This window comes from Astatotilapia calliptera, chromosome 18 (assembly GCF_964374335.1).
Source record: "Astatotilapia calliptera chromosome 18, fAstCal68.1, whole genome shotgun sequence".
Classification (NCBI taxonomy): domain Eukaryota; kingdom Metazoa; phylum Chordata; class Actinopteri; order Cichliformes; family Cichlidae; genus Astatotilapia; species Astatotilapia calliptera.
The window spans coordinates 22895201-23036810 of record NC_137439.1 but is presented as its reverse complement, the minus strand read 5'-3'; the positions used below and the strand labels follow the sequence as shown (position 1 = coordinate 23036810).

Genomic DNA, 141610 nt, shown 5'->3' with positions numbered 1-141610 from the left:
TTACATCTGTATGCCTTTTTTTGCGACAACGCACACCGTGAACCAGGTGAAGACATTTTAAAGCTGCAAATCAAACTCTTCCCTCATTAAAAACTGCACCTGTGAGGTTGTTTCTTTATCTACTGTAGTGTCATCTATCCTTATTAAAAATGTTCTAACCTTTAAAACAGGAAACAGAACATAGTTTGTGTTTGTGTTTAACCTGAAGGTGTGCTGCTTCAAGACACACAGATGTGACCAAAAATCACACAACCCCTTTAGAGCCCCCCCCTCCCTTCACCCATATTTCTATGCAAACATGCCTATATCCACCCACCCCCCCACGTATTCACAAATACACACACACAGTCTCATTCATACAAACACAGAGAGGCTGTGTGTTTCTCAGGCATGCTGTGCAGCCAGGTCCTGGTTAATAAAGCGTCGTAGCCTCTCCAGGTACTGACTGTAAAGCTCAATGTCGTTGTGGCCCGCTCCCTCCACCCAGAGCGGCTCCACGGCCTTGGGACAGCGCTCGAACAGAGCCAGGCCGTGGGAGAAGTCGATCACCTCGTCCTCTGTACCGTGAATGATAAGCACTGGAGATGGGATCTTTGACACCTTCTCGATGCTGGAAGAATATTTACAGAAAATGCAGAGAACGGAATCAATTTCTCTGTCCCATTGTAATGCATTTGTCTCAGCACGTCTTATGGCATGCAGATTGATTTTACATCTAATCTCTTTTTCTTTTTTGAGGATCTGCATTTGAAACCGGTGGTTCTATAAGATTTTTAATTTCTTCTGTAACAAAGAACAGCATGTGGTCATTCTGAAGGTTTCTCTAAATCTATCTAAATGCTAATAATTTCAGCAACAATCGAAACATGGTTAAACTCTGTATCATTCGATTTGGTTGTAAAACAGTACAATTTTCCAATCTTTCATTAAAAAAAAAACATTTACAGAGCAATGAGCAAGTACGAGGATTTAAAATGAACATTAACAAAATAATAAATAAAACCCCCTGTGCATCTGCTTTTTCCAAGCAGTCCTATCAAGTCTATGAAAATATCTTCAACAGACCACATCACACTGCTATACATCACCATTTAGAAATAAAGTATTAATATCCTGCAAGGGACTATATATAAAAGTAGCTTTGTGGCTAATCCAGGCATATTTATATCGATATGTTCATTAACACATGCTCTGTACCTTTTAAATGAACTGAATTTAAAATATGATGTCTCAAACTATCGCTCTATTGCAACAATCAACACTGTTAAGAAGTTAGAACATACAGATGGACTAATTCTGCTTCAGAAAAGAACTGAGACGCTAGTCATGTTTCCTTTTCACTTAATTAAACTGTAATAATTCACTTAATTCTAAATGACTTCCAAGTAATCAAATCGACAGTCTTCAGGTTTGCAGTCTTGGGAAGTGAACTTACTTTGGAAAAGCATCAAAGCAATATGTTTTCTTAGTGTCGGGGAAGGCAACCCTCATGCCGGAGGTGAGAGGAGAGTGGAGGACCACAGCAGCACACTCAAACCGCGATGCCAAATCGACTGTAGGCACCGTGCCGATGCTCTGTCCGTACAGGATGATATTCTCAGGGCTGATGCCATACCTGAGACACAAAAATTCACGTTTCACAATAAATTTTGGCAATAAGTGACACAGCCTGTCCCCTAATCAGAGAGTTGGTGGTTTTATTCCCAGCTCCTCCACAAGACAAAACACTGACTGCAAGTTTGTCCTGATCCCGCACAGTCGCCATCAGGTGTGAGAGTGGGTGAAGAGGAACCACATTACCTCAGGTTAACAAATGCTATGCAAGTGCAAACACTGAACACAGAAATATGTTGAGCACAGTGTACAAGTGTGAAACTTCTCATGTCCAGATAAACGCTAATTTTCAGACTCGTGCTCTGAACGGTTTTCTTCCACCCCTGAATATTAAAGAGAGAACACGCTGTGCAAAGTTAAAGCGTTTTTTTTATGCTTGCACACATAAGCTTGAGTTGCAGTAGTTAATCTGTTTACTGTTTGCTGTAATTGCTAGTTACACTCACAGTTTGCACAGTTGGCAGGGTGATTAGGCCAGCTGGCAGGATGGGGAAAGAAAAGAAAATGATTCGCGTGAACAAGAAAAAAATAAATAAAAACAAAAGGGATTCATGCATGTAAAAAAGTTTGGGGGAAAACTTGTTGAAAAGCACAAACATACGTGGCATAAGCCACAATGAAAAGCATAAAAATAAAATGTTGAAATAAACCAGAATCTTGTTTTATTTGTTCAGCGTCCTCTGCGGTGCCATCTGGAAATGTTAATTTTCTACCAACATTAGGCTCATTAACTATGATGGCAGCAGATAAACAAGAGGGACAAGTAAGAAAGAAGAATATTAGATGCACCACTTCACGTAGAGCACAGTATGTCATCCTACTGTTTAGCTGTGACTACACTGGCTGAACGACAGAGAGAAGCCACTGTGGTCAGCAGGGAAAAAGCTTTCATGAGCCAACCAAATGTTTTTTTTGTTTATTTGGGTTTTGTTTTTTTCAAAAAGTTACCAGTCAGTGATGTAAGTGGCCCTTAAAAACTTAAATGGCATTTCATGCTTGCTGCCCATTAGGTTTGGACCCACCAAGGACTGAATTTGGGCCTTCTTACCTTGAGCGCAGGGCGTGCCAGGCAGCATCAATGTCAGCATATAAGTTCTTCTCAGAAGGCTTGCCAGTGCTAACGCCGTAGCCTGAGTAATCATAAGAGAAGATGTTGCAGTTGATGCGGGTCCCTAATCCGATGTAGAAACTGCTCATCTGGCCCAGGTCTACTGCATTACCGTGGGAAAACAGAACAGTGAACCTGAGGGACAAAGCAGAAAAATTGGAAAAAAGGAAGTTAGGCAGCGAGTTGTGCGGCCCAGGGTTGATGTGAAATCCCACAAACAACTGCATTCTAAATACAGACACACAAGGTTGTGATCCACTTATCCAAAAAATGTCTCATGGTTTCCAGGTGCTGCTGTGCCTCTCACCTGGCATTTGGGGCACAGCGAATGTACATGCATCCAACCCTGTTTCCTCGGCTAGATCTGGTCAGGAATACATCCGTCACGTCCAGCTCTCTCTGTGAATACTGGAACTCTGCTCTCTCTGTGAGATGCAGCTTCCACCTGCCCTCACTCCCAACACTGCTGCCACCACCACTGCCACTGCTGCTACCACCACCTCCTCCTCCACCACCGCCACCACCTCCAACACCACCGCCGCCGCCTCCTCTGTCACCTCCGCTAGCAGTGCTGAGTCGAGAGCGAAGTCCAGGGGCTCCGAGAGAAGGGAGACCAGTCGCAGACGTGGACCCAGATGCCGCTCCAGCCCCAGAAACTGGATCTGGGTCAGGGAGAAGAGCATAGGTGGGCTCTGGGGGGAGGAAAGCCAGTTTGGCTGCAATGCGGCTTGGGCATGGGGGGCAGCAGAAGAGGCAGCATAGCTCTCGTATGGACAGACCGTTCATCTTCTGGTGGAAATACAGATATAGCAGACAGAATAATTAGGAGTCAGGAAAAACAGAACAAAAACAACATGCTACAAGCAAAGCCTTTAACCACTAGTTCACAACAGGGTTTCCCACAGTTTCTTTCTTTGTTTAAAATTTTTTTTTTTTTTTTTACATATTTATTATTGTTTGGCTGATTAAGCTTACAACGCTACAATGGTGCAGTTGATAGAACTGTTGTCTTTCCTTTACATGTTATTTCTATGTCTTTGTGGGTTCTCCAGGTACTCCAGCTTCCTCCCACATGCCAAAGTCATGAATGGGGTCAGATTAATTAGTGATTAGCGAATGGTTGTTCTGTCTCTATGCAATAACCCTGCAAAAATTGGTAACCTGTCCAGGGTGTACCCTGCCTCTTATCTGGACTAGCTCCAGCCACCCACACCCCACCAACCTTAATTTGGATAAGTAAAAGATGGATGGAAAGATGATTTAGCTTATGAGAAGAGTAGTGGTATCACATCATTCAGCAAAGGAAAAATATTTAATCAGTGAGGCAAAGATTTAAACTGCCATCTGCTAACTACACTGAAGATGAGATGTGATGCCAAAAGAACTATAAGTTAATTTAAACAGACTGATTGGTGAAGAGTGTTTTTCAAAGTGAATAAAAAATTCGGTTTTGGGTGGATGGCTACACACAAATAGTTTAACCACCTCTGCTAACCAGCTGCCTTGGGGAAACCCTGCTATGTCCTGTTATGGACGTACCTGGATTCAAAAATCCCAGTATCTTGAAATCTACTGGCACACAATGGTGCCAACGTCCTCTGGTCTTGTCACTGAGCCAGCTGGATCTTTTTTTTTTTTTAGGAAGAAAAAGAAGAAGATGAAGAAAGAAAGAAATGTTTAAAATGGTTTTGCGTCGCGCAACACGACAAAATTATACATGGCAATATACAGTTACAAAGGCGTGGCCGCTTTATGAGTCTCAGTCTAAAACAGTCGCCGCTGCTTTGGATTACATTTAGGTCATATACAATTATAAAAGTCAATAGCATCCTGGAATCGTCTGAGGATGAGATCAGCTTTGTGGAAAGTATGTGACAACCCATTATTTGTCTGCTGTTGTTGACATCATTGCACACGACCCATAATCTTAAGTAAATATGAAATATTTAACTTCAGGTGTGGACTGTAGCTCCTAACCTCTCAGGGGGAGATTAAGGTTATTTAGATACCCTTGAAACGGGTGGACAAGAGTGCTTAAATTCAACACCCCCTCAGCAGACAGTCACACAGAGCGATATGCTAACGGTAGCTACATGGTTAACGATAATAACCTCTAGTGTTAGCCATCGATGTTGGCTGTATAACTGCAGCAGACTGCTGGCATAGCAATGCATGCGACCGATGAGCTAGATAAGGGCCACGCTGCTGCTGCACACTAGCCGGTGCACACGTTAATATCAGCTCCGAGTCGAATAGATCATCACTTAGCGTTAGCGAGGCAAGCAGCTAGCGGCGGCTAGCTCGTTAGCAAGGTATCCTAAATGCGAGCTGCTTACCGATTCACAGTAGGCTTGGAGGCAGGAAGGTGTGCCCCTATTTGTACACAGAAGCAGCACAAGACTTCGATATTCCCTCTTTTGCCTTGACATGGATGATTTTACTCAAGTGTACTAACAGCTGTCGGTGGCTAGCTAGCTGATATTCATGGCAAACAGATTTTTTTTCTACTACTGTCTTACGACAACCGGAAGTGACGTAAGAACGTAATCCCTTTTAAAGCTTTATTATAATGTGACAGCAATAATTTATTATCTTGAAATTAATTTTTTAATAGATATTGTCCGCAAGTAAATTTAAACAGTGACATTCAGTTATCATTTTATTTATCATTGTTTATTATTGCACACTGTCAATCTTTTCTATATAGTGTCAGTTATATGGGTAACACCAGTGTAATTACAAAGGACAAAATAGGTGGAGGGGTTTACAAAGTTCTTCAAAATTTTAACAAAATAATAATACTAGTACTAATGCTAATACTACTACTAATAATAATAGTAATAATAATAATAGTAATAATAATAATAATAATAGAGCATATTTAATCAAATCCGTGAATCTGGGAGATTTAATTAAAATAGCTCGAACAGCAGGTCACAGAAGTAAGGGTTTGTTTTTTTTTTCATATTCACTGGAGACAAAATGTATTTGAAAATGTGCTATTTGTTGGAACAGCAGTGAGGATGAGCCAATGCCACAGTGCAGAAAATACTCAATCAGTAGTAAATATGCTGCATTTAAAATCTTAATTATAAGCCCAGAAGTACTGCAAAAAGCAGCTGTGTCGAGCTTGAAGGTGCTTATTATGCAGCAGAATGGATTTATGTGTGTGTGTGTGTGCACGCTCTATTATTTCAATAACATGGAGTAAAAACAAAACAAAATGAGACCAACTAGATATCAGTTATTTTATTTATTCTTAGTTTTTAGGAAGTCCTAGCTTTCTGAATGCAAAATCTTGTCTTTGTTTACTGCCTCGACAATTATTTGCACCCCCATCCCAAGCTCTCAGATCCACTGCATTCTTAGCACTCACCACTCACACTAATAACCCTCTCAACCCACTCTTCGCATTATGCCCAATTATGTGATGAAGGACTTAAAAACAGAGACCAATGTGGCATAGCAGCCCTTCAAAATTCCTTACTGACTTAGTTTGCATTGATCCAGACATATCTGTGTATATGCATATGTAAAACTATTTGTATAACTATGTGGTGGGAAACAGGGTGGACAACCAATGTCCTGATACCTACATGTGATGAAATGCATATGTCTGTAGGTAATATGAGACAGAGAACTATAAAAGAGAGATAAATGTAATAATACAATACCTCAAATAAGGTTAGTAAAAGAACATGGCAGGAAAAAGAAAAAGAAATAATATAAATACAGTATGCTAAACTAACCTTATAATGAATTTGAGAGCAAGGATATTTTTATTAATTATTTTATATATCTGATTAACACTTTTTGCTTGTTTGTGTGTTTGTTTGTTTGAGTTTGCTTTTATGCAATGAATAACAGATATATATCCATATATTTTCATGTCTTTTTGCTGATGTCGTTTACAATTAAAACAAGTGTTATTTGGTGATATTTTGGTATAGATCCGGCCCTACATCTGTCTACTTATTATTTCACCATTTTCCTAAATAAGAAGTAGAGGTGCATGTCTTTGTCTTTAAACCCTCTTTGTATTCATTAAGGTGAAGGCGTCTGCCAGTTATGTATTTAGTCATAAGCTTTATTCGGGTATTTTTATTATTTGGCAAAATATTGTTAATGTGCTAGTTCACTCTGCAGCTTTATGTTTATGTTCTGTAACTCACAACATGCAGTACGTATAGACCTGTATGTGTTTGTGCGCGCGCGCGCGCGCGCGCGCGTGTGTGTGTGAGAGAGAGAGAGAGAGAGAGAGAGAGAGAGGTCCTCCATTCATCATTGATCCACTGCAGGACTGTGTTTCATGGGGGTGTGAATTATGGGCCCCTGTTGTCACTGTGCCTGCTCTGCGTTGGACGTTTCACCTCGCCACTGTAAATTTAAAAAGGGGATTAGATTTTGCTGACAACTGATTTCAAAGCCGCAGCTCGACCAAGTGCAGAAAACTGCACGGTACCTCTTGAAAGAAGACTTCATACTGCCCCGCAATTGCAGGATTTGGGGAATTTGCAAGGATCGGAACAAACCTAACGGGACGCAAAACGCATTCGAGATCACAGAAACCTCAGTAGATTTTACGCAATTACACTACGGACTCTTTTCCTTCAGGGAGGAGAAAAAAAACCAAACGTTTAGTTGACTGGGCGTTTTGGACGCGCAGTGATGCTACGGCGACGCACAACAGAGGGAAGGGACAGGTGAGGTGCGGCTGAGGAGCGCAATTTTAGAGAGGCTTTGAATACCCCCGAGCTGTGCTACCCAACCCCGGTTTCATCATAGAAAAGAAGAAGATCGACCGGCGAGGGCGAGTTGGCGATTGGCACCTGCCTCACCCTCCAATACCTGGCCATCTGGCGCGGTGAGTATGCCAAATGATGGTGGGGTTTGGAGATGGATAGATGAACAGATGCTTTGAGGGAAACGGAGGGTGGTTGGGGTGAACAGGTAGTGTATAAGTGTGCAATTTTATTACTGCCACTAAACGCCATGCTGCATTATTACAGTCCTCCGGCTTGGATGTGGTACCGTCTGGACCTTTGTGGGCACGAGCTGCTCTTTGTGTCTGCTGTGCAAGTTTGGTGTTATTTGCGTATGACGTGCAAATCTTCATCATTTTGCTTTCACGTGTTGCATATGGTTTTGAAATGCTTATTCTTTATAGGCTTGAGTGATGTCTCAGCAAAATAACTAAATATTTAAATAAATAAAGACTCACAATGCACATTACCATGTAACATTAAAACGACGGATACGGCTTAATTAACATTTTCATTTGGATTGGATCATAGGTCGTGATTTGTGCCCATTGCTCCCCGGTGACATATTTTACTGCCCCTCTGTGTACATTTATGATGGTTTTCTTTAGTGTTTGCAAGTGTTTTTTTTTTTATTTCTTTAACAAGAGAAAAGGTCAGATGTGATCATTTAGAAGCCATAAAGTCGATTGATTATGTCATTACTCACTTGTGTGGTTACAGGGTGAATGCGCAAAGAAAACAGTTGATAAATGAAATGAAATTGAAGAAATGGAAAATTGTTGTGAATTTACACATAGACACATGTGCCTCAATATTTTCATCGCATAGGTTCAGTCACAGAGTGACAGAAACTGAAGTCACTTTATGTCTTTTCTCCTAAATGTGCCTTTTACAGTTACAAGAACTGACACCCGAATAGTCCATAACCAGCCTGCGCACTCACAACCTCTATAGCCAAAGTTAAGTGCTCAGTCACCGCTGTCCCAGCTTCTACTGAAGTGATTTAACAGTTACATGTAGTTCACTGTTTACAACTTCACCCTTCATACTAAAAGCTATCAAGTTCCACAGAAGGACTATTACAGCTTCCAGCTGCTGTAATTTGTGTTTGTTTTTCTGTGCGAGCTGAAAGGCAAAAAGAGATGGTTGGTGACAGACAGAAAAAGACAGACAGGCTAACAATGCAAAGGATGAAGCAGTCCTGGCATAAACTACAGGGGGGGTAAAAAAAAAACACAGAAAAAGAAATGATGGAGCAGAAAGCACAAGTGTTGAGGGAGAGGGGCTGCAGACAGCACTTGGAGCGGGTGTGAATGGTTTCCCTGTTATCCCTGCTGCCCACACAGACATCCACACAGCAGCCGTGCGAGCAGGTGCTAACCCCACCACACAGCAACCGCAGGGAACAACAGGTGCAGCCACTCTTTCCTTCAGCCTTCCTTTGGAAATCCATCTAACACCTACCCATCAAAAACATACAGCTACACCAAACCTTTCTAACATCCCCACCCCAAAGCCCACAGCCCATACTGAAGGGAACCAAATGGATACTTCAGTGTACATTTAGGAAAATAGCAGAGGATGGCCAGGAATGAGGAATTTAATTATAAAATCTATTATGCCATAAGCAAAAGTGAAACTACTTGGATTGATAAAGCAAAGCGAGCTGCAGGTAAACACAATGTAGAAAGCTTCAGGTTGAGATAGCTTCCCATAGGGACATTTAATGAACTCTATTGATCACATAGGACTCTATTCAATCACATATGCTAAGCCACAAACGGAGAAATTCAGTCTTGGAGGGAAAAAACAGAGAAAGAGATTGGATTCCAGAGTAATACAGCCCAACACAAAGAGAGTAAATCAAAGGCAGATTACTGTGATGGGGTTGTTAAGTACCACATTTCTAAAAATGTGTAGAATGACAGTCTCAGATCCTGTGTGTTAAGCAGAGTGAGATGAAACAGACAGAAGATGTTGGAAGGAAAGAGATGTTACCTAACAGCTTCTCTGTTCCTATTGCCAAGAGAATACGTCAAGCAATTGGCGACAAATTGCTCCTCTTTACCTCTGGTACACAGAAAGGAACAGTCAGACACCCCTGGTTTAACACTGGGAGGCTGCAAGCTGCTGCAAAACCAGTCGCTTTCTTATCAGATTTACTTGTTTCTTTATTTGCCAGCCCCGAAGATCTTTTATACTCAATAAACTCGGTTGGGTGAGCAGATTTTTGTGAAATAAGTTAATGCTTTCTGGGGGTTTTTTGTTTGTTTTTTGTCCTTTTCTAATTTTCTCATTACATTTAACCCGTAAGTTGCTCACTGTAGATTGCCTTGTTCTCACACAGCCTGGACATGCCTACCACCCACTCAAGTAATGGTAACATACGCTCTTACAGTGTTTGGATGAACTTTACTTTCCAGACTTGATGAATGAACTCCCACCTGCCCTAACAGTAATTTCTGTGTCAAAGCGGAGACAGGATTATCCACTAATCTGATTGTAAAACAAAACAAAGCTGCGTCTAGTATCAAGAGATTTGAAGAAATGCTTATTTTCCTCAAAAGGAGCCAGCATATTACGAGGCTCCAGTTTCATACAGGGAGCCATATTTATCGGGTGGCAGGGTTTGGTGGGATTCTTCAGAACAAAATTGACACTTCAAAGGGGCGATGGAGTTCTCAGACCTCGGGGCAATGAAATCAGAAGAGTTTAAGCAGGCAGGCATCTGCTGGGTGACCTATTCCCGCTGGGCCCTCGGTGCATGGACCTCAGGGAGTCATTCTGCAGGATTAAAGGGGGCCAGAGGGTCAGGAGTCATGCAGGCGTGCTTTCTTTCCTTGGCAGAACTTTGTTCCCTATGCTGAGATAGGTGTTTAAAATATACTCCTTTACGCAAAGCTTCTCTGTGTTGATGTGAGAGGCTTTCAGGAGTTTTACTGCCCCCCCCCCCCAGCAAGCCCCTCCAGATGTTTTAGACGGAAAGAAGCAAGATAGCAAGTACCCCTGCAAACAGAGGAGCGTTACCTGTGGAAAACTGCTGTAAATTGTCCACAACACCATAAAGTGCACACTGCAAGATAAATGATGTTCAGGTGGCCAAGGTGGCTGAAGCATGTGGATTTAGTTGTTGCATCAGCCACATGCACCGTGTAATAATACCGTGCAGTTATTTCCATGTTAAAATCCCTTCAGAGTGGCCATACATCTTCAGTTTTATGACTCTTCTTTCAGTGATTCCTCCCTGAGGGTGCTGCTCTTTTTATGTATGCCTGTGCACATTCTTCACACGCTATAAAGGCCTCGCATGCAGGGATGGATCATACTATTATGAAATGTAATCAGCTGCCAAATACAAGCTACCTGCAAGCTTTTGAAATAGTAAATGACATCAAACATAATCTGAGTAGTTTTGGATAACTTGATACATGAGCATGTTAGATTACTCAAATACATGTGTTCTTATTGTATTGTTCTATCCACTGTCTTACCTCATCAGCACCTCCCATTACTCCCTCACCCAGAGGTGAGGAGTGGGAAGGTGTACGCACATATTTCATGTGCGCGTACTACACGTGCGTGTGTCGCACATGAGCTTGAAAAAAGGAAGTATGTCTCGCAAATCAACCCTCTCCTTTGCACGTAACTCGTATTCCCGTTTAAGTGGCTAGAAATTGGGTTTGGAGCGTTATCACAGCTGTTTCAACTCAGACAGATAGAGACCGCCTAATCTCCTTCATTCTGTGATCTCATTTACATCGCAAAATTGCAAAAGGGAGAAAATGACCATCCACTCCATGCTTTCACTGAAGCACTCGCACACATCTACGCGCGCACACAAACAAGATAAGCAAATAACCAGTAACCTTTTCTCAAATGCCACCACTAAGACACTTGACTTTTTACTTCTCTGCACAAAATGAATGGGGCTTTATATATATATATATATTTCTTGGGAGCTTGGTCTATCTTCTCATATTTTGCTGCTTTTGTTGTCCAACACATTCAGTGAGCACCTATGCCAAAAAGCAAGCTTTAGTTATGGCAGCTTAGCCGGAGGGATTTGGAGGACTTTTTTTTTTTTTATTGGGAGATAAAAGCATTGGAGTCCTTTGTCTTTCCAGCTACTTGAGACTGTTTTGTGGCCTGGTGAAGCTTTGTTGTGGCTAATCTTTCTCTCCCCTCTCTGTCCTCGCCTGCACCCATCCCATCTTCGCGGCAAACACAACTTTTCTCTTTTAATTATGGCTTTTCTTCTGGGGACCCAGTCACAACTGAACGGAGAGGAGCAAAGCATAGCAGAAACACAATTATACCTGCGAGGAGGAGAGAACTTTCTCAGGGGAGGTGTCAGTGTATGGGTGTTTATACGCTGCTGCTGCTGCTGCTGCTGCTGCTGCTGCTGCTGCTGCTGCTGCTGCTGTGGGAGTGTGTGTCTGTGCAAGCATGCATCATGTACATGTGTACAAGCAGATTCTTTGGCATTTTTGATATCTGCAGTGAGAAGACCACCTATTGTGGGCTATGATCCTCTTAGCAGGCCTCTGCCAAAAGAGCTATATTTACTGCTGCCGGTGATCACAGCACACAAAGAACAGCATGTCATGAAAATGAGCTACCTTTCAGCCCCTTCTACACCGGCATAAGAGAAGCCACTAACAGAGTGTGAGATGTATGGTAATGGATGCCGCGCAGGGACATTAGCACAGCCTATTTAGCATAGTCTTTGTTGAGGTAGAAAAATGAATAGGCAGGTGGATGACGAGTGCTGGTCAGTGAAAAACACAAGGTAAAAAAAGAAAGAAAAAATACAACAAATGCAACGATTATTTTTGGCTGCAAAATCCACAGTTTATTTTTGTCAAAAGAGAACCAGTTACCAAGCAGTAAGATGATTTCTTTCCTTGTAATGAATGTTAAAAAATAACGAGGCTTTGCTTCAGAAATTGATAAGAAGGGAGTAAAAAAAAAGATTCTGCCTGGAGACAGATGTCATGGACACCATTAAGACTGTGTGACTAAACAGGATAATGACTGTATAAAACCAGGTCAAATTCATAGGCGAAAAACCCCTGTCGCTGTTGTGTAATTAGACTGCATCTTCACTGGCGTCGTACGCACAGGGGTGTGCGTGCGCTTGACTCTGTGCTCATAGTGTGTGTCTGAGTGTGTGCACTGCATACTCATGTGCCTGCCTCCAGCTCGGAGCTGTGCAGTGAATGTATATGTGCTTACTGCAGTCAAACTCTGGTTAGCAACGTTTGCCCTTGCTGCAGCTTTGTACAGCACGGTAAATGTTTTCTGTGCGTGCAAGTCTATGTGTGTGTCTGTCTGCGTGTGTGCGTGTGCTGTTTCAGACGTTTTCATATGCATTTCTATCCCACAGTAGCAATAAAAAGTACATACATTTGCCTGTTTTTTAGCCCACAAATTGTTGTTATTTGCATATTTAGATGCATCCTCACAACTTTCTGCACAAACCTGCCTGTCACCCAGACACTGATAGCTCCCTGCATACTGTGTGTCTGTCACTACCAGCAATTTAGCTTTAGGCAAAGGGCCTGTTGGAGAAGATGTCTGAGGGGAGATGAAACCCTCTCTGGCTAGACTCCAGCTCTGTCCATCCTATTTTAATTACCTATGGCACTCACCCAGGGGAACATCACTTCCTCTCTGTGTCTTCTCCACCCTTTTCCTCATCTCCCTTCTGTCTCTTTTTTCTTTTTTTGCTAGCACCGTCTCTTTTCATCTCCTTGAGCCTCATTATCTCTTTCGCAGTTTTTACCTTTTTCTGCTTTCACCCATAAACTAACAGCACACAGCTGCGTCAGAGCTATACGCAGAGGTAACCTTTGCATTAGCATATAAATGACCCTATAGATTGAATAGTATTTTAGGATATTTAACAGCAGGAGACAGATTCCTTTAACTCTGATTAGACCCGTTCTAAGGAGACAAGCAGCCACTTGAGGGAATATCGCCTCCACCTCAATAAAGATAAAGACCGCGACACTTCCACTTCTGAGGAGCGCGTGACTGTGTCCGTCATAGACATTTGCTCTGTCCTGTCATTGAATATGAGCGCATGTAAACACATCAAATATCTGTGTTTTAATTTAGCTTCTTCCCAACCTGCTTCCTTTGACACCATGTAGTCTAGCCACCTGTTTTGAGAGATTTTCACATTAACCATTCTGAACTTGCGTCACAGACCCAGTCCCGGATTTACAACAAAGACACATGTCATTCATAAAATCCGAGTTATCTATAGAGCAATGTGTGGGAATTTACCCAATGAGCCATGTCAAATTAACATTTTAGGGATCCATGCTCATTTACTTTCCTTCTGGGATTAAAAGACAAGTTCATTTAGCTAAATACCAAACCCGAAAGCAGGTGAAACTTAGCTCTGTCAAAAAATTGAAAGAAAAATCCCATATTACACCTTATAACCGAAGTGTAAAAACATTCATTCACACTTTTACAGGAAGTTTTTAAAGACTTCTCCATGAAGCTCCCAGCCATAGAAAGAGTCTTGTACATAACACATGTAAAACAGTGATAAAACACCTTGTTTTTGCTTTTTCCAGTCTCTGCAAAGAGCTAACCTTCTGCTCTTTACATTTAATTTCCAGAGCAGAAAAGAGGAAACAAAATGTTGAACTGCCCATTAACAGAGATGGCATCCTCAACGTGTACGATAAAGACAGGAGCTGTAACCCACCTTCAGAGTCTTTGGATCTTGGAGCGATGACTCCAAGAATTCTCAGCTTCTCTTTTGAAATATAAAGCTCATGTTGATTCTGTTTTTAGTGTCGAAACAGATTTGTGCATGAAGGCTACCACATCACAGTTTGATCTAACTATTTAACTGGTATCACTCTATTAATGGACAAAATTAAAATTCATCATGACAAACACCCTGGTCAGCTACAAACACAGCTCATCACATTTTGCCTGAATTGAGTCTACTGTACAGTAGCAGCACATACCAAAGAAGGATTCTGGATTTTTTTCACTATTTTTTACCCTTCCAGTGCACCCTTTTCATTTTCAGCTCATATCTGATTGAATCCTATTAATGAAACGATACTGATTGTAGCGCGGAAAACTGAAGTCTGAAGGTGACCCACTTCTCCCATTTTAGCCCGTGTCTGTGTTTCTACCCTTAGGCCATCTTGCTTTATTCCGGGCTTTAACCTGCATACTGTCCTCAAGGAGCAAGTGTGTTACAAATGAGAACAAGGTCTAAAGGATTCTCTCTCAGCTGAGTCTTTAATACTGCCATAGCCAGCATGAAAACTCTACAGTCCAGTTATCCTTGTAAGTATATTGTATATCGCATATTAGTAAAAGTCAGTCTGTCATAATAATACAGCAGAGGAGGTCTCAGAAGCTCACTGGGGAAAAGCATTGAAAGCACTACACATAGTTCTTTAAGGCCAAAATTGTGGACTCAGAGTTTAAACTATGTCCAGCATATATATATATATATATATATATATATATATATATATATATATATATATATATATATATATATATATATATATATATATATATATAAATTTAGAGACCAAATTGCTTGTCTCCCATCCCCCTCCATGCGGGGACCCACACCTCCTTACATCTGTGTCCATGTACACGACTGCGCGTGTACTTGTGTTCCTGCTTAAGTGTGTACGCATCAGTGTGTGTTGTTTGTTTGACTGCGCCCACATATGTGGGTAACGTATGAGTTAGAGGGCAGACCCGCCCTCCTCACGTTTACATCTACTGCAATAAAACATCTCTCCCTAGCTTTGCTATTGGTTGCTACGGTAACAAAGGCACAGAGTGGAGTGGTTGCCGCAGCCAAACAGTGAGCGAGAGACTGAGAGGAAAAAAAAAAAAGATTCTGCCTGTAAGACCTAATCACAACAACAGATTCGGTGCATCGCACCATAAAACACAGCTTGGTAACAGTCATGAGTAAAATGTCAACACCATGAAAAGATAGGTTTGGATTTTATTCATCCATAATATCTTTATATATATGTGTGTCTGTGTGTCTGTGTGTGTGTGTGTCTGTCTGTGTGTCAAAGGATTAATTAATGGCTGTAGTGTAGCTGGGTGCAGCACAGGTCATAGCATTGAGTTGATGTCTGCCTGTATGTGTAGATGTGTGGGTGTGCGTTGGCGGCCTCGTGTGCCTGGGTGGGGGGGCTAGAGGGTGTTGCTCAGGCTTTGCTCATGGCCAAAGCTCATCAGTGTGAATAGGGATGGTGCTCTTTACTCCCTATTTAGCAGGATGAGAGTGTATTGATCTCACTCGGTAGCTTTAATAGCTGAGATGTCATGCAAATATGAGCATGTGCAGCGTGTATTCAAGGCCAATGAGGCATTTAGGGACAGGATCATTGGTAAATATTGAATAGTTGATCCTCGAACTAGATGTCCTTCACGTAGCTTGTTGACATACTGGAGGTTGTATAGAAGTCCCCAGCATGCTGCTCACCCCCTCTGGTTCCTGTCAGATCAGCTGTGGCAGGCGAGACCTCAGAGAAGAAGACTCACTGTCAAATGAAGCTCAGTCACAAGTGACGAGTACCAAACATATGGTCAAACTGATAAGAAGTGAAAGCCGGTGTGTGCGCTCCTTTAGATGACCCGCTGATTTGCTAATTATGTGGGTGTTAGCAGGTGATTTGCTAATGAGCTGCCTGATGAGGCTAGATTGCACCGTGCGGCTGTCGTCGTCATTACATGCGTCCCATGATACGAGTGTCAGTGTCACACCATTTAATCCTATCACACCAACATGATCTGACACAAATAGCATAACATCCTTTCTTCTGCTCCACTTGCTCGCCTCTCCTCTCCTGATTTCCTGATACTCATCCTGTCACCAGTCTGGTTTTTATAGCTTGATGAGCTGGAAGGCAGTCGCAAGTGGCATCGCTCTTCCTCCCTTTTTGTCTTTCATCTTTCACTTCTTTATTCAGGATTTTGGCTCAGCTGGGAAAACTCAGAGCCCTTGATAATCAAAGAGTTGCCCCAAACCTCTTTTTTTTTATAACTCAGATCATTAAAAAAACAGTACCTTTGTCTTTGCACTGGATAGCGGCAAAGGTTTAATAAGTTGGCTTGGCCCAGATCGTATTGCTTATCTTATGGATCAATAACCGTAATCAATACACTCTCTAATGAGCAGGCTTAATTAATCTTTTACCAGAGGGTTTTAGTATGTTTGGGAGTGTGTGTTTTTAGCCTTTACAGGCTTTCAGAACAATCATTATATAGAACACCTTTATGCAGCACAAGATTTTTGTGCAAGTTAAAATTATTTTGGTTTTTGCCTTCAGAGCTGCTTTAATTCTTCATGGCAGTGATTCAACAAGGTGCTGGAAACATTCCTGGGAGATTTTAGTCCATATTGACATGATTATATTAACACACAATGGCTGCAGATCTGTAAGCTGCACATAAATGATATGACTCTACCATTCCACCACACCGCAAAGCTGCTCTATTGGATTGAGATCTGGTGACTGTGGAGGACATTTGAGTGCAATGAACTTATTGTCATGTTCAAGAAACCAGTTTGAGAGGATCTGAGCTTTGTGACAGAGTATGTTAGCCTGCTGGAAGCAGCCATAAGATGATGGATACACAATGGTTATAAAGAGATGGAGTCAAGGGAATATCCTTCAAACCAGAACACAACTACCAGAAGCCTGAGTCGTTAATATAAGGGAGGATGGATCCATGCATTTGCGTTGTTGTACCATTAGAATGATGCAGCCAAAATCTTCTTCTGTCCAATTTTGTTTTAGCTGTTTTACCTTAGTTTCCTGTTCTTAGCTGACAGGAGTGGGTCCAAGTGTGGTCTTCTGCTGCTGCAGCCCATCTGCTTCAAGGTCTGATATGTGTGTTCAGAGAGGCTCCTCTGCATACTTTGGCTGAAATGAATATTTGTTTGACTTACTGTTTCCTTCTCATCAGTTCAAAGCAGTCTGGCCATTCTCCTCTAACATAAACAAGCCATTTGAACTGCAGCTCACGTGATGTTTTCTCTGTTTTGGCGTATTCTCTGTAAACACTAGAGATGGTTGTGTGGGAAAATCCCAGTAGATCAGCAGTTTCTGAAATACCCAGGCTATCCGTCTGGCACCAACAACCGCATTCATCATTAAACATGTCTAAGACAAAAGATATGATCATTGATTTTAGAAAATGTATTCATACACAAGAGGTCATGTCCATTAAGGATCGGACAGTGGAGCATCTTCAGTCTCATAAATGTCTTGAAATAATTATTGATTAAAAGCTGAACTTAGAAGCAACTGTGAGGCAAAAAAAAAAGGTATTGGTGTCTAAAATGCTCGCATTTCCATAGTGATAAAACCAGGATGATTTTATTTGATCATGCTTTGATTGAATCTTTTCGTATCCTTTTTCTCTGTGTCATGGTTTGGAAACATATCTGTAAAGAACAGAAACTCACCCAGTCACATTGTTAAATGGTCTTATAGGCTGATATTTTAAAGGCGCCACAGCTGAACCAACATCGCCGTACACCAGAGAGATACGGGGTTTAGCTGGTTTGATTTTACTTGATGACTCACATTGCTTAGTAGTCTTAGTTTTTATTATAGATGTAACTATTGTTTTCACCTCTCGATCATCAATTGTCCGCTTGAATCATCAGTTTATTTATGTATCTGTTTATTGCTGAACTGTTAACTTTTCTGCACAAACCTGTTCTTAGATGTCACTGAGCTGATCTGTCATGGCACCCCCTGGCAATTGCAGAAGTAGCCCCTGGGGTATTTTTTTTACCCCACTGGGAATCACTACTGCTGGTGTATTTGAAAGGAAAAAGCTCCTGTGGTTCAGAAATATAAGATCATTGTCGATGGGGCTTTCAGATTTGTAATACTATTAAAAGTATTCAAATGTGTTTGTCAATTCTTTATGCAAAAGATATTTTGACGCGCGTAGTTATTTGTTTCATTTTGTATTTCTTGAACGCAAATCCAGTTGAACTTTTGATGTAAACAGGAATCATAACCACATAAAGCAAACACCACTAGAGTAGTTCAAGTTTGTATTTGTTTTTATTTTTGGATATTTAGCAACATCTAACACTTGAGAGTGGTTACTGCTTCCTGTTCGTAATGAGCTCATAAATATACAAAAACCTATAAGTGAATTTATTCACAGCGAAAAAAACATGACGATTCTCAAGCAGGCTCAGAGTGAAACAAAGCGTGTCCTTTCAGTGATATATATTACGATTTATGCACGTCTATTTAGAAACGCAGTGTAAGTCACCAAACTTAAGATAAACAGAAGGAGCACAATTGTTTAGCGGCAGTGTGTTCAGGCGTATGATAGCTAATCTCACTGGAACACACACTTCATTTAATTCCATCTATCCATCTTTCAAATCCACGGACAACAACAGAATTTCATCGTAGACTTAAGCATCACGTGTGGACCCTCCTCGTGTTGTGGTCATAATGAAACGAGGCTGACCCTAAACCTGACTCCATCTGTTTTAGTCTAGGGTATCCCAAAGGAGTTTCAGATGAAACAAACCCTCTACTCCCCCTCAGGCCTCATCCAATGCATCTGATGAGCAGCAGGCTTAGAGATGTCAAACCTACAATCTCTGGGTTAGAATTACATTTGAAGTGGCCCCAGAGTATAGCCTCTAGCCCACATCAGCTCACAGATGTCTTCAAACAGCATGTCTCTCAATCTTACACAAAGTCTGAAGTAATGGCAACACAGGTTACTGTGTGTTTGCACATCTCTGTTGCTTGTGGGGCTCGCACACAAGAATTTCACTCGCATGTGCTGTGCCAGTGTGCCTGCACATGTGATGTGACAATAAAAAGTGATTTGATTTGATTTGATTTGATTTGTACTTAAGTATGTACGAATATATGTGCCCTACATCTGTGCGCCTCAAATAGCAGTTGTCATCTCCTTAGAAACGAACACATTTACCTCTCAAACTGGTTTTCTATCACCGAAAACAACTGTAAGAGGTTTTTTTTAAGTGGGTACAGACTAGATGAGAGGTAGAGAAACGAAGGGAGGTGGTGTGCAATGGAGGAAGAGAGATGGAGGAAGAAAGGAAATAAGCGGCTCGGGGTTGGGGAAACATGGAACATGGTATTCGGGTTGATTTGATGGGAGCAGCATTGATATTGCTCAGATCTCTTCTTCCGTTTCCAACCTCTCTTTTCATTTACATTGTGTCATTCTTCACATTTCCCAGTATTACAGCAGCTCTGTTAGAAACCCAAGACAAAGCCCAAGTACTCCGCCCTTTATGCTCTCCCCAGTTTGTCTTTTTTCTTCTCTCCTCATTATATCGCCTCTCCTCTTTCAAAGTATTTTCCACATCAAAGACAGTTTGTGCTACCTCGCAGGCGGCTACAGCTGCACTGTTCCAAAAAATAGTAATGTCAAAGTATCTTACTGTATATTTTACAGTTTTGTACTGTCTTTCTAGAATATCATTACATTTACATAAGTAGACTGTGATTTTACATGTCAAAGGTAAAATAACATAACATCACTGTAAATATAGTAAAACACAATTTACTTGTTTTTTAAATATATTTTTTTGTACATGTGCATATTTAGATTGTAAAAATACATTCAGAAATGTATCATAATCTCACAAATATTTGTCTGTTATGTGAGAGAATGATCTGTTAAATTTAAATGTAATACTATGGAAAAGTATATAAAATGATCGAAAATTAATGAGAATAATCAATAATTAAAGGAGTATTTGAATTATAATTTTGCTGAAAATTTCATGTCATCTAGGTCTGACTCAATAATTCAGAGGTAACAAGTGAAAATATAATTAATAGGAATAAAAACAAAAAAACCCCATATAAAACATTGCACGGCCACGTTGTGCTAATTATATATTTTAAAAAATAAATGTAAAGGTAGGAATTGCAATTAATATAAATCTCGAAGTATTCACAACATTCCTGAACAGAAATAGGTCTCTGCACCTGGGGTGTGGCCATGAAAACAATGTGACGTTGGGAGACATAATAACATGACGCTAAGCATCGGCCAATGAATGTGAACTAACAACCACAAGGTTGCGGGTATGGCTGCACTGTAGGAAAAAATCCTAATATAAAAGTATTTTACTGCATTTTACAGTTTTGTTCTGTTCTTCGAGAATATCATTAACGTTACGTAAATAGACTGTGATAGACATTTCAAATGTAAATGAACGTTAAATCACTGTAATGTAATAAAACATAATTTTCATGATTATTAAATGTATCTGTCTGTACACATGCATATTTAGATTGTTAAAATACATTCACAAATGCATCATGATTTCACAAATATCTGTCCGTTATTTGAAAGATCAAACTGTTGAATTCAAATGTAATGCTATGGAAAAGCATATAACATGATTCCTATAACCACCACAACCACCAGCACTTTATATAGCCTCTGTAGAATTATCCACATATCTCACTTATCTTAACTGCACTACTGTATAGCTCTGTAATAATCATTCTGTACATACGATAATTTTTAACCCTACAACTGTTTACAACTTGCACAGTTCCCATTTCTGTATAGCTGTATATCTCAGATTCTGTAAAGTTATTTATTTCATATTCTGTATAGTTTTTCATATTTATATCCTGTTCATAGCCTGTACATAGCTTGTACTCACTACAGCCTGTACATACCTATAGTTATAGAATATTCACAACATACTTCATACCGTGTACATTATAACATACCATAATAGACCCATTTCTGTAATATATTTACATATCTATATTATTGCTAATATTTATTGTAATATATCTATATCACTAAAGCAATTCTGGATGGATGCAAACTGCATTTCGTTGCCCTGTGCATGTGCATGTGCAATGACAATAAAGTTGAATTCTATTCTATTCTATTCTATTCTATAAGCTTGTGTTACATCTAGTGTTTTCTTTGCAAGCTCCTTTGTCTAGTGTTGGTCAAGTTACTTGAAAAAAGTAATCAGTAACTAGTTACTGATTACTTCCCCAAAAAGTAATCCCGTTACTTTACTGATTACTTATTTTCAAAAGTAATTAACAGAGGTGTGGACTCGAGTCACATGACTTGGACTCGAGTCAGACTCGAGTCATTAATTTTATGACTTTAGACTTGACTTGAAAAAATGTTGCAAGACTTGTGACTTGACTTGGACTTTTACACCAATGACTTGGGACTTGAATTGGACTTGAACCGGTTTACTTGAAAAGACTTGATATTTTACCCCAAATATAAAATTTAACATGCATATTATATAGAGATTGAAAATGTGACGTCATTCACGGGTAGAACCGCAAAGGATTCTGGGAACTCGTGGCAAGCGGCACGCAGGCTTTCAATTAAAATCAGTCACACAGCGATAAAAAGAAACACAAAAATGTCAAGAAGCCGTTGTATTATTAACTGCAATAGCCGGTCGCATGACAGCCACGGGAAGCCGACGGGTAAAGAGATCGGTTGTTATCGGATTACGTCGTTGAAGAGAAATTGTTCGAGCCATGTTTCCGAAGTAACAAAGACGCAACGGGTGGCCTGGATTGCAGCCATTCAAAGATCAAATATAACGTCCCAGAACACTCCAGCTCACAGGTTAGTCTGCTCCAAGCATTTACACGAAGGTCAGTGTTTTTTAGTAGTTAATACGTCATTTTCATAACATAATTAGTGATATAGGGTACAAGCAAGTCTGGCGCTGAACAGAAATTGTCGCGCTATGCTCCTTTTTTTATTGTGCATAAATAGTGAATTGTCCTGACACAATATTGCGTTTCGCTTCTGTTATTATGGTACATTGACAAAAACATATACTTTTATTCACAGGATAAAACAGGTTTTTTGTATCACTAATTGCCCAGTGCGATTACAGACTGCGGTAAAGTGAGCCGTCATTTGTGAGCCGCGGTCAAGCCAGCCGCCTCCTATCCGTGCGGTGATTACAGCATACAATATTGTTGTCACTGCTACATTTCTGTAACGCTACCAGAAATTATTTCCACTACTAATTAATTACCGTTGAGCTCAAAGGTCCTATTAATAAACGGTTAAGGAATGTGTATTTATGACGACAATTTGTGAGACTGGTAAACTTATGATACGTACGATGGTCTTTCGTTCTACACGGTGCATTTCAAGGTCCGGTGTTCCAGATCAACTGGCGTTTAGATCAACTGGCGTTGGTCGAACAGATGTGTGGCAGTCTTGCGTTTCAGTAGCTGCTACCGACAAACCAGCAAAAAAACGCCAAATGTGTCATCTGTGACACTTGTGAGGTTATCTCAAACACACTCCGTCAGTCTTGATGCTGTTGAACAACAAAATGTTTAAAAATGTGGCGAGTTTACCTGGTGATATCCTCATGCGCGACGCGATCGCGAAAACAGCAAACAAGTAACACCACGCCGATGTTGTTCACAGGACAGCAAGAGTAAACGATCGGGAGACTCTTGTCGTCGTTATCGTTCCACTCGCACGGTTTATTTCACCGAATTCAGCGTTTTTGCTCCACAACTAAAGCGAGCAGTTTACTTTGTGCACTAACATGGAGTCGAGTCAACCAGCGCCACCTCTGGCCAAGTGCCACAGCCTACAGCCAGATCAACCTGTGACACACATCTGCACCACGTTTGATTTCGTTTCTTGCACAACACATTTGTACCTTTCAATTGTGTCTGTTTGTGCGTCATGCAAATAAACCTTTGAAATGAATGAAATGATATCATATATTCCTTATTGGCCTACATTTGTACAAAATTCCAAATTATATACACAAAGTCATAGAAATCACCACTCCAATTGGTCATCATGATTTTGATATTCTCTTTTCCCATAACAATGAAATACACCTTGGACAAATATGACACATCGATATTTCATTAGTGTCGTCACATCACATCCTGTAAGCATCATCTGCCTGTGTCCTTTCCCTGGAAATTAATATTTCCAGCCAATATAGGCAATCCATCAACATGGCTGGAGAGTTGGTAGTTATATATAAAGTCAGTGACTCAGGTGTGTCGCTTGGTTTGTCATCTGTTTGTGAGACTGGAGGAGACGCAATCTTTTGTTTTAAATCTTAGTTAGGAAGATTCCTGTTTTAAAACAAGCACGTATTGTGAGAAATGCAAGAAGTACATCTGCAGAAAGTACACAGTTACATTCTGTCCATCATGTGGACAAAATTGAAAATGTTGAGCATTGAAAAACTGAGAACGCTGGGCAAGTTCAAAAGAAATGTGTTTGTAAGAACGAAAAACCAAATTGTTCCTAAAATAGTTATGGAAAGTCTAACTGTTGTATGTCTGTGTTCTACATGTTTATCTGATGGGAAATAAAGTTGCTATTGTTTCATTGCAGTTTTTGAACAATTCTGAGTGGATTTACACAGTACGGATCTAAATGACCCGCAACAAAATCAATGTCATTTTTTTGTTCTTCAACATAATACAAGGGTTCATTTCCAAAACTTGCCTATGATCTTCAATTTGTAGCAGATCCACTATCACACAGCACTATCACACTGCTGCCATCTGTGGCCAAATACCATAGCCCACTACTAGATTAACTTGTGACACATCTTCACCTGCTGCTATGATGACATTGAGTAGAGGCTGAGTGGCTGCACTTACCCCTGGTACATTCAAATCTACCCACAAACATGTTGAAAGATGCAATGGCAGCAATGTGGATTGTCAACACTAAAAACAATCAGTAAGCAAAGACAACAGGGATCACTTTTTACTGTTTATTTAGCACCCACAACATTTGTAGTCGCCTTCTGCACAGGGAAAGTCCACACACACTGTGTGGTACCACTTTCCACAGAAGGTGCATTCAGTCTGCAAGATTGAATGAGATTGTCAGAGTCATTGTCTGACTGTTTATTACTATTCACCTGCGGTACATTCACAGTAACTGCCATCTCCTTACAAATGTTTATTAGATTAACCACACTTATACAGACTGTATATAACAACCAACTCTAAAATGTTTTTTCTCAGAGAAAAGACACAGACAGACTACGCTAACGACATGTGATGTTACAACACTAGTGAAATATTGGTGTCATTTCATTCTTTTCAAAGGTTCATTTGCATGACGCACAAACAGACACAACTGAAAGGTACAAATGTGTTGTGCAAGAAACGAAATCAAACGTGGTGCAGATGTGTGTCACAGGTTGATCTGGCTGTAGGCTGTGGCACTTGGCCAGAGGTGGCGCTGGTTGACTCGACTCCATGTTAGTGCACAAAGTAAACTGCTCGCTTTAGTTGTGAAGCAAAAACGCTGAAACCGGAGAAATAAACCGTGCGAGGGGAACGATAACGACGACAAGAGTCTCCCGATCGTTTACTCTTGCTGTCCTGTGAACAACATCGGCGTGGTGTTACTTGTTTGCTGTTTTCGCGATCGCGTCGCGCATGAGGATATCACCAGGTAAACTCGCCACATTTTAAACATTTTGTTGTTCAACAGCATCAAGACTGACGGAGTGTGTTTGAGATAACCTCACAAGTGTCACAGATGACACATTTGCCGTTTTTTTTTGCTGGTTTGTCGGTAGGAGCTACTGAAACGCAAGACTGCCACACATCTGTTCGACCAACGCCAGTTGATCTAAACGCCAGTTGATCTGGAACACCTGCACCCATCCGTCGGTAAACTGTACCTAGGCTTGTTGCAGTGACCTGAAGTTACTAAACTTCATGAGTGTATGCACTCACTCCAAGAACCGTATAATTATAAATATGCATATAAATATGCTAAGATGAGATAGCTGACTTCATCTAACTAGCAAATGTTGTCCAGGCTACGTTGGTGATACAGTTTTTTTTAATGTGTATGATATTTTTGTCATGCGATTTTAAAGCCGGTCCTACAACCGCATCCAAGAATAACATGCAGCTTATCTCAGAACTGTCGGTGAAAATTATTCTTGGAGCTAAGTTTAATTGAGCTGCATTTTAAAGAGGTGCAATTTCACAATTTGTGTATATTTTCTAAGTTCACTATTTTGTCATGTGTTGAGAAAAACACAGATTTTAAAATTACATGGTCTAATATTTACATTTAGCATAACTGCAACATGCTTTTTTTCGGGTTTTTTTTAAAGACTCGAAAGGACTTGAAATTCAAAGTTTCAGACTTGTGACTTGACTCGGACTTTTACACCAGTGACTTGAGACTCGACTCTGACTTGCCTGACATTACTTGAGACTTGACTTGAGACTTGAGGATAAAGACTTGAGACTTACTTGAGACTTGCAAAACAATGACTTGGTCCCACCTCTGGTAATTAATTACTTAGTTACTTTTTAAAAACACGATTTACAACCCGAATAGGTGATAAAGCGATAGATCTTTCAGCCCAATTCTACTTTTTCTACATAATCCATCATACAAAATGTAATCAAATGGAAAGATCCCTTTTTAAAACTTGTTTTATTAGTTTTAATCTTTTAACTTTATGCATCAAGCAAAAATTTTATTATATGCAACATTCTCTGACTAGAAGAAATTTGTTTAATATTTAAACCTATTTTCTGCACATTCCAGCACTTTTTTTTTTTTTTTTTTTTTTGTGGGTGTTTACACTCACTCTTTCAAATAGATGCAAGTAAAACACAGCAGAAAATAAATAAAGTCAAAGACTAGCGGCCCTGTTGCTCTATTTTCACCTGTAAAGCAGGAGTGGGGTAGGCGGAGGTTTGCTCTGGTGCAGATGTGCCGCTGCGGTCAGTGGAAGAATCTGCGAGTTTCTCTGTGAGTTTCCCATTACGTCATAGCGCACTCGGTGCTTGCTTGGAAGTTTAGGGGGGGGGTTTTCGCTGTAAGAACGGACACTAATGTTTTTGTCACTTTTTATGGAATCAAACTCAAAGTAAGGTCAGTACTTCCACGCTTTAAACGCTGCACGCTCATACTCTCTCCCACACTCGATATATGATGCACTGTTGATCTGCAGACAGCTGTTGTCACGAACGTCACTGTCATGAGACATTCTCACAAAAAAAATCACGGTTTTAGTAACGCAGTAACGCAGCGTTCCTACAGGAAAGTAACGGTAATCTAATGACCGTTTTTGCAATAGTAATCCCTTACTTTACTCGTTACTTGAAAAAAGTAATCGGATGCCCATCTCTGGTTACATCACATAAGTATTATTATCATTGCTATTTAGGGCGATCTTGGCTCAAGAGTTGGCAGTTCGCCTTGTGATCAGAGGGTTGCCGGTTCGAGCCCCGGCTCGGACACTCTCGGTATTGTGTCCCTGTCTTCAGCTACTAGTGATGGCCAGAGGGGCCGATGGTGCGATATGGCAGCCTCACCTTTGTCAGTCTGTCCCAGGGCATGCAATCGATTGTTAACCAACTGTTAACTGCATATTTACGTATTACGATTCATATTGCCACATTCACCTTGTTTATCGTTAATTTCATTGTTTGATCACGTTAAAATGTTTCTAATTTAACGTTTAAAAGCACTTGGAAAAGGCAGAATCCCATGTAAAATTAGTGCAACAAACTGTATTGTCATTACTGGAAATAACAGTATTTTTATGAGGAAGTTATTTTCTGTTATTTTAAGGTAGTATGTTGGTGCCCAAGCTGCCGGAATATTACCGTTTTTTTAAGATGTTTTTTTTAACAGTGTGAGCCATAGACATTTTGAGTAAAGGCGTACTAATAAAGCTTTTGAATTCAAACATGTGCTGGATGGTTTGGCTACCACATTTTATCCCTAACATTTTATGTGCAGCAGTATTGTTCCACTGTCTCTGCAAGAGTTTGAACTCTTTGTTGTAACCCACCCTTCAGGCTGTATAAATTCCAGTGTGTCTGTTGGTCCATTGTTGCCATTCAAATTAAAATATCCAAGTATTTAATGGAAATTAAACTTTAAGCAGTCATTTCTGGACCCAAAGGGATGAATGCTAACAATTTTAGTGATCTCCTGATGCTACCTCGGGTGCCGGGAGGTTAGCATTTACTGGTATGGTTGCATGTGAAATCTCTCAATAATAATAAATGAATTGTCCTGAAATCTGATTAGAGACATCCACATTACTCTGAAGTGGGTCTTAAGTGGGCCAGACCAGTAAAACCATAGCACGATAAACAATTTAATTCTTAATATTCCTCTTTCCCTTTAGTACCTTAAGTCCTGGTCTGTTCTGAAGACGCTCACATTTAATGAACCAACTGGTTAATTCACAGATGATGAACAGCCCGAGATGTTATAGAGACATAAACAGGTCAGAGTTTATATATGATCTTTACTTTGGCTGGTGACCAAATTCCTGCAGAAGATCTGCACTTTCTTCTCAGCAAATCAACAAATGTTTGAAAGCTAACATGCTAAAGCAGTAAGCTGGTCACTAATTTTTGCATCTGTATTTCATGCATCTAGCACCAGTGTGATCCTTATGTGGCCTCTTAACTTTTTAAAGGCCAAAATCTGTTTCCTCCACTTTGATTTAGGGCGTCTTTTCAACCAGAAAGACAATGTCCAGCTTACCCTGGTCGCTACCTTCTGCTCTCTTCATTCTACTTCTAAAGGCCATCTAGTCTTTTCTGTTTTGTGGCTAATTACCCATTTTATTGCCTTTATATGTACATAGAGAAACACAATTAGTCAGAAAAGCATTGCCACCCAAGAGTGTTTTGTCTCTGTGTGAACGTTTTGTGAGAATCCCCTTCCATTCAGACTCTTCGACAATGGAGTGACATTTCTGACAATAGGTCCCTGTTACACCTCTAAGGCAGACAATAGAAACACATTTGCTCCCTGCTGAATCCAGGTTTGCAGCAGCAGTCACCCCGCTGCACTTCTGACCCTGTCTCACACACACACACACACACACACACACACACACACACACACACACACACACACACACACACACACACACACACACACACCTGTTCCTCTGCACTGAGAAATATTGTCAGAATACCAATACGCATACCCGTGTGCACTCCCAGCCATGAACACACACACACAGACAGTGCGCAATGAAATTTTTCTCTCTCCTTTTCGCTTTGTTAACAGTGCATCTGTGTTGCTGCCATGGCAACTGTGGCTCCACCCCTCGCATTTCTTCTCCTGCTGCTTCAACTGGCTGATGGCTCATTCCCAGAGGAACCCAGTCCACTCAGCTACGTCCCTGTGGAGGGTACGTGTCCTTCGCCTTTGTGTACGTGTTGTGCACCAGTATATGTGCAGCACTGATGAATGGCTCTGCGGTGGATGTGGAAATTGGAGGTCAAGGGTCAAAGCCTTGGCGTGAAGCTACTTTCGAACTACCCAGGCATACAAATACAAAGAAGCCTCACCTCATCTTTCCATGGCAGCAATAGATTAATAAGCATGAGAGAGGGCACGAAATAAACACAGTGGCGTGTGAGAAATGATCATAATAGAGCTTGAAAGGTGGAGAAAGATGAAAAGGTGGGGGGGTAGTTGGATTGGATGAGGTGATGTAGATGGGAGAGAGGGGGAGGAGACAGGTGGAGATGGATCGCTACGTCCTCTTTCCCTCCCCTGCAGTCAAGGACAGCGAGAGACGCGCTTTCCCAATCTGTCTCCTGATGATGAGGGCTCCCTATGGAGACCTCCTCTCCCAAACTTTCTTGTAGCCTGATACTCCCACCTTCTCTCTCAACCTCATCTTTTACTCCCTCATTTGTCTCAAAGGTAAGAGGAGACAGGGAAGAAGCGCCTTTTATCATCATAAAATAACAGCAAGAGTGATTAAACACAGTTTTTCTCATTGTGGAGCTGCACGCATCAACAACAGCGCAAAAAAGCACAAAAAACCCCACTTAGAGGATAACAGCGTTTCAGCACGCTTGAACCGCTGCATAATTCGTCTCTGCCCATTATCTTTGTTTTTGGAAACAAAAACATCAAGAATGAGTGAGGACACTATTAAAGTGAAGGTTAGAGAAGCTGTTTGATGGCTTGCCTGAGTACTTTGGGTATATATAGATGGGAAAAGTAGCCACTCTGTCCTCAGCTGTCAGAGAATCATTGAGCAAGGATTTTAATTCTCAGTTTTTTAGTCTGTGTCTTTTTGTCTGTGCGTTCACGCCAGTGGTGAGGAGGTATCCAGTGTTCCTGGGCCGAGCTCATCGTTCAGCACAAAGACAGGAGCTGCACATCCAGACGGTCCTCCAAGTCAACCGCACGCTGTACATAGGAGCCAGGTAACCAACAGCAACCACCTCCGACTGTGCGTTACTGATGCGTTCGCACTGATATGTTTTTCTGCTTTCGCTTTGATGCCACGGCTTCCATCTGCTGTCACTTTGTGGAGGACGTTTTCAGCAGTTTGCTGGAGTGGCGATGTATTCAGCTTTGCTGTTAAATGTCAAGTGAAAAGCTGCTCATTCACATTACACTTACAGATGGAAAAATATGAATCGCCTTACTCCAGCGGCAGTCCAAACACTTCTCACTCTGAACGCATCAGAATGTTGTACAAAATGTCCTGCGGGCTCAGTGCTTTGACCCACCATCGGCGTATTGATTAACAATCATGAATTAGCATAGCATAGCATCTTTATTTATAACGCACTTTACATCCAACAATGTTGACCAAAGTGCTACAAATATAAAACAGAGAGGAAACAGTTTAAATTACATATAAAATATCTTAAAATTAAAAATAATATAATTAATAAGAAAATATATTAAGAGACATCAACAAGTCCTGCTGTGCTAAAAGCCAAGGTAAATAAATATGTTTTAAGACGCGATTTAAAAACAGATAAGGAAGGTGCCTGTCTAACATGTAAAGGCAACTCATTCCACAATTTTGGTGCTGCCACAGCAAACACCTGATCCCCTCTGAGCTTACGATTAGTCCTGGGCACACTCAGGAGGAGCTGGTCTGCCGACCTGAGGGACCAGGAAGGTATGTATGGATGAAGAAGCTCAGAGAGGTACAGAGGGGCAGCATTGGACAAACATTTAAAAACAAATAAAAGCAGTTTAAAATGGATCCTAAAATGCACGGGCAGCCAATGAAGTGAATATAAAACTGGGGTGATGTGCTCGTATCTACGAGTGCCAGTTAAAAGGCGTGCAGCAGCATTCTGGACTAACTGCAGTCGAAAAACAGAAGATCGACTCACCCCATAATAAAGAGAATTACAGTAATCCAGCCGAACAGTTACAAAAGCGTGGATTACTGTTTCAAATTGCTGTCTCGTAAGAAAGTGCTTAATTTTGGCCAGTTGCCTCAGATGAAAGAAACTAGACCTTACAACCAACCCGATGTGGCTTTCAAGCTTAAGTTCAGGATCCATTTTAAAACCCAGATTAACAATCTCTGGTTTACAGAATGATTTCAGGGATTGCAGATCAACACACGGAACAGCAGTGGAGGCAGGTCTAAACACCATTATTTCAGTTTTAGAATCATTAAAACAAAGAAAGTTTAGCGCCAACCACGACTTGACGTCCTCCAGACATGTTTGCAAACAATTTACAGATGACCCATCTTTCTTTTTAAGAGGAACATAAATCTGGCAGTCATTTGCATAACAGTGAAAAGAGAGTCTGTGCTTTCTAAGAATTGAGCCCAATGGAAGTAAATAAAGTGAAAACAGGATAGGGCCCAGAATGGAACCCTGTGGTACTCCATGAGACAACGGAGCACGGGAAGACTCACAGTTTCCTAAGCGAACTGAAAATGATTTCAAATCTGTTGAAGAAAAAAAAAACGCGGGTTCACTGTGTCAATTTGCATCATATTGCTTAACTGATGCTTTCGATTGTCTTGCTGTGTGTTTCCAGAGATGACTTGTACAGAGTGGAGCTGGATAACATGGCAGGCGATGAGATGTTTTACAGCAAGGTAAGACTCACACATGCACTAAAACAAAAAAACATAATCATGTGCGCATACACACATAACAAGCGTGCAGGGAGGTCTGACTATGGTTTATCCCCTTCCAGAAAAGGACTTGGGAATCCAATAAGAACGATATTCGAGTGTGTCGGATGAAGGGCAAGCACGAGGTAAAATAATCGCTCACAGCACTTTGACTGACTTTGAGATCCACTAGTGCACGCACCAGCGCTATCTACACCATCACACGCATGGACAGACACAACAGCTGTTACAGAAACCTTATTCCCTTTGGGCGCACCTGCATACGGTATTTACACAAATTTGATCTTGTTGATACAGAATCAGCACATCGCTTAATCACACCAGCTCGGTGACACATTACCCGGGCCAAGAGATGTTCATGGAGCTTCAAAGCTGTTGGGGGTTTTTTTTTCTTCAGCATCTGCATTGTGCTAGTTTTCTAGTCATATATCATTTTCAGCCTGTGGGGTAAGACAGAGAAAGTGGGACAATTTTAAGTGTATATATAAAGTGAAAGGTGACAGTTCTGTGAAGTATGAAGGGAACCTGATCAAATTTAGGATAAGTATCTGATGGGGGGGGGGGGGGGGTATACTGTATAAATGTAGCAATGCCACCAGCAAAATACAATCTAAGCCAAAAAGGCAGGGGGAGACATTATAGAGCAAAGTGAGCAGGGAGAGTGACACAGCCTCAGGGAGGAAACGGTAATTGAAATGAGTTGAGGAAGGCATGTATAGATGGCAATGGGACGCATGTAGGTGGAGGAGAACTGAGGAGGAAAGACATTAGGAGCACAGTGCAGCCACCAGGTAGTAAGAATGAGGTGGAGGGATGAGAAAAGGGAAAAGGTGTTGCTTCAAACACCACAGATGAAAGAGGAGATGATGTAGGAGTGAGAAAAAAAAAAACAAGAAGTAACGCTGTGATAAAAGGAGAAACAAAGAAAGTCAAGAGGATAAACACTGGAGAGTGGTGAGAATGTGAGACAAAGGACAGACAAGTGAACTGCGTTAATTAAAATTCTTTAATTCATGTTATAAGATTGGATTTTAAACCCCCATCAACACTGAAGCAGTAGGTAAGTGTGCAGCATTGCCCCACTTTCATTACATTTAATAAAACCTTCAATGCTCTTTGAACATTAATAGTAAGCAGGCACTAATGAAGCAGCTGTATTAAAAGAACCAGTTTGATGTTTTGGACTTTACATTCATTTGCATTATGCCAGCAGTTTTCACAGAAATGTAATTGCCCAGCTGAGCTTAAGCTTGAGTCCAAATTATGTACAAAGCAAGCAAGACAACATACATTATCCCCAAGTCTTTCGAATATTTGTTTGAAGGAAGACAAAAACATCATGCACTGAGAGGAGCTATATGTTTAATAAACCGGCAATAAGAACCAAGAGTAAATATCACAGAATTACAGTCAAGGGAGTAACGCTGTGGAATAACTGCACAGAGGCAATGAAAGCCTGTTTGTCACTGCAGAAGTTCACACGGCTGTATAAAAACAAGAAACGATGTGAATGTGAGAAAAAATTGGCTCAGTAAATAAGTGGCTTAGGCTTTTCTGTTTTCTTGACTCACTCGGGTTGTCTGGGTGCAGCTATTTTCCTTTATCATTGTTTTGTACACATATCTACAGCTATGCCAATGTAGACAGCCTGTATAAAGTTTAGGTTGTATTTTTTGTTTCTATTTATATAAAGGGGTAGCTCTTGATAAGTATTAAACTTCTCTCCTTTCCCTTTAGAAGTTTAATTTAAATAATTCATTACCATCTGTCCTCTTCCTCTCTTACACACAAATGCATCCTTGCAGATTAGCTATAATTTGTGACACACACATAATCTTTATGGACAATTTAACAGCAATTACTGTAGTTTGCTCCTGGTAATATTTTTGTAATTACAAAAGAAGGAATTAAATCATTTTCTGGATAAAGCTTCTTTTTTTTCTTTTTACGGGCTTGTGTAAAACTCTTGTGCCAACTTTCATTTCTTTGTATTTTCTAGGAAAATGGGTAAAAGCCTCAACAATTCACTGAAACATATATATATTATATATATATATATATATATATATATATATATATATATATATATATATATATATATATATATATATATATATATATATATATATATATATATATATATATATATATATATATATATATATATATATATATATATATATATATATATATATATATATATATATATATATATATATATATATATATATATATATATATATATATATATATATATATATATATATATATATATATATATATATATATATATATATATATATATATATATATATATATATATATATATATATATATATATATATATATATATATATATATATATATATATATATATATATATATATATATATATATATATATATATATATATATATATATATATATATATATATATATATATATATATATATATATATATATATATATATATATATATATATATATATATATATATATATATATATATATATATATATATATATATATATATATATATATATATATATATATATATATATATATATATATATATATATATATATATATATATATATATATATATATATATATATATATATATATATATATATATATATATATATATATATATATATATATATATATATATATATATATATATATATATATATATATATATATATATATATATATATATATATATATATATATATATATATATATATATATATATATATATATATATATATATATATATATATATATATATATATATATATATATATATATATATATATATATATATATATATATATATATATATATATATATATCTATCTATCTATCTTTGGTAGTTCTGAGTTTTGAGATTAAGCAAATGAGGTATATGAACGGTGTTATAGAGGTGGTGGTGGTAGGTGGATGCAACTGATCTTGGACAGTGCTGGAATAGCTGTGCTCTCCTGTTCTCAGTCTTTAAGCCAATCCAATCCAATGTAGCTGGCATGAGACTCTTGACAAGAAAGTGATTTCAAGGGAAGCGATCCTGTCAATTATTTCCAATCTGACGAATAAATACGGAGCTGCCGAAAAGCACAAGTGTTAATCGTCTACCTGCACAGGTATTTTTTCTGTGTTTTCAAGTTCACGCCATCAGACATTGTGGTAAAATACTATCACAGAGGGAGGAAAGGATCATCAAGTTTCCGACTCTCTGGTAGCATCTTTAAACTTCAATCAGCAGCCTCCACTTTGAAGACTACTATAAAGTGCCCATCCTGTTGTTCTTCCAGATGGAGTGGGGTTGAGAGTGTTATTTCCTCTCAGGGCTGTTTTTAAGCTGCATTCTTCATACTTCACGCTGACAGTCTTGTAGCGGCTTTGTTCAAAACCCTCTTTGTCACCTTGAGTGCCCTGTAGGTTTACCCCCCTTCCTTCTGTAATAATAATTTCCTTTTGTTTGGTCTGTTTGTTTTTTCTACAGGGAGAGTGTCGTAATTTCATCAAGGTTTTACTCAAGCAGGACGGTGGACTGTTTGTATGCGGAACAAATGCCTTCAACCCTCTGTGTGCCAACTACACTGTTAGTATCCGTCTATCTGTCATCCACCCTTTCTTTGTGTATCTGCCAGTTGGTTTATCTTTTTTTTTTTTATTCCTCCTGCAGAGAGACAGTCTAGAAATGGTGGGAGAGCCTATCAGTGGGATGGCACGGTGCCCATATGATCCACGACATGCCAATGTGGCTTTATTTGCAGGTAGCATCTCGGCTTTGCTCTGTAAAGATGAAAAATGTCGCTTTTGTTGCCGACATCAGACTCAGTTTCCAGCTCCAGACAGTGAAACGTCTGTGCCCTTGTGTTTACCTTTGCAAATGATTTATAGTCAGACCTCTCGCTGCATTGCTTGTTTGGTTTTAATCTTCCCGACCTTGTGCTATCGCTCTATCTGTATCTTCACCTTCTTTTCTTCTTCTCCTCCTTCTCTCTCTCCCTGCGTTTCTCCGTCAGATGGAAGTCTCTTTACCGGCACCGTGACAGACTTCCTGGCCATCGACGCAGTGATCTATCGCAGCCTCGGCGACAGCCCTGCCCTCCGCACAGTCAAGCACGACTCCAAATGGTTCCGAGGTACTTTTAGAAACAGACATATTGAAAATGTCCCTCCAGAGCCAGACAAAGAGACAATCACAAAACAAATAAGAAAGAATTGAAAAACTGTCATTGCTATCTTTTTGTAAGTGGCTCGCAGGTGCACAAGACAATTTGGGCGAGTTAAATAGCAAGCTAAATTTGGCAAAACCAGACACGATTAGGCTCTCGTTTTATCGATTTTTATCATAAGTGGAACATGTCCGGGCAGAGTGATGTATTGAGGTTAGTCAGACTCCACAGATTCGAGGTTTTAACAAGCCTTGGACCAAGCAGCGAAGCGCCTGTTTTCCATGGAGAAGAAAACAAGCCGGGGCAGGTCAAAGCTGGCACAGTGCTGGATGAATAAATGATAGGTAATGTGTATAATCTTAACCCACAACGATAAATTAAAGAGGACATGTATATTTAATGAGTGAGGCTGGTGGACAGCAGCGGTCCATGTTGATGCGACTCTCACTGCAGCCCCATATCAGGGGTTGCGGAGCCTTGTTTGACTCCAGGGACTGTGCTGTAACTGTGATTGTGGTGTTTTTCTCATTTGAATTTCTCAGAGCCCTACTTTGTGAGTGCCATGGAGTGGGGGCCTCATATTTACTTCTTCTTCAGAGAGATGGCCATGGAGTTTCATCATCTGGAGAAGGTGCTCTCCTTCCCTTTTTCTCCTTCCTTCTTCTTGCTTAGTCTGAAGGGTTTTTGTTAAACTTTCCCTTCTTATTCTAGGTGATGGTGTCCCGCGTGGCCCGTGTGTGTAAATCAGACCTGGGTGGCTCCCAGCGCGTCCTGGAGAAACAGTGGACCACGTTTCTAAAGGCGCGGCTCAACTGCTCCGTCCCCGGAGACTCGCACTTTTACTTCAACCTCCTGCACGCCACGAGTGGCATCATCCGCATGCAGGGACGAGATGTCATTCTGGGTCTCTTCTCCACGCCACCCAACAGGTACCACGGGACACATAATACCCAAATAAATGTAATGTTGCTCTTGTTTTCTCATCACCGTCCTCTCCCCCTGTGTTTGGTAGCATCCCGGGATCTGCGGTGTGTGTGTTTGACATGCAGCAGCTCGCTCATGTCTTTGAGGGACGCTTTAAGGAGCAAAAATCCCCCGAGTCTATTTGGACACCTGTACCAGATGAAGCCGTGCCTAAACCAAGGTATTATTATGCAAAGTGTATGTAAGCAGGACTTGTAAGCAGAGTACTGCAGTGCTGCTGTCTAAGCATCTGTCTCACATTCAGTAAAGTCCTCCTATAAGCTCCAACTGTCAGTTTTACTTCTATTTCACAACTATTCACCAAATATTCTAATACTGCCTCCAGCAAATGAAAAAAAAAGAATCTCCTCTGGCTTTTCTCTCGGACTGCTTTTCAACTTCTCCCTCTGTCTGCAGGCCAGGAGGATGTGCAGTGCAGGGATCCAGATTTAGCTCCTCGACCACACTGCCAGATGAGGTGCTGAATTTTGTCAAGACCCACCCGCTCATGGATGAGACAGTTCCACTGCTGGGACATAGACCCTGGGTGGTCAAGACTATGGGACGGTACACAGAGTGACTCAGTTGTTTAACAGCATCCATGTAGCTCTATAGAACTAAAAAAGAAAAAAAAAAAGGGAAGGATAAACTGAAAAATAACAGCCAGGATAGGATAGGAAATGTAGCCGATTCACCTTTTTTCTTTTTAATGATCTCTGTTTCTAGGTACCAGTTGACGTCTATGGTGGTGGACACAGAAGCTGGCCCCCATAAGAACCGTACAGTCTTGTTCCTGGGTTCAACCCGTGGGACCATTCTCAAGTTCCTAATGATTCCCAGTGGAGATTCTGTCTCTCATAGCAGCGTCTTTCTGGAGGAGGTGGAGGGATTCAACCCAGATAAGTGAGTATGAGGCAGGATATCTTTGTCCTTGGCATATATCGAGTCACTGTAACTGCTTCTGGCTGATAACTGCAGAGCAGCAGTGCTTTTCACCCAATAACTTTCATCATTTATACTTAATTAAATATTAGATTTTCTACATTTCTGAAGTCCATTTCACAGTAAAAGCCTATTCTTTCATGCCTTTGACCGTATCTATCACAGGTATAGTCATATAGACTATATAATTAAAGCAGTGTGGTGACATTTTTTTTCTTAGCAGCAGTGACAGCAGTCTTAGCCGTGGTACTTTCACAACGCCAGCTCATTAAATTCGGTTGGGCTGAAGGATACTGGAACACAGCCTATCAATCTCTCATGCAACAAACCAATAATCTCACTGTCCACACATGTCAACTCAGCACCTGGTTAATCTGATTACTGTGACTGAAAACAACTCTGCCCACAGCAGTTACGTGTGAAAATGTAGCTGCAACAGGGAGTTGGTGACTAGAAAATGTTTTCAGCTGCCAAAACTTTTATTGCCTAGGTATCTAATATTCAACTGTTTGTTTATTTGTTTATTTAGGACAGACTTCAGGTGATTTGCAGGTTATTCAATCGATTAATCAGTTAAGTTTTAGTTGTCCCAAAAAATGTTGGTGCATTGTGTAAAATGCCCAATATGACATGTTAATTAAAAAAAACATTTTTTTTGCACCTTCAAATTATTATTAAAAAATAACAATGGAAATGGTTGACAGCAACAAATCATTCATCCAAACGTATCAGGGATATTTGATGTTATGATGTTTCGTTGCTGAACCAGTGATTTATAGGTACACTCACTGGCCACTTTATTAGGTACACCTTGCTGGTCTCAGGGTGGATCTACTTTTGCCTTCACGGCTGCAGTAATTACTCATGGCATAGATTCAACAAGGTGCCTGAGACATTCCTCAGAGATTTCAGTCCATTTTGACATGATGGTATCACACGGTTGCTGCAGTTATGTTGGCTGCAGGTCCGTGATGAGAATCTCAAAGTGGCAGGTGAGTGCATGTGCCAGTTCTGTTTTGGAAGCACCAAAATAATCAAATTAACTATTGTTTCATGTTGACAGCAAAATTCGGCTGAGACCCTTTATATGATGGCAAGGGCACAGAGCTTTATAGTTAAGTGTTTACAGTGGGATGCAAAAGTTTGGGTAACCTTGTTTTTCCTGTATAAATCGTTGGCTGTTACAATAAAAAATGTCAGTTAAATATATCATATAGGAGACACACACAGTGATATTTGAGAAGTGAAATGAAGCTTATTGGATTTACAGAAAGTGTGCAATAATTGTTTAAACAAAATCAGGCAGGTGCATAAATTTGGGCACTGTTGTCATTTTATTGATTCCAAAACCTTTAGAACTAATTATTGGAACTCAAATTGGCTCGGTAAGCTCAGTGACCCCTGACCTACATACACAGGTGAATCCAATAATGAGAAAGAGTATTTAAGGGGGTCAATTGTAAGTTTCCCTCCTCTTTTAAATTTCTCTGAAGAGTAGCAACATGGGGGTCTCAAAAACAACTCTCAAATGACCTGAAGTCAAAGATTGTTCACCATCATTGTTTAGGGGAAGGATACAGAAAGCTGTCTCAGAGATTTAAGCTGTCTGTTTCCACAGTTAGGAACATATTGAGAAAATGGAAGACCACAGGCTCAGTTCAAGTTAAGGCTCGAAGTGGCAGACGAACAAAAATCTCAGACAGACAGAAGCGACGAATGGTGAGAAGAGTCAGAGTCAACCCACAGACCAGCACCAAAGACCTTCAACATCATCTTGCAGCAGATGGAGTCACTGTTCAACCATTCGGTGCACTTTACACAAGGAGATGCTGTATGCGAGAGTGATGCAGAGGAAGCCTTTTCTCCGCCCACAGCACAAACAGAGCTGCTTGAGGTTTGCTAAAACACATTTGGACAAGCCAGCTTCATTCTGGAATAAGGTGCTGTGGACTGATGAAACTAAAATTGAGTTATTTGGGCATAACAAGGGGCGTTATGCATGGAGGAAAAAGAACACAGCATTCCAAGAAAAACACCTGCTACCTACAGTAAAATATGGTGGTTCCATCATGCTGTGGGGCTGTGTGGCCAGTGCAGGGACTGGGAATCTTGTCAAAGTTGAGGGACACATGGATTCCACTCAATGTCCAGGAATCAGTGACAAAGCTGAAGCTGCGCCGTGCTGGATCTTTCAACAAGACAACGGCCCGAAACACTGCTCAAAATCCACTAAGGCATTCATGCAGAGGAACAAGTACAACGTTCTGGAATGACCATCTCAGTCCCCAGACCTGAATATTATTGAAATCTGTGGTGTGAGTTAAAGAGAGCTGTCCATGCTCGGAAGCCATCAAACCTGAATGAACTAGAGATGTTTTGTAAAGAGGAATGGTCCAAAATACCTTCAACCACAATCCAGACTCTCATTGGAACCTACAGGAAGCGTTTAGAGGCTGTAATTTCTGCAAAAGGCGGATCTACTAAATATTGATTTCATTTCTTTTTTTGTGGTGCCCAAATTTATGCACCTGCCTGATTTTATTTAAACAATTATTGCACACTTTCTGTAAATCCAATAAACTTCATTTCACTTCTCAAATAACACTGTGTGTGTCTCCTATATGATATTTTTAACTGACATTTTTTATTGTAACAACCAACGATTTATACAGGAAAATAACGGCGATTAACAAGGTTGCCCAAACTTTTGCATCCCACTGTATGTGAAGCCAAAAGAGGAGTGCAGAGGTGTTACATCTGACTTGACTTTCTGTCCCTGTGTCCAGATGTGGTGAGGACTCTCCTCAGGCCCGTCAGCTCCTGTCTCTGTCGCTGGACCGAACAAGCCACACTCTGCTGCTGGCCTTTCCCTCGTGCCTGGTCCGAGTCCCCACATCTCGCTGCCACCTTCACTCACGCTGCATGAAGTGAGTGGCACTTTTGCCTTTCAGAGTATTTTCCTTTTCTTCAATCTTTCTTTGGCCAATAATTAGGTCACTTAAGCAGCTGCCATATGCCAAGGCTTTATTTTCTGGCCAACTTTTATTTCTCCTCTGCTTTCTCACTTCCTGGTACTGCTATCATCCAATTAAAATGTACAGTTCTATTTTCATTTTTTGCATGTTTGTATTTTGGATATGCATGTCACAGCTGGCTACTTTGGTTTAATATTTATTTTGAGAAAATTTGTTTTGCTAGCAAATGATATTTAAATTGACACAAGAGGCTGATTGACTGTGAAAACAAAGGAGGCACCTGTATTTTATCTGTCTATATGAGGAAGGTGTTTTGAACACTGTGCCATGGACCTGATTCCCACAGCAGATAAATCACACCTAGATAGTGTGAACAAGCAACCATTTGATAGAATATGTGTGTCTGCGGCGTATAAAAATGAATCCCTCGCAAGGATTTATTATCTCAGTAGTTGTCCGCATATTTCAAAACAGACACGTTTCACATTTGAGGATTTTAATGATGTTTAATGATTTTGTTTTGATTGTTTGCTTGTTGTGTGAGTAGAAGCTGTCTGGCCTCCAGGGATCCATACTGTGGCTGGACCAGAGGCAGCACTTGCTCCTTTCTAAGACCCGGTACACGGTGAGGACAACAAACATGCACACAACACTGAATGTTTACTTCCTCCAAATGAAGATGATGTAATTGCAAAATCAGTATGAGCTACACAGGCTACTTGACCTAAATGGTCTCTCTCTCTCTCTATGTATGTATATGTATGTGTGTATATATATGTTAGCATGAATAAACCACCAGTGGGTCACACAACTGAAACTAGGAGATGCAACCATTAACACAAATGGAAGGGAAAACATGCAAATTCCACAGAAAGAGGCCCACAGCCCAGATTTGAACCCAAAACCTACTTCCTGTGAGGCAGCAGTGCTAACCGCTGTCCCCACCTCCAAGTCTGGGCTGTCACCCCTTAGCAAGTTTGTGCCAATACACATGTTGATAAAGGAAAACCAGTGAACAGTTTGCTTTACTTTCTAAATGTTTAAGTTAATTTTGTTATTTCTTTGTAATGACCAGTAGACAGTGCTTATTTTTTATTATTTCTTACTAAAAATACAGGTGTCTGAATCAAATGCAGAACCTGCAGACTGATGAAGTCTTTGAAACCCGTGATCAGAGGGACTCCATTGGCTTTATTACACTATGGGGGTCATTTTGCCAACATAGTTTGGGTCCACTCCTCCCGCTAGAGGGATGGGACCCAGCAAATCAATACGAAGTACGATTACCTTTATTATATGGTGAAACATTTCTATCCTGATGTCAGTGACCACTTCCAGCGTAACAATGTCTCAATCCATAGGGTAACCGGGGTCACCGAACAGTTTGATGATGATGAAGATCGTATGCCTGACCTAAATAAATATCTATAGGAGATACTGTTAGGCAGCAGCCTCCACCGTCATAATCAAAACACTAAGTTAGGGAGCATCTTTTGGGAGAATGATGGTCTTCTCTAGTAGAATCAATACCAAGAGGCATCAAAGCTGTTCTGACAGCATATGGAGGTCCAGCACTGCTATTAGGACACGTTACGACCCCCCTCCCCCTCTCCCCTCTTTTTCCACCAGCTTGTAAATCACAACACACGCTCCCCACCCTTTAATCCTCTTAGGGGTGGAAAAGAAAAAGAAAGAAAATCCATAAAGGGATCAAAAATGTCATAACACCGAATCTTAGATCCATATGTGCAATATCAGTTTTTATTGATCCCCACTAACAAACATCATCATTCACAAACAACTTTCTGCACAAAAGTGAGCATGAAAAGGGTCGGATTTTCATTGATTAGCTGTAAATGATTTATTTGTGAAGTCAGGCATCAAAATTCATTCAATGCGCTCTTCCATGAGTATTCATGTGTCTATATAACAATTAAGGAAACATGTTTCCTGCTGTGTGCTGTCTTTATTAAAAACAAATCTCTGATTATTTTGTCTGTGATCTCTCTGTCTCGTAGACTCCCTTTTCAGCAAGATGTGGAGTATGGAAACACCACCTCCCACCTCGGAGACTGTGATGGTAGGTTGCAGCACTATGACATGGATGCTGCTGGTTGTGTGCAGTCGAGTGAGGGCAGGCTCCACCTAGTGGCTCAATCGCTCATTACACCTGCCTATTTGTCACTGAACATTGTGTTCTGATAGTACCAAGTGAGAGAGTACAGACAGTCATTTCTGGAATTAAGTTAATTTTAATTATCAAGGATGTAACATGATTTACTCCGCAGCTCAGCAAGATCCATTCAGCATGGAAACTGAATACTTTAGTATTTTTGTGAGAGCTGGAAGAAGAAGAAGTGAGATTCTGGTTTCGGTCTCACTTCCTTCAGGTCAAAACATATCCCAGAGTGACATTTTAATTAGGGAGGTTGTGAAAGTTGTGCAACTGTGTGTAGATAATACTGGAAATGCACTATCATTCAGCATATGAGGTTTTGTTTTGTCATATATCTGATAGCGAGGAATGGGTTCGGCTGGTACGCGAGCAGGAAACGGCTGAGCATAATGTCACTACATCCCGCTTCTGTTGAGAGGCTCAGATGTCACTGCAGCAGTACCACAGAGGCCCTCTTTGAACCGTGCTTTGAAATCCACAGAGTCAGTGGAAAACACCAAAAAAAGGCATTTCCTCTACAGCATTTTCTTTTTTTACGAGGTGTTCCGTTTGCTGTAACCCAGATTCAGCATCATAAAATCCATTTAGCTGGTTCGGAATTTCCAACAAAACAACAGAAAAGGGATACGCAGCACATTCCAAGCCCTCACCACACTCATTTGTCTTGAAATAACATATGACAACAGATAGCACTGGAAGTCAGTGATACCCAGCTGCACATCTGTCAGACTGTAATCCAAGCGGTGAAAACGTCGGAGAGGCTGAGCCAGAGACAGGCATGTGGTGCTGTGTCTGCAGATGGGAGCTATTAGAGCTGGGTGGAAACACTGAGGTAAGGCCTTGCTGCAAAGGGGCAACTCTCTGGCCAGGCAGCAGGATGGAAAGTGTGAGGAGAGGGAGAAAGGGAGCTGCTGTAGTCTTAGCTGTGCTGATGACAAGTGCAGGCCTCTCTGAAACAGAGCTCGTGGAGCCTCAAGGCCAAACTGGAGAGAAGTTACTCTGAAACATAATCATCACAGAAAGAAAATCCTATAATGCTGCAGATGATGATCACCACTTAGGAGTGTATTGTAGTTTTTGATCTATCATGATACGAGACGGGAAAGTGCTAAGTAACAGAATAGGACTATATGTAATAATAATCATTTTAAACTACAGCCTCCGGTCACACATTGAGACAGGACGGTCATTGGAGAGTTCTACTGAATGTCATCTTTGTAACTGTGTCTTTTAATCTTCAGGAATTCTCCAACAGAGTTTGCTCATTGAACCGGAGAGCCTGGTCTCGCTCAACCTGCTCGTGGCATCTGCAGTCTCTGCATTCACCATAGGGGCGGCGCTCTCGGGCCTTGCTGTGTGTTGGATCATGGCCCACAAGCCTGCAAACCGTCGCCATGGCACCACTTCCCAGGCCTCCATCCAGCGGCGTGAAAGAGGCCTGCTGAGTAGCGGCGGAGGGATGGAAGGCTCTGTGTTGAGCGTGACACGGCAGGGAGGAGGGGAGCGCCCCTGCTCTCAGGGCGGGGAGACCTTGTTTGTCATGCCCAACGGCTGGGTGAAGTCGGGAGAGCTAGACCCCGGTTTCCTGCCCACTCCGGAGCACACACCCCAGCAGAAACGCAGAGGCCTGCGGCTGTCCGACTCCAACTCTGGAGGGTGGGACACAAGTCAGACCTACCTCGGGGGAGGTTCTGTAGGTCTGGGTTCACCCTGTCGCATGCCCCCCTCTGTTTACCTGACCACCAGACTCTTCCAGCAAGGCGGAGGTGGAAGACACAGCGGCGACAGCCGAGGGAATGACACGCCACGCCAGCACTATGTCTGTCTGAGCAAGCAAGAAAAAGCGAAGGGGACGCCCAAAGCCCCCCTCAGGAAGTCTGCAGTAGAATATGTTTACCCCATGACCCCCCAGGACTCACCTGAGCGTCGGAGGGTGGTCTCAGCACCCAGCGCACCAATGGAGTACAGCGAGCCACTGCCTTTGCGTTGGCCAGCCCAGGAAGGATACATCCTCAGCAGCCACGGGATGGTTCCCATCCCCCTGCCTCCCCCATCAATGCCCGCTCCCAGCAGCCAAGCTTATGTGTCCCAGCAACACACCCCCGGGCTGAGCAGGGCTCTCCTGAGAGGGGCCCTGGAGCGAGGGGAGCTGGGTGAGCTGGTGGATCTCAGCCAGCTGATGGGTAAGAAGAACTGCAGTGACAGGACTCAGGCTGGCCAGTGACTGTGGAGGAAACCAATTCTGTTTCCAGGGCTCTTTGTTTTGTTTACATAAATGTCCTTACTCTTTATTCTGCCTGTCACTCTCTCCCTTCTCTTTTCCCCACATCTTTATTTCATTGTCATTTCGGCCCACTACCCCACTCCATAATCTTCTCTGTCAGTCTCTCGGGCAACCCCTCTTTCACCCCGTGATGAGCCTCTCCTTATGACTGGCTGCTGGGTCTGCCGCTCATATCCTGGCTCACATTAATTGGTCAGATGGACTGAGGTTGTTGCTGTGTCTGCATTGCAGAGTTGCCTCCCTCTCCTGATCTTAGTGGCAGCAGGGAGAGAGAGAGAGACTAGAGGGGAGCAAAGAAGATGGAAAGAGAGCAGAAGGGGGGGAGCAGAGAGGACGAGGATGAAAATGGACGTGGCACTTAGATACTGCGTTCACTGTGCAGATTGACTGCAGAGCCAGTCGAATGCTCCTGCAATAGTGGGATGCTTTTCCCTTCATGGATAGCATTAACAAGACTGCTAGCCATCTGTTCCCCACTGCATTACCTGTTGGTGTGATTGCCAACTGGGTACTTGAAGTGAAATTGGAAATTCTGAACATCTTTAAAGTATCTGAAGCTCCAGGTGAAAAAAAAAAGGTCATTCTCTCAAGACAGATATTGAACCTATAAGTCCTTCAGTTTTTTCCCCACTCTTTCTCCTTGCTGCACACATACAAGTACATGTATTTGTACAGGTGGGTATTTAGTATTCTGTGTATACGAAGGAGCATGACTTGTGTGCCAGATCCCTCTAACCTGTCTCGTGGGGATATGGGACCATAACTCACGTCTTTGGAGTGCAGGGCGCAGGACTGGAACGTCAGCACTATTCCTGCCAAATGCATGCTCTCTGTAATGACGGCATCTCAGCTGTCCATCACTCAATTCGTTTCTTGCTTCCACTCTATGTACTCTTTAACAACCAATAATTCCACAAGGACATCAGGTGGGATTGTACCACAGCACTGGACTGACAGAAAAATCACAAATGACAGAAAGATAGACAGAAAGGCAGGAGGCGTTATGGAGAATATAACGTACAAGAACTGCAGTGTAAGAACACCTTGTCCTTCACTGTCACCTTATGGTTTTTTCTGCTTACACACACACACACACACACACATTCATTAGGTCTGCATTATAGAACGCAGTCCAGTTTTACGGGGGAAGATTTCCCCTTAGGCTCACAGTGGGTCAAGGTCCCACAGATGTAATACAGAGCACAGTGGCAGTTACAGTGGGGATGATTGAAACCTCTGGCTCATCTTAGAGCCAACAGGGGTGAGGGGAAATGTTCTCAGCTGGCAAATGGGACTATATATTCAGCCCATCAAAGTGTCCGCGGTGCCACGAAATGGTCGGCCTTTAGATCAACACAACACGGTTTAAACGTGTTGCAGCAGTAAAACAGAGACCAGATAAAGAGGGCAGATGGAAAAAAGGAAATAAAAACACGATCATATGAAGGTGGAAGAACTAAAACTACTGTGGGAAACAATGAGAATCTGTTACAGCTGACTGGGTGACTTGACGGTCAACCCTCCGGTCTACTAGACGACAAATGAACGCTGGTTTGCGCTGAATCCGAAGCGAGCAGCAATATATGGTTTATATGTACATAGTAAACTTTAATTTAGGTGAGACCATAATGTTAGACAAACAGTAACTTAGAAAAAATATAGACAGGCATCAGCTTGGAAACAAAAATATGCATTTTACTGTCTCATTATAAGAGTAACGTGGAAAATTCTCACAGTGACCTGCTCCAAGATGGAAATGTCCAAGACACTACGCATCGCCGGTGTCTTTTTTTTTCTTTTCTTTACTTCAATGTGCCAAACCCAAATGAAGAATGATTTACTGATGCCTGATTAATGAAGCAAAAAAAAAAGAGTGGGAGAAACTTTAAAAGTGCCATGAAAACATAGTTTAGGTCAGCAGTGCACCTTCCTCACGTACTGTGGTGTTGAAGAACTCACTTATTGCAGTATACTTCTTATAATTCTGCCTTTGACGTAACGCGATGAATGTTTCTTCTTTTTTTCATTGAGATGCCGACTTGTACTGCTGTTAAAATACACTTTTTTCAGCTCTCTTCATGTGACGCTCCTGATGCTGAATGTTAAAAACACTATTTGAGGGTCTGTTTGTAAATTACTTTTACTTAAAGGGACGGTTCACCTCTGAAATGAAATGTATGTATTCTTCCTCTGGTCTGCTTTGCTTTATTTTATTTTATCCATAGTGTGAGTTGCTCCTTTAGAGACATCAGCTGTAGAAATACTTGTCCGCTCTTGAATATAATGGAAAGAGATGACCATTTCCTTGTGCTTTTCAAAAATAAAAATAAAAACTCAGCAGTTTTGTCCCTTTCCACACATCATGATGCAGTTGCTCAAAAAACCCCAGAAAAACAACAAAGCTTGCTGTAAGCAGCTTGTCATTGGAACTATTTTCTCCGTAACGTTTAATCATTGGTGAGAAGGAGCCTGATGCTTCCTTCTGCATAGTGACATATGTGGCTGATGTAGTTTGGTTCCTCCATGAAACTGCCTACATCAAGGTTTGTGGGCTGTTTTTTTTTTTTTATCCAAGTAACACTTTTTGTAGAAATATTGCAGCTGAATCTTTCAAATGTAGTGTTTCAGCACTTTGTGCGCCACAAGGCAACTGCAATGTGCTTCCATTATATTCAAGAGAAGGCTGACTTTTCTACAGCTGATGTATCTCCAACACGTTTTAGATAGAAAGCGCAGCAGACCGGGAAAAAAACCCTGATCTTAGGTTTAATACATCACGCCATATACTGTACATATGTAAGCATACATTACATACTCTGTCATGCCCTTTCAACACTATTAATGTTTTCGCTGGTGCCGTGACATGAACTGAATAGCAGATATCTAACAATAATAATAATGTTTTATAAGTAGTTCATAAGCAAACCCTCAAATGGACTGAAGTGCATTGAGGGAACACTGTGTAGCTCATTTCCTGATTATGGACGTTTCGTTGTGTAGTCTGTAGTCTGGTGATTGTCTGTCTGTCATCGTCAACCAACTGCCATACTGGAGGATCTTGAAAACCGCTCGTCAGCATCCCGAGTGAATGAATGTAATCACTTTTGTTTGGCACCATTACAATGTGCAGAAATAAGGAAAAGCACAAACTGTGTGGGGGTTTCTTTCCTTTTCTTTCTAAAAGGGAGCTGTTCTCTATAACATTTGTGAATAATGTAAATAACCATCCTGAATGTATTGTGTACCTGTGTGGTTTCAGGGATGGGGGTGTGGAAATTGGGAGGGGGGGATCCGTGCTCTTCTAAGGCAGCGCGGTTGCTGAAGTGCGAGGCTATTTTTTTCGGTGACGATACTGTGAATAAGACGTATGTACAGTATTTACGTGACTATTGGCTGAACGCAGACTTCAGCAGTTTCCTTCCTGTCGTTAGAGTAGAGTCGCAGGCCTGACCTCAGTCTGAGCTGAGCCGTCTCATTTGACTGATGCCTGCCAAGTTTTGCAGTCGCTAAGCCACTGCTGATATAATAATCATCAATCTTTGGAGTACTGCTATTAAATGGCATTATATAATTGACTGCTAATGTTGTCGCGTGTGGTTTTGAATGCACTCATTAAAATAAATGCATGTCATTATACACGTGCCCACGCACACAGTGCACACACAAATGCACAGTCACTAATGCAGCATGATTGCTTCACTGCCGTCTAGAGTGATGTGTATATCATTATCGCAGTTTATTTTCTTTAAATGAGACATATTTGTCTCGAAACTGGCAGCTTTAGGCTTCAGAGCAGACAGATTCAGAGCAGAGGAAGTGGAAAATCTTTCAAGCATGTGCTTTTCTTGCCACTAGAGGGAGCTGGACACTGGCCTGCATTCATGTGCTCCTGGGTTTCACACAGGAAGGAGTGAAGGACACAAACTCCCATGGGCCCGCTTCTGTTAAGTGCACATGGTCTGTCTGTGCTGCTATACGCCTGAGACAGACTGATGTTTTGATGAGAGGTGTGTAGCAAAGCTGGCAAAGCAAAGCCTTTGTTATCTCCTTTCCTGTTTTGCTATGAACATCACACAGACAGCACAGAAGACATAATGGGTTTTAAAAAAATACAGATATTTATAGCTTAAGACAAATATAAAACATACATAACACACATTAACTAAGACTTAATACAGCAATTTATTGAGTCAGTCCAAGCCAGGTGTTAAAGACAACTGATATATACCAATGAGTCACTGGGAAATAAACACAGATAATAAAAAAAAGGAAAAAAAGAAATCCATTCTCTTCCACTTATCCAATTCAGGTTTACAGGGGTTGATGCCATTTACCATATGAGCTGCCTGGACAGGCCAACAACCTGTCACAGGCCTAAAAGAGAAACAGACAACCATTCACACTTATGGGCAATTTAAATCACCATGGACTAGAAGGAAGGAAGCCAGAGTACCCACAGACAACATGCAAACTCCACACAGACAGTTGATTCAAACCCAGGACCTTCTTGCTTTGCGTCAACACTACTAATCTTGCTGTGCAACTAATACAAATTTCCATAGCTAACCAGGAATATTTGTGTACTTCATAGACTATAAAATTGCCTCTGCGAAAAAGGAATCATATGTCATAATACATAAAAAAGAACAAATCACAAAAAACAGTCAAATATTTATTTTAATGCAATAAGTCAATCAGCTGCTCCATTGCTAAGTAACTCAAATGGAACCAATGTTTCAAAAGTCAAAAAATGTCTTGAGAGAGCAAGAGACATTTTTAAAATGGTCAAAGAGTAGCAGCGGTATTCCAACTTTTTGTGAAAACCAAATGTATCAAGTGGATTCCTGTGATTCTCACAGTGTACCACAGCTTCTTCACTTTAATTCTCAGAGATTTCAGGTACTTGTCTTCAGCAAATGTCAATCAGAGCAGGTGAAATTTACTAGAAAGCCCCTTCATGCATTGTGCCATCAGTGTGGAGAATGGGACACCCACTCCCAGCATGCCTACATGTGCAGTAAATGTGAGTTTTACGTTAATATTCTTTAAGTCCTTAGATTGGTTTTGTTAAGCATTGGTAGGCATGGTAATCAGCTTTTGCTGTTGCAGACTACAAACAGTTCGTGGCAACCAAGGGAACAGTCAGATATATCTAAGCTGTCAGAAAAAATCATCCATACGAGTCACAGATTATTCACTTAAATTATGCATGAGGGATGGATGTTTTTGACAGATTTCTAAAGTATTTGTCTTTTCTTGTTTTTATGGTCTATTAGATTTTCTTAAAAATGTGTGTGGAGATGACAAAACAGCACCTAAATGAAATACATTTAAGTTAGCATACATCTTGTTGTCTGATATCTGTGACTGAACAAACATTTACCTAAGTTAAACAGCAGCTCTGACTCATTGTGGTCATTTGACCTGTATTTTTGCCCATGTGTTCTACATATTTATCAAAGCCTCAGGCTTTAAGATCTTCTTCTAGTTTAACTTTTGACTTCAAATATAACTGAACTTTACGGTATTTTGCCTCTTTAAATAACACACTCAAATGCTGCCTTAAGAGTTACGTGCTTTTGAATAAAAGCCTTTCAATAAAAAACAATAGCTGATGGAATCGAAACAGCAATTTGTGCCAGCAATCCATTCAGACCAGAGTAAATACTTGTGCACAGTAGTGCTTTTGCATATCCAGTCTTCCTGTGGCTCGTCAAAGAGGCCAGCAACAAAGGCGATATGGATCGGCGTGTAACAGACGATAAACACAATCATATTGGCTGTGACTATGCCAACAATGTTTTTCTTCTCCTCTGACTTGTCGGCCTCCTTTAAAAACATACGGATGATCCGAGTGGAGCAGAAAACGATGATCAGGAGTGGGATGAGAAAACCTATAAATATCACTGACGTCATACTCCATGTACGATGTGGAATATTTTTACATCGTTCAAAACATGTCCAGAGTTTTTCAGGATAGTTGTCCTTGCGGACTATAATGCATGCTGTTATCACAACTACCCAAATGACCAAACACACTGCAAAAGCTATCTGTTTCTTCCATCTCCACGATCTGGCACGCAGTGGGAATCTTATACTCAGGTAGCGTTGGACACTGATGGCTGCTGTTGTGAAGATGCTGGCATACATGTTGATATAATGTACATACATGAGAAAGGTACAAAAGTAAGTTACAGGCAGGCAGGAGAAGGCATCGTAAATCCTGAAGCTCAGGAAAAGGATGAGGGAAAAATCTGAAATGTTCAGGTTCAACATATAGATGTGCGTGTCTGTCCACGAGCGCCGTACGGTAATGAAGGCATACAGAGCAGCAGCATTTATCAGGAAACCCAGAAGAAACAAAGTTGCATAACCCAGACCCTGAAGATAATCCACTGTGCAATTCGTGGCACAGTTGGTGGTAATGTTGCAAACGGTCTCATTTGCAGACATATTGTTCAGTATCTGCGGCCCTGCGTTAGAATCAAACAGAGTAATACGTTAATTACTTGTCTAGATAAGCGAGCAAATCAGTCATAATAATCCACATGTTACTCATTAAAGCGTGTGTACTGTATATATTTTCAACTCTTCAGGGAATATTTTCATGACATATGTACATTAAAGTGTACAATGCTGCCTTGGAGTAACTGTTAACTCTTACTTTTTAGCACAAAAGGTCCTCACGTGTTACTGTATCTACCCTGGAGTTCAGCAAGTGTGGGAAACAGTGAAGTGATTAGAAGAAGTGAAAACGTAGAAGGCACTCGCTTGACTTTGCTTAGAGTTGCTACAGTCATGTCCTCTGCATATGTACTCAGAAATATTAGCGCAGCAGTTAACAAGTTTCATCATTATTTGAAAATAACTGTCTGGTAAGACTAAATATAAATACCTTGCAATATAAATTCCAGTGAAATGGTCGTATATAAATAAAATCAGATGTAACCATTATTCAAAATCTTCCCCTTTTTAAACAGTGAAACAAGTGTATAAACTATCAAGCAGGCAATACATAACAAAGACAACTATTGCACACCAATAACTACAGGACTGCCTCACAATATTGTGTTCAACAGAACAAAAAAATGAAATTAAGTCTGCCTTTTCAGCTAATCATTTCCAAACATGCAACACGAGCTTCTGTCTGTCTTCTTCATCCCCAAGAGGGAAACTCAATTCACAGCCAAGTGACATCAGCCAGTAAAGTATCAGCTAAGAAAAACTGTGAGAAACAGTAACTGTAACAAAGTAACGTGTCTGACTTCCTGATAGCGCTGAAATTTGTCAAAACTAGAAGAAAAATCTGATAAACTTTGAGTTCCTGATTAAAGTCAACCATCAGAAACCAAAACTCACCGGCTGAGATGCACTCTTCTTCATAAAGCTCGCTGAAGTGATTTATCGTACTGCTGCACCAGCATGTTTCTGTGTCAGTAACAAACGCCCGGAATTCAAATCTGCTGTTAGGTTGCCTCATTTCCTTCTTTGTTCATTTCGGTTTATAAATTTCATGAGAAACGTCCAGCAGCACGAGCCACGAGCTATATGGTGATACACCACATCATGGCGGTTTCATGGCAGGCTAACAGTATCTATTTTCAGACTACCTGCCACACAGAAAGATGTGTGGTGAGAAAATGAAACTGGTGCAGATTTTTATGACTACACTTTGAATCTGTAGTACTTGCTGTTCGCATGCAATACGAGAAAATGTTTGTAAAGTTCTTACATTTTTTAATCAATACATTGCAATCCAAGAAAGATCTAAAACAGGTTGGAACCAGAGAACCAAGTCAGGGCAGTATAGTAACATTTCAAAGACATTTTTAAAAAGGTGTAGTTTTGTCCTTGTGCAGGAGTTCTAGTTATGTAGAAGTTTTTCCAGTTTGCTGGTGTGTGTTAACACAAAGCAGTGGATAAAAGACATCGGCACTGATCTTACTTAAGCAATTATTGCTGCTGATCAGTTTGGGCAAAGATTATAAGTCCATTATTCCACAGTCTTCTTCTTTCAACTGCTCTCTTTAGGGATCACCGTTGTAGATCATTTGCTTCTGTCTCATCCTATTTCTGCTATAATCCTCTGTCACACCAACCGTCTGCATCTCCTCCCTCATTGTGGTCTTTTGTTCTCCTCCTGCATGGCTCTTTCTGCTATCCTCTCTTCACTCTCTTCTTCAACTTTCTTTTGCGCCATCTTTTACTTTAAATGGTTGACCACAGGAATTCAAAATCATCTACTTTAACTGCCACTACACCTTGCACTTTCACTGCTACACCTGCCTCCCATCCATCCACACACATATTCTGTCTTGTTTCTACAGGTTTCTCTCCAGAGCATACCTCCACCTTTCCAAGCACTTTTCCATTTGCTGCCTATTCTCACTACAGATAGCAATGTCGTCTGCAAACTTCACAGAGACTTGCCAGACCTCATCTATCAACCCATTCATCATGATTGCAAACAAGAAGAGGCTCAGAGCTGATCCCTGATGTAATGCTACCCCCATCCTCAGTCACTCCTACTGCAAACCTCACCACTGTCTTCCTGTCATGCATGTTCTGCATCACCTTCACATACTTCTCTGCCACTCCTGTCGTACAGCACCATAGTTCCACCTTTATATGCTTTCTCTACATCTACAGGTCAACTTCTTCTGACCTTCTCCATCAACACTCTTCACACAGACATTGCATCTGTAGGGCTCCTAGCTTTAACAGCCCTTTTCCATATCTTCATGGTATAGCTGATGAACTTCATCCCTCCGTAGTTCTGTTCTGTAACAACACGCTTCTTAATCATTCCTCAAGCATCCTCTCACTCTACAAGATTGTGTTAAACATCCATCCATCCATCCTCTTCTGCTTATGTGGGGCCAGGTCGCAGGGGTAGCAGCCTAAGGACCAGCATGCTTTCATTCTCTTCTTGGCTGCCCTCACTTCCTCTCCACTTCCTGATTCACTAACTGCCCTCCACCCATCCTCCTCTCTCACTCATTTTCTTTAAGCATGAGCTCCTTAAAGGGCTCCTTTCAACTTCTCAACTCACTCTCTTTACATATTAGCACATTTTCATATCTATCCTTAATCACCCCACACTACTGCACGTCCACTCCACCTCAGTTTGTCTGTTTAACTAGCTAATCAACACAACTCCTGTTCTCCACCTTAGTGTTTAGCCTCACATACAGCTCACTATAAGCCTTTGCATTTGCTTTTGTAACCTCTCTTTCTAGCTGTACACCTAGCCATCAAGTCTCCTTTTTCCTCTGTCTGGAGGATAAACCAAAAACCTTCTTGGCCGTTTTCCTTTCCACTTCAGCTTTCAGAGATTGTCTCAACCCCTCCCTGAACTCTGTGCAACATTCGTCCTACTTCAACTTCCACCATTTTGTCCTAGCGTCTACTTCACTGGCTTTCTCTTCTTGATTTCTAAAATCATACATACTACCATCCAGTGCTACCTAACTACATTCTCCCCTGACATCTCCTTTCTCTTTCCGGTTGCACTTCCTGGATACGATGTAGTCCACCCAATACTATGTCACCTTGTGAAATATATCTTGATGGCTATGGCTACTTCCATCCTTTTTTCCCCCAAATCCACTACCATCTGTCCTTCTGCATTTCCCTTCTTAACACCACATCTACCAACACCTCCTCAAGACCTCTGTTCGCTTCACCAGTGTGTCCACTGAACTCAAAATGTTCCAATCACTGGTCGCTCTCCCCTGAGAACACTCTATTCCAGTTTATTCCAAAATTCCTCTTTGTCTTCTGCCTGACATCCAGGCTGTGGGGTATATGCCCTACAGACATTTAAAATCACCCCTTCAATTTCCAGTTTCAAACTCATGATACGGTATGAGACTTTCTGCACCTCCACAACACTATTTACATGCTTTTCCTTCAAAATTATCTTTACTCCATTTCTCTCCCCATCTACACGATGGTAGAACACACTGAATCCCCCTCTAATGCTGAGCTCTTGCTCCCCTTCCACCTTGTCTCCTGCAAAAATGATAAATCTACCTTCATTTTGTGCATTATTTCAGAAAGCTCGCTCTCTTCGCCAGTTATATTCCCTACTTTAAAGTCCCGACTCAGTATTCCACTCTCTTGACTGCAGCGTGAGAAATTAATCACAACTTGAAAACATTTAAAACAGTGTCCAATCTTCCCAGAAGTGGACGTGTGAACAATTTCACCCCAAGGTCAAACCGCTCATTTCTCAAAGAGAACTGTCCAGGCCTCAGTCAGCATGTTAAAAGTTCATGACAGGAGGGTTGATGATTTGGGCTTGTTTTGCAGTAATTGAACTGGTAGTGAAATCCTCTGTATACTGAAGTATTCTAGAGTCAAATGTGAGACCATCTGTCTGACAGATAAACTGGGTTGTGCAACCCAAAAAATATCCAAAGCACAGCAGCAAATTTAACAAAGAATGCCTGAAAAAGAAAAAACTTGGAGTGTTGCAATTACCTGGTAAAAGTCAAGACTTCAACTCTGCCGAAATGCTGTGTCAAGACCTTGAGAAAGCTCTGCATAAACAAATACCCACAAACCTCAATGAACTGTAGCAACATTTTAGAGAAGAGTGATGAAATCATACAGAAAAAAGTTAATTCCCATTATTGCTGCTAGTAGTGTTTCTACAAGCTATTGAATCACGGGGTGTAAACTTTCCTTTTCACTTGACAGTAGATTGTAAAGATAAAATGCACCAGAGGAGGCAGCAAATTTCACCAAGCGCAAACAGGAAAGCGACGACCCTTGGAAAATATGTGTCAGTGTGTCAGCCCTGATTGTGAAAATGTTTAAGTCATTTTCTGTTGTCAGCAGATGAACCAGAAACCACCTATGATTTCTCCAAATGCTGTCAAAAGCAGACAGTCACAGCACAACAGCCGAAGACTCCAGGATTCAACATCTGTTTATGAGCATGCACAGATCATTGAAACAGACTGAGAGCTCACCAAGACATCTGCGGGACTTTTTCTACCTTTATTCTGCCTGATGAAACAGCTTCAGGCTCATGAGTTATTTTGTTAACACGTCCTCATCAAAGTGTTTCTATGATGAGGACATGTTTCTGAGGGTGACACTCATGTAAGCCAGACTCCGCACAGTCAATGGGAATTTAACTAGACAGGGCCACAGATTGGTCACAGAATATGTGTGCTTGTGTTTGTGTTTTTGTCACCGTAACCATAATAATGCATGTAATAATCATCATTATAATTCTTTATACAGCTGTGGTCCCACAGTGAGTTCAAGTTTTAGTGCACAAGCCCAGACAGCGATGGGCAGTGAAGTGCTAGTTAGCAGCAGGCAACACACGCAAGAGCCAGGATGTTAGTCATTCTGGCTCCTGGCAACATTTTATACAAAACCGTCATGGTGTGAGTGACTGATTCATAATGTGGGTTTTAAGCTTATACTTCCTGTCAATGATTTTTCAGGGACTATGATGACAAAGCACGAAATACTAGAAAACTAGAACTAGAAGAATGTTCGATTTTTTGCGTTAGACTTGGACTTCCACAAAAAAAAGTTGGAGCGGGCTGAAAGTTCATCCAAGCTAAGGGAATTACTGACGAAAACTACTGAAAGTGATCAACTGATTTTATATGGAGTGACTGAAAATGTAATCTGGAAAGGGTTTTTTTTGACGGGCTTAATGGAAATAATGAGAAAACAGATGACAGAGCAGAGAGGCTCAAAGTGTGAGCTTGTCCTTTTACTAGTTAAAGCTATTTTAGGCCCTGCAGCTTGGTTTCAGGAAAGTTTTACAGTCGCTTTAAAAAAAAAAAAGAGTAATCGGCTCCATCCGTCTGGGTCCTCTGTGAACTAAACTGTGATCCTAGGGGAAAGCCTGAAGGTCAGAATTAAATGAGCATTGACTGTGGGCCTCTCTTTTAAATAGAGTGGCTTAAGTAAGTAAAATACCTGCAAATCAATGTAGTGCAGCCACACGATTTCCCATTATAACACCCTTTAACATTCATAACAAGATGAGGAACTCTATAAAGCGGAGGAAATGTCGGATTAGATGTAGTTTATCAGTAATTACAGTATGCATTTTGCAGTTATTACATTTTTTGGGGGGAGGGGGCAATCTTGTGATTTTATTAAAAGCTACTTTATGCCTTAAAGATATTATTCTCTAGAACAACGGGAGAAATCTAATATTGCACAGGATATGAAGGGGTTTGATATTTCAGATGCTGTCTGTTGTTCACATTAATTCGTTTGAAATCCCTTTAAGGCCTATCCTGTTTTCACAAAGATATTTCCCAGATCTACTTTGATCTGATATATTTTGTGGATATATTTGCTCCACTAGTCTCATTTTGCTTGACTCACACGGGCCTGTCTGTTGATCCGCTCCTACCTGTCTCTCTCGCTCTGACTCCCTGCATTCGTTTCTGTCTGTCTGGTACTGTTTGAAAGTGCCCTTTACACGTCAGTAGTGAGGCGGGTGGTGCAGGGAGGTGGGGGTTTCCACAGCTCTAACTAGGTCAATGAAGACACACCCCTTTCTACCCTGGCTGTGCCCCTGTTCCTCTCCCCCTCCTGCTTGTCTCCTTTCCTTTTTCCTCTGCTCCCTGCTGTGACGCAATGCAGACTTTCTGCAAACCTCCCGAAGCTGAAAAACACAGCACAGTCTTCCATTTCATTAACTGACTGACACATCCAACAAAACAGCCACACAAAAAACAACTTTCATAGATGCCAACCCGGGCAAGATGAATCAGCTGCACCATGTGGACCTTCTAATCGGCCAAAGTTTCAATGATTTCGCCCGGCTTCTTGTTGTGATTACAGATTACATAATGGTCCGGCATTGCATAATGTTTGTGGGGGTTGTCAATCTGTGATCAGCCTTTTGCACATTTGGAGGAACAGTGCGGCCGCCATAAAGGGTTGTTTGCTTTGGGAACAACATCCTCTTATAGAAAGTCAGCTGGTGCACACCAGTGATATAGCAGATAGAAATGAATGCATTTATCTGCAACTTGTGAAACCCACAACATATTCGGCCTGTTACTTGCGATGTGTCTGACACGTTCTTCGAACAGTTTGGACTGGAAATCACAAAATAAGCACAAGTGCTAACTCCATGTGTTACATAAGTCCAGCCTGTTATGGCACAATCCCGACACTGGATGTCTCCGTTTCTGCTTGCTGTGCAGCGATGAGTCATCTGGGAGGTTATATATGAACTGAATTATCAATGTCACTCATGCCTGATTCCTAAATGTATTTTGGTAAACAACAACCAGGAAATAGATCCTGCTATCTGTAGGTGTAGAGCTGATCTCACAAGCAAGAAAATATCACAAACTCCAGCCAACAACCATAAATGAGCTGCAAAATAAAAAAAAAGATTAATTCACTGATTTTTTTTTAGCCATAATATGGAGTGACAAAAGCATCGCTCTCCCCTGATTAGATCATTTGAGGCGCTTAGAGAAGCTGGATTTAAGAGAAAAGGAAGCAAGGACCTGATGGGAGTATGGGATGATGAAAGAAAATGGGAGGACAACACTGAGATAAAGCAGCAGAGTGCGGTTGTCCAGTAGTGCCCTGCCTGTTGGCACACAGCAGATTTAGGTCATCGGTGATTGAGGAAACACATCACTGTGAGGTGGAAAAGAAAACAGAGAAGAGAAAAGAAGTAGCTTCTTTCTATTCACTGAACTCCCTGGCCTTAATTAGCATGGGTGGAAATATCACACTGTTGTCAGCGTCCATGTGCTATTACATGTGCTAATCCAGGTGCATTTGGTGTGTGTCTCAGTGTGTGCGCAGTCACAATGAGCTGGGTGTAACTGGGTCAAGTTCACATGGCAAAGCACGTTGTTTCATGCTGGAGATAAACACAACCTTGTTGCCATAGTAACATGTCTTCCCTCTTCCCACAACTTTGCATGCTATACATTTGTATTTGCATCAGATCTCAGCTGTATTGTTAACACATACACAAGCTACAGATTCAGGACAGTGTGTGACGTCCCACCAAATCCCACTGTTATCAGTTGTGGCTCTGAACGAATGCAATCAATCACGGCTGTCGACTGTTTGGATGATGTCTTCTCTAAATCAGAGGTTCCATGAGTAGTCCGAGTGCGTCAACACCACAGAGTTCTCGCTCTATTCAAGCATTCGTGGGTGTGGACGTGAACCTGCTTTTGTGAAGAACAAAGAGGAGAGAAACGTGGAAGGGTGGAGGAAAAGGCAGTGAGTGACAGAACGAGAGCTTTGCTGCTGATTGTGTTTGTCAAGACAAGTTCAGACATACTGGAGAAATTTAAACATAGGCTTGTGCGCGCGTGTGTGTGCGTGTGTGTGCGTGTGTGGTTAAATCGTTTACAAACTCAAATAACGATAGAGAACCTCTCCATGAAGACATGTCTGAATTTAGCAACACGAAAGAAAGACGCGTCCTGTTTAGCAAACACGCTGGTATGCTGCACATGCCACGTTTGCTGGTGAGTGTTTATGTGGGTCAATAATGAAATTCTGATCCACTGAGAAAATCTCAGGATGTTTTTTTTTAGAAAGATGAAAACTGCTGGGACAATATCTAGAAATCCAGTAACTGAATAGATATGTGGAAAATAAGACAAATGCCTGTGAAAGTACAGTAAACAAGTTTGGATTTGCTTGTTTAGAGTCACCAGGAAATGCAATTTAATATTAGAACATAAGATATTTACAACTAAATAAGCTAGGCTATTATGTTGTTGTTATTTGTTTGTTTTTCTTGAGGAAATATACTCGGCATAACCTCATCTAATCTCTTCTATATTAAGTCTGCTTTTTTTCCCCTCTAGGTGACAGCACGTTTCATTGGAAGTGACCAAATGTTCCAACAAATGAGATCATAATGTATTGCAAATGTCTGTTCATCCATCCATCGATTTTCTTGGAGCCTTTCTTGGATAGGCTGGAGTCTATCACAGCTGTCATCTGGTGAGGGGCTAGGTTCACCCTGTTCAGGTCTCCAGTTTATTACAGGCCTAACACAGATAGACAGATAACCATTTACACAAGCAAATCACCAGTTTACCTAACACGCAGGCCTTTGGACTCTGGCGTAAGCCGGAGTACCTGGAAAGGACCAACATGGATATAGATACAGACTCCATACAGAAAGGCCGCACCCAGCTGCTGCACTCAAACCAGTGCTGCTAACCACTGCACCACTGTGCCCCCTTACTCCACACTTGTTGCATGAATGCTTCAAGTAAAACACTTTGGTTTTTCTTGGTCTTTTCTTTATTTTATGAATAATTATGAAGGCACACAAAAAAAGCATCAACTGATCAAATTACCAGCAAGAAGAAGCTTGAAGCATGAATAACAATTTCCACTTCACTATGTGACACAGTGAAACTCAGTTTGGCAATATTTCGTAAATGATTAATAAGAAGAATAAACCAGAGATTAACCATGAGCATCCAAAGTAAAAGCTGAATCGAAAGTTACCCCGAGGTGATGGTCGATTTAGCAAAAGGCTCGAGTTTCTATTACGCAAGCCACAAATTTATCGAGGGCATGAACAAAGACTTCTGTGTTTTCATTATTAACGTTTATTAGAGTCTCACACACACAAGATCTTTAACTCTGAAACATCCTGATGCTTACAAGACAGCTTACAAGACATACATAGCTAGATAGATAGATAGATAGATAGATAGATAGATAGATAGATAGATAGATAGATAGATAGATAGATAGATAGATAGATAGATAGATAGATAGATAGATAGATAGATAGATAGATAGATAGATAGATAGATAGATAGATAGATAGATAGATAGATAGATAGATAGATAGATAGATAGATAGATAGATAGATAGATAGATAGATAGATAGATAGATAGATAGATAGATAGATAGATAGATAGATAGATAGATAGATAGATAGATAGATAGATAGATAGATAGATAGATAGATAGATAGATAGATAGATAGATAGATAGATAGATAGATAGATAGATAGATAGATAGATAGATAGATAGATAGATAGATAGATAGATAGATAGATAGATAGATAGATAGATAGATAGATAGATAGATAGATAGATAGATAGATAGATAGATAGATAGATAGATAGATAGATAGATAGATAGATAGATAGATAGATAGATAGATAGATAGATAGATAGATAGATAGATAGATAGATAGATAGATAGATAGATAGATAGATAACGGAATGTCATCTGGAAATAAGATGGCATGAAATGGCATTAAAAGGGCTCAAAATGTTTTGAAGGGGGGACAGACATAACAGAAACAGTAAACCTTGCAGCACACCACAGGAAAGTGCAGCGAAGAGGGCCTCTACTTAGAACCAGCCACAGACAGATGTGAAGAGAAAGCTACGCCAAAGCAGACCACCAGCCTACCCATCCATTATCTTGGTCTATCAAGCGTAACGTGACAATATGATCAAAACCGAACATTCTGCTGCATCAATATGCATCAAAATGTCACTGGAGATATGTTGTCACGTTTTGGTTTTCAAATGCGGCTTTGTATGCTACAAGCCTTGTGCCGTTGATGCTAGACCTTCAAATCAGATACTGAATTTTTTTTTTTTTGTAACTGATTATTATACAGGCCAAAAACACTACTATAAACAGCATGCCTGAGCTCCTATTACGATGCATGCAAGTCCAGGGAGTGCTGAGGAAGTGCTCGGTGAGATAATCTGTACCTTGTGACCCATGATTGAACTCGCACTATTCATCCCTCAGCCTTTATCAAACTGTGAAGTTGTGCAGTACATGAAAAATGAAACCGATAAGGGGAAACTAGGAGCGAAATGAAGCAGGTGCACACGTGTAAAGCTGTAACAGGAGCTGAAAGGATGAGAAAAGAACTGAGAATGATATGTATGAAACATGGAGAAAAAAGTAGATTGTGACAGGAGAGAACAGCGCTTGCACTCTCTCTGACACATTGACCTAGTGACGCAGCAAAGCTCACAGTCCAGATTACAGAGCCGTGGCTTTTTAGAGCGGAGGGGAGGGGGGATTAACGGAGCCTCGAAACAGAAGAAAACAGGGAGCTTAACTGAATGAGGGAAGTAGGGATTACAGCTCAGAACCTGAAATAATCCCAGCCAACTGACTGGCACAGCCCAGCACACACTGAGTGTGTGCATGTGTGTGTGTTTAAATTTCAACCTTCTTGAGGGTGAAAGCATTTCTGTACAAATTAGGAAATGAAAGGGCATGAAACGGTGAATGTGGTGCATGAAAAATGTTGGTTAAACTGACCCCTGTTTGCATATAAATGTGTATGAGGAGCTAGACGCGAACGACGGGAGGTGATGCCGCTAACACAAGGAGAGAGAAAGAGAGCGAGATCGCCCATGGGGCCCCATTGAAACCATGTGCAGCCAATCAGTTACAGTTGGTCCCTCGTCCCTACAAAGACTCTTTGATGTGAGAGGACTTTAAATTCAACCCTGGGCAGGCACGAGGTTATACCGGCTTTGATGGCAGTCAGGAGAAACCTTATTCCATTCCTCACAACAAGACCTTGTGTATGACAAAAAAGGCTTGCTTGCCTGAGATTCAAAGATTCAGTGGCAAGCGCAGATTCAGTAGGTGGTGGAAAAATGTGAAAAATCAATTACTCTGAACTAAAAGCAGCTACACTGTGCTTTTCCATGTGTTTAGCTACAGTTCCCCATCCTACACGTTCTTATACACATTATTCAAAGGGCTCTTTCACAGCCTGTTTCATCTCAGAGAGCCAATTTTTCTGCATACCTCCTTTCTATACCTCTCTGATATAAATATCCATCCATTTATATATGACTTCTGCCGGCCTCCCCATCTGCTCCCTCATCCTGTTATGCTTCTCCTGGCAACCTTCCAAAGTCTTCTCCAGCTCTAAGCTCTTCTTCTTCTTCCGTGCCTCTTCCCTCTTCACCTCTTACTTTATCAACAAAATGTCTGCCACATAAGAGCCAATGCCGAAGCCCCCCTTCGCCTCCCACTAACTCCCTCTTTTTGTCTCTCTTTCTGCTTCCTCTGCTGTCTAACTGAGCAGCACAGCCGTTACGTAAGAGCTAAGGTCAAAGTGTTGCTGCGGTTGTCAAGGGAAACACAGAACAGGGGGGCTTCGGAGGAGGTGCACGCACGATGAAAAACACGAAAAAAGAAAAACTGTGCCACAAAGAAGAGGATATTTATCGTGAGTGAAGGATTAAAAATACTGAGGAGTTTGAATTTATTTCACGCTGGCTGATACCGATGAGTACGAGGAAGTGTATAAATAAAAAAGATAACATACGAAAAACAAGGAAGGGGAAGAGGAAAAGGATCTCTGGAGGAAAAAATAAATGACTCTGGACATCTGTATGTGTGTGTTTGTGCGTGTGTGTCTGTGTATAGAGGAAAGCAAGGAAACAAAATAAAAAAAATCTGTTGCTGTGGGTGTTCTGTGCTCAGCTGCTCCACTAACCTAGTTTGAGTAATCTCTGCCTTCATGCTGTTTCATAACAGTGATGCCAGCGCATTGCATCATAAGGCCACCCGCTACAGCAAAACACACACACACTCCTCCTGCCCCTCTACCCTCCCAGATCCTCATTAACACCCACAGGCTCATACTTTCCCAAGCACACATATTCATCAGAGTTCAAATCCCTTTTATTGTTATTAATCAGTTAAAGACAGAGATTTGCTATAACAACCACACAAAGAATCCATGAAAACAAACGATTCACAAGAGCAACAGAATAACACATGCATCTGCAACAAAAATTGTTGCGATGTTGAGACATGATAGTGAGATTAAATAAATGAGACGCAAATGCGATAACAGGGTTTCTATTGCATGCCCTTGCATGTGCAGTGCAGAAATATGAACACGAAACAGGAACCAGACTTTTGCAAAGCAAACCTGAGGTTACTGAGTCTAAACTTTGCTCAGTTCCACCGAGAATACACTGAGAGATGGTGAGCAATCACCGGGAAAACAGCCAGGAATATTTTCCCATCTATTCTTCCAAATCCAGATGAACACCACTGAGGAACAAAGCTCATCTGAGTGCACAAGCTGAAATAAATACTTTACAGACCCACAAAGTCTATCAGTCCTTGTCACAATAATCTAAATCCACTTTACCCCTCTGTCCCCCCCCCCCCTCCCCCCCTCTCTTTGAGGAGAAAGGTCGCTCATAAATGTTCAGGAATGGGACGAGAACTGCAAAAGGTGACATAAGCACAGAGGCTGAATAGAAGAGGCATTGTACAATTAGGAAAAGTTGAGTCAGTGGAGAAATAGCGCGATTTTATTCATGCTTTAAACCGTGAAACCAATATTTGAGGAGCTGGAGTCACTTACTTTATTCTTCAATGAGCACCCAACTGATTATTAGTTTATCAGCTTGAATGTCAAGCTTGTTTCCAGGAGAAATATTCATTTTGAGCCTTTCATTTTTGCATTTCATTGAGGCCACATTTCCATACACCATTAATGCAAACCTGGAAAATATGCAACAAATGGTGTGTGTGTGTAGGGGGGGAGTACTCTCTGGTAAACAACAGCCTTTTGATAGCATCATGACGCTTGTTTACATCTTCAGCAAGAGCCTGATTAGACAGGTATTAAATTTACATTGATTTATAGGTCCCAACCTGTGCTGTTACAGTAAATTATGTCTTAAATGAGGGGAAACAGTGTGTTAAAGCAGAACTGACTGCAGGTTTAATTGCCTTCCTTTTCCCTGCTGGATGGTAATAATATTTATTTCTCACACTATAACTGTGTGCTGTCAGGAGTCGGGGTGGGGGGGAAACAACTAGTGAATCAAACGCCAAGCCACCTTAAACGCGCTCCCGACTGCGCGTCCCCGCGAGAGCTGAGAGAGGAGCTGTCGGCAGTGAGATCATGTGAGAGTCCACGCTTGGAGAAAGTAGGTTAGCAGGGTAGACTGAGAGGAAAGCAGGCGGAGAAGTCACAGAGGCAAAAAGGGGGGGTCCGAGCACCGCTCTTCCACCGTGGGACTATTCTGTCAAGAAGAAGGAGGAAAAAAAAAAGTTGATCCAAATCTATTCACCAGTGCGCGGAGACAGTTACGATGCGAACCAAAGCGACTTCGTACACTCTTTTATTTTCCCCGGACTTTACCGAGCGATAAAAAAGAAGAGTTTCGGATAGCTTTTTTTTCTTTCCCCTGCCGTGGTTTGCGAAAGCTGCCTGCAGCTGGGACGAAGTTAATATTTACAGAGTAAATTGACTCTGGCTCCAGCGCCGTATTCCCCTCTCTCCCCACTGTCACTTACAGTAAACCCATGTAGTCCAGTCTTCGTCGTTCTTTCCAGAAATAAGAAAACACCAAAATGAGAGGTAAGTTTACTTTTTTTTTTTTAAATGTCACAATAAATGCGTGTGTTTTTTGGGGGTGAACTTTGTATTTTGTGGTTATGTACGGGCTGGAACAGCCACATGTGTGCACACAGGGATTTAGGAGTGCGCCTGTTTTCCTCTCAGTTCGCGTTAATCCCTCATGACTGGATTATAGGCGCACAGAGCTGCACGCCAAACGCTAAAGGACGCAGCGCTGGAGGCATGGCGTTCACTCGTGACAAATGCTAAATGTTATACATGTTTACTTTTCTTTCTTTCTTTTTTCCTATGCATCTGCTTATTATGATAACATCAGACCAAGTCCTAAATGCACACATGCGCATTTGTGCTTTGTAACTTGTGCAGTGACAGACCTTACAAACCTACCTTTTTAAATAAATAAATAAGAAAACTTAGAAGTGTGAGCGCGATCTCACCTGAGACTCCTGTAAATTTTGCCAGGGCGTCCATGTTGGGGTTATGCAATGAGGAGAGGGAGGGGCGTGGAAGGAGGATGTTGTTAACCAAAACTAGAATTATGTAATCGAGATGTTATTTGACCTTATCAGGTGTCTAATCGGCTAAACTAAAGCTTAAATAGGCCACATTTAGCAATAATCACGCAATCGAACATCATAATAATTATAAATTAAGACATAATCTTGAATTTGTAAACTTATAACCATATATTTTGTTAATATTTCCATATATTTGAAAAATAAAAGAGCCCTTCAAATGCGCGTGTTTTCGTGGGGGGGTTTTTTTTTTTTTTTTTTGCAGCTGATGTTACAACACGGATCTGAGCAGCAGTTTGTGTAGTTGTGTTATTGTTGTGATGCGGTGGCTGTGGCAGCATGGCCGACTGTGTGAGTCTACAGAGGGAGACGGACCTGGCTGTTCCACTGACCTAGTTATGTCACCCAACGTTATACAGCACACACAGCGGAAGGAGGGGAAGCGGCTCCGGGAAGCGTCGTGCCGCCCGGACGTGCGGCTTCATGTGCGATTACAGGCTCGATGTTCACGGTGTCGCTCCCTGACACAGGCTGAACTTGAACTTGGCCTGGGAAGAGGGCAGCTCCAAGTGATAAAGGGAAGGGGCTTTTATAATGAAATACTAAAGATAGATACGATTTCACATGAAATCAAACTAGTCCTCAGATTTGCAAAAAATGCAAATCACTTTCATATGAAATCTTTTTACTTGTTGGAAAGAGGCAGCATATAAGACAACCCCCTCCAATTACAGCGGTTTTAAAGAGGCTGATAGTGTTCTGATGGTTGGATCTGTTTGTTTGGCAATTTGGGAGTTTTGGCCAGAGCAAGGATTACTATCTATCATGTACAGGAAAGGAGATTACCTGCAAGGAGTTTGGGGGTTTTTTGGCAGGGGAAGAAAGATCTTTTTTTTTCTCTTGTACTTAAAAGATAGAGAGGTGGGGAGGTAGGGAAGGGGGGTATCTGGTGGAGGGAGTTTCCCTTTCTGGCAGGATATTCAAATGTAAACAATCCACAGCCCTTTCTTAGTTGGCTGCACTCAAAATGTAGTTTAGTCACACAACCTGTCGTGTCCTCACTGGAAAAGCACATCAGCATTTTTTGCTATTTTATCCCATCTTGAATCGTTTTGATTTCAGAGTGTTGAGTCATTCCAAATGTTTAGGCATGCAGATGGGCTCTGGCCTGTTGTGATGTCTGGGCTTCTGACACTTCCCCTCGTTTGCTGCACTAGACAGCACTTCTACAAAATGTGTTCCACTTATTTATAACCTAGCAGACAGTGAAAGATCACAAGACTCGTGTCATAAGCTGACAGCCAGTGTAGGAAGTCCGTGACTTTCTTAGCTCTGTTCTAATCTCTCCCAAGTGGGGCCTCAACTTGGGCCTCCACTTGCTTGTTTTTGCATCTTTTTAAATAAAGTAAGCTAAATGCACGGGTGGCCAGATTGTATATGTTAATTTAATGCATGCTGCAGTCTCAAGTTCTTGTGTTTTAAGTTGTATTATTCTAAGAGAGTTAATAAATATAAATATATATCAGAGATATAATTGAGCACCAGTGTTGGTCAAGTTACTTGAAAAAAGTAATCAGTAATTAATTACTGATTACTCCCCCCAAAAAGTAATCCCGTTACTTTACTGATTACTTATTTTCAAAAGTAATTAATTACTTAGTTACTTAGTTACTTTTTAAAAACACGATTTACAACCTGAAGAGGTGATAAAGTGATAGATCTTTCAGCCCAATTCTACTTTTTCTACATAATCCATCATACAAAATGTAATCAAATGGAAAAGTCTCTTTTTTTAACTTGTTTTATCAGTTTTAATCTTTTAACTTTATGCATCAAGCAAAACATTTAATTATATGCAACATTCTCTGACTTGAATAAATTAGTTTAACATTTAAACCTATTTTCTACACATTCCAGCACATAAAATAAAATATTTTTTGTGTTTTCACTCACTCTTTCAAACAGATGCAAGTAAAACACAGCAGAAAATAAATAAAGTCAAAGACTCAGCGGTCCTTTTGCTCTATTTTCACCTGTAAAGCAGGAGCAGGGTAGGCGGAGGGTTACCCTGGTGTAGGTGTGCTGCGGTCAGTTGAAGAATCCGCGCGAGTGTCTCTGTGAGTTTCCCATCACGTCGTAGCTACTCGGTGCTTGCTCGGAAGTTTAGGGGTTTTTTTCGCTGTAAAAAGAAGTTTTCTTCCCACGCACAGCGGACACTAATGTTTTTGTCACTTTTTATGGAATCAAACTCAAAGTAAGGTCAGTACTTCCACACTTTAAACGCTGCACGCTCATACTCTCTCCCGCACTCGATATATTATCCATTGTTGATCTGCACACAGCTGCTGTCACCAACGTCGCACTCGCTTACGTCACTGTCGTGAGACATTCTCGCAAAAAAAAATCACGGTTTTAGTAACGCAGTAACGCAGCGTTCCTACGGGAAAGTAACGGTAATCTAATTACCGATTTTGCAATAGTAATCCCTTACTTTACTCGTTACTTGAAAAAAGTAATCAGATTACAGTAACGCGTTACAAGTAACGCGTTACTGCCCATCTCTGTTGAGCACATAGGTTGTTTAAGACGGTTCCAATGTAATGTAGTTCCAATGCAACAAGGAACAGTCACAGTGGACTGTTGTTATACAGCTCTGTGAAACACTGTAAGCCTACACCCAATTAGAAAGCATGATACAACAAGCACTTCAGTGTTTCCAGTATGTACAGTATAGAGCTCCAGCACAAGGCCTCCACCTTTTGTTGAAGGTATTTTCTGCCAGTCATTATGAGTAGGTAGCAAAGAATTAAAGGCACGCCGCCTTTTATAAAGACTAGGATCAATCTTAGTGTATCACTTGTTATTTTAACCCTTTTAATAAACCGACACAAACAAATTGTCCTCCTTATAATTTAGTTTTTATGATTATATCATCGAGAAGTGGCATGTGTGCGTGTGTTCTTGCACATATGTCTCAGGGAACATGTGGAAGGTAAAAATTCAGCTTTCTCTTTTATTAAGCTACTGACACACTGACATACTGACCATTTGACCCATAAGGCAGGTGGCTCCTGGGTGAATTACTGACTGTTTGTTCCTCGTTAGATGCAGAGAAGTGAACTGCTGGAAGCTCAAAGTCAGTGATTTTATTTCCTGTTTCTGTCTTTGCCTCTCCATACCCCACCCCTAGTGAATTAGCCTCTTTAGAGATAACAAGGTTACACATTTAGCTGCCTGATAAACACTGTGAGGCCAACGTGTTTGCCTGAACCGTTAAAGAGCCTGTTCCCTGTTTATTTTGTGCAAAAGGTTTGGGTGCGCCAAAGTCCTACAGACGAAACACCTGCCGTACTCAAACAATACTCTGCGTTTGCCATTTGCGTCATTTCTCATCATTTGTTACTAAGTTAATGTGTCACCCAGTAATAAAGCTACAGGATATATGAGCTATGTTAGCGAGAAGAAGAACTACCTTGATCCTTTTGGAGAGCTGGCTGTCTGAAGAGTGCTAAAGGTCACATACTTCAGACTAGTTTTCAGGGTTAAAGGTACATGTTTGGGTTTTTTTGCAGTTTAGTGTGGCCACTGTTGCTGTGTCGCTATCAGCATTTCAAGCAGCTGAATTTTTATCAGGTAGTTAGCTAACAGCAATAATTCTGTAAAGAGCCAAATATCTGACATCTGAATATCCCTTAATCACTAAAGGCACAAAAGTCTGCAAAAATTAGGACAAAATGGCTTCTAATACATGTATGGGCTTCATAGTCTTTAATAATGGTTAAAATAATACTTTTACAGTGTTGGTCCAAAATCTAAATGCGTCAATTTGAGGGGGCATTTTTCACCATCCTATCACTAGTGGTGTTTTTACGTCAAACATTAACCAGCCAATCAGAAGAAAGTTAACCGGTAATTAAAATAGCTGCTATTTGAAAATCTATTTTGCCACTGACTGCTTCTTTTTTAAGGCATACCTCTTAATTTTCTGTATAGATTTTGTTTTCTATCTAATCAGTTTAACTGCATGGCTGTTCCTTATTCAGAGCGACTTTAAAACAGGGGAACAGAGTAGATGCATCTGTTTCTGTCTCTGGTTTTTCTTGGATGTCTGCACAGATTCAGAAAAGAGGCCCATGAAAGTATGTATGTGTGGTTGTAGCAACAGGGGTGGCTGGCTGGGCATCTGTGTTATTCTGGCTCTCAGCACAGGACAGGAATAGAAGCAGAAGCTCAATGTCAAAGACCTGGGAGAGGAGTGGGGGCTGAATAACTGACATTCAAGTTCAGAAATGGTATGGTTTGCATGGACAGCAGCCAGGGACAGGAAGAGAGGGCAGTCACAGTTCTAGCAAATGTAGTTTATCTTTAATATAAAAGCAAGGTGAAGCCCTAATTAATCTATACAGAAGTAGGAGAAAACTGTGAAGGCCTGTGTTGGATATTAGGTAATGTGCAGTTTGTCTAGGCCTGCTATCGTTGCCTTTCTTGTTAAATTTGGCTGTTATGTAACCAAGCCAGTTTGCTAATGCAGGCCACAAGCCTTCAGGGAAATGTTTTATGGTGAAGTCTGAGCATTGTTCAGCTCCACCTTAAAACTGCTCCGCAGCGCCGGGATCGCGCTCGCCTCCCTCTCCCCCTGCAGTGGGAAAGTGTGTCAGTAGGACAGACCGTCCACATGGGCTGACAGGCTACATCGCCCGAGTGACGTATGACTCAGCCAATACCAAGAAGCTGCTAATGCAGCTCAGCCAGTGGGAGAAAGAGAGGCTGAGCAGGGCGGGTTGTCAGTGTTGCTAGAGTGAGCGTGCTGAATGAGTGTTGTTAGGAATGCTCACAGACAGGAGTTATATAATCGTGAGATGAGGGAGGGGTGGAGGGGAACCTGAGAGAAAGAGAAGAAGGAAGGGAGGGAGGGAGGGTGATATTTTTCCATTGCATGTCTGCAGCTGCCTTGATCAGTTGGAGTATTTCAGTCAACAGTTTTAGAGAAGAGACAGCCGACTGTGTCATTAGAAAAAGAAGTGGAAAGTTGTGTTTTCCAGTACCTAAGAGTGCAACAATTCCTTCTCAATCCCTAAGTGCTTTTCCATACGTGATCCTCGTGGCACAAAGGGTGATTTTGTAAATCAATCTAGGATAGTACAGGCAGAAAACCTCTGCTGTAACTATCATATGATATAGAGCTTGTCGTCTCTACCGCGACCTAAAGAGAACGAGTCTTTGTGTATGTGTCATATGTGCAAGTGTCATGTGATTTCATATGTGGTTGTGAACTCTGTTGCCTCATGGGGGCCATTTACAGGGCGCAGACAAACACAGTTTATGGCAAGTTCTCATATACACTGTGTGCTAATTGCGGGACGGTTTGTTTATGGGGTTGTTGACATTAAACAAATAATCGATGCCAGTGCTACATAGTGGAGATCACTCAGTGGACTAATTACAAGATGTGTTTTTGAGTGGTCTGGGTCAACGTCAAAATACGGTAATAATTTCTTACCAATACCAATGAAAAGGCCTGAGGTGCATTGTTTTCAGTTAATCATATGGTGTACCGAGCAGTTTACAACACAAAGAAGTTCAGAGATCAGAAGGCGTAAAAGTGGTGCGTTTGGGAGAGAAATCGGGATAGCGTGGTCTAAAGGCTAAATTTGTGCCTGGCTCAGGGAACAGAGATGTAGGAATAGCTTTAATTGTATTAAGCTGATTGAATTTGGGAGTGAAACTAAAACTTTTCCAGATTTTGAACAGTTGTAGGGCTGTGTGGACAACAGATGTTGGACTCCTTATTTAGGAGAAAGGAAAGCCAGCGCAAAACAGCATTTCTTTGCCAAATATGGACTTGTATGAAACTATTTTTGCAAGTCTTACTAAATATTTTTCTTCCTGTTTTTGTGTTGTGTGTTTGGATGTTAAAGCCAAAGTATGACTGAATATGTAGTCTGAAAGCCTAATGTGAAGCACGGCTTTCCTCTTAATTTTGAGACACATTAAGGAGCAGTTTTCTGACCTCTCCTCCATGTTTCTTTTCATCAATGCAGCTCAGATCGAGGTCATCCCCTGTAAGATCTGCGGGGACAAGTCCTCAGGAATCCACTACGGAGTCATCACCTGTGAAGGCTGCAAGGTGAGCCCAGAGTAACGCCTTGGTATCAAATCTCACTTTAACCGAGCTGTTTTATCGAACGTTTGCATCTCATTCGCAGTGTCTGTATTTTGTCTTCTTGTGTGTGTTTAGGGTTTCTTCCGTCGCAGCCAGCAGAACAATGCCATGTACTCTTGTTCCCGTCAGAGGAACTGCCTGATTGACCGAACCAACCGTAACCGCTGCCAGCACTGCCGCCTACAGAAATGTCTGGCTTTGGGCATGAGCCGAGATGGTAAAAAACAAAATACACGCAAAAACCATGCACTTTATCCACCTTACCAACTTCCTCAGTCTTTAAACTTTTAACAGTTATCACAACCTATTTGGTTAATCTGAGACTTGCTTAAATAAGGGAAGTAAAGAGATATGTGTGTATTCAGTGACACGTAAGGCGTGTGGGTGTCATCGGTTTCAAAGCTGATGCCAGAGGAATTTGAAGACCTCACCAGTAAAGATCGAGATCAGCTGTTGTAAGAGGGTTGGTCACATATAGACCTGTTCTGTGGGCTGCAGAAAGAAGACAAATATTATGTGTCTGCTACCCAGGGCTGGGTAATACAGTGCTCATATATAGAAATAGGGGATTCAAAGTGAGGTAAGATATCCTACAATTAGACTGAGGAAGAAATGTTTACACAAGCTCTTGAATTAACCTAAAAAAAAATTTGAAAGTGCAATATCCTTTTATCTTTTCAGCAGAACTTTATTTAAGCTTTTATATTTGCTATTTTATATTATACTTATTTTATTCTGTGGAATGAATGGGTTGAACTCCATTTTCACTGTGCAGCAACATAAAATAATCTTTATCTGTATCTTAGCTTAAACGTGACAGTCAATCACATACTGTACATTTAATAAATAAAATGTATTTGTTTGTCTACTATAATGAAAGTATTTCTGTTTTGCAGCGGTGAAGTTTGGCCGTATGTCAAAGAAGCAGCGCGACAGCCTCTACGCTGAGGTTCAGAAGCACCAGAAGTCCCAAGAGTGTGTGGGGTCTGGAAGCGGGGGCTCTGCCACTCTGTCCTTACCCAGGGAAGATGGAGTCTGTGGCAGCGGTGGGGAAGATGGCGAAGAGGGTTTGAGCAGGTCCTACAGCAGCGGCGGCTCCAGCTCCACCCTCAGTGACCTGGATGACATCGCCGCGCTGCCTGATCTGTTTGACCTGCCGTTGACACCCGAGGAGGCCAGCGAATACTGCAGCCTGGAGCTGCTCGGAGGCGGAGGAGCCAGTGCCGGGAACACCTCCAACTCATCGTCTTCTTCTTCCACTTCCTCGTCTATGTCCAATCAGAATTCCCCACAGCAGACCATGCTGGATGGCGCGGACAGTAATGGCATCCAGCTCCTGCACTCTCACACACATTCGCTTCTGGGACACACACATGCACTGCTGGACCAGCTGCCTGATGACTGCTCAATAACAGACCTTGGTGAGTGCTTAATATAATAAACAACAAAAAAAAAGTTCTTGTTCTTCACCCGTAAACCCGTGTGTACAGGAGTACCTCAAAATGTCAAATAGCGGTGGCTGATGTGTAACAGGACTTTATTTGACAGGATATAATAAAAGAGAAGAGTGATTTAGAAGTCCGTATTTTCCTAGTGCATGCTTTTCATGCAACGTTAATATTTCTTTCAGCCGTTTGACATAGTCACTCTTAATGGTTCGTGAAGCTTATGACTGATTCTGGTTAAGCAAAGCAGAGTCAGTCTGGATCATTATTTCAAGTAAAATATGCAGGCTTTGCTTTGAGAATTTACAGTGAAATGCTAAAAGTATTTCTTTGTCAACAAGCAAAAGGGTTGAGCAATAAGTATAATATACTACATGAAAAAAGAGTTAACAGCAAAAAAAGAAATCATATTCAATTCAAGGACAAGGACATGGTTCATCAAAAGGTTGATTTAATAAAAGGAATCTGAGTCATACATGCTAAATCTAAAAGCAAAGAACGTTGGCAAGTGTTATAAAGAACACAAAAAAATAATAATAGTCAAACTATATAGTACATCATCTCTCCAAAAACGGCAACAGATGAAGGGATGGGTGTGTTTCGGGTCTCTGGAGATCTTGAGCGTGAACACATTTCACTTTACAGGTGTTGCAACAACAGACTGTGAGGAATTAAATGGGGTTTTGGTTTTTGAACTTTTAAATCAACCAAAAAAACCACTTGTGAATAATAAATGCAGGAGGTGGTAAAATGACAAACGGCTGTGGAAATAAGGTGAGGAAATGAGCCATTAACACTCCTGTCAGGGTCAGTCAGCAGTAATAGCAGAGTGGTGCAAAGCATCTAGTAATTCAAGGTCACACGGCCATGGTCTGTAGATGTGTAAACAATACCAGTGTTACACTGTAACTCTGCTGAGCTCAATGCTGTCTTTCCAAAGCGCAAAATCGGTGCTACCGCAAATAAACAGCACTGATTGTGTGTGTATATACCTGTTTTGTCTTACAGAGCACATCACTCAGAGTATTGTTAAGTCGCACTTGGAAACGTGTCAGTACAGCGCCGAAGATATGAAGAGATTCAACTATGTACAATATACACCTGAAGAAATGCGTACTTTTCAGAACAAGGTAAATAATCCGCACGTGCCCTCCTGAGGATCATAAGGAAAAGGAAAAAAAGACCTAAACCAAGAAGACTGATCCTATTAGTGAGCATGGGTTATATAGTCAAAGCATGATGGAGCTTATTCTTCAGTGGCATACACCTCCAGTCCTCATCTAAAACTCACAGTAAGCCACACTATTGCTTGGCATGTTCTTAACCATGAACATCCATATTGTGGTTTTTTGAGTCAGTCGGAAAATTAGAAAGACACATGTGTCCATAAGATGTACTGTAATATGCAAGTTTTTCTATACTTAACAGAAAAACAAAACTATTTACATCTATATTAATATTTGGGCATCAATGATCGTATTTCTTTTTAATGGGAGGCTAGGCATCAGGATGCTGTCCATCACATTATCATTGTGACATTGATGAACTTTTAGAACTTAAATCTCTTCTTTCTTGCACACTTTGCTTTTCAGTCTGCTGAGTGGATGTGGCAGCAGTGTGCACACCACATTACCAACGCAATCCAATACGTTGTGGAGTTTGCCAAACGTATTGCAGGCTTCATGGATCTGTGTCAGAACGATCAGATCATTTTGCTGAAAGCAGGTTAGTGCACAGTCTATGAAAGCGCAAATACTCTGTTCACTGAGTTTGTTCTTCGTAAGTAAACAAAGGCTGAAACTTGCTAACTGTGATTCCTTCTGCTTTGTTTTTTTTTGTCTCCAACTCTACCTTTGCCTTTTGTTTTAACTACCCGTTCGTTTGTTTGAATAAACTATACGCTCCTGATCTGAACACTGTACCGAACACATCAAATTGCGCAATCCTGGTGGGAAAAAAACCCAAAACATAATTTTATGTTACCTGAATACCTGCATATATCTGACAATGCATTTCTGTAAATGTTTTGAACTTTTTAAAACACTTTAAAACTGTTCAAAAATGTCTTATATATGCCGTCCTTCAATCTGGGTCAAAATTGCTTACATCTTGTTGTTTGTTTTGTACGTGTTGGAGTATCTTGGGCTTTTTCTATCCTCCCCTCCTTCTTTCTTCTGTCTCCATCTTTTTTGCTCTATCTGTGGCTCCGTTTTTAGGTTGCCTGGAGGTCCTCCTTATACGTATGTGCCAAGCGTTCAACAGCAGCAACAACACCATTTTCTTCAATGGAAAATTTGCTTCAGCTCAGTTCTTCAAAGCACTAGGTGAGTATCAGAGCATTAAAAACAATACAATAAATGTCGGAAATATCACATTTCTTTTTCTTTATGCAAGGTTTATAATCAAACATCTGTTCTAAATGCAATATGCAAATCTACCATTAGTGCATTCAAAACTGCCAGTGATCCCACTGTAAGAAATACAGCCAACACCTCTATACCTGTTACCTAAACCCTACATTGATCAACACAAATCATTATTATAAATGACATAACAGTCATAAATGTCACTGTAATGCTTTTTCGCTAAGATAGTTATTTCTCTTTTATTCTTATCAGCAGCAGTTCGTCACAACGAGAACAGATATTAACGTTAATTAGGGCTAATTGAAACCCTGCAGATGGATTTTCCAGTTTTTGCCTCATTTTTGCCTCTGCGATATCACCGGTGCGCTCTAACAGAAGAAAAATCAGCTTTAAAAACATTTAAACTCATTTAAAGGAATGCTGCTCAGGTCTCATTTTAAAAGACAGATTGGTCAGTGGGGAAGGATTTTCCCTTTTCTTAAATACTTCTAAGAAATCAGATACACAGTAATCTGAGTAAGAAAGCAGCTCATTTAACTGTTATGAAATTTCCAAATCAGGAAGAGAGACCGAGATCTTCAATCTCTATGCATGTCCTGTTTCTCTAAGCAGTGCTACCTTTATGATTATTATTTCTGACAATTAACTTATCAAACACAATGCATGTGTGCAGGCTGTGATGATCTCGTCAGTGCAGTGTTTGACCTGGGGAAAGGACTCTGCCGTCTACAGCTGTCCGACGACGAGATGGCTCTCTTTAGCGCTGCTGTCCTTCTAACGCCGGGTGATTATCTTTCATGCACATCTCCTTGTCGCTCATACACACTTATAAAAGCAAACAAGCTTGAGAAGAGCTACACATTTGACTGCAAAATAATAGTGATAATCAGAAAACGGGTTACACTTACATTCATGTATTAGTTTTGCTTTAGATGTTTATTCTAAATGCAATACTGATTATTAAGCTAACTTGCAGTAAAAAACCTTAATTTGGTTTCATGCATCCGTGTATCAGCTTCAGCATCACATTTGTGGGTTGCTCGGATGACAAAAGCGTAGATCAGTTTCATGACATAATTGCATAAATGAAGCTTTAATCTACCTTATTTATCGTTTCCTGGGGATATATACAGTATCAGGCTGGGAGAGAAGGTGTAGAAATCCTGACACTTGATGTTTCTATTCGATTGGATGGTGTCAGCTAGCCCTTACATCTCTATCAAGGCTTTCGTTTAAAATCTCATCTTTAGAACCTACACTGTAGGTGGCTAATATCTAAATGTCATCTCTGTAGACCGACCCTGGCTGACAGAAGGGCAGAAGGTTCAGAAACTCCAGGAGAAAGTCTATCTGGCTCTGCAGCACAGTCTACAAAAGAGTGGCGCATCTGACGAGAAACTGGACAATGTAAGGTTAAGCAAACGTTGCCCTTTTTAAACACGCACAGTTACGCATTCACATGTTTACCCTTGTATTTTTTTCATCCCCACAGATGCTGTCCAGGCTGCCTGTAATGAAGTCCATCTGTAACCTCCACATTGATAAACTGGAGTTTTTCCGTTTGGTCCACCCAGAGACAGCCTACAGTTTCCCACCACTGTACCGGGAAGTGTTTGGCAGCGAGATATCTCTGCCGGACTCCACTGACAGCTAGACAGGCAGTTAGGCAAAAGACAGAGAGAAAGAGAGAGAAAGTGCATTAAGATGTAGGGAAGCAAAAAAAAAAAAAAAGAGAGAGAGACAGAGAAGGGTAAGGATTTTTAAGATCCACAACCAGCAGTTAAGAGACAATCCAGGACTTTAAATTTTCCGTCTCCCATGATCCCAAAGTAGTCCTCCACTTTCCCAGCAGGCAAAAGCACCTTACACTACAGACCACACATGCTCACGGTCCTCTGCATATTGTAGCATTGACAACACACATATGGGTGTAGTAGTAATAATAATAATGATAATAATACCACAGCAGCCCACTAAGCATGTAACAGCTGCAAGCTCTAACACATGTTCAGCATGTGATCCACTGCGGATCACCCAACCATTTATGAATGTACCTCATCAATAAGCACAAAAAAAAAAAAAAAAAAAAAAAAAATCAATAAGCACCAGTGCACAAGCGAGAAACAAACAACAGAGAATGTACAACCCTGCCACTTTCGAGACAGAGTTTTACAAATAGCGTTTGTATAAAGTTGCATCAAGTAACAAGTCTCCCTGTTCTTGCAGCTCTTAGTCGATATTCATGCATCTCAGTATGGTACGTCCGCGTATTCATACAGACAGCATCCTTGTACTGACCATCACTTAGGGACCAAGATCATGAGTCAAAATTTGTGGGGGTTTTTCTCCATGACTCACAACTTCGGCTGAACTCAAAAAGCTAAGTACCAGTTTCACTCACTTATTTAGACAGTGTTTGGTGCTGCCTTTTTGTAGGCTCTTGTAATGCAATGACAAACCTCAGTCCCACGCACCCCCTTCCTTGTAAATGCCACTTAGTGACAGGACATGATGAAATTATCTTTAATTTATATACACATTTATAAAAGAAATATTTTAAATAAGAATGTAAATAGATAATAGTATATAAGTGTATGGAGAGAGTTAGAATGTGTGAGTTCCGTTTGGCATGAGAGGGAGAGAGAAGAGGATAGCAAGACGTGAGAGGAGGATTTTTTTTTTTTAACGGATGGATACGTGAGGAGAACTGATATTTGGACTGGAATTTTTTTATTTTATTTTTTTTGCCTGGATGATTTTTCCTCTCCTGACAATACTCTCAGGTTTGCACGGCAACCAACAACCCCAACCGGGCAAAGGCGCGGCCGTCACCCCAAGCGACGGTTTGGACATTTGCTGCAGATGCAACACAGCAGCGGAGCCGGTGTTCTCGAACTTAACGAAACAAACATTGTTTTGAATTTGAACTGTCAGCTTTCGGTTTGCACTGTGGCGTCCCGTCCCTCCGCCCTCCGACAAGAGGATAAACAGTAAGGAAACGAGAATGCAAAAAGGCAACTGACGACTTCAGGAACTGTATAACACAAGCGGACAGACCAGGACTGCCCACCTGTTTCTAACCAGCAGTCAGTACACAGCTAAACTGTCTTCACTCACAGTGTTTCAGGTGGTTAAATGCCGGGATAACGATGGTCCATAATATGTATCATTAACCTTCTTTGCTGGTTGGTGCAACTGTATTATTTTGTACATTTGCTGTTCCTCTCTCCTCCTGTAGTCCCAAACCCGACACTTGTCTTATTACGAAGCACTTATACTTTTCCTCGTTCTCATTGGACACTAGTCTAAGGCCAGACAGAGCTACCAGCTGCCCCCCTGAGTTGGGCTTCAATGCCAGTTAAGACTTCATTTAATCTGTTGAGCTATTTGTATCTTTTGTTAGAAGCCTGTCACACAAAAGTCACCCATAACTGTTTACATTTTTTGATGTACATAAATAACACACGTTCTAAAGGTTCTATTTTAGCATAGAGATGGGGATAAATGTCTTACGATGGGCGATGGTTGTCGAGCAGAGTCCAAGGACCTGCTGCCTGCTGCTCAGGGAGCTAGCTGTGATCTCCTGTCCCTTTATTACCAGTGTCGTCTTTTAGCCTTGTACTCCTCACACCTTTGCACCTAAGATGAAACGCATAACCATAATCACTGTGGACGTAAGTTATTTTTGTGAATGTTACTCACAAAGTGTCAAAGCCCTTCCCGTTTGTCCTAATATTGTAACTTTAAATTTAAGATGCATAGGATTACAAAAAATAAATAAAGTAAATAAGTTAGAGTTCAGGATGAATTTCGTTATTGGGTTTAATGTTTCTTTTGCTGTGATTTTCATTTATTTGTCTGTTCTCCACATTTTTTTTTCTTTACGTGTCTCCACTTTCGTCTTGTAAAGTCAGTGATCTATTTTTTTTTAATTGAAGAAAGAAAACTTCAAACAAAAAAATGTTTGTCTCCCTTCTCTTTCCCTGTATGACAAAATGTACAAGAGGTATATTACTAGTCCAAGAGTCACACAGCTCGATATACAGTATATTGTTGTCCAATGGGATACATTATATGTGGTTTTAAGAATGTAATAAATTGTTTCTTTTTCTTTTGAAGTGTTTGTGTAATTTATTTGCTTTTGTGTCAATTTATACAGGTCAATGCACAAGAATATAGGCAAATGTATAGGCGGTTTTCCACTGTACAGCATTATCAGGGAGGCTTCAGACTGGTCCCAAATTCATGCTTCTGTGAACCTTCCCTCCCAATGCCAGACAGTGGGAGTTGTGAAGCGCTATCTTCAGCCGCTGGAAGAGTTAGGAGTGTTGCAGCAGATGGTCTGATCCCCACAGACCCTTGATCACCATATAATGGAGACAGACTGGGATTACATGAATGTAAAGAAGCAATCCAGACAGCCTAAATCCACTGGTGAGCTCACCAAGATGCAAGAATGTGCTGGTGTAAGGTTAATTTGCGTATATAAAAAAAAGTGTAATTTGCCACTTAAAAAAAATAATTCATGCACTATAATTGATAAATACATTCTGACTAGAACCTAAAGAAAATTCACAGTGCTGCATGAAAAAAGTTCTTGCATATGGTTACCGTTCGGTGTGGGCTAAAACCAAACGTGAAAAGCCAAGAGCATTGTTGTACTTGATCTTGTACACTGTACACTCTAAAGTTTCCACATGCCATTAACCATAGATCTACAACAAAAATCGATTTGCTAGAATTAGTTCAGGAAATCACTTTAGCTGACTGTGACTTTCTTCCTACAAACTCGTTTTGTCCTCAGTAAATTAATTTAACACCTCAAATTAAGGTTTAGATTTTTTTTTTTACTTTTTAAAATGCATTTTAATCTTTTATATTCAGCTATAAAATATTATTTGAAAATATAATAGGTGAATCAGTAGTGGAAATCGTGTGGAAAAACGAATGACCAGTTACTTATTAGAATAGAGAAACAACCTTTAGGCTTCAGTACTTGCAGTTTTAATATGGAGTAACGATACCTTAAGGTGGGCAGTTTATTAGTATTTTTATTTATTAGTCTACACGAAGTGCTTTGGTCTACTTTATCCAGCCGGATGGAGCCTCCCACACGAACCTGAAGCCAGGAAACTGTGGTTGCTTAGCAAACTTCTCATCCACGATCCAAAGTTTGGAGACGTGTTGCTCAGTCGCTGTTTGTGCTGTGAACTTAGAGCAACTGCTTTCCTTACGTTTCCCCCCTTCTTTGAGGTCCAGGTGGCAACGCTGAAACCTGCAAAGATGTCCGTCGCAGGATTTAAAAAACAGATTTACAAAGCCACTCAGGTAAGCGCGCGACAGTTAAACATTAGCCTGTCGTTTAGTTAGCCATGTAGCATTCTGACTACCTGGTTAAGCACAACGGAAAACTTTAACAACAAACAATTAAACACCTCCAGCTTGCTGCATATACCATAGGCTATGTTTTTGTTAAACATTTCAGAATATGACAAATGTGTTGCTAACGTAACGGCTAACGTAAAAGTTAATAGTTGACTTTATCTTAGCTAATGCTAATTAGCGAAACATTGACACAGCACTGGTTAACCCAGCTGTTAATCTTTCTATAAAAGTTTTGTTTTCCTCAAGTCTAACGATTTGTATTTATGCACCCACTGTTTTCTGATAAATTACTTTTTCCCCTAAGAAAGTGAGACCTGGGAACAGTATTTGTACCGAGCTTCTACCAAAGTTTTGTACTACTTGGCTTGTGCTCTTGTTAAATTGATGTTAAAAGAGCAGCAGACAATCGGAGGTTTCTTTTCCGTCTCCCAAACAGAGACCTCGTACGTTGGGTGGAGTTTCTTCGTATCTTTTCAGTGTTTTGTTGTTGTTGTTGTTGTTGTTGTTTTCCATAGCAGGGCAGTTAGCCAGTCTTGTTCAAAACTAAGGTTCCTTATCTGTTTCTTGGTGTATCGCAACAACCCCGAGACAGATGAGCTGTCCTGTTAAGATGATAACAGTTAAAAGTAAACTAATTTTAAGTGTTTACGTTTCATATGTTTCCCAGCTGTGTAAAATGATCTGTCATTATTTCTTAGATATTCTGTTCATCAGTCACCTGGTGTAATGTTCTTTTTTTTTTTTTTCCATCTTCAATAAGGAAGTATAAAACTCTAAGCTTAAGAGTTCAGTGCTGTGTTTTAAACATTAGCTTTTCTCATTGCTGAGCATCTCCTATGTCACATAACAAGCATGTAAAAACTGAAGCAGCACACGTTAACATAGACAGCTGAGGGATTTGAAAGCTTAGATTCAGATGATTACACAAATTTAAGTCTGTGCATTCTTGTTACATCATGAATTTATTGTACTGGGTTTGTCTCCAGCTTCCACTTATCCATTAACAGTAATGCTTGTTATCAGAGAAACATAAATAGCTGCCCTTTGATGTAAATGCAAAACCTGCCCATGACCTGCGTTGTCCCTGTACCAGCTTTGCTAACATCATGTGATATAAAAGGGATTGCGCTTACGTCGGTGGGTGTGTGCGTCCTCCATTGTAAGTAATGGAATCCTAGTAATGTGGATACTGCCCAAGCCAGCTTCAAACTCACAAGTAATAACACAGATCTAGTTGTTATGTTAGTACTGTAACAACGGATAGGTGAATCCACAGAAACCAGTTCTTGCTAAACTAGCTGCACAAGTGGTTTGCTAACTATACAGAACAGTGACCAGTTTCTGTCATAGAAAAATCAAGAATTATTTAATATGCTATGGCTGCAAACACACAAGATTTATACTGAGTGTTTTTTTTATCTGAGTTGTACTACCTGGCCCAGCACAGCTAAGCATCTTGTCATTCAGGTTTTAAAAGAAAAAAATGGGGTGGAGATTATTAGTTGTGTAAGGTAATTGCCTAACAGACTTACGTCATATGGCCTAGATATTAATTACATATAGATTCTACATTTACATTTTAAAGTTAAATCTTAAATAAAATGTGCGATTTTTCAAATTACTATTTTTAGTACTTTGCCCACACAAAACCCCCCACAATTTTTATTTCCTATAGCCACTGTTGCAGGAAACAACTAAATAAACAAGCCCTTCAGCATGTTTTACAGTTTATAAGTGAAGTGCCAAATCCCTGTGCAATATCACATAAATGCTGAATGGTTCATAACCGTATCAAAAAAATCAGTGCACCTTTAATTACTCAGATTATTAAGACTTCCTTTATGTTTGACAGACTAATCTCTCCTCAGCATGTGGCCACCAGTGTTGCACAAATTTCTGCCATTCTTCAGAGGCCATTTTTAATTTGCTCCTTATTAGAAGGACTTTGTGTTGCTTTACCCTTTATCTTATTAAAATATCCCAAACAAATACCCCAGACTAGAGCAGGGCGATATGGCCAAAAATATTTATCACGATATATATTTGAAAATTTGTGATGATGATATAACCGACGATATAATTGATGCGAGACAAAATACAACTCCACAACATTACTAGCGCAAAAAGACAACCTTCCATTTATTTTCACTTAAACAAGAAGCTGGTTTTTATGTACATTAAAGCTTTATAAAAATGTAACAGTGCAAATGCAAATTCCTTGCTGAAAGTTTAACCAAAAGGCATTTCCAGTAGAAATGGGCTGACATATCCTGAGCATAACCATGTATAATATCCACTGAAGTTAAAAAGAGGTGCTTTGCAACATTAAGCTGCAGTGTGCAGTACGCATTTTTCGGACCATAAGGTGCACGGGATTATAAGGCACATTAAGCGAAACAAAGCAGTCAGATAAATCAAACTTTATTAAACTCATTCTTCTTGCTTCCTCCACTTCTGTACCATTGATTCATTAATGTTGAATTCTCTGGCAGCTGCTCTATTCCCATGTTGTTGCAGTATATTAATGACTAACCTCGTATTGTGGATGGATTATCTCAGTTGTTCTCCTGACTGAAGTTTGGTCCGTTTACAGCACCCTGCCATGCGATTGCATTTGTCTCTAACCATGAAGAACCTTCACGTTAACTTTTATAAGTGGAAAAGTGTTAGTGTTCGTCCTCCAGCTTCACTGTTTATGTTATGCTAACATAGCTGTGTCGCTAGCGATCACGTAGCACATCATTATATACCAGCTAGCCCAACTTCAGTAACCCTACAAACGTCACTGCTGTTTAGTTTCCTGTCTTCATTTATGTTGGAAGTGATAGCAGAGCTGTACGTTTGATTTTTTTTCAGAAATCTCTCAGTCAGAACATGCTATATCATGCTTAGGTAACTAGCGAAACTAGCGAGCTAACTTCCGCTAGCTTCCTGCTAACTTCTAACTCCGTTAAATGTAATAACTTTTGTTTTCATGGATGCCTGGAAGTTAAACTTTATAGTTACACCTGGTAAAGCAGCAATGCTGATCGTTTTATTAAAGATGAAAGAATTTAGACAGTTTTTAACTCTAAGTGATGCTGCAGTGTTGTTTGACCTGAAGAATACGGAGTTTAGGACCCAGATTACTCCCAGATTTAAGAGCATCTTAGTCCGACAAATATGACAATAACAACGGCCGCTTGCATGTTCTGCAAAAAAATGTGCTTTGTTGTGTATCTGACGGACAAACACCAAACCAGTTCCACATCACGGAAGTTGCACCATTTTTACAAACCAATTCTGGTTCATCTGTTTCACTCAACAATTGGCCATGTGCGTATGAAAACAAAGGCACTGCGCATGCGCGTTTTACTCCCATTCTATCGCGATATTTCATTTTCCTATCGTTGCCTAACATTATACCAGTATTACCGTGAACGGTATAATATGGCCCAGCCCTACCCCAGACGTGCAGGCCCAGGTCAGAGTTTTGTGTTTTTACCAATAATATAGAGCTGCCATGCCAGAGGAACAGAGGAAGACCACAGAGGAGATTCATGGAGCTAGTGGTGGAAGAGATCCTCAGTGTTGGTGTGAAAAAAGAGAATGTTAGGGATAGGGTGAGATGGAGGGAGATCATCCTTTGTGAGTGCGCATGCGCCATTAGCGTGCTGCCTGCTGTAACCCCTAATTTCCCTCGGGATGAATAAAGTATTCTGATTCTGATTCTGAAAGGGAGGAAGTGTGTAGTGTTTTGGCATTGTGCTTTGCATCTTTTGGCTACAGTATTCCCTTTTTGCCAGTTTTTGGAGACTGCCAGTCATCTTGTCAGACTGTGTCATGGTGTCATATGGATCATCCAACATATTTTTACAGAAAATATGTCAGCTCAAATGGGGCCTGCTGGGCCCCATTTGACATTATAATTCATTATAATTAGCCCATTTTGAACTTGGAAATGAATTTGATTTTAAAGTGGTAATTTCTGCTCCTTAGTATACTGAAGCCAAACCCTTTCACAGGAGCTGAATTGGTTTTACTTTTCTTGTTGGCCAAAGACATTTCTTGGACTAAGCTGAATTAAACCTGCCACTGTCTCGTGTGGTGCTCAATAGAAGATGGCTAAGCTAACATTGCAAGGTCAGATCTGCACCTAATTGCTTGTTTGAGGTCATTGCTGGAGGTTTGGTGAGTTATTAAAGCCAAATGTTCACTCACTGTTTTCCCTCCTGCAATGGGAATGTGTGTTTGTCTGTGTTCAATAAAGCACAGAAAAATAGTTGTATTTTTAACTCAAGCCTTTGATTAGTTTCAGATCAGATCAGATTTGTTATAAGGGCAGAAAACCACAGAGCTGCAATGAGCTAAGTTTTGACTTCCCACTGTGCATAACAACTTCTCATCTGGTACAAAGAGATTCTTTGATTTCAGTTTCTAAATAGGGAAACATCCAGGGCTAATCTATTTCCCATGAACCCTTTGGTGATAGGTGCTTAGGGCGAATTTCAGAGTCATTGAACGTTAGAAAAAAACATTGCCAGGCCTGTGTACAATAAACTGGAGAGATTGATCGATCCATCTGTTCATAGAGTTTTATGTGTAGTGTGTTGCTGACAGCTGCACTGGACTGAACTGAACTGAAATAAGAGCGCGCACACACAATGAGCCTCTGTTTGGCTTGCCAGGAGACCTAGTGGAAGAAAGATGAAGCCTGCATCTGTGATTATTAAAATTATCCATGGATGTGGCTGTAGTGTAGGAAACTCTGCTAAAAGTCTGTGCTGGCCTAATGGAAAAAAGGAAAACTTCTAGTATAATTCCTTATGGAATTATGGTTCTAAGTAAAGAGGAAAGAACTCAGTCCCTCACACAGAGCTGAGGAGGTTGCTTCCCCCATGGAAAATGGACAAGTATTGGAACTTGGGAGTTAATTAAAACAAAATCTTGAAAGATAAACAACAAAGTTTTAAAAGCAACAAAAGCAAAGGCGTTGCAGAGGGTTGTGAAAACTGCCCAACGCATCGCCGGAGGACCACTTCCTGCCATAAAGGACATCTACAGGAAGCGGTGTCTGAAAAGGGCTGGGAAAATCATCAAAGACCCCTGTCACCCATCACATGGACTCTTCACCCTCCTGCCCTCTGGGAGGCGCTACAGGAGCCTCCGGACTAAGACCATCAGGTACCGGAACAGCTTCTTCCCCACAGCTGTCAGACTCCTGAACTCTGCCTCCTGACATCTGACCCACGTTAACACATGGACATACACACATCCACAACCACCTACACACACAATGGACAACTGTACCCTCATACACACAATAATAACATGGACTGAGCCACCACTCTCAACCACTAGCACTATAGCCTCTGTAGAAATTATCCACATATTTCACTTATCTTAACTGCATTAATGTATAATTCTCTGTAAATAATCATTCTGTACAATTCGATAATTTTTAATTCTACAACTGTTTATAAACTGCATAGTTCACATTTCTGTATAACTGTATATCTCATATTTCTGTATAGTTTTTTAAATTTCATATTCTGTATAGTTTTTCATATTTATATCCTGTTCATAGCCTGTACTCACTACAGCCTGTACATACTTATAGTTATAGCATATTCATAACATACTTCATACCGTGTACATTATAACATACCATAATAGACCCATTTCTGTAATATACTCACATATCTATATTATTGCTAACATATATTTGTAATATATCTGTATCATGGCTAAAGCACTTCTGGATGGAAACAAACTGCATTTTGTTGCCTTGTACTTGTGACATGTGCAATGACAATAAAGTTGAATTCTATTCTATTCTAAAAGCACAGGTGTCCTTGGATCTGGAAGTGGATAGAGTTGTATGCAAAGGGTTAGGCATTTTGTGTTGGCGCAGACAACCAGCATTTTAGATTCTCTGGAGATTATTTAGAGAAGCCAGAATTTGTCAAGCTCAAATGTTTACAACATTTGTAGAAAAAGTGGCTTACAGTTTTCAGAAACATTCACAGGGATATCAATAGAAATTTTATATGAAATATTTTTCTTTTTCAGTCTTCGTAATCCTCCGTGAAGGCCAGTCAGAATGTTAATTTCAGTCAGTTGTATTTTTCTGTTTGCTCTGGGTTCACAGTTGATGAGTGAGAAGGTTGGAGGTGCAGAGGGAACCAAACTGGATGAAGACTTCAAGGACCTTGAAAGGGTATTTATTGCATTCCACATAATACTTACAGCTCATGTGTTTAAGTTGTATTAGCTTGTTGAAATAATTTCTTCCAGCTTCCTTTGATTTACATAAGTGGCCCTAATGGCATTCAACTTGCATTAAATTTTTTTCATTTCTTGTGTGCCACCAGAAAGCTGATATTACTAGCAAAGCAGTAGTGGAAGTCCTCAATAAAACAACAGAGTACATCCAGCCTAATCCAGCAACGAGAGCTAAGCTTAGCATGCTCTCCACAGTTTCCAAAATCCGTGGGCAGGTCAACAGTCCAGGCTACCCCCAGGCTGAGGGCCTGCTGGGGGAGTGTATGACTAAATATGGACATGAAATCGGCGAGAGTAGCAACTTTGGTAAGAACAGCAGTTAATAGCAGGAAAAGATATAAGGTAGAAGAGGCATGTTATACTTGATAGCATATGCTTTAAATTAGGAAAAGACACAAGAATGTGGACAGTATGATAGGGGAGTTGTGTGCATTTGTGAGGGGGTTGCCGACAGACATTGTTAATTTGGGGGCTTTGTTGTGTTTGATTGTTGCTAATTACATGACTCATATTATCTTAGGCATGCTCATGCTAATTGTGTGTGCATTTTCCACAGGTGGGGCTCTTATAGATGCAGGAGAGTCAATGAAGAGGTTGGCTGAGGTCAAGGATGCGCTGGATATTGATGTGAAGCAGAACTTTATCGACCCACTGCAGGGAATCGCTGAAAAGGACATCAAAGACATTCAGGTAGACTCAAAAGATTTTGCGCATACAGGCCTAGGCATTCACTAATGAGCTCTACAGTCTGCATGTGAGTTACAATGTTATAAAAAAGTATTCAGAATCCAAGCTGACATTGAATTACACTAATGACAAAGAAAATTTGTCAAAGCAGTTATGAACAAGTGAAAATCTTTTGATGTTTGTATGATAGTATATATTCTGTGAAATTTCATCCTCCTAATTGTAACACTAATCTCCCACCCCCACTTTGCAGTTCCACCTGAAGAAGTTGGAGGGCCGCCGTCTAGACTATGACTATAAAAAGAAACGTCAAGGTAAAATCCAAGATGAAGAGATCAGGCAGGCCCTGGAAAAGTTCCACGAGTCCAAAGAACTGGCTGAGCGCTCAATGCACAACCTCCTGGAGACAGATGTGAGTATTAAGTAGTACAATGTGGCTTTTAGAACTGCTGCGCCAAGTTCCTTCAACAGATAGTTGTAAGAAAACCTGACATTGTTTAATGAGTCTGATGTAACAAAAGTATTGATGTGATTAATGCCACATTTGTGGCTCTGTGTAAGACCAAAAGGATTAACTTGTAGGAAGACTGTATAAACTTAGATTATATATCTGCAGGAGTGCCAGTGAGACACTCTTTGTTATTCTACAGCACTATCAGCATTATGCATAATGAAAAATACTTTGATAGAGACTGAATGTATTGTGACAAGAGATCCCCAATGAGTTTAAAAGCAGCAGTAGCTTTTAATTTTGACCAATTGTTAACCTAGTTCAGTGTCAACAAACATGGTTATTTAGTCTATAGTCATCTTTAATCATTTTAGCAAGAATAATGATTTAGGGCAGATTTTGTGGCTGCCAAGCTATCTGTGTACCAGTACTTGCAGATCTAAGTCTAGGAGGAAATGTATTATAATGCAAGGTATGCTGATGGATTACTTGTTAAAGTCTGTAATGGTTCATTAATACAGTAGCACTAAACTGAGAAAAGAGTGGCAAGTCACATAAGAAACTACGTAGCGAACATGAGAACCATGTGAAATTACATTGCCCAACTGTTTCACTGTTGCATGTTTTGGAAATGCATGTAGTTGGCAGCTCACAGGTTCTCCAACATCAAAAAACACAAGTATTTAAGGGCAGTACGTATCACCTGACTTGCCTTGTTTTTTTTCCAATGTGCTGTGCAGTTACGCGAAACCCGTCAAACCTGTTTGGTGTGGTATTTGCTGTCACCATGTTTCGTTTCTTTTTTCTGTTTTTTAAATACTCATCATGTTTCTGCCTTTGTAGGTGGAGCAGGTGAGTCAGCTGTCGTCTTTTGTGGAGTCTCTGCTGCAGTATCACAGACAGGCCACACAGATCATGGAGGAGCTTTCTGACAAACTGAGAGAAAGGTCAGCACCAGACTATTTTTGGAAAGTGGCATGCCTTTTGTATGTTGAGGCTTCGTCCTCTGGCTCATGACAGGATGATTCAGCCGTATCTTTTATCCATCTGATTACATCCAATGAATACCAAGCTGCAAAATATGTTTAGTTTTTTGTTTTTCTGTTAGAGAAACAAAATATCAGTTTAGTTTAGAACTTTAGATCATTTTGTTTTCTTTTAATAAAATGTGTCTAGTTTTTGTGATTGGATTAAAGCCCAAAATAAGATCGGCCAACTCTTTGTTAGCATGTCTGTATTTGTATTGGCACATCTTCTACTTGTGAGCTCAAAGAGGTAATGGTTTGTGATTCTGATTGTTTGCAGGGTAAATGATGCTCAGTCTCGCCCAAGACAAGAGTACACACCCAAACCCAAACCAGCCTTTGATTTTGGAGAAGTAGAACACTCAAACGGAGGATGCTCTTCATCCGCTTCAAGCCCTCCAGCTTACTCTTCTGGTACACTTCTTTCATTCTGTTTTTTCCCTCTTCATATTGTGTGTGTGCGTGCGTGCGTGCGTGCGTCTCATTCATATGACTGATGTGTCTTTCCTTCTGCAACATTAAGCAAACACAGCACAGTATCAAGGGCCATCCTTCCAAAGACCGTCCATCAAGAACAGACGGCGTGAGTGGACAGAGGAAGAAAATGTGTCACTTGCACTGAACTTAAAACTATTACTACTACTACTACTCAGCCTGTTGCACATCTTTGTAGCAGAAAAGTTTATGCATTAGTGTGAAGTGTCTCACTAGCTTTGCTACACTGTGATTGGTGGGTCAATTAATAACCAAGGCTGCAGATACATACATTCATTCATTGGCAAACAAAAACACATCTTAAATAACCATTGAGTATGGTATTATGTATGAAGTTGTATGTATCTGACAGCTTAGTGCACTGATGACTGAATCTTCTGAATCTCAAGAAGAAAAAAAAACAATCGTGATGTACCCAAATATTTAATTTGCAGTTTAAAGTCTGAATCAATTCTCAGACAAAAGAGAAGAAAATAATGGGGAAAATATGTAGCCTGATTTGTACTCCTGCATTGATTTCTTGAGGTTCAGAAGGATTCTCCTTAAGCACACTGGTGACTAACTTAAAAGTCTTTATGTTTCCAGTTTTTATGACTTGGACTTCATGGCTACAGAGTGGACTGGAAAACATTGGTGTTAAATTCCCTATAATGAAAACCTTTCAAAGGAGAATATACTAACCTCGTTGAAGGGAAATTGTTTCCATGGAATAACTGTATTTGTTTTTTGTTTTGTTTTTCTCCCTTTCTCCATCTCTGTGCCTCTGTCTCTTTCTTTAGCTGAGCCTTGCTGTAAGGCCATGTATGACTTTGAGCCAGAGAATGACGGAGAGCTGGGCTTCCAGGAGGGTGACATCATTAAATTGGTCTCTCAAATCGATGAGAACTGGTATGAAGGAAGCCTCCGTGGAAAATCAGGATACTTCCCCACCAACTATGTTGAAGTGATGGTCCCTCTGCCACACTGAAAACAGCAGGGGTTAAGATTATGAAGAGTGGAGGATAAAGGATTACCAGATCTCTTGATAACAAAGATTATATAAAGAGTAAATATCAAGACAATGACCAATATTATTTTGTATCTCAAGGTTAAAGAGTACACACAGATTTGTAAAAACATCAAGGGCAGAGGAATGTTCGATGAGCCAAATTATATCGTAATATTTGGGTGCTTCTGTCATATCCTGAGTTTTATAGCCATTCTCTATGCACCTGTGCACTTTTTACACTACACCTCTATCACCAGGACTGATTAAGAAATGCTGAGAGAGAATGGTGTTTGGGGAAGAAATGGTCTACAAACTCCTAAGTGCAACAACTTTATTTTTCTTATCCTGTTTTTATACTCAGAATATTACGTTTCGTTCTATGCATTGTTCATATTGGTACTACACACATGCATGCGTTCCTCTAAACACTATTCATACACTCCCATTTTTAATCTCTGTACCTTAAGGCCTTAGTACTGTGCGCCAACATGGAGGACTGGCTACCCTTTATCAATGTTTAGTCTCTGCCGCCCTCTAGTGGTCACAGAGTTTCTTCTTAGCTCCTTATTCAGCAACACTATTCTGTGATGTTTGTTGGCTGTTTCTTACCAAATCTATGTTGGGTAGTTTGTCCTAAGTTTTAGTTTGCAGATGTTGAAACAGCGTGAGTGAGTCAATAGATGTATTTTTTTCTAAACATTGGTAGTTTTAGCATTAACAAAAAGAATTGCAGTTAAACTCTAAAAATTACAATTTAACATTATGTAACGCAGGTTACTTACAACCTAGATCATACTGCCCTCATTTTATTCAACATGGATGCCAAAGAATTTTTTTTTTTTTTTAAATTTCCAAAATGCAAAGGGCTGTTCGTGTGCACAATTGTGTTGATATTTCAGATGATTACATGCAGCATCCCACCGTTCATGTTGTGCAACGTTACACCAAAGCCAAAACCATGTTCTTTTAGTTCCTGTTTTCTCAGGCTCTATTGATACTGCTGGCAGTGTCACTCATAATGTTCTGTGGGGTGTTTTTTTTTTTTTTTTTTTTTTTAATTCAGCTGTTTGTTTCATGAACTTTCTGTCACTGGTGCATTTTCCACGTCAGTGCTCGGGTGAGCTTGGCCTTATTATTCTAACCTCCAATTTGATGCGTGGAATTTAATCTGATGTGTGTTTGGTGTTTTTTGTACCTGCCTCAGTTTTCAGGCCGAAACTGCATCAGACCTGATGGGGGTTACTATCTTCCAGTGACTGTGTACTGAATTTACAAATAATAAGGAAGGACCTTTGCACAATGGCTGGTTTCAGTTCCAATTAAGCCTATTACAAGCAAACTATGAACTGTCATGGTCTGTGCTGTTCACTAGAATGCCAACTTTCTCCTCTTGTCATGATCCCCTTGTTAGACCGCCCCCTGCCCCACTCATCTCTCCCATCTCCATTTAAACTGAGAGTGGAACAGACAGGTCTTTTCAGCAGGCAAGGGCACACAGCACTGGATTATGCCCTCCCCCACTATGCGTTATTCACCACCTGCCCCTGTGCCCCTACCCCCTTTCTCATTATCTACCCCATCCCAAGCCCACGGTGCCTCTGAGGCTCAGTCTCCCAGTCCATAATACCATCATTGCTATCACAGTAGATACCTCTTAATGTTTTGCTTGCATCTGTGCTCTGTTATTAGTGGTATGCATTGCACCGGGGGTTTGGCATAGCAGACTAATAATTGTGGTTCAGGTGTGGGTTTACATGCCTCATTACACCTAATCAAAAGCCCCCTTCCCAAGTTTAGGAGAGGAGGAGGGTCAGGGACTCAGGGGCTCAGGTTGAGCTGTTCTGTAGCTTGTATAATATTCATGAAGAACAAAGGGCTAAGATCAGCTTTTGTCAGCTGCTGCTCTTACTGTGGAAATAAAGCTTTTATTTCTTTTTTCCCCCCCATCATGCACGCTTTTGAATTTTCTGTGAAAGTAGCCTAACTTTTTGTGTTTTTTTTATTCTAGCTTTTGCCATATGCAATGCCTCATTTTTTGTAACTGTGACACAATAGGGAGAAATGTTGAGACTAAAAGTGGGATTATCCTGGATTATCTTTAGGATGTATGAATTACCTCTATGCTAAATGTAATCTTGTGTATTGTATAATTAATGTGGTGTATGAATGAATGCTGTCCATTTGCTTCTTTAAATAAATGTTAAGTAATTTGTCCCGTGTGTCTGTGTAAAACTAAACTGCTACAGTTTTTGTTTTGATTTTTTTTTTTTTCGTTGATTATCACACAATACATATTTTGACGTTTCGACAAATGCTCTTTTTTTTCTTGCTCACTAAACATCTCAATACTTGGGACTTCATCCCCCAGTCATCCTATTTTTAATCTCTATAACCACCCGTCTGCATGACCCCCAGACACAGCAGGCTGCATCAGCCAGCTGTTGGATTATTGCCACGGCACTATCTCATCGGGGAAGGCGTGTCAGTCCCCGAATTACTCAGCGCCCCTTTGTCCTCGTTCGGTGGCCAGCCAGCGACACTCATGGCGGCTGCACCCGTCAGGCAGCGCTCCGGACCAGGGGGGCAGCGGGCACAGCTCCCGCCCTGTTACTACGAAGGGTACCTGGAGAAGCGAGGACCGAAAGAAAAGGTAGGCTCACCCGGTGCACATCAATTGCCGTATTTTGGTTTCGGCGCGTCCTGTAGATGCTGGAAGTCGGTGTGTGTGTATATGTGTGTATATGTGTGTATATGTGTGTATGGACCGCACACCGGCTGAGCCACCATTCCCAGAGAGCTGTCAACTTCCTTATTGTGCGAGAATGGGTGAGGCGAAACTGCACTGCTGCTGCTGGCGGGGATTTATTTAATTCACACAGCGGTGAAGCATATTGGAGGCAAAGCATGCAACGATGTAGCATCTAATCACAGCGTCTGAATGACAGAAATCACGACTGCTGTCGAACATTACATGTTATTGCCACATGAACCGAACAGGACTGTATTTTGTTGATAACGGGGCATCTGATTGTCACAAACGGTACCCCAGCCAAGTGTTTCCACTCAGAGTCCATTAGCTGACTCACAGACACTCAATCTTTTGAATTATTGATCCGCCAGTCTGATCTCTGAAATACATATCCTAGATTTCAAATAAAGTTACACAGAGAAATTGGCAGTTTTGCCCAAGGATACTTTCACGTATTAGCTTTATTTATAGGGAAGACGATAAAGAAGACACTCCCCAGGTGTCCTACCCCTCTCTGATTAGGCTCCTTTTTAATGCAATGTGGACATGTAATGTGAGCATGGCTCAGGTGCAGGGTGTCGCAGTGATCCATGGCCACAGACTGACAGCAGCTGAGGCTCACTCACTACAGCCATCTCCAGGGACAGGAAATGTGGGGGTGATAAAAGGAAAATATCCATTACACTGACAGGGAAGACAGCACTGGCCCTTTTTGGTTTAACATTTTTAGTTCAGGTCTGTGTGTCCATCTGTATGTGACAGGCATCCAGGCGGCTGTGGACGTGCCTGTGTGGGAATTCTTTGTATTTCTTCAACAACGCCAAGGACACTCATGTAAGTTCCAGATTATATAGCATCTTGTGTGTCTTTTTTCATATAATAGTGTGCTGGCACTAAAATATAATTATGTGTGCAACAGTATGTGGAGAAGCTGGACCTCAGCGGCTTTGTGTCCCTGAAGGACGACTGCAGCCGGGACAGAAACCTAGAGGCAGCTAGGCTCATCCTCCAAATGAAGGATGGAGAGACCAAACTCACAGTAAGCCACTTGGCTCACACACTCAGACGCAAAGATGCTAAAATTAACAAATCTTTGTTGAGACAGAAAATGCTGCTGCTGTCTTTTCCAGGCACCAAACTTGGAATCACGGGAGCTGTGGAAAGGATTCCTCTACTCTGTTATAGATGTAGGTGGTAATCTTTTACACAGCTGCTGTCCCTGCGTCCCTGTACCAGCCTGCCTCTCACATGTTTTTCCTGTCCAATTACAGCTGAATGTACCATCCTATCTCACACTGCTGCCGGGGCAGCTACAAATGCTACAGGAGGTGGTGGACAAAGAAAGAGCCAGGCGGAGAAGTCGCAATCCTGCACGAGCTCCTCCTTCGCCTCTCTCCGTTCCTTTAGTAGGAGAGATCCCACCGTGAGCGCTCCTCTGTGCTACATAGAGAAGATGCACTGCAGCTAAAGTGGCTTTGGTATATCACCACATTAACTGTAATACTGTGTGTTTCATCTGCAGATGTTTTCGGCCTGTGTCCCGGACGGAGGCTGAAGTCCTTTTAGAGAGACACCCAGACTGTGGCAACATGTTGCTTCGTCCAGGCAGAGACGGATGCTCGTTGGCCGTTACTACTCGACAGGATCTCAACGGGTAAACACATTCTGAATATCTGAAAACCGCAGTTACAAAATCACAAACATCAAAGGTTAACTAGAATATCATTACATGCTGTCTTTTTCTTTTTTGTGGCTCCAGGTCAGTTTTCAGACATTACAGAGTCACACAGAGGGACCAAGGTGGTTATGTCATTGATGTTGAAAATCCTGTAAGTGCACAAGTGTCATCAGTTACAGTTTTACAACATTTCATAAGAGGAATGTAAAACATGTTAGTATAACTGACCTACTTTCAGATTCATGAGTATTAGGAAAAGGAGAAGAGGTTTAATTTTTCTAGTGTACACCACAGTGGATCAGGAATAGTGTGATTGACATAAACACAAAGAAAAGGAAGGATTTTAACAATTATTGCATCAGCCATTTAGAAACTACAGCATTTTCACAGGCTCAAAAGTAATTACACATTGTGGACATGGGTGCCTTTTTTCATTTAGGAGACACAAGATACAAGACTTGTAACAAAGCAGTGATTTTAAATCTTATTTTGGTGTTAAGTCAGCACATTTTTAAAATGTTTATCAGATTTGACTGCGGATTCTTTTATATCTCAGTGACCATCAAAGTTAGGTCAGATGACACATATAAATAACTGCCACAAGTGTCATCACTATGGCTTTCAAATGGCGAAACCTGCTTCTAAAAATACTTTCATTCTCCAGCTCAGCAACACTAAAAGATGTTAAAGACTATAACAGACAAGTAAAGTGGATGATTGTGGAATTAACTGATTAAAAACCCCTTCACAACATCTAGCCAGTTAAGAGCACTCGAGGAGGCACTGTAAGTGTATCATTGTCAAAGCCTGCAATCAAGAGACGCCTTCACGAATGTGCAGACGGTTTACGGCAAGACACAAAAACCACTGTTTACGTTTAAGAACAATAAGATCAGATTAGACTTTGCTTGGAAACAGAAAGCAATATATTATTGTGCAATAAGATTCTTTGCTAAAATTAAACCAAGATGAACTTTTATCTCAAGAATGGGAAGAGTGGGCAGAAGGAAAATAACAGCACACGATCCAAACTAGATCACACCGGCTGTAAAATACACCAGAATTAGCGTTATAGCATGTGCATGCATGGCTGCCAGTGGAACAAAGTCCACCAGTGTTTACTGATGATATGACTGCTCATAGAAGTAAGTGGGTGAACTTTGAAATGGATGTATACATTTTGAGTAAAAAAGGTACAGTTTGAAAAGGTTATAGCAAAAGTAACCCAGGAGCTTGATAAGCCAGAGAAGTGAAATGAAAGTGGTTGAGTGAGTCTCAGGATCTCCGTTCAAATGAGCATGCTTTTCACCTGTGCAAGGGAAAAAAAACCCAGAAATCCACTAACAAGCAGCAACCAAAAGCAGCTGCACATAAGGGCCTGGCAGAGCATCACAGAGAAGGAACCACATTGTTTGGTGATATCCATGAGTTCCAGACAACAGAGAATCCTTGTATGCAAAGGATTGCATTCAAGCACTGAAAATAATCCCTCTGAAAACAATGTTTAAGTTTTTATATAAAAAAATGATGTAGTTTCTGTATGGGCAATGCTATTTATTTTTGTCTTGAATCAAAGTTAAGAGTCAAAGAGTTTATTTGCATCATTTCAAATCAATCGTGGTGGTGCACAGAGCCAAAATTCACAAAATTGTGGCCTGATCAAAAACTTATAGACCTTACTGTTATAGATTCAGAATTTTAACATTACATCATGGCTGTGTTTTTATTGAAGAAATGTGTGTTGTTGTTTGTTTATTTTTGCAAACATCAAACCGCTTAAATCCAGCTGATCAGACTGATGCATGAGATTATTAAAAACACGGGTCTCAGTTCACCTCTTTTATTGTGAATCACAGCTACTTAACCATGATGCTCTATGTTGGATAATTTTTTTTTTAAATAAAGAGCTTTTATGCAGGATGTCAGATACAAACTTGATGTTTCAGATCTCTTCAGAGCTGTTATTTTCTCTGTACTGACAGCTGGTCCAAATCAAATATAGCTCTGTCCTCACATTAATCCTTTAAAGCTTTTTGAGTTTTCAGGTTTTGAGGATTTTTGTGGATATTTTGGCACACAGGCCTTAAAAACATTATTTGAAAATAGAACTGTAAGACATAAATTCTAAATTTGAGTAGAGAGATTGAAGAAAGCAGGAGAATCAGGGCTATACTTCATATTAACACTTATATGTCCTCATTTGTGCTTCTTGTATGTGGAGTCCCCAAGGCTCAATCTTTGGACCGGTTTTTGTTTGTTTATATGCAGTACCCCTCGGTCTTCTGCTTAACAGCTACTTTGCTATGCTGATGATACACGGCTATACTTTTCTGTTAGGCCCAACAACCTCAGGGCCCTCTCCTACCTCAGCAAATGCTTCACTGCCATTAATATTTGCATGCATTTACATTTTCTCCATCTCAACACTGGTAAAACTGAGGCTCTTGTGTTCAGCCCTGACAATTTCTCCAGGGAGGCCAGCCAATTACATTGTTCCCCATCTCCACCAATATCAGATCTTCTAAAAACCTTGGTATTATTTTTGACCTGCAACTGAAATTTGAAATACACCTCCAAGGGAATCCAGACTTGATTCTTTCATTTAAAAAAACGCTGCAAAAATCGGTCGCTGTCATTTCATAATTTACAACTTTAAGATTGCTATTAAAAAGTCACTGGCCCTGATGAGGCACCTCTATTCTTGCTGCTCAGCCTGTCAGTTTATCTGAACAGGTTCTTTGAACTGTTCCACGTTTTTACTTTTAAGCCTGAGGTGATATTGAGATGCTTTTGAAGTTGGAGTGCCCAAACTTTAGAACAGCTTCCCTCAGCCTATCAGGTCGGGTGAATCTGTGTTTTGTTTTTAACAACTGCTGAAAACTAATTTTTTATAGATTATCTTTCCCTTCATCTTTCTCCCATTATTTTTTTAGCCGTAGTTTAGATCTAATGAGTATATGGAGGTGAGTATGTCAATAACATATGATTGACTATTTGTCTGTATGCTAGATTATGTATACTTATTTTTAATGTAAAGCTTATCCAAACTATGAAACACACTGTAGCTGTGTGTTTTAAGTTAATGTTATTGTTTTTATTGTTATTATTATTATAACACAGAGGTATCTTCTTGCAGATCCCCTGTGCCACTCTTCATGAGGTCATTGATGCACTAGTAGAGAAAACAGCAGGAACTCTTCAGCCTTTCCTACTCGAGGAGCCTTATGAGGAGAATATAAGTGAGGCATTACTAAACATTTCTCACCCACCTTTTTAAACAAATTCTTAATACTAATTTTGTTAAGTTTATGTCATCAGCATATGTTTCTGCCAATGATGAGAATGGAGAGAGGATCCTCCACACTGCCCCCTCAAGCCCCCTGCCTAGGGCCCCTGTCCTTCCTCCAAAACAAGGTTTGTGCCGGTCATATAAACCATGTGCAATGAGAGGCAGAGAGTATATCGTGATCACTGCTCCCATTCTGGTGCAGATCGTTGGTCCTCCAGCAGTCCCCTGTCCAGGTCCCCCGCCCCAGACCGTCGCATTCTGACCTCACCAGTCCCGGCCTCGCCCAGCAACCCGATGAGACGACTCATCCTCTCCCCTTCACCTCTCACACAGAGTGAGTACAAGATGTGCTGATTTCAGCAGTTTATCTGCAGTCCTTTAATCCCAAATTGTTTATCCCTGGTTGTCCACAGCGCTCAATGAGGAGCTGAAAATGAAGCTGGAGAAGAGACGAGCGAGTCAGGAGTGACTTTTACTGATTGGGAGGGACTTCCTGTCACAGCATACACAATCTTCGGTGCCAAACCTACTCTCACTGCAGCTACGTGCTCATCCTGTGCCTTCAATGTGGAAGACAAGGGACTACAGAACCACTACTTTCTCTTGGGGAACCTTAAAACTGTGTATGTTTGTTTCAGTATTTATGTTGTTAGATTTGACATGAGTTAACTGACTCTGGCTAGCTCCCTAAGAGCAAGACCGACTGGTTATCACAGATTACTTTCATGCAATCTCTCAAAATGCTGCCCGCCCTGGTTGGCTGATGACCCACTTGCACGTTGTCCCGTTGCATAATATTGTTTACAACCTGCCTCCGAGCAAAAATACAGTCCACAAGAACTATGAATCACTCACAGAAGGACTGGCACATATCGGACCTCCAGTTGAGCCTCATGTTTTCCTGTTTGAGCCAAAAAAACAAACAAATAAATGAAAAAATACTGGGTGCTAAACTGCTGCTACAACACTGGAAACCACTTAAAAAACAACATGTAGACTGCCATGATCAACTCCAATGCAACAAACTCTGACATGAGACAAATCCAGGCATGCTCAGCTCCTTGAGTCACCTCATTCACATCACTACATGTAGCATGACTGGAATAATAACAATACAACTTAGCTGCACACTCTCTGCCTGCCTGCTCCGAGTCCTACATCTGACTGATAAGCAACCATTAACACTGCTGTTGACACAATGTAGCTCATTTACAGCTCAACTTTAACTGTGTTGTGCGTGTTTCCTTATTCTCTTCTCTTGTGTACGTGCTATTGTATGGTGCTATGATTGACCAGACCTGCCTGGAAACCACAGACTGTATGTAATTCTAGATGATTTCTGTTCCTCTGTAAGAAAAAGGGAAAAAGAAAAAAAATCAGTCTAGTGTAGTCATAAGTGAGGGCGCCCTCTTGTGGTACGTCTGTCCCATAACCCTAATGAGCACAATCACTTTCAATAGGTCAACCCCTTTACTTTGCAGAGTAAACCTGAAACTTTTGTTATAGTTTTTTTTTTTCCAGCTGCACTACAGTTAACTGATTATAGGTCTGAAGGTGCTCAAACAACGACAAGTAACTCTACGTGTAAAAAACGTTTACAGATCAGTGTCAAATGACTCTTAAATGTCTTGCAGTGAACAGTTTCTTGTATGTTGGTACATGATTGTCTCGTCTACTTTATTATTATCAAAGGTAGTTGGATATCTGAAGAATTAAATGTGTTTTTGCATGGATCCGTTGTGAGTTAAGGCCTCTTGTTATCGAGATAGTATTGATAAATTCCACTGTTATCAGTTGATGATTAGAAAGACTATTGGTGCCCTGTTTTTCCTTTAAAAAAATCTTTTAGGTTAAAAGTTAAGGTATTAACATGGGGATTATTGCGATTTTAGTCCTTCCACGATCTCGACAACTATCAGAAATAAATGTTAATATGTAATCGACAGTTTCTACACATTTAAACGGTTAGAAATGTCTTGCCAGAAATACGGCTAGACATTTGGTTTCAATTGGAAGCAAGGAGAATATTTTTAAAGTCTGAGGTTTTGCTAAGTTAGAAGAAAAATCAATCTATTTACCTTGTCAAACATGCTTCTTTGTTTAATAACAAAGTGGCTAACCCTCTATCTCCCCTTTCTCTACAACCTTTCTCTTGATTTGTGGCGTCTCAATCAAATGTAACTATAAGATCATAACAAATATGCATCAGTTCTCTGCGCTTTTCATATTTCTGTGCATGTGCAGGATTATTATAGTGCCAGAATATTGCACATGCAGGGAGATGATGGTGGCATTAATGTAAATACATCGTTTCCATCGTGGAGGGCAGATAACAACACGCCGCCCTGCTATGTTGCATTGCTTCATCACTCCTGTTTGGACACGCTGCCAGGTGTTTTTACGGTTTACCTGATCCGCCCAGCTGGAGTCAGCTGTGCCTTCTACCGACAGTAGTAGTACTATAACGAACACTTAATCAGACCGGAGGTCAGCGCCTTCCGCCACACTCTGAAGGGGTGTGGGGGACTAGTTTAAAAAAAAAAAAAAAAACCCTGCGCGGCTGTCCGGAGTAGGAGCCCCGGCCATTCAGATCCTTTCACCGACCGAGGGATATGACCGCTGAGAGAGGCTGTGGACAGAAACGAAGCACCGCTGTGTCTTTAGAAACACTCACTGGAGGCTGACGGGCTGCTGAGCCGTTGCTTGAGCGCCTTTCCTTTTTAATTTTTTGTGCGGTCGCTGATTTTTAGACGCAAGCTTGCAGATAATAAATCTCAGTGAAGCTGCTGGCTACGGCCAACGTCTGACACCTCTGGGGTACGTTAGACGTTAGTCTCAGTTGTTCACACTTTTATTGAGTGTTTGCTAAAGGTATGTGGGAGTTTTTGATTTTGCCTTGTTTATTTGTTTTTGTTTTTTAAACTATCAAACTATCCGTGAAGCGGTGGTGAAATATGTCGTAAACAGGTGCTGGGACTATTTTTTTTTCTTAGAGGAAACCTTGGGGTGTGTCCGTGCGCAGGTAAGACATTAACTTGTGATTCGAGTGTTTGCTCACTCTTAGCTAACCTGCAAGAGCTACTTTATTAACAGCTTCAGGGTGAATTTCACGTTAAAGCTTCACTACATGGGGTAACGTACTTTATTACTATTATTATAACTAGTTTAGCTAAGTAGCGTACTGTTAAATTCTCATTTATTTTATGGATTTTTGTTTCTACATTGATTTTCACACACTTATCGGGTTTGTTCTACTGTCCAGATTCAGTTGAACGTAAACATGAGAGGCATTGTGCTGTGAGTGTGTGCGTGTGCGCCTGCGTGTGGGTGTAGAGTGAAGCTGGGATTGGCCCTCAAGGCTAAATAATCTTATCGGGGTGCATTCTCTGACATGTTGTGGCTCATCAGGTAACACACACATCATTACTTCAAATTTGATTACTGTGAGAGTAATGAAAACAGATGCTCCTTTTGTAACAACGACCTAATTAAAGGTCACCTCAGTTTCTTGCTCTGTGCAGTGAAACCACTCTTGCATCTAACTTCCTTGCAGCCAACTTTGTGCAAGAGCTCGTCTCTAATCGAGCCCAGAATTTGGCACTCTGTGTGAATCTTTCATTGTTTCGGTGCTTGGTGCTGCAGGAGAGCTGAGGTTGACATCCCTGCACCCTGCTGAATGCTTTTCATGGCCCTGCATTAACATCACTATGGCACTGACAGAATTACTGCAGTGCTGACTTTAGCTCACTCTGTCCTTTCTGGCGATTCCTTTACTTTTTCTTTTCTTTCTTTCCCCCCCCCCTTTTTTTTGGCTAAGTTTCTTACACTTTGTTTTGATGCACTTTAATGTTTACCCCTGTCAGCTATTGTCCTGGTGTTGTGCTGTACATCCATTAAGGTTCTATACTTTTCCTTCTTTACTCATGAACCGTTTTTAATATCTTGTACACCCTTGTATTTTTCAGCCCCCATCGCCTTTGTGTCTTTGGTCCGTGCCATCCATCTCCCCATGGACAGCCTGCAGAGCGGGGCCAGTAAAGGGGCTGCTACCCTTCAAACACCACAGACCACATCACGTCATAGATGCCACCCTGCCGCCTTTACCGCTCTATGACTGACTGTTGAGGAAACAATAAAGCCAAAAATCCTCTGAGCTTGAGCAAAAGGAGCCATGAATCTGCTGCTGTCCCTCACTGTCTTCTGCCTGCTGCCTCTGGCCTTGATGGCCAAGGAAAACTTACCACTGAACTGCATCCCCCGCAGATCTGTGCCTTATCACAGTAAGCGCTGCTCTTTTGTCTTGTGTAACTTGCAACTTGACTTACAGTGCGTCAGCTTGTGTTAGCTCATATAATTTGGACTGACTCAAAAGGAAATGGGATTTAATCACTGGTGGTTGCCGAGTTAATCATTTGTCTGCTGTCTCTTTTTTTTCCCTTAGGGGACAATGCTCGTTTTTTTAGTGAGAATGATGTCTATAACTACTCCACCATGCTGTTGATAGAAGATAAAGGCGTGCTCATGCTTGGTGCTAGGGAAAAAGTGTACGCACTTGACCTCTATAACATCTCCCAGAAACGTGCTTCAGTAAGAACACCGTTTTTTTTGTTTGTTTGTTTTTTTTAACAGGCAGCACCCACTTTATTCCTTTTAAAGCAATCTCTTTCACCAATCCAGGGCAAGTGCCCAACATAGCCGATAAGACCATTTCCCATACCATACCATACCATACCATACCACCAGCTTAACAGGAAGTCTCATAACCAGCGTTTTGACACATTTTTCAAAGATGGGAAAAAAACCTGTTTAAAACTTTGTCCTTAAATTACTCTTCCTTCACATGAATTTATCCTGTTTTCACCTCAGATTGCACCTTATTAATGATCAGCTACAGTCAAAAAATGGCAAGTATCATGGCGTATTTGACCGTTGATTCTTAACACAGTGTAAACAAAGCTAGCAGACATACTAAAGCAGATCATCTCATTTGAGCCTCAACACTTCCTGTTCAGCAACAATTTTAGCCACATCTTCACAGTTTAACCATCTTAACAGCAGCTGTGCTTCCTTTAAAAAAATGTAAACGTTGGAAGTATTGTTCTGTACAGCAGAAAACCTGTTAGCCCTGAGAAACATGTTCTCCTACCACACAGAGTAGTGTGACCAGTAATGAAAGCAATGTCAGAGTTGTGGACTTGTCATAACGTTTGTCATCAATCAGTTATTATGACAGGCCCAAACTTTACCCTATTCAACAGAACTTCTATTAATTTTTTTGAAGTGTGACCAAAATTGTGTTTTTTATTTTTTAGGCTGCATGGGAAGCAACTCCAGCAAAAAAGACAGAATGTAAAAACAAAGGAAAAAATGCAGAGGTTGGTTAATTGTAGTTTTGTAAAGGTCAATTTACATTAAGCAGAGGCAGTCACTGGTTCTTGAATTCCTTTCACAGACGGAGTGCTTGAACTATATCAGGATCCTGCATGAGGTGGGAGATGACAGAATGTATGTGTGTGGAACCAATGCTTTTGATCCCGAGTGCAAATACGTGGTGAGATAAATTCACTAACTGATTGAATAGATGGTTTTTGTGGCTTTTCATCAGCTTCACAATAAGTGCAGAATAATTCCAAAGATAAAACGGTGTTTGCCGGTGCAGTCCTTTTCAGGTGATGCATTGACTTTTGAGAAGGAGATGGAGGATGGCAAAGGGAAGTGTCCATTTGATCCTTTCCAGAGATACGCTTCAATCATGGCAGGTAGGTAGAAATTTGCCAACTACACTAAGAAACCTGTTGAAAAGATTAGCAGAGCAAACAGATTTTCTTTTGCTCTCTGGTCTCGTTAGGTGATGATCTTTACTCAGCCACGTCAATGAACTTCCTCGGCTCTGAACCCGTCCTAATACGCTCGTCTGGTAACATACGGACTGAGTTTAAAAGCTCCTGGCTTAATGGTAAGATATTAAAAAAAAAAAATTTTTTAAACCTATTAGTTGAGTCAAAGTTAAAGATTTCTTTTCTTCTTGTGCCAGAGCCCACCTTTGTTTCCATGGCTCAGATGCAAGAGAGCAAGGAAAGTGAAAGCGGAGATGACGACAAAGTTTACCTGTTCTTTAGTGAGACCGCTGTGGAGTGTGACTGCTACAACAAACTGGTGGTGTCCCGCGTGGCCCGCGTCTGCAAGGTGATAAAAGGTTTTACATTGCATGCACTTCCAATGACAATGGCACATAAATGGCACTTCCTCCATTTGTGCTCCTGCAGCCCTTTCCGTTGTTTCGTTGCTATGTGTATTTTTCCTCCTGTTATGAATTTCTGTGTTCACAGGGGGATCTTGGCGGTCTAAGGACTTTGCAGAAAAAGTGGACAACTTTCTTGAAAGCTAGAATAGACTGTCCGGTGCTGGAGTCCCAGCTGCCGTACATTATCCGGGACGCATACCGCTGGTGTGACCCCGAGAAGGATTGGAAGAGCTGTATTTTTTACACCGTCTTCACAGCACAGTTGTAAGTTTGGACATGTTTGTGTAAGAAGGAAAAGGCTAACTTCCTCTTTTATGTCTTTAGGACACCAGTTGGCTAAGATGTCCTGCATGTTTGGTGTGTGTGTTTATTTAAGGGACACATCAGACTTGTCTGCAGTGTGTGCGTACCGCGTGTCAGACATAAGCCGAGTGTTTGCAGAGGGGAAGTACAAGACCCCAGTCCCCGTAGAAACCTCCTTTGTTAAGTGGGTGATGTATAGCGGAGAAGTGCCCATCCCTCGGCCTGGAGCTGTAAGTCTTCCCAAAATTCCCTTGTGCATTTTATTTTATTTTTTTAAAGAAAACCCTAGCAGGAAGCTGATTCCTTTTTGCACCCTGCTCTCTCTTTCCTTTTTGTTGATCCTTTGCTAGTGTATAAATAATGCAGCTCGTAAAGCGGGCATACATAAAACTTTGGATCTACCAGACCGAACCCTTCAGTTTGTCAAGGACAAGCCCCTCATGGACCAGGTTATCCAGCCAATAGGAAATAAACCTCTATTGGTGCGCAGAGGAGCTACATTCACACAAATCATAGTAAACCAAATGAAAGCTGCAGATGGCAACAAGTACCCCGTGATGTTTATAGGCACAGGTTTGCATCAGTACATCATTCTGTCACTTCCTGTTTATTGTCCATTTTGCTGTTTTTGATGACTTAACAGTGGTAAGCATACTGGACTTTATGCATGTAAATATGTTTTCTTGTTTTTATACAAAAGACAAAGGCACAGTGCTGAAAGCTGTGAACTACGACGGAGAGATGTTCATCATAGAGGAAGTACAAATCTTCCACCCCCGTCAGCCAATCAAGATTCTTAAATTCTCAAATATCACGGTAATTTGAGATAACCATTCATTTAAAAAAGTTTATATCACAGCTGATGCCTCAGTAGTGATATTGTTTCAGGAATTCCATTACATTTTTATTTATTTTTTATCCTTCAGCAAGACGGGATTCATCAAGAATGTGAAAAAACACATATTTAAGTTATTTATAAAGAGTCTTCTCAGAAAGAATAAACAGGTTCAATATGTTTGGTGTCAATGTACATCAGCATCATCGGTGCTCTGTGTTTCTGTCATAGATCCAAGATGTACATGGTCAGCTCTATGCAGGCTCAGACACTGGAGTAGCCCAGATACCACTGGCCACCTGTGAGAGGTCCTCATCCTGTATGGACTGTGTTCTAGCCAGAGACCCGTACTGTGGCTGGAACAGTGCTCTGGGGAAATGCGTTTTCATTTCTAAATCACACCGGTAGGCATCACTTTAAAGACAAGGACCAAGTGATATTGATGTTGTATATGCAAACTAATTTTCCATTTACTTGCTCTTTTTTTTGTAGTGAAATAATTCAAAGTTTGAAAGTTGGAGATGCTTCCCTCTGCCCTGATGCTGGTGAGTTTATTCATGAAACTGAATCTTCTGGAGTTTGCACGTTTCTGCATGTGATCTGTTGCAGTTGTCAAACTGAAAATGGATTTATGGGTGTCTGTTGAAATTTCAGACCCTATCAAGCCTCTGAATTTGTCCGTCCGGGAAGGTGAGGACCTGAAGCTCAGCTGTCTACCCCTTTCCAGCTTGGGAAAAATCATGTGGCAGAAGAACAATATTGATCTGACGCCTTCAGCTGCACTTCAGCTACAAGACGGACTTCTGATCCAGAATGTTTCATTAAGCGATGCCGGTCATTACCGCTGCTTGTCTGTGGAGCACTCCAGAGCTAAAAAGCACAGCATAACTGTAATTGAGCATCTGGTCACAATTGACCTATCAGACTCAGGTGATAGGACACTGGATACCCAAGCTCAGACTGATTGTGCATCAGTTACAGGACTGCAGGTTGCATGTGCTCTTTTGGGGCTTGCTTTTTTTGCCCTTTTGGCCTGGAACTTTTACAAAGGCCATCTGTGTATGCCTTGGAGTTGCTTTAAGAGTAAAAGTGAAGAGCAATCTCAGGAGAGCCAGAACCAGGAGGCTTTACACTCTGGTGTGAGCTACCAAGCTGCACCCAGAGAGGAAAAGTCTGTGGTCATCAGCAGCAACAGTAACAACAACCAACACTGAGAGTCACAAAGCTGAAGCGCATGACATTAACAAAGATAGACTTTAGAGTCAAATCAATGCGGGGGGGACAGAAACAGTTTCATTTCTGCCCTGAACTAATGAGAATAGGGGTTCAGTGGTAATATTTGCATAGAAACTTGGATGTAAAAACATTTCAAATGCTTGTTTTGATAAACAAAACTGATAAAACTAAGTTATTTTTGGTACAAATATGATGTACTTGAATTCCTGCCTTTTTGTTTTATATGCAGGTTTGTGCTCAAATTCCTACTAATTGTTTTAAGTACCACAGATTGGAATATGTTGCAATGACTGGTTTGATTTTTTTTTTTTGTTAAACAGGGAATGTACAGTAATTGAAATCGAGCCACTTATTCTGTAACCACTAGCTACCAAGACTTTGTTTTATTGTAATTAAACAATTTCTATATGTTCTTTAAGTTGTTTCAGCGAGTTTAAAATGCTTACTGTTTCATCTCTAACGTGAAGTTTGTATGAAACCCATTAACCAGTGGCCAAAAGGAGAATGGGGGAAAAAAAATCTTTAATGTGTAACTTTTTGACTAAATTACAGTTCTGCTTTCTTAGACATCAGTACAGTGATTTGAAGCTTTAATACTGCTTTTCTAAGAGAGCAGCTAAAACAAAAACAACAAAGCACCTTTACTGTACAGCATGTGTAAAACCCAGTCACTGGCGGCTTTGGTCCGTACTGATCTGTGGCATTTATCTCCTGTAGCGATACCTCTTGAAGTGGAACCAAAGCTGGAAGATCCCATTGGCGAACTGACAGCGAAAGCCGTGTCGGTGCGAGTACTCCCACTCCCTGTTTACGATCTTAAAAGCAATGTCCTCATATGGCGGGCCCGCGTGGAACCTTAAAATCCCAAAGTCCTTGTTGTCGGGACTGGGCTCGAGGAAGTACTGCGGCGTGGATCGCTTGTCAATCAAATCTGGATAGAAGATGTTGAACTTGTAACCTTGGACTATCTTAGGGGGAGGGTTGTCGAAGTCGTAATGTGTCTGGTTGTACTTGTTCCACTCGAAGCCTGTGTGGACCCTGTTGAAGAAGCGTGGTTTCCTGGGGCGGTATTTGTCTGCCCACAGGTACATTTTCCCAGTGACCGGAAACTCAACGCTGAACTGGGCCTCATCGTTGCCCATGCCTTCCTTGGCCCGTCGCACAAAGGCGTCCTCTGCACTTTCGCTGGCATCACCTGACAGACAGAAAGTGGGAAAACAGTGAGGCTACAGTTCCCAATATGCATGGTTATACATTTCTGCAGTGAGGATGCTTTGCTGTCATCTCATACCTGTGACTTGGAGCTGTCTGCGTGCTAACTGCAGCCGGTGTGCGTCTTCCTCTGGGGTGATCGTGTGGGTGTCCAGCGGCAGCTCAGACTGCATGAGCAACGTTGGGCTGTAGCGACCCGAGTCATACTCCGCTTGGCTCTGCTGGATCAGGTCCTCCTCCGTCAGAACAGCCTCCACAACCTCATCCTTTTCCTCTCCATCCTTCTTGTCACCCTTTTCGCCACCTTCCTCATCTTGGTTTCCTGCTGTAGATGTGGACGGACCCTCCTCTGGCTCTGTTTCAGTGTTTCTCTTTTTCTCTCTAGTTTGCCCTCCTCTCTCACTGGAATAAGGAAATGTTGGTTTAGATTTTACAGTGCACCTCTTGCAATAGTGCAAAGAGGAATTTGCAACTCAGGTCTGTACATTTTAACTTACTCATCTTCCTCACTCCTAGGCTCCTCTTTGATGATGGGAAACAAAGGTTCACTCTCTACTCCCTGTTCCTGTTTCAGTTTGAACAACTTCTGACGCAACACCTCCTGGTGTCGTTCTCTCAGCCTACAGCATAAAAAGTTAGATTTAGTTTTAAACAATCAGACTCTTGAGATTACAAATCTCTTCTATAAGAGTGCCCTGGCCAAAAAAAGACAGCAGTGTGATATTAAGTTGCAAAAAGATGGGACTTAACTTTATTAAGCCAGCCAAAAACAGTGGGCATTGCCACATCACTGTCATACCTTGCTCTGGCCATGTAGACTTTGACCTGCTGCAACAGACTCTCCCAATAACCGATATCAAGATTGGATCCTCCAGCCCGAATCTTTGCCTCAATGTTTTGGTGCAGTGCTTGCAGCTGACTGTATGTCTTTCCTTTGAACACAGACTGAACATCTGTGCTCACAGCTGTATTGATGCCCTCACGACGATCACCTGAGAAATAAACTGATAAATTAATACAGTGGAACCTCGACTTACGAAATTAATCCGTTCCTGACGGTCTTTCATAAGTCGAAGCACCCATCGTGCCTTTTGACTGAGACGATGCTGGCTGGAGACGAAGTTCTTGGTAGTGGAGGCTGAAGAAAGCATACGTATGCATGGATACATACAGCACCACCACGGGGCAAACTGGCATAACATTAGGGTGTAAAGTTCTTAATTTTTTTTAATTCAAAGATTAATCAGGTTTTAAACATAAGGAGGTAGTGCAACAGACACTGAAGTGCACGTTAAAGACCAAAGAAAACTATTTTATTAACAAAAAGTTTTAATCCACCAACAGCCCTGCCATCTAAAAACACTACAAGTACAGAAAAAAGGCGACAAAAACAATGTATTCATTCAGACATTTTTACACAATTATTAACACTTCAACTTTCTTTGTAATGTCTGCTTGTATTTTAAGAAGTATCGCATTTGGGTAAAAATATTACCAATAAATCAAAATTAGAGGAATAAGTGTATATATGTATATATACATATATACACACATATACGTGTGTGTGTGTGTGTGTGTGTGTGTGTGTGTGTGTGTGTGTGTGTGTGTATATATATATATATATATATATATATATATATATATATATACACACACACATATATACATGCATACATATACTGTGTGTACATAACATTCTAAACATTAAAACTAAAACTTACATATTTTTTAAACTTTTAAAAAAAATTCTAATTTTCTATTTTATCCTTTGTTTTTTTATGTTATATTTTTTGTGCATTTTTATGTTTTTTAACTAATCACTTCTGCCACTTTCATCGCTTTTCGCCTTCTAAGGCACACTTGCACCTGAAGGTTGACTTGTTGTCGGCCTCTTTGTGAAAAATCTATCCAACGACATCTGTTTCTCTCTACTTTTCAAAATGGATCTGAAGTGGGACAGTCAGACGTCACCAAAACGCTCAATAGCCCGAGCGGTAAAGTTCTTTTCAGGGTGATTTTTTTTTTTGACAAATCGGCCACCCTCTAAAAAGTGCAGAGATTGCACTTGATATCGTCCGATGGTATGACGGCCTCCTCCTCCTCCTCGCTGAATTGTTGCTGTACTGATGAGTGTTGCATCGCCTCTAACTCTTGCAGCTCTGCCGTTGACAGCTCCTCTTGATGTTTATGCACAAGGCCGTTTATATCCTCCTCGTCAACCTCCAGTCCCAGGGCGGTGCCAAGATTTACGATCTCCTCAACCTCGACATCAGGTTGAGGTTCCCCCTCCTCTCCCTCAAAGCCTTCAAAATCTCGAGGGGCAACAGCATCAGGCCACAGCTTCCTCCAGGCAGAATTCAGCGTTCGACGGCTCACCTCCCGCCATGCCAAAGAAATCAACTGGAGGCATGCAACGATGTCGAAATGACTTTTCCAAAACTCCCTGAGGGTGAGCTGCGTACTGTCTGTTATGTCAGAACACCATTTGAACATGTGTTTCGTGTACAGTTTCTTAAAATTAGAGATCACTTGCTGGTCCATTGGCTGGAGGAGAAGGGTCGTGTTAGGAGGGAGGAAGAGAACCTTGATGAACGAGAACTCCAGGATGTCATCCTCGAGGCCAGAGGGGTGGGCGTGGGCGTTATTGATGATCAGCAGGCACTTCATGGGGAGATCATCCTCCTCAAGGAACTTCTTGACAGCAGGGCCAAAGACCAAGTTGACCCATTCGACAAAGAACTGTCAGGTCACCCAGGCCTTGGGGTTGGACCTCCATATAACCTCGACCCTATCCTTTAAAATTTTGTGTTTCTTGAAGGCACACAGATTTTGTGAGTGGTACACTAGGAGTGGCTTGACCTTACAGTCCCCACTGGCATTAGCACACAGGGCGAGGGTAAGACGGTCCTTCATGGGCTTGTGGCCTGGCATCTTTATTTCCTCCGCGATGATATACGTACGCGGCGGCATTTTTTTCCAGAAGAGGCCGGTCTCGTCACAGTTGAATACCTGTGGGGATGTAGCCTTCTTGATTGATAAGTTCCTCAAATTTTTTAACAAATTCTTCGACAGCCTTGTGATCGGAACTTGCTGCCTCACCGTGATGCACAACGGAGTGGATGCCAGTCCTCTTCTTGAACAGATCAAACCACCGATGCGATGCACTGAACTCTGGGGAGGTTGGGGGTGCCTCCTGCGAGGACCTTGATGCCGTTGGCTGCTCATTGGAAGCTGCCTTACTTACTGAATCATTATAAATTGAAGACGCCTTCTCGCAAATGATCGTCTCTGTGAGGGTATCGCCAGTCTTTCCCTTGTCTTTAATCCAAACAAGGAGAAGACTTTCCATCTTGTCGTGTATGGGGGTCCTTCCTTTTGGACATGATGGTGGTGCCCATTGAAGGTTTACCTGCTTTGAGGACTTCTTTTTGTTTTTAGAATTGTTCCTATGGTCGAAGGATTTTGGCCATACTCACATGCAATAGCACCAAGTTTCACACCTCGCTCATATTTATCAATAATTTCTCTCTTTGTTTTCATCGAGAGCACTTTACGCTTCCTCTTTTCACTCGCATCACTTGCAGGCCTCATTTTGGATGAATGACAGGCTATAGGCTAATTGCTGTGTTGTTCAAGTGGAACAGCGAAGCGCAAGTACGGAAGCCAAGGGGTTGTCACATGATTCAGAAGGCGTCGTGGGGTTTGTAGGCTCAGCCAATCAGAGCTAGCGGATTTCGTTACGCGGGCATTTTGCCGTAACACGGGCAAAAATATTGCCGTTCAGTGCCTTCGTAACTTGAACTTTTTGTGAAACGGGGTATTCGCAAGTCGGGGTTCCACTTTCATTACAGTAATTTTAAAAAAAAAGAAAGAGAGAGAATCATATCAGGAGAAAAGCCATTAGAGAGGAACAATGTGACGGGTGTCCTACCAGGCCCTTTTCCAGAGGCCTCCAGTTTTCTCAGTTTGCTGATCTCATCCTCAGTGATGGTGGTCATGTCTCTCCAGAAGTCCACGTTCTTGCCCTGTTCCAACTCCATGTACACCTACCAGAACATTGTGCATGCAGTAATGTTTTAATTATGCTGCACTTTAAGATCAGTACATGTTAACATGCATCTTTTGACATTTTTACAGTAAATATGTATAAATATAGATTTACACTAAACAACCTACAGCTGATTTGCCTCCTTTATTCTGTGACATTTATATTATTAAGACTTGAAGTGTGAGAGATGGTCGCTTCCTAGGTGGCCATACTAGGTGGTAGCCTGCTAAGCATGAGGTCAGCTAATCTGAGTCCCTGAATTGGACTTCGCCACCATGTTTGAAGTGATTCTGACAAATGGAGAATTTTAAAGCAATTACCAATTAACACCATCTGCTGTGTGGATACTTACACTAATCTGTGCTCAGGTATTTTACAAAGTAAAAGTCAATATTCAAGTTAGGACTTAATATTATCTACAGTGCTGTGCAGAAGTCTTGACCCACCCCTTATCTTTATATCATTAATGACATTATTAGAAATGGAAGATTGGTGCAAACGTACATAGAAATTCAGTATATAAAAGGCAAAAAATATACAATTCCAGCAAGCTTGAAAGTCAGTATTTTGTATGACCAACTCTCTTAGACAGCTTTCTTATAATACATAATAATAAGACTTGTAATAAGTAGTCTCCAGGAATAGTTCTCGAGGCTTCTTGAAGGAAATTCAAAGTCCTTCTTTGGATATTTGCTGCCTTTTGTTCAATTCTCTATCAAGATGATCCCACACTGCTTCAATAATGTTAAACTGGGAAGGCCAATTGATAGTGTGTTTGGGATCACTGTCATGAAGCCGTTGCCAATCAGATGCCTTCCAGCATTTTCTTTTCCTGTGTTGATAATTCCGTCAATTCTGACTTCCTGTCCAACACCACTGGTTGAAAAGCAGCCCCAAACTATGACAGCGAGCCCACCATGTTTTACAGAATGTTGTGGACACTGAGTTTTAGACCTCCTCTGTACATGTTAATGACAATTTGAATGAAAAACTTCAAATTTGGATTCATTACTTTACAAGACCTTTTGAACAGATTCAGTCCAGCTCTTGTGTAATTTGGTATACCTAACCCGCTCCTCCCTGTTTCCCTTTCTTCCTTCCTTCCTGCCACCCTTCCACTGAGACAGTTCTTGACTGAAGTAAAGAAATATGCTGTGGAGTAACAAAGTGCCTGAAGATTCAATTTCAAATTGGTTATTTGCCAAGTTGTCTGTCGATGATAAACATGGCACAGATCCATCCCTTGCGTAAGGTAAGGTCTCTTTTTATGCTCGAATGATTCATGGTGGCTTAACAAACAACGATTCCTCTGAGAAAGGTCAGGTACAAGGACTGGACTGAAAATAAGCAAAATAGATGCCAGTGATCAAAGAAGAGCCTTCAGGAAGCCAGGAGAACTATTGTTCAAGAGCACTTAAAAAATGTCAATAACATCTAACATCAGGAAGCAAAATATAAAGAAACGGGATAGTTTAAGAATTTTGCACAGTACTATAACATGAGATTTCATAGCAGTAGCTCATAACATAGTGAGTAATGTTATGTTTTACATACAGTCTAAACTTGACACAACAAATTGAGCGGGGTTTTTAATATTGTATCTGTATGGGCATATTATGAAACACTGTATTAAAATCAGTCCTTTCATAAACAGAACTTTTACACTTTATTTAAGCACATCTACAAACCTTTATGTCCTCTAGCAAGTCGTCCATGTCAGTGACCGTGAGCCCATTGAGGAACGTGTATGGTTCGTGCATTTCCACTGCCAAATCATCATCTTCTGCACTGATGTACTTCGCCAAAAGGTCGATCGGCTTCGCGCGGCCGTCACGGATTCTAATCTTAGACCTGCAGAGACAAAGAACAAGGGTGTGAAGCAGTGTTAATTAGATAAACAGATGTAGAAGGTGGAGGTTTAAACAAACTGATCCAATCATAGTGGAGTAAGAGCCATACTAACCTTAGTTTGGCCTGATGCAGATGGAAGTTGTCTTCCTGTTCAGCCCAGGTCTTGAAATATTCTGCCTCTTTCTCTCTCTGCAGCATTTCCAGCTCCTGCTCTCTCATGGCCTTCTCTCGCTCCCGCTCCAGACGCAGCTGCTTCACCTACAGCAACATAAAGTTGGTGTATAAATATGTCGCTCCCAATCTCTAAACTTAAAACTGATCCTCCATGTTTTGCCTGGGAAGTGAAATTCCATCCTTTTTTTAAGCATTTGTATAAAAAGTCAGGCACTGTGTGAGCACTAATGTGGAAGATTTTTATCCCACAGTTCTTACCTTCTGCAGCTCTCTACGGTTCTCCTCCTGAATACACTTGTTCCTTTCTTTGAGCTCTTTCTCTCCGAGATGACCGATACCTTTCTTATCCAACGCCTGAGGAAGCAAAAAGAACCGTGGATGGGATACAAGGTCTCAAAAGCAGGTTATGACAGGCAAATATCCAAACTTTTGCAGTCAGGAACTCACCTTTTGCCATTTAAATGTCCCCAATAAGTTGTTGTCCCCAAAAGGATTGTCTGCATTGGTGTATCCCAGGTACTCCTCACTCCAGCCCATCTTCTCTCTCCTTTTCTTCTCCTTTGCTTCCTTCTTTGCCAACCTTCTGGCCCTCTTCTCCTCTGGTGTCTCAAGAGCTTTCATCATCTCCTTCTGTTTGTTCCTCTCCTCCTTTTCCTTGAGTGCGCCTCTCTCGCAATCAGACTCTGAGCTCTCAGATGACTCACTCGAACTGAAGCGCTGCTTGCCTCTGCCCCGGTCAGACTTCTCTTGGCTTCTGTTACTCCTCCCGCGCTCCCTGTCTTCACTTTTTTTCCTTCGCTCTCGACTTTTGTCGCTGTCTCTGCCACTGTTCTTGTACCTCTCTTTCTCTCTGTCCCACTCCCTCCTCTGTCTGTCTCTCGGTGGACTCCCTCTCTCAGGACTCCTTCTTCTTCTCCTTTCTCTGTCGCCGCTTCCATCATGGGAGTCAGAACTGGACTGGGATCTTCCCTTTCTCCTCTCTCGGGATGTTGTTCTATGACTCTCCTGTTCCTTTCTCCTCCTCATTTTTGTATTATCTGAATCAGGACTGAGACAGAAAGTGTGATTTAATACAGTAAATGCAGGAATACAATATTAACTACAGAAAAACCACATAACAGGAAACTCTGAGGTCCCGTTGAATACAGTTAAAAACATATATTTTTTTTATTATTATATTATATTATTATTATTATTATTATTACATGCAATGGAGTTACCATAACAAGTTGATATAGGGATTATATCTACAGAAGGTCTTTTCATTCACATAAAGACTAACACTAACGTCACTGAACATCAGCATTGCTATCAGTTGATTGGATTACTGTGCAGCAGCCTGGCACTCAACCAAGGATGGGACAAACATCGATACAGCAATATACTGTGCACACATCTCTTTTATGTATATTTTATGCAGTGACAACAAACCTTATGCTGTACAATGATTTAAACCCTACCTACATCCAATTAAAAACCATACAGAACAACAAAAGATTCAATTCAGAAATGCAATTTGCTTTTCAAAAAAGAAGGGTTAATTTAAATTTAATTCCGGCAATACATTTTTAAAAAGCTGATATTGGGGGAAAAAAACCCTGGTGATCTACGGTAATAAGATGCCTTCTCCTTGGGGAGGGGACCCCGAGCTAGACCCAGAACCCACTGAAGAGATTATGCATCTCACTTTGCCTGGAAATGCCTCAGTATCTCCCAGCAAGGACTGGAAAGTGTTGCTTGGGAGATGGGTGTCTGGAATACCCTGCTTAGCCTGCTGCCACTACAACCTTCGGATGATTGATTGATGGATAGACAGAATATCTACGAAGGTCTCACAGGCATGTTGCAGTAAGCAATACTGCGCCACACGCACTGGTGGTATGAGTTCTTCAAATAATAAAACAACAGACACATCTTTTTTCTTCCTTTTTTAAATGTAAGGCCTTGCTCAGTTCTGCAAGTCAACATCAAATTATATTTAGCGCCTAAGCAAAAGCATAGATGCATGCTGATTCCTGGAATTCCCCCCAAAAAGAATAGTTTTTGTTGATGTCCTTTCGCTGTCGCAATTCGGACAGAAAAACGTTACGTTTACGGAGTCACTCGATGTGTTCAAATGAGGCCTGCTACTACCATCATAATATATAAAATCCCAAGTAAGCAGCCAACTCCGCTTCGCAAAGCGATTACCTTGATGACCGACCCTTCGACCTGTTCCTCTGACTTTCTCGCCTCCGGTCGCTCTCCGAGCCGCTGCTGGAACCAGAGCGGCCCCTGTGCTGAGGCCGACGTCGGGCCGTAGAGCCATCGCTGGAGTCCTGACTGCAGGATCTTCCCCTACCACGAGCGGCCGTTTTCCCGTCGGCAGACCGACTGTGGTCTCTCCTCTCATCTGGGGATCTAGACTTGTTTCCTCTAGACTTGTTCGGCCGATCTCGGCTCCGACTTCTGGACTTGGAGCGAGCCCGACGTCGAGACTTGGAACTCATTGCGAACTTTCTCTCAATAGGGGGTCCCAACACCAGTTTGTCGCATAAATAAGATGTAACAAATGGGCCTTTTTAAGACATATTCTGTTCGTACCTGGTTAAACGGCACTGGAACGATTAAAAAGCAAATAATGTCAATATTTCACATTTTTAGGTCATATTAAAAATAAAATAAAACCGTTACATATTTAACTAGTTAACGGGGCAGCAAAAAGCCCCCCTCGAAGGGGCTTTCTGTGAAATGGCGCGTATTATTTACGTCACGAGAACCTTGAGAAAAATAAACTAGAAACAAATGGCCCGCTGTTTATTAACTGTTGATTTATGAAATCCGCACCCCTCCTCGGAGTACCATCTGAATACAACTGAGAACCGTCAGTGTGTTGAAATAATTTCAGGGTGAAAACAGCTCAGAAGCACGAACAATATTTGGCGTTTTTGTGACGTCAGAAAGTGGCAAATGCAGTTCCCTAAATTCCCTCTCAAATAAAATGTTAAAGAATTATTGCTCTAAAAGCTATTATTTTTTCTGGGTAAATTTAATTATATATAAACTTATGTAATAAGACAGTTGAATGCGTCACGGCACGCCTTCTTTGCTGCTCTAAAGGGGAAAAATAATGTTGACAGGTGGAAATTGGACTACAAATCCCGCATATCACAGGGCGCCATTGCCTGTTTGTAGAGGAAAGGGGACTCCTTTCAGCAACATTCTTCTCTATCCTGTCTTCTCTTATGGCCGTATGAGCTATATTTTCCGGCTGTTGCCGTAAAGAATTCATGGGTTTGGGTATATAGGTGTGTTTTCTGTCCTAGCCTGGCTCTTGTATGCGGTTAGGAAGTATTCGCGCCGTGCTAGGATCGGTTCGATCTGGTTGGTGAGGTAGGGCTTGTTAGCTAGCTCCCATTAGCCTACAGCTATCAGTAGATTTACGGCTTATATCCGCGGCTGTTCTGCCAGGTAGATCAGCTAAAGCTGGAGGCGCGGGTCTGACACAATGGTTGGTCAGCTGCAGATTTCTCTGAGTGTTGACATTGGTAAATAATTTCTCTGTTTCGGGGACAGATCAACGCCACCTTTGTTTGGCTCGAGCACAGCCTGACACGTTTGGCCTGTTTTATTGTCTCGGTACTGTTGTTGTTTTCAGGGTAGGCTGCTTGGCTTATTAGGCTAACTTTGCCGTGTTCGCGTGAACAGAAGGAAACTGTCCGCTGTTCACTCCAGAATATCCCGACAGCCACCCAGACCACCACCAACAACAACATTATGGCGCAACCCGACGCCCCTCATGTAGCCAGTTCACAGAAAGCACTCATGCTGGAACTGAAGAGCCTTCAGGAGGAGCCCGTGGAGGGATTCAAAATAACACTGGTGGACGAGGCTGATTTATACAACTGGGAAGTGGCCATTTTTGGACCACCAAACACTCACTATGAAGGGGGATATTTTAAGGTAAGAAAGCCAAAGTGGTGTGATTACTTCACTTAATGTAATACAATACACAGGCTTTACTGAATGAATAAAGATTGCCACACAATTCAAGCCCCAAAGGTCTCTTTTTGTCCTAGGCTCGAATCAAGTTTCCTCTAGACTACCCTTACTCCCCTCCGGCTTTCCGCTTCCTCACCAAGATGTGGCACCCCAACATCTATGAGGTAACAACTTGACATACTTGAATGCCCTCCCACTGCTGTTTGTGATGGGAGCAGCTGTCCTAGGCTTGCCTCATGATTCATATGATCAAATACCACTTGCATCATGGGGCCCATTAGACCCATTAAAAAAATGTGTTTGTTTGTTTTTGAAGCCTTTAATGGATCAGCGCCACCATACATATCTGAGCTGCTGACACATGTTCCCTTAAGGTTGCTGGCAGTTAATTGACTGCCAGCAACCTTAAGGTGTTCAACCCAGCTGAAAACATCAGGTAGTCAATCTCCATAATCTCTCCGTAGCGGGGGATTGGCTTTTTTTTTTTTTTTTTTTTAATTATTTATATTTTGTGTGGTGTGTTTAGTATTTTTATACAGGACTTTATCAGATTGTTGTTTTTTTTAAAAAAGTGCTCTATAACTAAAACTTGACTTAATCACATTTGAAGGAGCTTTCTTTCCCCTCTGTGTCTTTTAGAATGGAGATGTGTGTATTTCTATACTGCACCCTCCAGTGGACGACCCACAGAGCGGAGAGCTGCCTTCAGAGAGATGGAATCCCACCCAGAACGTCCGGTTAGCACTCCCTCATTATCTCTCATGTCTCTCCTTTCTTGGGTACCTCCCGTCTTTGTTCTGTGTCAGCCACTTCAATAATTTACCTGAGTCAGTCTTATCACATGACATTCATCTTCATTGGCTTCTTTTTACTTGTATCTAGAAACTGAATCCATATGTGGGCATTCAATGTATTATACACCTTGCTAGTTAAAGCAGTTTGAGTCGCCTGTTGTTTTTTGCAGTATGGAGGCATTATCATTCAGTAGGAAGAGGAAGATATCCTCCTTTATACTGTTTTATTATAGTAGAAGTACATTATCATGCATTGCTTTCAGAGCACAAGTTATTACACAAAAATACAAAAGTCACCATTTCTGAACATGCTGAACATTCAGTGACAATCTTAGTGTTGTTTTACGTTGTTGTCTTCGGACAGGGGTCGGCAACCTGCGGCTCCGGAGCCACATGCGGTTCTTTAGTCCTTATAGTGCGGCACTGCGTGGTTTGGGAAAATAAATTTGAAGTATTTGGCTGAAGTGTATTTTATTTATGTTAGTTTTTTTTTTTTTTTTTTTTTTTTTTTTTTAACGTGTAGTTCTAAATTGTTAGATTATTGTGATATTGAAATATAAAAATAAAATTATATTCTATTATTTCTTCATCGCTCAAAATAAGCGTCACACTCGCGGAAGCCGGTATACCCGCAGAAACGCCGTGCATTTATCGAGACTTTCAACCCCAGATAGGCCAATTATGGATCTTCGGATCCACATTATGTCAGCAGCTATTCTCCACCGTGAACTAAGTTAAAACAAACTCCGCTCACGCCTCACAGATGACAGCTTACAGTCTTGCGTAAAGATGAAAGTGACTTCGTACAGCCCCGATTTGCAGACGCTGTGCGCAGAGGTTCAGGAGCAGAAGTCCCATTGTAAACATACCACGACAGACCTGACGATGTTTGCATGAACATGCTTTTCAGCATCTCTTTATTGACCACTTTTCACACATGGTTGCTGTACGCACACAGATGGCTGCAGCTTTTCAGCTCACAGTTCGACACACACCAACAACAGCATAGAGAGCACAGACGTTAAATCGGCGAGGCGTGATTGCGGGTGCCGCTCAGGTGCGTCCGCCTCCCCTGCAGCGGCGCTGCAGACCACGCCCCGCCACACACATTAACCAGGTAAAATACATATTTAGGCAGAATATTGTAAATATCTATTTCTTTCTTTTTTTTAGCAACATAGTGCTTTTTTTCCCAATAATTTTTTTTAAAAGTCAGGTCAAGGCTCAAAAAACCCAAAGGCAATATAAGGGTGGCGGCTTACAGTTTTTGTTTGCTACATGGATCATTTTAGTTCAGCTGGGTGTCTTTCCTTTTGTTATATTTCTTTAAGAGTTCAAAATGTGTTAATTACATAAATAAAATTTAGTTTTTGCTGTAGCACTTCATGGATTTCATAAGCAACACACCTTAGTTGTTCACACAAAGTATAAAGGTAAAAAACAATATATACAGTGTTATCTTCATTTTAGATGTCAAAAAGTATTTGTGGCTCCCAGTGTTTTCTTTTGCGTGGAAACCGGGTCCAAATGGCTCTTTTGGTGTTAAAGATTGCTGATCCCTGTCTTAGGACAACAATCCTCCTCAACCTTGTTTTAATAAGATTTACAAAGGCGTAGAGAGGTCTGTTTTAATCAAAACAGTCCAGTGTTCTAGTTGCTCATTGTTTTATCCAGTGCAAGTTACCTCACTGTCATTTACAGCATTTTTGAAAAGTTTAAAATAATCTATCTGCCAGAATAATTAGCATTATATCCATAATTGGAGACTCTTTATCCAAATTTCTAAATTCACCCAATTCTAAAATAAAATGTGTTTTAAAAAATTAACATAAGGGAGAAAGTAGAAATTAGTTCCTTTTTTTTTTTTTCTTTTTGTTTTAATTCCCATAACTTGTGTGTTCGTGTCCTGCAGTAGATGCCACGCTGACTGCCACCTTTGTGTTTGCTTCCAGGACCATTCTGCTGAGTGTGATCTCACTGCTGAATGAACCCAACACCTTTTCTCCTGCCAATGTGGACGCGTCTGTCATGTACCGCAAATGGAGAGACAGCAAAGGCAAAGACCGGGAGTATGTGGAGATCATCAGGTAAACAGTTTGCATGATTCACAGTTAAAAGAAATGGTGTAAACTCACTCGCTGTGCAAAACAAAAGTCATTTCATGTCAGATGTATCCTGTAGTTGTAGAGAAGATTTTACTGATTCAGAGGGTCAAACTAATGCCTTGCATCAAGCAGAGAAATACAGATGTAGTGATTGTTGAAACAGCTAAAACTGTCCAGTGCATTATTAAAACTTGGTGAACCGCCATTCTTCTGTTAATAAATGTGTTCAGAAAATAAAAATCTTGAATGTTCAAAGCTGGAGTTCACTCCAAAAAAAAACCTCCAGAGGGAAGTACCTCGGAGGCGACCTAACCAGATGACTGTTGTGGGTGTGTGGACTCTGTACTTGTAAAATATTGATAGCATAAAGGTAAAATTTTGCACAGCTTCATTCATGTAGCAAAAGATCAGCTGACTGTTGGCGGATAAGGTGGGAACTTTTCTTCAGATTTCTTTGATCTTTTATGGAAAGACAGAAAATGATAGTAAATCTCCAGCTGTTTGTAATGACGCCACTCGATCTCCCCTCAGAAAACAAGTGTTGGCTACCAAGGCTGAAGCTGAGCGCGATGGCGTGAAAGTGCCCACTACGCTGGCGGAGTACTGCGTCCGCACACGCGCCCCAGCCCCCGACGAAGGCTCCGACCTCTTCTATGACTATTGCTACGACGAAGACGACGTGGAAGGCGAGGATGGCGACTGTTGCTATGACGAAGACGACTCAGGCAATGAGGAGTCCTGACACGCTTTTTTCCGGCACCCCGATCTTAGCTGACGTGTGCTACCCTTCCTCTCTCTGCCCGGGTTGCCAGATATTCTAGGTTTACAACCAAGAAAGATTGGAAGCTTCCCTCCTCTAAACCAACACAGAGCTTTTTTCCTCTCGCCTCTGAATGCGTCTTGGAGGTTGAAATTGATGCCTTGCTGAGGAAGGCTCTGACCTGGTAAGATTTGCACCAGCACAAAAGTCACCAGTTTCTTCAGTTTTTATCATCACCTAAATCCTTACTTTAAAGAAAATAAAAAAACACAACTCTCACATACCCTGCTGAGTTTCTCAGTCCCATGTATAGTGTAAGGTGTTGTGGGGTTAAAAAAACAAACAAAAAACCCAACTGTCAACAATAGCAACATTTGCACTGGTGCAAACACTTCCAAACATTTCTCAGCCTGTCTTTTGCATATCTTTCTTTCCCTAATTGTAACTGGTTATTGCTCACTGCTAGTTGGTCACAGTGATGAACAGAAGATTGAGGACTTCAAACAGCACGTTTGCTGTGCTGCAAATATTCTGTTTTTTGTTTTGTTTTTGGGTTTGTTTGTCTTTTTTCTCCCCTCTCCAAGTGTCACAGTCTGATCCGCTTTGATAGGACAAGACCTTAATTGTCACATGACGATGTTTTCAAAGTTCCTGTGCATGCCGGAACTTCTTTTCAAAGCTTTTTGTCTCTTTTACTGGTGGACCGTTTATCTACGTCATGATCCGTGTGATGACAAAGACTTCAACAACAAGGACTCTCTGCCCGGAGGACCGGCTGGCTCAATCGGAAGGTCAAATCCTCACGTGAACTTTTTTTTTCTGTTTTTTTTCCTAACATGAAGTTGATCTTTGCCGTGTTTTCTTCTGGTTACTGTTGGATGTATTTCTCCTGTCATTTTAAGTGTAGGGTTGTGTTATTTGAAGTAGTTCAGATTAAGAGTTGTGTAGGATGATCACCAGGGAGTTGTTGGGGCGGAGCTAATTATTGATCAGAATTGCATTTCTCCTCGGGGGAGGTCACTCGCTGATGGGCCCCACTTGACCCAAAGACCAAAAGAAGTGTGTTTTAAAGAAAGCCCAAAACATTTGGTAACTGTTTGTCGCACTCTGTTTGCTCTTTGTGTTCTCTCTTGCAAGCTTGTTTTTATTTTACTGTTTTCTTCAGATAGATGTTATGCCTGTGTTTTGTTTTTTTTGTTTTTTGCTTGAGAATGAGTTATGTGATGACGAGATTATTAGGTTTGATTGACAGAAACAATTGTAGGTATTGTCTCATAATCTATGATCCCACACTTCTCAACAAGGTTCTTTCTTTTCTTTTCTTTTCTTTTTTTCTCCTGCCAGTCCTCGGAAGTGAACAAGACCATCATGTTTTATTCTTCCATTGCTATTCTGTCTTAGTTGAGATTGGACTTTTTTCTTTTTCTTCTGTGTGTGTGTGGGTGTGCTCTGTGTGAACCTTTTCATCAGCAATATTGATTGTTTTAATTAAATTGGGAAGTCATACTGAATTTCTCAGGATAATGAATTACATGTGACACAACAATTGAGAAAAAGTAACTATTTTCCTCTTTCGGTGGTCTTCAGTGTTGGTTTGCATCTTTAACAGGAACCGTGACAGATATGCACATATAGCTGTATGAATGATTACTATGTTGTTTTATTCACCTGTGTATTTTTTTTTTATTTTTCAGCTATTTAAAAACTGAAAAAATAAAGATTTATTTGGAAGAAAAAAAGACCCACAGAGCTTTTTCTTCTGTTTCACTTGATTTGTATGCCTGCATTTAAGCAGGTTACTTTTTGTATTTTAAGAATTTTTGATATTTTGGTTTTATTATTAGCAAAGCTGCATAGCTATTTGTAAAAAAGGTTACTATAAGGTAAAGGCTGCTTTTTCTTCTTGATTCCTTAATACATAATTGGGGCGATTGTGGCTCAAGAGTTGGGAGTTCACCTTGTAATCAGAAGGTTGCTGGTTCGAGCCCCGGCTTGGACAGTCTCGGTTGTTGTGTCCTTGGGCAAGACTCTTGGTGGTGGTCAGAGGGCCCAGTGGCGCCAGTGTCCGGCAACCTCTCCTCTGTCAGTGCGCCCCAGGGTGGCTGTGGCTACAATGTAGCTTGCCATCACCAGTGTGTGAATGTGTGTGAATGGGTGGATTACTGAACGTGTAAAGCACTTTGGGGTCCTTAGGGACTAGTAAAGCGCTATACAAATACAGGCCATTTACCATTTACAGGTTTCATGTTGGAGCATGTGGGTCTGACTGTCATGTTATTTCCATTATTATCCACTGATTTCACAATAAACTGCACCGTTTGCTTCACAAGCTGTGTGCAGCAGCTCTCAATGTGAAGATATATTTTTATTTATTTCTAGTTTATTATGTTATTCTTATTTTGTGCACTTCTGCGTACTTTGTGCTACAGAAACAGTTATAGTACCAAAACTTTTTCTGGAGACGTATGCTTATGCTTTTCTTTTTTGTAACTTTCATCTATTCGCCTGATTGGTGGGAATCAAACTCAGCAGATTTAGACATGACTGTAAAACACAGTGATATAAGCAGACTGAGTGGTATAGAAACAAGCAGGCACACAAGCTGACACCAATCAGAAACTGCTTTGAATATTTCAAATATTTTTAAGCATTTCAGGCAAAATCTTCACATTTTCTGCATTCACATTGCTTTTTTTTTTTTTTTTTTTTTTAAAGTTAGTTACTGTTGCCTCACTTGATATTTTCTCTTTTTCTGACTATACTCTATAAACTGTAGAGATGGTTGTGGGGTAAAATCCCAGGACCAGCTCATCTAGAACCAACAACTGTTACGTTCAGAGTCCCTAAATCACTTTTCTTTCTCATTCTGATCCTCAGTATGAACTTCAGGAGGTTGTCTTGACCATGTCTGCACAAATAAATGGACTGAGCTACTGCCATATAATTGGCTGCTTAGATCTTTCCATTAAGGAGCTCTGTGGCGCGCCTAATAAAGTGACGGGGAATTGTATCTATAAAACAGTCTTCATTCACAATGTAGTGCTATTAAAATGATTTTCAAATAATAATGTTAACTCAAGATAATTTATTACAAAAAATTTGTTTATTTTATTAAGATATCCATCATTTTGTTTATTAACTTTAATTTATTAAGAGACCTTTAGCATCCGTTGGTATATATGTAACAACTTGGAGGTTCAATGTGGAACGTCTTCTGAACACAGAGGTGAAGTCTTAATTTCCCAAAGTCCTTGAATGCAGCATCACCCAGTCGCTTTTTGATGTCGTCATCGTAACTATCGCTTGGTAAATTTTCGCCGCCCGGACAAAACACGACTAATTTTATTAAAGAAAAAAAAACAAAAGTACACTACCGTCTGCAGCCATGTCTGTGAATTATGCAGCTGGACTCACGCCGTACGCAAACAAAGGTGTCTGCGGACTTCCTGAGGTAATTGAAGCTTTAAGAGCAGGTAGCTAGCAGGTTAGCCGCGGACGTTTGTCGCATAGTACGTTTGGAGAGCTTGGTCTTTAAAAACGGCAACATCCGAAAGTAACACGAAGAGCTTCTGTTTGTCTCCAAGCATCGGATAATAATCCACGAGTAATATCACATTAGTTATACGTATTTTATTAGGAAGTGCACAGATCGTATACTGATACTATCTTCAGCACACACGTATAGATCTGAAAGCTACAAGGGGAGGGGGTTAGAGGAGTCACAAATACCAGTACTTCAAAACTGTCAGTGTTTCTTTTAAATCAGTGCTGAGCTGTAATAAACTGTGTTACAGCTGTGTGCTTGTACCTTTTGTCAAACAGACTTATTCATTGTAATTTGATTTGAATGTGGCTCTCGGTCAGCTCTTGAAGTCGCGTTTTTCTCTTCTGCTGCAGCACTTTGATAATCCTGAGGAGCTGAAGGCCAAGGTGGAAACTCTAGCTCAGCTGATTAAAGAATCTCAGTACTTGGTTGTCCACTCGGGAGCTGGGATCAGCACCTCGGCAGGTATCCCCGACTTCAGGTGAGACAAGAACAAAAGTGTTTTTTTGTTGTTGTTTTTTTTATGTTGACGTGCAGTTTTTTGCATAGATTGTGCACCTCTAGGCCAAGTTACATTTTCTTTTAGAAGTGCAAAGAAGGAAATACAGTTCCAACAAAAACAAATATTATGTTTGTTTTCTGGAGCCCAAATCTTAAGAAAAGAAAACACAAGACATACTTAATTTATCTCAGATTTGGGAAGTTCTTTTCTTACAGCAGGTCAAAATCATCACCATCATCACCTTGGCAGATGATACAGTTGGGACACTGAGTAAAATGTGAATTAAAAACACAGTCTAATTATTTGCAAATCTCATAAACCCACATTTTTTTCACAACAGAAAAGGAAACAGTTAAAGTGTTTAAATTCAGACATTTTACTACTTCGCGTAAAATATTAGCTAATTTTGAATTTAATGGCAGCAGAGCAAATCAAAAAATTTGCAGTCACATGCTTTGATTTTAATGATGCACCAGATGTTTTTCAGATGTTTTTCCACCAAGACTCTTCTACTGTGAATCTATGCCATTGTGATAGATGCAGTATCCACAGAAGATGCCGCCTAGTTGTTAATTAAAATATATGTAGCATCTGATTGTTTTGATTTTATGAAATCTGAGTTGCAGTTAAGAAATTTTATCAGTTTAAAAAAAGTCAGTGTTACCGATTCATTCCGATTATTATAATGCTGTTAATTTAGAGTTTTGATCAGCAGTGATTAAAACTGGCAGTAAAACCTCACTGTTGCTTAATGATAAAATCTTCCAAGTGTGTTTTATCCTTTGAGCCCGAAGTTGGCCAGTGTTGCTTCACGGTTTTGTCACTGAATATTTTTCAGATGGAAATTTTATGCTTTAATTGACCTTAAAGAGTGAAGTCATGAAATTTAATAGGCAGCACAAATGAATGATTCTGATTGTTTGTTTGTTTTTAATTTGTTTAATTGTTCTCTTATGATTAGCACATATTAGCATCATCAAATATCATAGCTACAGAAATTGTTACTGTGTGCAGAAAAGCTGTGTTGTGCAGTCATGAGCTCCACCAACTAAGAACAGCCATGCACCACCACCCACAGGATCCAGAAATAGCTATCAAGCTGTCAATCCCTTCCATGTCTGGGCCGGGTGAGGTTTCCTGTGTTGAGTCCAGTTAAGTCAGGACTACGACAATATTTGATTGTCTTTGAACCTTGTTCTTGAAAGTCGGAGAGGTCAGGAGATAGAGAAGGTCATCTACCAATTAGTAGGTTGGTGGTTCGATCCCTGGCCGCTCCAGTCTGCATGCCAAATATTCTTTGGCAAGATCCTAACCCCAAATTGGTCTCCAATGTAAGTAAGCGCTTAAGCATAAGGGAAAAAAGTGCTTGTGTAAATGAGGCATGTTGGGAGAATAGAAAGCGCTATATAAGAATCAATCTATTCACTGTGAGCTGAGCATTTCTGATATCTTTTTGGTATTTTGGGAGATGTAACAAGCACCTCTCGGCTTATTCTCCTGTTTCTCTTGTAGTACCGTGATTTGAGCAGAGGAGGGTGGTGCTTGCTTACTTCACATAAGGTCTAGCACTGTGTAACACGCACTGAAAATATAATGGAAAATACTTCTATTGTCTACTTAGATTGTCTTTGGTACTGTGGCAAATGTTTGCCTCCCGAATGCAGAGATGTGGAGCGGATAGAGGTCTTCATTGTAGTCATTCAGTTGTACTATAGATTATGTGAATTCACACAAACGCATAAATACTCGGATGTGAAGGCAAATTAATATTTCATTGCTTCGCCTGTCAGCCAGGTGGAGTTGACCTTGGAAGGTTTATCATTAGAGCCAAGATTAAAACATACACATAAAGCTCACAAATGCAAACTGTGTTCCCTCTGCTGCTCAGACACACATAAACACACGTACTCCAGATCAGAAGAAATTCAGCTCATTAAGTTACTGTTACTGACACCTTAATACGTAAATGTAACAGCTTCACAGACTAATGTCGCGCAGCATCGTTCACGGGGTGATTAGGGTGTTGTATGCGATGCACGCATCACTCCCTCACTGCCGATGAGGCTTTGAGCCGGTCGGCTGAAAGACGGGGTTTTTAAAGTCCAAGCTGAGAGCAAAAGATGAGACATGTGGTTGTATTTTTGGATTTGTAGGATGCGCTCTATCGTCTGATGCTTAATGATAAGTTGCATGCCCTCAGAGTAACTTGGCAACTGTCACGGTGTTAGACAGCTCCAGCAGCGAGTGTACCACTGTGTTCATCCAACCATTCAGACATCCACAACTGACAGATAATCACAGGAGCAGAAACGGAACAATTTCACATTGAACATCATCCACATAGTCAACAAAAGTTTTCCTCTCACATTAGACTGTGAGGATTTATTTTTGTTGTTGTTTAAAATGATCGCTCTGATTTTTTTTTCTTACTTTATATATATTTGCAGTGGTTTTATTGGTCTTGGACTAACAATAATGTCAATTTCATACAAATATTCTATGGAGCTTCTCTACAGAAACCTTTCCCATGGGTTTATTGTTACACACACCTGATGTAAAGCCTCTAGTCCACTATATTACAACCTGTCCAGTCCCATTTATGCTCACTCCATGTATTTCTAATCTTTATTTTCTTTCAGGGGTCCCAAGGGTGTGTGGACTCTTGAAGAAAAGGGTGAGTCACCTCATTTTGATACTACATTTGAAGATGCTCGCCCAAGCTTCACTCACATGGCTCTCCTGGGACTGCAGAGGGCAGGGTACCTCAAATATCTCATCAGCCAGAATGTGGATGGCCTGCATGTGCGATCAGGCTTCCCCAGGTAATTTAAATCGTAGAGACATTGCTATTCTCTATATGCGACTATACAGTATATGTCAGATCTTAAGAATATCACTAACTTTCACGATGAATGCTTTGGAGCTGAAGCAGAATGAATGGAGGAGGTGTAAAGTAGCTCTTTAGCTTTCAGCCTGACTTGTTTATGAAATGCATGCAGCAACCACATTACTGTTGTTTTCCCCCAATCATATCAATTCATTCCCACATGTGACTCATTGTGTAAATTTTGAAGCTGCTGCTGTGTGATAACAGCTGCGGTGAATAGCTTGAAATAATTTTCAGTGCAATGGAAAATGTTTGGTCTGAGTCTGGGTTACACAGCCATGTTGGACTAACCCAAGGCAAGGAGTCCTATTTTTAATTCAGCACATACATCCAGCCTTTATGCATATTGGAAGGGTTGCTTTCCCTGGAAGCCGGGGGGGTTTTTTCGGGGGGTTTTTCTAAGCCTTCCTCCACCCTCGGTCAGGTTTTTTAAATGAGACCAGGAAGCGTAGCGGTGGTTCTCTGAGGAAATAATTAAGCTGGCGAAGGAAACCAGTTGGGCCTAATCGGCACAGGTGCCAGGTGATGCTCAGAAACTAATATGAGTGCTCAGAATATTTATAAGAGTCCAAGTTGAAAAGAAGGATAGAGAAAAAGTTGAGCTGTAGTGTCCTCACATTACAGGGTTTTTCCTGGGTCGAAATAGCCTTTGTTGGATGTTATGTACGGTAACAGGCCATGAATCGGTGGTATTTGGCTGAAATATTCACAGGTTTTTATTACACTATATTGGCAGAAGCATTTACTCAGCCATTCAAATCATTTAATCCATTGCCACAGGTGTATAAAAAAACAGCACCCAGCATGCATCATGGTGTGGGGGGGGCCCACATGAGCGAGTTTGGTGTGGAAAAATTTGACCCACCTACACAGAGTCCTGACGTCAAACCAATAGGACACCCTTGGATGAATTAGAGCGGAGACTGCAAGCCAGGCCTTCTCTTCCAACATCAGTGTCTGACCTCACAAATGCACTTTAGGAAAAATGCCAAAAAATTTCCATAAGCACTCTTAAACCTCGTGGAAAGCCTTCCCGGAAGAGTTGAAGCCAGGATGTCGCTCAGGTTCATATGGGTGTAGAGGCAGTGAAACCTCAGTTAACGAACCTACTTTAAAAAGTATTTTATAACATTGGTGGTTATTTAGTTTCAGTTCTGGCACCAAAAAGTTATATCTGCGTTGGCGACGGTGAATAACACGAATATCATCTGCCTCTCTCTGTCAGGGATTTGTTATCAGAGCTTCATGGGAACATGTTTGTGGAGGAGTGTGAGAAGTGTGGCAGGTATGTGCATGCACACAAACACAAAAAGTTACATTTTGATAAAAACAACTTGTCTTACATTGAATTCACATTTCATTAGGCGCTTGTTTGGCAGTACCAGCAGCAAAGCACAAGGCTGCCACATAGTGCGTAAAGCATGCAAATAAGAGGATCTGTTTATGTTTACTGCTTAAGAATGCACGTATCCAAGGAGTCCTGCACCTTACATTTCCTACGGTCACAATGGACTTTCTACCATCTCCCTCCTGGAATTTGCACACAATCTACATGGGTAATGTGTTGATCAAAACATGCCGTGGTAGTATTCCTCTTTATGTATTCAGAGGAGTTCCATAAGTACACAGATAGTTGCTCAGAAGAGCCCTGAAGCAGATGCCCCGCAGCAGTAGAAACCCCATGCTGGTTTCCACTTCCAGCAGGTAAAAACAAAAACTGGCAACACTCAAAGACGTAAATGTAAGGAGTGGTTCCCCCTGCACACGTAAGGGATCCTAATGTGAAATGAATCTGGAAAGAGCAGGACCGCAGCAGCTTAATCCACACTCACTATCTCCAAATGCTCTCAGTAACATTGCAGTGACTTTACTTTGTTCCAGTGACCTTCAAAGTTGTTAGATTACCGCCGGGATTAGGTGGAAAAAAAGGGGCTTGAGAATTAATGCATGTTTAAACAGGTCTGCGAGAGTTTCATGATGTGGTTAAATCCCTGAAATCTTTAGAGAACCTTTTTGGAAAGTCCACCGTTTAGGTCTAAAAGACGTGTGGTTTGAAGTAGCCACTGAGTGTCAGGCTTTGTGTAAAATTAGACCTTGCTTTGATGCCTTGGGAGCAGCTTGATCTTCTTTCTTGTAATTCATGTAAAGCTGCTGTGGACGCACTGAGAATTAAATGGAATTCTTGTTGGTTTTCCAGGCAGTACGTCCGAGAAAAGGTGATCGGTGTGATGGGCCTGAAACCGACAGGACGCTACTGTGAGGTGGTACGATCCAGGGGGCTCAGAGCGTGCAGGTGACACATGCGTAGGCTTGTGCATTTTAAAGACTCGAAAAGTGAGTCATTGTTGATTTATTATTTCCTTTGTGTTTCCTTAATACTAAAGAGGGAAGCTGATCAGCACTATACTTGACTGGGAGGATGCTCTTCCTGACAGAGACCTGAACAAAGCAGATGACGCAAGCAGGTGAGAGGTGCAGTAGTTTGAACTCCTTTTTTTACTTTATATTGTAGATGTTCTTTGTTTAACCATCTGCTTTGATAAGGCGGAAACAGAAAATGTATGCTCTTTTCTGTCAGAGTTCCTCTGACATGTCTGGGTTTTTTTTCTCAATATAAAGCGAAAGCAGTAGTTCAAACACATCCTGTGAACTGAAAAATGTGGAAACTGTTTGATTTGCTTTAGCCTTCTGTGGCTCTGCTATTGCTCCTGACATGCAAAGAAGACCTTATTTGAAAACCTTTTTAGGGATTATATATGCATTGCAGTGCGCTTTGATGTCCCCATTTTCCTCTGGAGTGTGAACATTTGCATTCTTTCCCTCTGCAACAAAAAAACCCTCTTATTGCTTATGTGTCACCTTGATGCGCCGTTTGTAATGGATGTATTATTACTAACTAAATTACAAAGGGGAGATTTGGAGCTCTGACCATTGAACTCTGAATTATGTGTTCATGGCAGCGGAAAAAGGTGAAAAATTACCGAGCTGTAATCAATGTGAGGTTTAGCTGCAGTTCATGCAGTGGATTTGTCCGGGCGCAGACCTGGGAATCCGTCCGTTGCACCGGTTTGAAGATGAAAACGACCAAATTTGTCTGAGCTCAAGCGAGCAGGGGACAGCACAGTGCAGGAGTTCAGCATGTGTTCATTGCACAGCTGGAAGTGTTGCGTGTGATCAGACTGTATATACTGAAATTTGATTTCTGGCTTTAGTTGTGTTTATTTTATTTGTGGTTTAGGATTGGAGCTGCATACACTAAGTATCTGTTTTAGTATCTGTTTTATTTATTTGTTTGCCATTTTTGCCTTTGTGACTATAACAGCCGAGGCCAGAGGGAGGGACTGTGTGTTTGGTTTGGACTGCTTCTCACATATGAACACAATATCTCTTGACAGCCTTGAGCGGATTTCTTCAAAGTTAGAACAAACTGATTAGAATTCATAGTGAACGCTCACTGGAAACGCTCAGTGTGGCTTTAAAAAAAAAAAGAAGACATTTTTCGTACCATAACGCAGAAGCTAATTTGCTATTTATAACAACAAACAGCACAAGTATGTTATAGAATCAAATTGCAAAAGCTGTAGTCTGAAGAGTAACTCACGCGCTGTACCTTGACTGGCTGACATAGAAAGTGCCTTGAAGCTGACCTTGCCATTCATTCAGTTTCAGCCAGGATAAATGAGCTTTAACTGCCTTTTTACTGACAGATACAAACGTATATATACACGGGCCAAAGACGTGACATTTTATCGAGGTGTATAGTTTCTGTTCATTCATTTTATGACATTGTGGAGTTTATTCTATAAAACTTATTTTTAATTGAATAGATTTTCATTGCATTCAAATATATATTCTTTAACAATGTCAGGTGCCTTAGCTGCCTGTTGAATGAACAGATTTGGACGACTAAAAATGCTGTTCAAATGATAATAAATTTAAAGTAAAAAACTGTGGAGCGGTTTTCAGCCATCCGTCTTCTTCTGGTTATCCAATTCGGGGTTGCGGGACAGCTGGAGCCTATCCCAGCTGCGAGCTGGGGTACACCCTGGACAGTTTGCAAGGCTGACACGGAGATACAGACAACTATTCACACTCGTATTCACACTTATGGCCCATTTAGAATCACCAGTAACCTAACCCCACTAACTTGCATGTCTGTGGACTGTGGGAGGAATCTGGAGTAGTTGGAGAGAATTAGCCCCGGCACAGGGAGAGCATAAAGTAAAAGTCAGGTGGTGCCACTGCAAGAAATGACACCTAAATAAATGAATAATGCAATTTAACACTGTAAGATAATCTATTGGATATATAGATTGCATCAATTATGTACGAATGATGAAGAACTGGTTTGTGTGTGGCGTCGTCCTCTTTAGACGAGCGGACCTGGCTCTGACTCTGGGCACGTCCCTGCAGATCAAACCCAGTGGAGACCTCCCACTCCTCACCAAGCGCAAGGGTGGCAAACTGGTTATTGTCAACCTGCAGCCGACCAAACACGTGAGTGTCATGTATGCAACACCAACACATACAAACGCATGCACGTGTAATTATTTACCTTTGAAGTGTTGAGTGATTTGTGTAAATGCTGGAAAAAACACTGATTATTATCAACCATTACCTCAATGGCTGCAATTTTCTGTGAGTGCAGGACAAGCATGCACACCTGCGTATCCATGGTTATGTGGACGACGTCATGAAACAGCTGATGGAGCTGCTGGGACTGGAAATCCCAAAGTGGGATGGACCAACTGTCTGCGAGAGCTCCACAGCTACCACTGAGACCACCGCCGATGTCAAACCACCGCGTGGAGTTACTGCGAAGGAAAAGGTGGAAAAGAACTTTGTTAAGGAGGAGAGGAAAAGAGAAGCTTCACAGCTAACGGACGATGGAAGCGTTAAGGAGGAGACAGTTTCAGTAAAGAGGGAGAGAGCGGACCTCCCAGTGGAGATAAATGAAGAGAAATAGCCTCAGGTGCTCTTTCTGAAAAGCACGCCACAAACCCGTCCACAACAGAACCTCACAGCCGAAGGTGATTTGAGCTGTTTCACGGAGGTCAGAGCTTCTTCTCATCTGGAACAAAGACTTTTCTAGTGCTGTAGTGGGTTTTTTAATCAGAGATTTCTGACACTCCCCTTGCTGTCATGTTAAGCGGCGATGTGAAACTGATGCAGCTCGAGCCTGAACGAACTCTTGAGTTACAGAAAGGATGTAAAAGTTCCTCCTGCCACAGTATGGGGCATCTCGGGCAACAAGGTGTTTTGCTTTAGTTGGAGAGCAGGGCTGTTGCAGGTGGGATAATGAGATGAGATCTGGAACACTTCATGACAAATATAGTTTTAATCAGGTTTGTAAGATAGCTGCACCATATTAAAGCTTTATTCATAGCCATGTGCTCCAGATCTCATCCCTGGAGACCTTGTCTCTAAAGACTCTTTAGTTCAGTAGATAATGAAAAGGAGAAAGCAAGCATTTAGAAAATATGAATAACAAGTATCTACTTTGAGTTGAGGGAAATTTCAGTTTTGATTCATAATCATGCTGTATATTTTTAGGAAAATATTTATAACTCAGGATAAAAGTACTGTGCTCTCAGTTTGTTTGTTTGTTTCATACAGTTTGTATATGTTTTGACAATAAACACCAAAAAATCTGTGGAACAATCTGTATACAGTGTTGCTTAGTGGAGATCAGCATTTGAGAGAACCTGGACTAAGCTGTGCTGTGCTGGGATAGTGTGTGACTAATTGTGTTTGCTGTGATTTTACACCTCTGAGGTCAACATTTCAACACTTTAGTAATGTTCAGATTCTCTCTAATTGTGTATCGCTGCTTTATGAATGAATGCTGTTATAAGGTCTATGGCAGAAATGACCTCAGTGACGAAAGGAGAGAAGAACATCTGTTTTTTTTTCCCACCCCCACCTAAGTCAAATTGGTGCTGCATCTGGATTGCACTTACCTTCTCTATTTTATGAAGCCAGAATATCCATTTTGTGTAATGGGTCACAGGTGTTTGCAAAGGTAGATAATTACTGCGGCAGACGCGTGGCTGCTTGGCTGTTTCAGTCCATTAAGGCACTTGATCTGACACACACAGAAGCAACAAATGTTAAAGCTAAAAACACAACAGCTGCAGACACAATGGCATACACTTAAACTGCCTGAATGTGAACGGATCATTAGACACACCTAATGCCTTTACTGTCTACCTCTATTTAAATGTGTTTTAATCATGTCTACTCGAGAGATGTCCACATGACCTCTTTTTACCTTCAGAACTGCCTGTGGCTTAGATTCAACAAGGTATAGTAAACTCACTCATGTTTAAGAGACCAGTGCAACAGGCAACATTTCTCCAATTTTTCATTGTCCAATTTAGTGAGCATGTGTAACCTGTGTCATGAAATCAATATCCTTTTTTGCTGTGAAAGTGAAATTTAATTTTTATAGTTCAAAGGGCAAAAAAATACATTAAAAAAGCTTTTTAACCAAAGCAAACGAGAAGCATTCAAAAAGGTCCAGGATTCCACTTAAAAATCAAAACGTTGAAACCATGAAGGGACTGAATTTAATCACACGTTTTTTAGTTTGTCAGGAACTTCACTGGTTTGCATAGGAATATTCTGAGAGGCAGTAATACAATCCAATAAAACTTAAATTTACCCAAATCCACCTTGTAGCCACACCTTGCTTGACAGTTTGGTTTCACTCAAGTTGAAGTGGTCTAATGTTCAATAAAACCTGCGTTTCTAAACCAGGAATAACAGATCTTGCTTAGATGAGCTCAGCTAGGTGGAGTCTGATTTATGGATTCCCAGAACTTCATGATGATACCGCTTTTCGAAGGTGTGTTAGACCTGACAGAAGGGACACAGGAAGTTATCTTCAAAACAGGAAAAAACTTGTGAAGAGTTTCCTTGGTGTTTGGTAGGAAGTGGAAAGTTGTTTTTTTTTCAGCAGCAGCTTTTCATCCTCTTGATTTCAGCGACAGGGATGCTGGTCAGAGAATCGGAGCCCTGATGTGACGATTTGTACCCAGGGCAAAGGCAGCAAAATACCACATTAAAAATGTTGATATAATGAAGTCTGAAGAACACTTTTCCATTGTAATTCAAAGTGCTTCATTTAGAAGAGAGCAGGCACACCATCAGGGGTGGTAGCTTCATGCTGTGAGGAAGCATTTCACTGGTAGTTACTGGGAAAGTGCTTTTAAGGAAAGTGAGAGCAACCAATAATGACAGCAAAAGTCAGAAAACCCTGCTACAGACTTTCAAAAATATATATACAGTCAGGGAGTTCATGCTCTCTTGTGCTTGTCACACAAAAGCAGGCGAGCAAATCGTGGAACCAGAGTCTGCAGCTGCTTTAGAGAAGCTCCACGTTCAGTATAACCGAGCTCAGGTGAGTCTCAGAGGAAGAACGGAGAAGCTGTAACCATTGTTACTGAGAATGACATCAAGAAAGACAGAAACTAAATGTGATTGAGACACTGGAAATTCTTTAAAGCCTGAAGTACCGCTGACTTTGAGCAGGATGTGCTTAGACAGGTTTCACTACTGCAAATATGTTATTTCATCAGAGCCTCAACAGTCACGAGTTTATCAGAAGCTTTATCTGTTGACAAAGCCTGATAACGTACCGTCATGCGTCATAAAGCTTCCTTTTATCCATTTTCAGGCCCAGCTTCCCTCTTTCTGCATCATGGCATCCTCTCCGATGAAGAAATTAATCAACTTTTTCTCAGTTGGAGGCATTTATCCATGAATTCACAAAAACATTTATCTTATGCCAAACTGAAAAAGGATAGGGAATTTTATAAGGCACTAAATTGATGTTTCAGTCCATCAGTGGAGATTTTTTTTTTTGTTCTGTGTCCTGATTGAAGTTGCAGTTGGCACCAATTAAAGGCTTGATGACCCTTTTATCCTCACATTGGATTTATTTGATGTCATTATTTCATAAACAATTTCAGACACTTGTGTGGGAGACAGAGGAAAAGGACTTTGTTGAAAACCATTTTAGGAAGTCGCCTTTTAATTATAAAATAATTGAGTCACGTCTCTCACTGCTGCATCCGGATTTGTTATTACGGCTCCTGGAGGATCACTCCCCTGAGAGGGCTGTTCTTGTTTTTTCCTGCTTACGCTGGAACACAGTGTTCCTCGCATAATATCAAAGATAACTGCAAATTTAATTTACCGTCATGGCCCATAAAGCGGCACATTGGTGGAGATAACTATGGTCTTAAAAGTGCTATTACAGATGATGCTTTCGCAGACAGAGAATAACACTGAAGATTAGATTGCTAAATAATCAGTGCAAACATAATCCCGAGCTGTTTGTGAAGTTTTGCCTGTGTGCACCACTGCAGTGGGGTTTACATCAAACAATCAAGATGTGATTGAAGTGCAGACTTTCATCTTTAATTCAAGGAGCTTAACACAAATTTGGAATTGAATGTTCAGGAATTACAGACATTTTTATTTGCAGTTCTCCATTTTCAGAGGCTTAGCATTAACTAGATAAACTAAGATAATTTTAAACGTAAGGATTGTTTTTAATACTTAGATGAAAAATAATTTGCAGTCAATGACTTTCTGAAATTTAAAATCCATGGAAGTCACCAAATGCTCTGTTTCCTCCCTTGAGATTCTCTGCCTGCCAGACTTTCAGTTTGCTTGTTTGTGAGTCTCTCTCTGCCTCTTCAGGAACTGAAAACGTCACTCTGTTGGACTGAGATCTCGGCTTGGCCATTGAGAAATATCCCATTGCTTTGAGAAACTCTTTGATTGCTTTTGCAGTTTGTTTTTGGTCATTATACTTTTGCACGGTGAAGCTCTGTCTGATCAGCTGACCAGTGCATTTCTCCTTTTTCAGGATGAACCACACTGTTGATTTGGTCATTCAAAAAGTTTCTGCTGTTTGTCTGAAAATGTTATTGGGGTTTTTCAACCTAATGATGAACTTCACTTGCACTATCATCTCTTTGGTCCTCACATTTAGAATTACAGTGAAAAACTATACAAATTCTTTGTCATGGCTTCACCGGGTCATGAAACTGCTCATCAGCCAATTCTCCAACTGTTTTTAAGCCTCTGAAAATGGAGAGCTCTGTATAAAAATAACTGTAATTTCTAAAATGTTAACGCAATTTTCTTTGTAAAACTCCTTGAGTTAAAGTTGAAAGGTTATATATTCATTTGTCGGATTTAAAATCAGGTGATTGTGGTGATGTACAGATGTGTCTTTGTCCAGCAAACTGTAACAAATTAAAAACGTACTTCTTCTTTTTTTTTACAGTGAGGCTGATCAGAATTTAGTGAAATCAGTTTCAAAAAAATCTGCACGAGTTAAATAAACAGATGGTGAATTGACATGAAAAAGAGAAAAACATGTAAACCAACCATGTTTGTGGCCTTCTGTTGGGCAGTTAGTCACCATTTCTTTTGAGAATCATTCCTGGATACGAATAAAATGTTCTAGTTGAAGGATTTTGAAGGTCATGTAGATATAATGTATCAGATAACGTTATTAATTAAGAATTTTTACAGGTAAACAAGCTCCACAACTGATACTTAAGAAATGTTTCCACTTAATGGTGTTTCAAAAGCTTTCAGTGATGAAATCTCTCCATGATGAGGACCATGATCAGAAGCTGGACTTTCAAACATGGTGATACCTGTGACATGAGGTTGAAAGCTCTAGAAGGCCACTGCGTGTCCCCTGAGGTTGACTGTGTGAGATATACGGTACTGTGCAAAAGTCTTGGGCCACCCATGAGAAGTATGTGCAGCAATTTATTTGAATATACGCAAACATGCCTGGAAATACAGTTTATAAAGCAAAAACAGAGTTTGCACAGTTCTAATGTTCCGGGATCTGGGGAAGCCAATCCATTACTGATGTTGCACTTTTGTGTGTGTGTTTTGAAGCTGTTGCCAGTCATAGCTTTCCAGATGGTATTACAAGACTGATGAAAATCTGAGGAGGCTTTTCTGCATTCATAATTACATTAATTTTGACAAGATCTCCATCAGATGAGTCTCTCCAGTGCTGTGTCAGGTCTTTGCTGGATTTCCCCCCCTATTTGTTAAGGAGGTGACTTTCAGATACTGATCATCTGCTGTAGATGAAGTCTATCTTCAAGTTCTTCTTTTGTCCTCGTCTTGTCCAATTTCCTCCAATGTTTTAAGGATACGGTGCACACCATGGTGCCATGGTCTTTGGGAGTCACCTTGTTGGCGCAAAAATATTATTTTATGCCCGTCAGAGAAAAGAAATGGGAACAGCTTTGAAAGCTCTTCGGAAAGTTTGGAGAATTATTACTCAAGACCACTTTAAAGAATTAAGTAAGTCTGGAAGTACAAAGAAATCAGGTGGCTCAAGACTTTTACACTGTACTGCACTTGACCTTGAAACTGGAGCGTTCAGCAGGATCAGATTCTTCATCATGATGATGATAAAAAGTTGATGAACACATTTTCAGGTTAAGTTAACATCAGCTTTAGATTTCTGAAAAATTGATGGTGAAATCTGTTTCCCATGCAACACATATAAATCTATGATTAATATTTGTCCTTACGTTTGCATTTTTAAGCATTATGGTTCCTCTGAGCTCAAACTGTGTCTCTGTGATTTCAAACAACCACTGAATCCAGCTATGGAGTCCATTATTTTCTACTTTTCACATTATTCTTTTGACATTATCTAAATCCTCTTTTTTTTTAAGCATGCTGCTCGCTTCATATCTGATGGTGTTACGATCCTTGTAGCTTTCTTCTGCAGCACATAAGCTGTGTTAATGTTTGTGTCCACCTGGGAAATAAACTTGTCACTTGTTATAAATCAGTAATCCAAGAAGGCCATATGTGGACACTTACGGATGACACTTCCTCGAGTGGTTTTCATCAGCAGGACTGTGAAATTCCTCTCCGTACAGCACTTGAAGATGAATAGCCGAGCACGCGTGCTTTGTACCCTGTTGTTTTAGATGTTTTTCTGTGAACTGGCTCTGAAATAGAAAGTCCCACCAGGGTCTGAGTGGATGAACTGTAGCTGCTGTGGCTGTTGTTTTGCTCTCGATGAGTTGTGAAGTGAGTTCTTCTAAAGGAGCCTTTCAAATAACAGAAGACTTTTTTGTGCTTAATAACAGTGCATAGTCTGAGTAAGGATCTCGAGTAGATAGCACTTGTGATTGTTGCTGTTCTCAGCTGGAAGATGCAGGCTCCCTTGGTGACCCGACAGCAACATCATAGCTCACAGAGAGCCTGCTGAATGAATCAGGCAAGTAATTATTGATGTAAGAAGCAGGGCTGGGAAATAATTACAACCACAGTGGCGCACAATGAAAACGGTGTGGTGGAGCTCATGTGTATGTGTGTGTGTGTGGTATTTGTATGTCAGGAACTGTCTGCGAGTGGCTGAAGATAGTTTTCCGTTCAAAATTTAAAGGTTGCTAAAGGGCAAAAACGTGCAAGAGCCTTTGTGTGGCTGACTCGTTTACCTTGTCTTCGTGATGCCGCAGGAGAGATTAACTTTCCCGAGATGTCACCAAACTCTTGTTCTCCTGTTTTATTTAATGTCACAGCACACACGTGTATTCACAAAACAATTCACAGCAGGACAGGAAATCAGACACAGAGGCGAGCATCAAACATTAAATGTGAATGCCAAAATGTCCTGGAGACGAGTTTCTCCGGCAGATTCCTGCGCGGTGGATTAATTAGCAGCAATAACACAAGAAAATATTTCACACGTTAATCCTGATGAAACTGTAACAAGTCCTCATAATGGTCTCTGTGGGGAATTAAGATGCAAATTACAAACAAATCATTTTGCAGATCATCTATTCAAACATCAAACAGCAGTGAAAAAGAAACAGGCCACAGGCTGATTGAACAGTTTAACAATGGACATAACGCCCAAAGTCTCTTGTAGTATTTTTGCAAATAGTTTTTTTCACAGAAGTGCATAACAAAAATAAAACATACACATGGGTGCTGCATTAGAGGAAAGACATGAGCCCTTCACTCCTGCAGTAAAAGGAACTGGTTGGCTCTGTGATGCTATGGGGGGCAATTTGGCCCACTGCTCCCACTTGCAGCCAGTAAGGATTATACACCTTTATTCTTTTGTTAAACAAGGTTATGCTATCTTCAAGGTTGACAGGGCCCCACCAAAATTGCAGATGAATATGAAAATGATGTGAGTCATGCACTGTGAATTTTCCAGTCACTAGATTTCAACCAAAGCTCTCAGA

At 40.9% G+C, this 141610-nt stretch overlaps 10 protein-coding genes across 17 annotated transcripts in view; 7 read left to right on the top strand and 3 right to left on the bottom strand.

Moving 5' to 3' along the window:
* Positions 1 to 5252, bottom strand: part of LOC113011065 (alpha/beta hydrolase domain-containing protein 17A-like) — an 8601-nt gene extending 3349 nt beyond the window's left edge. The window contains exons 1-6 of one of the 2 annotated variants that reach the window (XM_026150437.2): positions 5059 to 5252; positions 4262 to 4347; positions 3030 to 3511; positions 2663 to 2857; positions 1436 to 1615; positions 1 to 610 (exon numbers count right to left, since the gene is read on the bottom strand). The exon at positions 1 to 610 is cut by the window's left edge and continues 3349 nt beyond it. In XM_026150437.2, the coding sequence (XP_026006222.1) occupies positions 385 to 610; positions 1436 to 1615; positions 2663 to 2857; positions 3030 to 3508 (1080 nt within the window). In that variant the 5' untranslated portion in view covers positions 3509 to 3511; positions 4262 to 4347; positions 5059 to 5252 and the 3' untranslated portion in view covers positions 1 to 384. Of the gene's footprint in view, positions 611 to 1435; positions 1616 to 2662; positions 2858 to 3029; positions 4239 to 4261; positions 4348 to 5058 lie in introns of those variants that run through there. The other variant, XM_080293381.1, reaches the window with a different exon arrangement.
* Positions 5253 to 6994: 1742 nt separating this feature from the next.
* On the top strand, positions 6995 to 48561 carry LOC113009927 (semaphorin-6B-like). 2 transcript variants are annotated; one of them, XM_026148584.2, is made up of 17 exons: positions 6995 to 7586; positions 28612 to 28735; positions 29657 to 29768; positions 31363 to 31423; positions 31525 to 31587; positions 34968 to 35066; positions 35151 to 35241; positions 35494 to 35613; positions 36189 to 36277; positions 36358 to 36575; positions 36659 to 36790; positions 37027 to 37176; positions 37336 to 37512; positions 40338 to 40478; positions 41074 to 41151; positions 42545 to 42606; positions 43944 to 48561. In XM_026148584.2, exons 2-17 carry the CDS (start codon positions 28630 to 28632, stop codon positions 44924 to 44926), a joined length of 2682 nt encoding a protein of 893 aa, XP_026004369.2. In that variant the 5' UTR covers positions 6995 to 7586; positions 28612 to 28629; the 3' UTR covers positions 44927 to 48561. The 2 variants fall into 2 exon arrangements, with proteins under 2 accessions (XP_026004369.2, XP_080149506.1); XM_080293380.1 differs by having other exon boundaries at positions 34968 to 35241.
* Positions 48249 to 53306, bottom strand: LOC113009928 (G-protein coupled receptor 35). Its single transcript, XM_026148585.2, has 2 exons — positions 52346 to 53306; positions 48249 to 51459 (listed from the first exon to the last, which is right to left on the bottom strand). The coding sequence occupies exons 1-2, from the start codon at positions 52464 to 52466 to the stop codon at positions 50549 to 50551; spliced, it is 1032 nt and encodes a 343-aa protein (XP_026004370.1). The 5' UTR covers positions 52467 to 53306; the 3' UTR covers positions 48249 to 50548.
* Positions 53307 to 64919: 11613 nt separating this feature from the next.
* On the top strand, positions 64920 to 77965 carry LOC113010417 (nuclear receptor ROR-beta-like). 2 transcript variants are annotated; one of them, XM_026149437.2, is made up of 10 exons: positions 64920 to 65374; positions 71931 to 72016; positions 72128 to 72269; positions 72949 to 73473; positions 74506 to 74627; positions 75090 to 75222; positions 75714 to 75821; positions 76537 to 76647; positions 77158 to 77270; positions 77356 to 77965. In XM_026149437.2, exons 1-10 carry the CDS (start codon positions 65368 to 65370, stop codon positions 77515 to 77517), a joined length of 1509 nt encoding a protein of 502 aa, XP_026005222.1. In that variant the 5' UTR covers positions 64920 to 65367; the 3' UTR covers positions 77518 to 77965. The 2 variants fall into 2 exon arrangements, with proteins under 2 accessions (XP_026005222.1, XP_026005221.1); XM_026149436.2 differs by lacking the exon at positions 64920 to 65374 and having other exon boundaries at positions 71909 to 72016.
* Positions 77966 to 80960: 2995 nt separating this feature from the next.
* Positions 80961 to 92015, top strand: LOC113010947 (endophilin-A2-like). 2 transcript variants are annotated; one of them, XM_026150247.2, is made up of 9 exons: positions 80961 to 81191; positions 87379 to 87447; positions 87602 to 87818; positions 88069 to 88202; positions 88453 to 88611; positions 89494 to 89597; positions 89956 to 90089; positions 90199 to 90258; positions 90950 to 92015. In XM_026150247.2, exons 1-9 carry the CDS (start codon positions 81147 to 81149, stop codon positions 91135 to 91137), a joined length of 1110 nt encoding a protein of 369 aa, XP_026006032.1. In that variant the 5' UTR covers positions 80961 to 81146; the 3' UTR covers positions 91138 to 92015. The 2 variants fall into 2 exon arrangements, with proteins under 2 accessions (XP_026006032.1, XP_026006033.1); XM_026150248.2 differs by lacking the exon at positions 90199 to 90258 and having other exon boundaries at positions 80983 to 81191.
* Positions 92016 to 93411: 1396 nt separating this feature from the next.
* On the top strand, positions 93412 to 100607 carry stap2a (signal transducing adaptor family member 2a). Its single transcript, XM_026150650.2, has 11 exons — positions 93412 to 93808; positions 94670 to 94741; positions 94827 to 94946; positions 95038 to 95094; positions 95179 to 95330; positions 95430 to 95561; positions 95667 to 95736; positions 98722 to 98824; positions 98904 to 98999; positions 99077 to 99208; positions 99288 to 100607. Exons 1-11 carry the CDS (start codon positions 93563 to 93565, stop codon positions 99341 to 99343), a joined length of 1236 nt encoding a protein of 411 aa, XP_026006435.1. The 5' UTR covers positions 93412 to 93562; the 3' UTR covers positions 99344 to 100607.
* Positions 100608 to 101436: 829 nt separating this feature from the next.
* sema4e (semaphorin 4e) lies at positions 101437 to 107910 on the top strand. 3 transcript variants are annotated; one of them, XM_080293378.1, is made up of 16 exons: positions 101482 to 101691; positions 101868 to 101896; positions 102840 to 103154; positions 103316 to 103461; positions 104187 to 104249; positions 104327 to 104425; positions 104534 to 104633; positions 104723 to 104830; positions 104909 to 105060; positions 105204 to 105382; positions 105495 to 105651; positions 105772 to 105994; positions 106122 to 106237; positions 106488 to 106660; positions 106749 to 106801; positions 106911 to 107910. In XM_080293378.1, the coding sequence occupies exons 3-16, from the start codon at positions 103046 to 103048 to the stop codon at positions 107468 to 107470; spliced, it is 2238 nt and encodes a 745-aa protein (XP_080149504.1). In that variant the 5' UTR covers positions 101482 to 101691; positions 101868 to 101896; positions 102840 to 103045; the 3' UTR covers positions 107471 to 107910. The 3 variants fall into 3 exon arrangements, with proteins under 3 accessions (XP_026004531.2, XP_080149504.1, XP_026004539.2); XM_026148746.2 differs by lacking the exon at positions 101868 to 101896 and having other exon boundaries at positions 101437 to 101691; XM_026148754.2 differs by lacking the exons at positions 101482 to 101691; positions 101868 to 101896; positions 102840 to 103154 and adding an exon at positions 103741 to 103778 and having other exon boundaries at positions 103387 to 103461.
* Positions 107911 to 107997: 87 nt separating this feature from the next.
* Positions 107998 to 117496, bottom strand: cactin. Its single transcript, XM_026148745.2, has 10 exons — positions 116968 to 117496; positions 115225 to 115825; positions 115036 to 115131; positions 114716 to 114861; positions 114441 to 114603; positions 112636 to 112750; positions 109504 to 109696; positions 109202 to 109324; positions 108784 to 109106; positions 107998 to 108687 (listed from the first exon to the last, which is right to left on the bottom strand). The coding sequence occupies exons 1-10, from the start codon at positions 117264 to 117266 to the stop codon at positions 108197 to 108199; spliced, it is 2550 nt and encodes an 849-aa protein (XP_026004530.2). The 5' UTR covers positions 117267 to 117496; the 3' UTR covers positions 107998 to 108196.
* Positions 117497 to 117906: 410 nt separating this feature from the next.
* LOC113010001 (ubiquitin-conjugating enzyme E2 R1-like) lies at positions 117907 to 122915 on the top strand. 2 transcript variants are annotated; one of them, XM_026148755.2, is made up of 6 exons: positions 118164 to 118304; positions 118415 to 118719; positions 118836 to 118922; positions 119398 to 119495; positions 121505 to 121639; positions 122189 to 122915. In XM_026148755.2, the coding sequence occupies exons 2-6, from the start codon at positions 118534 to 118536 to the stop codon at positions 122397 to 122399; spliced, it is 717 nt and encodes a 238-aa protein (XP_026004540.1). In that variant the 5' UTR covers positions 118164 to 118304; positions 118415 to 118533; the 3' UTR covers positions 122400 to 122915. The 2 variants fall into 2 exon arrangements, with proteins under 2 accessions (XP_080149505.1, XP_026004540.1); XM_080293379.1 differs by having other exon boundaries at positions 117907 to 118719.
* A 2764-nt stretch (positions 122916 to 125679) lies between these two features.
* Positions 125680 to 135011, top strand: sirt6 (sirtuin 6). Its single transcript, XM_026150578.2, has 8 exons — positions 125680 to 125868; positions 126315 to 126442; positions 129103 to 129285; positions 130576 to 130635; positions 131548 to 131643; positions 131735 to 131815; positions 133724 to 133847; positions 133999 to 135011. The coding sequence occupies exons 1-8, from the start codon at positions 125803 to 125805 to the stop codon at positions 134314 to 134316; spliced, it is 1056 nt and encodes a 351-aa protein (XP_026006363.1). The 5' UTR covers positions 125680 to 125802; the 3' UTR covers positions 134317 to 135011.
* Positions 135012 to 141610: the final 6599 nt, after the last annotated feature.

Excerpts from the sequence above, each read along its gene's own strand:
- LOC113009927 (XM_080293380.1), top strand. The coding sequence starts at position 28,630 with ATGGCAACTGTGGCTCCACCCCTCGCATTTCTTCTCCTGCTGCTTCAA. Across the intron at positions 36,576-36,658 it reads TTCTCCACGCCACCCAACAG|CATCCCGGGATCTGCGGTGT; the intron begins GTACCACGGGAC and ends TGTGTTTGGTAG. Across the intron at positions 41,152-42,544 it reads TTTCTAAGACCCGGTACACG|ACTCCCTTTTCAGCAAGATG; the intron begins GTGAGGACAACA and ends TCTGTCTCGTAG.
- LOC113009928 (XM_026148585.2), bottom strand. The coding sequence starts at position 52,466 with ATGAGGCAACCTAACAGCAGATTTGAATTCCGGGCGTTTGTTACTGAC. Across the intron at positions 51,460-52,345 it reads AGAAGAGTGCATCTCAGCCG|GGCCGCAGATACTGAACAAT; the intron begins GTGAGTTTTGGT and ends ATTCTAACGCAG.
- LOC113010417 (XM_026149436.2), top strand. The coding sequence starts at position 71,909 with ATGTTTCTTTTCATCAATGCAGCTCAGATCGAGGTCATCCCCTGTAAG. Across the intron at positions 74,628-75,089 it reads TGCGTACTTTTCAGAACAAG|TCTGCTGAGTGGATGTGGCA; the intron begins GTAAATAATCCG and ends TTTGCTTTTCAG. Across the intron at positions 76,648-77,157 it reads TGCTGTCCTTCTAACGCCGG|ACCGACCCTGGCTGACAGAA; the intron begins GTGATTATCTTT and ends TCATCTCTGTAG.
- LOC113010947 (XM_026150247.2), top strand. The coding sequence starts at position 81,147 with ATGTCCGTCGCAGGATTTAAAAAACAGATTTACAAAGCCACTCAG. Across the intron at positions 88,203-88,452 it reads AGGACATCAAAGACATTCAG|TTCCACCTGAAGAAGTTGGA; the intron begins GTAGACTCAAAA and ends CCCACTTTGCAG. Across the intron at positions 88,612-89,493 it reads ACAACCTCCTGGAGACAGAT|GTGGAGCAGGTGAGTCAGCT; the intron begins GTGAGTATTAAG and ends CTGCCTTTGTAG.
- stap2a (XM_026150650.2), top strand. The coding sequence starts at position 93,563 with ATGACCCCCAGACACAGCAGGCTGCATCAGCCAGCTGTTGGATTATTG. Across the intron at positions 94,947-95,037 it reads ATGGAGAGACCAAACTCACA|GCACCAAACTTGGAATCACG; the intron begins GTAAGCCACTTG and ends TGTCTTTTCCAG. Across the intron at positions 95,562-95,666 it reads ACTCGACAGGATCTCAACGG|GTCAGTTTTCAGACATTACA; the intron begins GTAAACACATTC and ends TTGTGGCTCCAG.
- sema4e (XM_026148746.2), top strand. The coding sequence starts at position 103,046 with ATGAATCTGCTGCTGTCCCTCACTGTCTTCTGCCTGCTGCCTCTGGCC. Across the intron at positions 103,462-104,186 it reads TCTCCCAGAAACGTGCTTCA|GCTGCATGGGAAGCAACTCC; the intron begins GTAAGAACACCG and ends TTTATTTTTTAG. Across the intron at positions 106,802-106,910 it reads TTCCCTCTGCCCTGATGCTG|ACCCTATCAAGCCTCTGAAT; the intron begins GTGAGTTTATTC and ends TTGAAATTTCAG.
- cactin (XM_026148745.2), bottom strand. The coding sequence starts at position 117,266 with ATGAGTTCCAAGTCTCGACGTCGGGCTCGCTCCAAGTCCAGAAGTCGG. Across the intron at positions 109,697-112,635 it reads GGCCTCTGGAAAAGGGCCTG|GTGATCGTCGTGAGGGCATC; the intron begins GTAGGACACCCG and ends TTTATTTCTCAG. Across the intron at positions 109,325-109,503 it reads GTCTACATGGCCAGAGCAAG|GCTGAGAGAACGACACCAGG; the intron begins GTATGACAGTGA and ends TTTATGCTGTAG.
- LOC113010001 (XM_080293379.1), top strand. The coding sequence starts at position 118,534 with ATGGCGCAACCCGACGCCCCTCATGTAGCCAGTTCACAGAAAGCACTC. Across the intron at positions 118,720-118,835 it reads ATGAAGGGGGATATTTTAAG|GCTCGAATCAAGTTTCCTCT; the intron begins GTAAGAAAGCCA and ends TTTTTGTCCTAG. Across the intron at positions 118,923-119,397 it reads GGCACCCCAACATCTATGAG|AATGGAGATGTGTGTATTTC; the intron begins GTAACAACTTGA and ends TGTGTCTTTTAG.
- sirt6 (XM_026150578.2), top strand. The coding sequence starts at position 125,803 with ATGTCTGTGAATTATGCAGCTGGACTCACGCCGTACGCAAACAAAGGT. Across the intron at positions 125,869-126,314 it reads GTGTCTGCGGACTTCCTGAG|CACTTTGATAATCCTGAGGA; the intron begins GTAATTGAAGCT and ends CTTCTGCTGCAG. Across the intron at positions 130,636-131,547 it reads GAGTGTGAGAAGTGTGGCAG|GCAGTACGTCCGAGAAAAGG; the intron begins GTATGTGCATGC and ends TTGGTTTTCCAG.